At 41.0% G+C, this 103,586-nt stretch overlaps 7 protein-coding genes, 1 long non-coding RNA gene and 1 pseudogene across 12 annotated transcripts; 3 read left to right on the top strand and 6 right to left on the bottom strand.

The window, feature by feature from the left end:
- Nucleotides 1-88: 88 nt before the first annotated feature.
- LOC120106518 (rhomboid-like protein 19) lies at nucleotides 89-1,422 on the top strand (the record flags this gene model as incomplete). The annotated part of the gene is made up of 5 exons (XM_039119458.1): nucleotides 89-146; nucleotides 287-429; nucleotides 534-736; nucleotides 823-960; nucleotides 1,369-1,422. Coding segments are annotated over 5 exons (576 nt in total), but the record flags the coding sequence as incomplete, so codon positions are not given.
- A 1,158-nt stretch (nucleotides 1,423-2,580) lies between these two features.
- On the bottom strand, nucleotides 2,581-14,326 carry LOC103708394 (beta-galactosidase 6). The gene is given in 25 exon segments (XM_008793295.4): nucleotides 2,581-2,860; nucleotides 2,862-2,876; nucleotides 2,958-2,990; nucleotides 2,992-3,210; nucleotides 3,213-3,272; nucleotides 3,274-3,298; nucleotides 3,387-3,475; nucleotides 3,477-3,560; nucleotides 3,562-3,600; nucleotides 6,463-6,570; nucleotides 6,995-7,102; nucleotides 7,374-7,483; nucleotides 7,663-7,772; nucleotides 7,874-8,091; nucleotides 10,418-10,582; nucleotides 10,995-11,113; nucleotides 11,740-11,827; nucleotides 11,944-12,049; nucleotides 12,274-12,362; nucleotides 12,468-12,611; nucleotides 12,703-12,795; nucleotides 12,904-12,970; nucleotides 13,072-13,184; nucleotides 13,620-13,715; nucleotides 13,827-14,326. Coding segments are annotated over 25 exon segments (2,556 nt in total). The 5' UTR covers nucleotides 13,992-14,326; the 3' UTR covers nucleotides 2,581-2,767.
- Nucleotides 14,327-20,524: 6,198 nt separating this feature from the next.
- LOC103708393 lies at nucleotides 20,525-27,714 on the bottom strand. 2 transcript variants are annotated; one of them, XM_039119441.1, is made up of 4 exons: nucleotides 27,078-27,705; nucleotides 26,513-26,597; nucleotides 21,049-21,090; nucleotides 20,525-20,954 (listed from the first exon to the last, which is right to left on the bottom strand). In XM_039119441.1, the coding sequence occupies exons 1-4, from the start codon at nucleotides 27,528-27,530 to the stop codon at nucleotides 20,890-20,892; spliced, it is 645 nt and encodes a 214-aa protein (XP_038975369.1). In that variant the 5' UTR covers nucleotides 27,531-27,705; the 3' UTR covers nucleotides 20,525-20,889. The 2 variants fall into 2 exon arrangements, with proteins under 2 accessions (XP_038975369.1, XP_038975370.1); XM_039119442.1 differs by lacking the exons at nucleotides 20,525-20,954; nucleotides 21,049-21,090 and adding an exon at nucleotides 21,092-21,163 and having other exon boundaries at nucleotides 27,078-27,714.
- A 2,703-nt stretch (nucleotides 27,715-30,417) lies between these two features.
- Nucleotides 30,418-51,070, bottom strand: LOC120106513 (tRNA-dihydrouridine(20) synthase [NAD(P)+]-like). 3 transcript variants are annotated; one of them, XM_039119444.1, is made up of 10 exons: nucleotides 50,910-51,070; nucleotides 46,574-46,679; nucleotides 45,073-45,211; nucleotides 43,288-43,396; nucleotides 43,059-43,195; nucleotides 41,701-41,837; nucleotides 37,022-37,128; nucleotides 36,712-36,839; nucleotides 33,775-33,897; nucleotides 30,418-30,873 (listed from the first exon to the last, which is right to left on the bottom strand). In XM_039119444.1, exons 1-9 carry the CDS (start codon nucleotides 50,952-50,954, stop codon nucleotides 33,843-33,845), a joined length of 963 nt encoding a protein of 320 aa, XP_038975372.1. In that variant the 5' UTR covers nucleotides 50,955-51,070; the 3' UTR covers nucleotides 30,418-30,873; nucleotides 33,775-33,842. The 3 variants fall into 3 exon arrangements, with proteins under 3 accessions (XP_038975372.1, XP_038975374.1, XP_038975371.1); XM_039119446.1 differs by lacking the exon at nucleotides 30,418-30,873 and adding an exon at nucleotides 32,448-32,673; XM_039119443.1 differs by lacking the exon at nucleotides 30,418-30,873 and adding an exon at nucleotides 32,911-33,097 and having other exon boundaries at nucleotides 50,910-51,069.
- Nucleotides 51,071-53,362: 2,292 nt separating this feature from the next.
- On the top strand, nucleotides 53,363-58,036 carry LOC120106515 (glutamyl-tRNA reductase 2-like). 2 transcript variants are annotated; one of them, XM_039119448.1, is made up of 4 exons: nucleotides 53,363-53,909; nucleotides 56,000-56,241; nucleotides 56,394-57,537; nucleotides 57,624-58,036. In XM_039119448.1, the coding sequence occupies exons 1-3, from the start codon at nucleotides 53,648-53,650 to the stop codon at nucleotides 57,525-57,527; spliced, it is 1,638 nt and encodes a 545-aa protein (XP_038975376.1). In that variant the 5' UTR covers nucleotides 53,363-53,647; the 3' UTR covers nucleotides 57,528-57,537; nucleotides 57,624-58,036. The 2 variants fall into 2 exon arrangements, with proteins under 2 accessions (XP_038975376.1, XP_038975375.1); XM_039119447.1 differs by having other exon boundaries at nucleotides 56,394-58,036.
- A 401-nt stretch (nucleotides 58,037-58,437) lies between these two features.
- LOC120106514 lies at nucleotides 58,438-64,420 on the bottom strand (annotated as a pseudogene).
- Nucleotides 64,421-77,670: 13,250 nt separating this feature from the next.
- On the top strand, nucleotides 77,671-79,258 carry LOC120106519. The gene is made up of 3 exons (XR_005508649.1): nucleotides 77,671-78,302; nucleotides 78,414-78,517; nucleotides 78,647-79,258. It is a non-coding gene; the product is annotated as an uncharacterized LOC120106519 (long non-coding RNA).
- A 197-nt stretch (nucleotides 79,259-79,455) lies between these two features.
- Nucleotides 79,456-83,596, bottom strand: LOC120106516 (heterogeneous nuclear ribonucleoprotein 1-like). The gene is made up of 2 exons (XM_039119449.1): nucleotides 83,039-83,596; nucleotides 79,456-80,282 (listed from the first exon to the last, which is right to left on the bottom strand). The coding sequence occupies exons 1-2, from the start codon at nucleotides 83,315-83,317 to the stop codon at nucleotides 79,680-79,682; spliced, it is 882 nt and encodes a 293-aa protein (XP_038975377.1). The 5' UTR covers nucleotides 83,318-83,596; the 3' UTR covers nucleotides 79,456-79,679.
- A 9,052-nt stretch (nucleotides 83,597-92,648) lies between these two features.
- On the bottom strand, nucleotides 92,649-94,058 carry LOC103708386 (ubiquitin-fold modifier-conjugating enzyme 1). The gene is made up of 3 exons (XM_008793283.4): nucleotides 93,547-94,058; nucleotides 93,362-93,423; nucleotides 92,649-92,936 (listed from the first exon to the last, which is right to left on the bottom strand). The coding sequence occupies exons 1-3, from the start codon at nucleotides 93,877-93,879 to the stop codon at nucleotides 92,807-92,809; spliced, it is 525 nt and encodes a 174-aa protein (XP_008791505.1). The 5' UTR covers nucleotides 93,880-94,058; the 3' UTR covers nucleotides 92,649-92,806.
- Nucleotides 94,059-103,586: the final 9,528 nt, after the last annotated feature.

Here is a 103,586-nt window from a genome sequence, read left to right on the forward strand (position 1 = left end):
CTGCAAGAAGACCTACAACATGCAGACATTAACTATCAATGTGCTACATGAATGTTTTAGCTTTTTAATCATCTAAGTTTGATTGTAGTGGTTGCTTTGCATCATATGCTGGCATGGTATTTTTCTGCAAGAACGCTTGCAGCAGGGTAATATTAGCAATCAGTGTCCTCATCCTGCTTTGACAATTATATGATTGAGATTGGTTACAATTAGAGTCTGTTTTATCTATGTAAAATCTGTATTTTGTGCATTTACATGATATTTATTAACCTCCATGACCACTGAGTTTTCTTTTTCGCATTCTTTTGTTACAGTTATACACCTCTTTCTGGCTTCCATGGAGTTCTCTCAGGATTTCTAGTAGGCATTAAGCAAATTATACCAGATCAGGAGTTGAGTCTATTTTTTCTGTTGAAGATCAAAGCAAAGGTATGTTTACCTTTGAAGAAAATAAAGATTTTTGGTACCTTGATAATGTTTCCTGGGGATTTGGCTGATTCAGTATTTGTCATTGCTTTTCTTACATTCCCCAGTGGGTGCCAACTATTGTCGCGTTGGTCTCAGTAGCTATAAGTTTTTTCACAACAGAATCTGTATCTTATCTTCCAACTATACTGTTTGGCATTTATATGAGTTGGATTTACCTGCGTTACTTCCAAAAGAAACCTGAAACAGGCCTTAAAGGGGATCCAAGTGATGAGTTTTCTTTCTCCAGTTTTTTTCCTGAATTTTTGCGGTAAGATTCACTTCTCATCATTAGGTCTCATTGAATATCTTCTAGCTGATATTTTCTTATTGTGCTTTTTGTAATTACACTTGCAGGCCAATTTTGGACCCCATTGCTTCAGTATTTGATTGGGCCCTTTGTGGAAAATCGGAAACTTACTCAGAAATGAGAGGTCATACATTGGGTGGGACCCCATTGCCTGGTTCAGGTCCTATTGAGGCATCTAGGAGAAGGTGTGTGTCTGTCGGCTTTTTTTTTTTTTTTAACTTCAGTTTCATTTCCTTCTTTATGTATCGATTTTTGATACTTTGGAATCACATGATAATCAAAAGGGCATTGCTTCTCTTCATCTAATCTTCATATCTTTTAGCATTTTGCATTGGACTTGCAGCTCGAAAACTGTAACATGCTGATCCTTTGCAACACTAACAAATGTAAACTGGTGAAAACTGAAGGAGAGCAAAATGGTTCTTATAGTTGCTCATCTTTTTTTTTATTTTCCGTGATGTGTTCAAAGTTTTTCAAAGCATTCTGTTGGGCAGTTAATCAAGTTTTATGTTTTAGTTCGTAGATTTGTTCACCTTATGAGAATTGAGACTAATTTTTTTTCGCCCCCACGCTTTTTTGGCTCAATGCTGCAGAGAACGGGGAGCAAGGGCACTGGAAGAAGATTAGCAGCTGAGAAAGTAGCCGTTTACAGGGAGCACAGATGTTATATCGCATGGAAAATGCTGCCGAAAATGTTTGAGAGGCTCATAAAGGAATCTGAATAAATTCACTCACCACTGCTGTATGTCTTTGCAAACAGGTTCTGTTGGAGAAGTGCATTATTCCTTTGCTGGCGCAGTTGGCTACAGTCTTCATGTGCAAAGAACCCCCATTAGTTTGCAATGGGTCTTTTGTATTGTTCTTAATATTTTTATGGGCAAGATCTGAAGGACGATCTTTAAAAAACATGATGCAGGCGGTGGACGGAAAAGCATTTTGATAGCACAGGTAGCTTTTCTTATCCCCACGAATGATCAACCTTTTTTTGAGTGTTGAAGGTACGTGTGTGGGATGTCAACCTTGAAATCAAAACCAGCACCGCCCGGCCGCCTTCGCTGCGACCTCCTCCAGCCTCGCGATCACAGCTCATGCTCGACGCCAGCCTCAACCCCTCTTTCCTATCCTCCTCCTCCTCCTCCTCCTCCTCCTCTGCCTCCCACCAACCAGTAGATCTCGGCCGTTCTCGCTGCCGTGATCCGAGTTATCGAGGAGCCAGGTTAAGGTAGCGGCCCAACTTGTTTCCCGCGTCGGCAGCGGAAGCCCCCCTTGATGGATCATCTCGTACATGGCGACAAGGTTGTTGGAATCCGAGGGGAGGCATGAAAACGATGACCATGCGAGACCAGGGGCCGTCTCCATTTCAGATACGCTTCGAGATGCGAAAATGTGCTTGCGTGGCATGTTCTAAAAGGCTCTGCTATATGATCTCCTTTACAATGGTAGGTTTTTTATTCGGTGGGTTGTTGGGTGTTTTCGGTTGGACGGGACGAGACTTCCTGGAGGTTCCTTCACAACATCTCCATTTCTGCTGTGTTTTGCTGCAAGTACATGATGATATACGACTAGCTTCGATATGCAGTCCAAGGAGATATGCTAACCGCCTCCAAAGGACTTCGAGTGCTTTGCCACACCATGGAGGGGACTGCAACTTTGCAAAGTGTTATATATTATTAACATGATCTATACCACTAATATACTGGATCAACTTATTTCATTGGACCATCCGTGTCCACTCGAAAGATAAGCCTACATGCACGAGCGAGCCAATACATGAATGCCGTATAATTTTCAGCAGAAAGTGGGGAAAAAAAAATGCATCCATGAACTTTTAGAAACTGCGAGAGCATTGTGAAATCTGATATTTCCATTTCATCATTAATGCTTCGATCTTTTTCAATTGTTATTCAACACATTTCCTCTTTTTCTCGTGTGTGCACCTTCAAGGGAAGCTTTGCCCCCCATTTGGTTTGGCGCCCATCAGCAGCATTCCTATCAAGAGCATGCAGCTTCAACTGCAAGGCTTTTAGTAATTCCTCTACACGGATCCCCAAACATCTTTGTCGAGACTCCAATGCCGCAACTCTTTGGCCCCGATGCAAGCCTGCCCACAAATGTCAAGACTAAGCAAAGGTTCCTAAATGGTTAACATCCACTAGAATGAAGAGAATGGAGTCCTGGATACCTGCTGCACAACAGCAAGGGCGCTATCACTTTCTGCAATTGCCATGGTTGTACCTTCCACATGAGCCATGTGGAGTCCCAAAACTTGCAAACTTGATCGAAGATATGACCTGATTGGGATATGGGCATTCCAAGTGGAGTACTGGCCCCAATCTCTCTACCTCTGTTTGTGAAGAGATCCAGGCATCTATGGGTGATGGATGTGATTCTGATACATGCGCACATAAGCTTCCAGTCTGCCTTGTAGCAAATGATTATTTTTGGTTGGATCTCCACCCATCTCCTCAAAAAGAACCAGTGTATTACTGCCTGGTTGGAATAAACGAACGAGGAACATGATACCTGTTTGCATGAGAACAATATTTCAACAATGGACCTTGAAGTTGCTGGGAAGCAGCAATTTCTGAAACAAGAGACTGCAAGTTCTTACATAAGCTGTGATGGCTTTCCAACATTCTTTAGACATTTGTCAGAATTGTAAGTCCCTTTATAGTTGCATGATGTGGCACAGCCATTTCTGCGAAGAGATATATGTTGGCCAATAGCGCCCAATGCTCTGCCCATTCACCCATGCCTCACCCTTCCCATTCCAGTTGAAGTCTATTTGCGATCGGATCATTGCCCTCAGGAGCATCAAAGTTTGTCTTTATTAGAAATGAGACAAGCAGTTAGAGGTTAGAGCTTGAAACACCATAAGTCAGATATTATGTGAATCAAGAACATCATGGACGGCAAGTCAACCGGAACTTAGAAAGGGGAAAAGTAAGCACATTTATTTCTGTAAATGAGATGCAGTTTATGGCCCCATGCAAAATTAAGAACCATGGCACAATTATGTAGATAACCCGATCACTTTATTTTGATTTTCTTCCATTTTATTTGTCATAAATGATGAATATTTTATTAGAAGTGAACAGAACAGTAAAAGAGAGACAAGATCAGATTATCAAGAGACTGAAAAGATGGTGGGAAGAATTACTGGGGGCAGATGCAAATAGCAAGTGTCAGCTGCATATGTGAATCTCCAGATCTGATCAAGAAAACTTGGTTTCCTTGGTTTCGTTACATCTCAAATCTGCATAGGAGATCTCAATCTCAGGAAGTGGGTATGTATACTATTTTTTGTTTCCTAGTGTTGTGGTGGAGAGAGCGTGGACCCCCGATAGACCCGCCACGAATCCTTTCCGCTCGGCGGGGCTAGTGTTTGGGGTGGAGGAGCCAGGGACTAGTCTTACATCGGTTGAGTAGTGGGAAAGCATTGTGCCTTATTAAAAGGGGTATACCCCTTCCTCCGCGAGGCGCCTTTTTAAAAGGGTAAAGCATGGGGTGACAACACCCAAAGAGGCTGAAGAGGCCCGAGCGTGACCGAACCCAAAAGCGGAACAATACCTCCGTGCTCGGCACAATTCTTCTTTCCTGCTCTAACACCTAGTAAGAATTAGGTGGAATTCCCATACATGGTGAGCATCAACGTTTTCCTTTATCAAGGTGTAAAGATAGAGTATTTCTGATATTTACAAAAACAAAGCTGACTATTTTTACCTTTAGCCCCCTCCCCCCTCCTAGAGTCTCTTTCACATTTCTTTAGATCCCTTTTCTATGTTATTATACTAATTATTGATGGCCTACCCAAAGAACATTGGATGAATTAAAGCAAGTAATCTACTTTTCTTCACCAAATCTAAAATCTAGATCTTTTCATGAAAATACAACACAAGTATGACAGAACTTCTTTATTTTCAGCAAGGATTTCTAAAAATAAAACTTCTTAATTGACAATATTTGTCAAATTTGTGATCCATTGGTCACAACTTGGAATTTTTAAGGGTTTCGTCAATGGCTCGTAAAACTACCAGCCTTTCAAAAAGATATTACAGATGCCTGACATAATTTTATAGATGCTGCTGGTGATGACATTAAAATTTCCAAAAAAAACCTCCAAGTTACTCATTGAAGATGCTACAGAAATGCTCTGCTTGTATGAATCAACAAGTTATGGCTCATAAGCAACTACTCATAGATTCAATGCATGAAGAGTAAAAAGACTTCTAAACACCAAAAAGGTTACACATAGCCAACGGGTAGCTAATTTACAAGGTTTGATATACCAAAAGCAGTTTGTTGTGCGACTTGATGCATGTTTATTTACATATGCGCATGTATCTACCATAACTTATCAACTTATAAAACGTATACCAAGATAAAAGGACATGATTAAGTGGATGGAGTTTTTTTTCTTGGTATAAGATTAAGTATATGGAGATAATTGTGTTGTATAATTCAAGAAAATTCAAATATCAGATAGTCTGGCCATCTTTAGATAGAAACAAAGTAGTTGTTAGCTAAACAATTATAAGTCAAAATAGATGTTCACAAATTTGTAATATAGAACCAATAAAAGCAAGGTGCACCGTCTCGGTATTGGGCCCTGTGCCCGGTGCCACGCTATAATTTTGTCGGTACAGGGTCGGTTCAAACATACCGAGTATTGGTACATCCTCTGTACTGCTCGGTATGGTACGCCCCGTACTACTCAGTACGGTATGCCCCGTACCGCTCGGTTCGGTAAGGTATGGCGAACGTTGAATATAAGTTTATTTAATGCTAAGCACGAATCTCAAGAGGTATCTCTCTCTCTCTATATATATATATTATATAATATGTCCTCCAATCAACCATTCAAACCCGTCACATGGCCAGCCCAAAAACACAGAGAGTTCTTCGAATTTCAATTTTTTTTCCCTGTTAGCGACACCTCGGCTATGATGGCAAACAGTTTCCTTAACTGCATGGGCGAGAGGCGTGGAGTGTGACACATGAGTGAAACGCCTGCACATGACTTTCGGGACATGCGTTAGGCTACCAAAGACGATCGTTTCGCATGTCTAATTTCTCAGCGATGAGCACCGACCCTCACCTATACAAACCAATCCAAAAGGACCCTCTAGGTAAGTACTCTCAAGCCCTTTTATGCCCTTGTGTTGTTGCTCTACCACTCTCACAACACATCCACTATTCTCTAAGAGTTTGACTGACTTAGACATCGGAGGATCCCCCATTAGACATTATCCAGCAAGAGAATTTCTTCATCTTTGTTGTTTCAAGTCGGGTCTGACTTCAGAGCAAAGGTCCAAGCATAGTCTTTTCTTTCCAGTTCCATCTCAGGAGCGATCAGTGTTGGAGCCATTGCCATCTGAGCAAACTGACCACCACTGCACCATCTATGAGGCATATCATGACCTTCGACCAACCTCTACAGTCTGAACAGCCAATCGTCCGAGCCTTGCAGCCATTTAGGCAACTCGCGTCTTGGTCGAATCAATTCCCAGCGGCAACAGGGTGTGTGTGTGTGTGTGTGTGTATATAATTATAGTAGTTGGAGAAGACAAAGTGATGGAAAATGAGATGTATAACAAAGATGAGGGAGCTTCAATAATTTCTTTGATCTGTAAAACCTTCTGCAACAAAGAAGTTGAGATAAAGCACCAACAAATGAAAAAACTGACCTTGTACCATATTAATGGTTGACCCTTCGGCAAGGTAGGCTGTGAGACCCATTGTGATGAATCCTTAGAGCCATCATACAAAGCCAACTCTTCCCCTTTAAGTCCAATCTGAACCAGCAAAATCCAAGATTCAGCTCTGTAAAGATCTCATTTAGTTCAAATTGGAAGCATGTATTGGCTTTCCTTAATTAACCTTGGGAATGGCAATATCCATGATATGGCAACAAAATAATGTGGCAAAACAACAGAAAAATCTCAATTCATTGTCTATATAGATTCAAGATTAGGGACAAAAATACTGAGGTTGCAGATTCAGCCACAAATGACTTGGTTAATATTAAGTTTATAGGTTACTTGAATAAAAAAACCTGCTGCGACATGGATAAGTTGTATCCAAGTAAGCAACAGCAGTGAATGTCTGACTTATAAGATGTCTAAGGTACACCTTGCAGATTACTATCATCTGCTCATGAAAAAAAAACTTAACAGGATTTTCATACGTATCATGCAATAACAACAAGACTAGAAAGACCTGATATGTCCATTCATCTGAAGATAGATCTTTTGTGCCATCTTGGCCCTTCAGCTTCACAGGACCAGTAATTCCAGCACCCCATAAATCAAAAAATGCACCATAGTTCTGCAAAAAATAAATGAAGAAGAAAAGGAATAAAATAAGCACACAAACACTAGGAATATAAATCAATTGAAAATATGTTGTAGATATAGACTGAAAGTTTAACACTAGAGATGACAGATTATGAATACAAAATTAGATGAAGCACTTTAACAGAGACAGCATCCAATGTCACTAGTATAAGCCACAGTTCTTTAGAATGATCTTATCAACCCATTTCAGCAATTGCAAAAGTGAAAATTAATGAAACATCTTGGCTTTGGATTGGTACAACCTGTAGGCCAACAGTTGCACTCAAAAGATCGATCTTGTTCTTTCCTTGTACAAGTGTGATAGGCTTCTCCAATGTGACCTTTGCATTACCACTATTGCCCATCCCACTGCCTGTAAAAAGATCAATATAAATAAATAAATAATAAGCACACACAGAATTTGAGCATTAGTTCCACTTATCATGATTATATTCCTCATAAAACCAAATGGAGAAAAGCGAGTTCACTATATGATAAGCTGTTATTTTGCCTAATCTAGCTTAGATTTCAGGATGCATTGACATATGTCACCTGATAGTTTCCCATTCACAAATGCATGAACAACATGGCCAAGTGATTCCACATGAAGATTAGATTGAGTACCATTCGAAAGGAACTGTTCATCACCTTTGATATCAATTCTGCAAAAACAATAAAGAAACCATAAACAAAAAACTGAGGGCGTCACCTGCATAGCCACATAATGAGACACCAGACTGAATTAGATAAATATTCTCCACACCTTATTGAATACCATAGATAATCACTAACATCAGCAGTAGTATTTATCTGCTCCAGTAATCCGCTTCTTGTGAAGGCGTTGCTCTTTGAGATACCAACAGGTTCAACGGCAAAACTCCAGTCTGATTGAGATGCTTTAGAGGAATCAATGGGTTGATCTGAATCTTGACTATTGGATGTTAGATATCTCATCTCCAAATGAGTAGCTTGAGAGTTAATCTGTCAGAGAAACAATATTGTATCAGATCAAGGGATCCAAAGAGCTTCTTCTGACAGAAGAAATGCAGTCTATATATATCATTTGACATCCTGGTCATGAGCAACAAAATATAGCCAAAATATAAAGAAAGGGAGACACACGAAGAGAGAAGCCAATAGAAGACATGTTTCAATCGAGAAAGTGTACTAGTCATTGCTGATGCTGGTGCTTATATAACAATAGGGATAAGTACAGACAATCCAAAAATGGCAACATATGGGAAACTAAGGCAGCAAACAGGCAGATTGACTGCCACCAACATGAATGAAATCTCGATCTTTCTATGACTTTTCCAGATTACAGTGCAGGTCCAGCTAATACAAAATTGGAGCCAACCTGACTTGTATCATCAATTCAAAGACTGATGCCTGGTACCTTCTTTCCCTCTATTTCATAACATATTAAATAGAAAATTTTGTGAAATATTTATGGTGTTAATAAACAAAAACCAATGCAACAAGATGCAGAAGAAAAGTATGCAAAGTAAATACCAATTCCCAGCCACATCTAACAAGAATCCACACATCCCAGACTACTCTAGCACATTAACCCTAATATTATCCTCTCCTTAAAACTGTCCACAAGCTTATCAAGAATAAACAACTATTCAGAAATTAGATCAGGCTTTCAAGAGATGTATTGCATTTTTTTCAAAATCTTCATCAAAGTGGTTAGAGAGTTGAACGGCCAAATTGTTCGAGGAAATTATGACCGAAAAGGAGCTCTATCAAATGATGATCCATTAAAAGGTTGTTCGTGGATGGGGAGGGAGGATGGCTTGTTAGACTAATTTCAAGTCCGTGGAGTGGTCCCAAATGGGCACCAGGAAATGGGAAAAAGGTAAGGTTAACTAACAATCAGCAGTAGTGCAAGCCAATGGAAATCCTAAGGGCGGAGAAAGAGCTGAGACTTAATACTTTCGTACTATAGAAATGAATTGCAATGTGTTGAAAATTTCAAGAATCTTAGATATTGAAAAAGTAACATGGATTGTCTATTTCAGCAACTAAGGATGAAGGTGAGGCATGCTATATGTGATGCATAATTGGAGAGTACAGCTGTACATAGATCAGTCAGCTATTTAGATTAGACAAATATGGGGCTATGGGAAGGTATTAAGGAATATGAGTAGCCAAAATTAGGATATTGCTATGGAAGCTTTTGCAAAATAAAATGCCAATTGCAGCATTATGGAAGATATCTCCATTTTTAGATAGAAGTTAGATGGAGTTTAGAATATTTGATGAAGATGCTTCACATATTCCATGGAGATGCATCAATATGAAAAGGTTTGAATAGCACTATATGAGAATTTGATGAGGCTGCTGAACATATTACATGGAGAGTAGCCAATATAAAAGGTCAAAATACCACTATATGATAAGTGTTGGCTTCCAGAAAAAAGGTAGACATGGATCTTTGCAAGAATTGGTTAAGTAAATAAGATAAGTAAAATGCAAGAAGGCTGTGACTTTAGCATTGTTTATTGAATCTAAAGGCTAGCAAGGAATCAGGCTGTATTTCAGGGGAGCATGCAAGAGAGTAGAAATTTGTTTGAATAATTACTACAAATACGAGATCACTTTCTGCAAAATGAAACATCTGTGCGGGATGAGAAGAACAGAGGAAATGCATTGGTCAGACAGGAGAAGATAAATTTTGGTTCTTGTTTAGGGAAGGACAGAGACTAAGTGGCTGTGGTCTTCGTTTACAAAGATAAATGGGTAGACCCTGTTAGGCAGTTGTGGAGCCAATTTTTGATGCAAGACATGCTGACCTTGGAGACGTATGGAATCAGGATTGATCTGGACTGGGCTAATAAAATAGACTTAAAATTGTTAGGAATCTAATGCTACTGCTGGAGTTGGTTTTCAAATGGCAAGTTTTAAAGGCCCCTCTTACTGATCCCCTCTCAAAAAGATATAGGTACATCGCTGGAAAAATTTGGCAACAAATGAGTTACTCACATCTGTAGGGAAGCAAATGGGACAGCATTTTCATTAGTATCTCTGGCTAAAAATAAGAAAAGGAGTTAAGAGAGGAGCAATGAGTTTCCTTTGAAATATAGATTTACTTTGAGAACTTACTGAAGTCTGTAGGTTTTAATTAGTCTGTTTGTCGACTTAAAGAGAAAAAGCAAGCAAGAAACAAGAATTATCATTTCACCAAAGTCTGTGAAAATATAAGTTTTTAATGGCATGCGCCACAAATGAATTGTACGTCAAGAAAATCTTCATATGTTGGCTAAGAGAATGACAGATTCTTCATGCGTTGTTGAAGACATACCTGAGCAGTATTGAAGACAACGTTCCGGCAATCAGGCAGGATGCTCACAGACCATGCAGGTAAATGATATGATTTGCCATTAAAAGTAACAGTTGCATCAGACTGGGTGCCAATATTGGCAAGAAATGCTGCACAGACCCCTGACCCTGCCCTGTACACGTGTGCCTGGTGCAGAAAAAGGTCAGACATCATCATCTTAAAAAAAAAATCTTGCAAATTTTTTATTGTTTAAGAAACGGGGGAAAGAAGAAAGAAGAACTAATAACTGAAACATGACATTATCACTGCACAAACCCAAGAAGCACTTTAGTAGCACACCAGCACCAGTTAGTGCTGCTATTGTTAATTCAGTATATTCATGGACAATTTGAATACTAGTTTCCTAACTGCCAACACACAAATAGCATTTATGTTTAGCATTATCTTCATTTTCCATAAAGCCTGAATATGATTTCCTGCTGTCTATAGGCAAGAGATATATTTTTATTAACAGACGCCACGTATAAAAAACATGCAGTATTGATCTTCAACATAAAGACCTAATTACATGCCACAAATATTAGAAGAGTGTACTGACCTCCAAATTTGGACCAAGAGAAGTGTTTGTTGGATCTGTTGCTACCAATGCTGCTTCGCAAAGCTTTATTGCTTTGTGTAGATCTCTTAGGTGACCCCACTTAGGTTGCCTAATAATTCCTGTTATGTACATACTATGAGAAATTCTCCCGAAAAAACTGAAGATGTTTTAATTTAGTTTCCATATATCGGAAAGCATGTGATATTTACAAACTAAAGTTTATTCAAGTATATTTTTAAATAATTTAACAAAATCGACAATATTTTCTGAACTATTTTATTTAATCTGCTAACAAAGAGGACATTACTTATACATCTCTGGAGTTATCCATAATCAGCAGTGCAGTCCCAATTATCTGGAGTCAGCCTTATGAATCCCACCTTAACCATTTGAACATAGAGCACTGTATCCTCGATCACTTCCAGGTAATTTATATCCCCTCTAGGTATCATATACGTTTCCTTTCCTTTCACCAACCAGTCTTTCTCAACACGCAAACAACCAAATAAGCAAGTTGTTGCCCTCAACATGACATCCCTAAAATCTCCATCGAACAAGCTTATACTATCACCGCAGCCCTAATTAAAACCTCTCCATCAGGTCAGACTCAATTGGTGTAAACTTGTTTGCAGCCATGCCAGTTCATTCTTTGCGAGATACTAACAATAGAAGTCTCTAGGATGAAAGAAAGTCCCTGAAAACTGAATTTCTTATAGGACAAGGAGGTTATAGATCGCAAGCTTACCGTACTCATCAATTGGAGCATCATAGTCATAGCTCGTGGCAATAAATGGCCCCCCAGATGTGCGTCCAAAGTTGGTTCCACCATGATACTGGTAAAAACATAATGAAAAAAAAAAAAAATCCGTGATTCTCTGATCTAGTTGAGGAGATTGCAGAATGGCAAGGAGAAAAGATACCAACATAATAATCTAGCGGGCATCAATACCATGTAGTAGTTTTGGAAGGTACCACCACGTTGGAAAAAACGGGCGACAGCAAATGCAAGGTCCTCAACCGGTCGATATGGCGCTCTACCACCAAAAGACAGGAACCTAACGGCAAAATAGTAAATACGAGAAGCTTAGCAGACATATTAATGATACGCCAGAAAAGAAGTATAGCAGGAATTGGAAGAAGTAGTTAGTAGTTAGAAAGGCCTTGCTTCTTCCAAAGGACAGGGATCAAGCAAGGTTCATGCATCACACGATTCGGCACCACAATATGCTGGAGAAAGCTGGGTAGAGACTGGAAAGCGAAACGGATTGAAAAGCCTTACCATCCGCTCCAGTTCTCCGTCCACATCTTGGGCTTCTTGTCGGAGTTCGGAGTGAATGAATCACAGTAAAACCCATTGCAAGTGTTGATCTGCGAAAAAGATTTTGATGCGTCGATGATGATCAGCAAACAGCTACGGAAATATTTATACATCACAGAAAGAGTGGCGTAGGGAGAGTGCAAGGTTCCACTTACTATGGGGTCAGGGGCATCGGATTGCTGGCACATCACCCAGGGCACGCCCGTGTCTAGAGAGGTGGCCATGGATGCGGCCCAATTGATGTAAGGCTTGGCGGCCGAACCATACGCTGCATCGATGTTCCCATACTCGTTCTCGATCTGCCGCCCCAAAAAATAAAAAATATCATCCTATAAACATCAAAGTGCTCGCGCAAGGCCTCACAGGAGTCGCTTACGGAGGTCCGCTAACCTGAGATAAGATGATGGGTCCACCTTGGGATGCATACAGCTTCTCCTGCTGCATCATATCGACGATCTTCGCCGTGAAGCGCTGCATCTCCCTCTAGCAAACACAAGGGAGAGGAAAAAAAAGAAAATACAAACAAACCAAACAATCAGAAGCGAAGGCATCAAGGATCGGATGGTTTCGGAAGGGGTGGTGCGTGCGAACCTTGAAAGGCTCGTTGTCGGTCCTGAATTTGATCCCGGGGATGAAATGCAACCAGAGCGGGAATCCCCTGCCATCAGAATTGCAGAGCCATTGCTGTCAAATCACCACAACTTACTCGAAGGGGGCAGACGGAAACGAAGAGAAATCAGTGGAGGGATCCGTGCTCACCCGTAATTCCACTCGGCGCAGACGTAAGGGCCAATCCGGAGATGAACGTAAAGCCCGGCCTCCGCGACTGTCTTCACGAACGTCACCACGTCCTTCCTCCCTTCGAAGTCGTACTATTTTTACAAGCAAAAGAAGAATCTCGTTTTATAAAGAAGATGAAAATCCAAAAAAAAAAACAAAAAACAAAAAAGAGAAGGAACAGAAACAAGAAATGGACTTCGGAGCCATAACAGAGTATCAGCATGAGTCTGAATGGAAGTAAAAGATGAAACTGCGAAACCAATCCTTTTTTACAAGAAAAAGGAAAAAAAAAAAGACAGACCCGGAAGGATAGAGCAGATTCAAGAACTCCAAGTGTCGGAAGGATGATTTTTTCTTTTTTTTGAAAAAAAAAGGAGAATCAAGACCTCTTTTTTTTTTCACAACGTAATAGAAGTGAACCATATATAGAAAAAAGAACTCCAAGGAAAAGATTGATTATAGAATTGGAATCAAGAAGGCCATCGACGGGGAGGGAATGGAAAAAGAGAACGGGTAAAAATGGTTGCCTGGTTCCGGACGGGTTCGTGGAGGTTCCAGAAGATATAGGTCTCGACGACGTCCAGCCCGCCGTTCTTGGCATTGTCGATCAGACCCGCCCATATCTGCATAAATTCCAACAATTCCAGCATCACCTCCGCACCTCTTCAGTAGATAGCGGAAGACATTGGCTAACGATGAATCGAAGAAAGCAGCAGCAAGAAAGCAAACCGCACCTCCGGGGTGCTGCGGGGGTAATGGATGGAGCCGGAGATGAGCACCCGGCGAGCCCCATCGATCACCAGCGCCCGGTGGTCGTACGTCACATCAACCGCCGAGCACAATGGAAGGAGAAGAACAAGGAAAATGAAAGGCCTCCGCCAAGCTGCTGCCCTTCCCATTGATGTATGAGTGCGAGCGCGCGCGTCTTGGAAAAGAGAAGAGAATAGCAAAAGAAACAAGGAAGGAATGTCACGAGAGAGAGAGAGAGAGCAGGATGGGGGGATTAGTCGATTCTTTAATTGTGCGCTCGAGCAGCAGTCGCTTGTGGGGGGAAAGCGAGCGAGAGAGAGAGAGAGTAAAAGACACCCGTGACTTGGTGTGGTGGCATCAATTACTTATCCTCTGCTTTCACAACTCAGCAATCCATCTCCACAGCTTATTCCGTCTTTCTTGTCTTTCATGCGGGTTTTTTCAGCATTGCCTTCTCTGGTTTCTTGGCTTGGAATGCTGGGCCGGGGAGGAGACAGGAACATGTACTATTTACCTGAGAGATTAAGAAAAAAGGAGAAGATAGGGAGGGAGGGAATATATATATATCCCGATTTATTACTGTGATTTTGGCAGCATCAACAAGCCACAGTCGGTGTCTGCGTGCCAGCAGAACGCCGCAGACGGAACGCATCTGGCAGCAGCGAAAAGGAGAAACGGGTCGAGCGGCGTGTCGTATCTGGGAGCGGTACGCGAGAAAACAGGGGAAAGGAGTTTCTACGCATAAAGTTTTTGTGCGGGCGGAGCAAGTGGGATGAGTCGATCGAGGATCATCGGATCTTTGGATACCGCATGTAGACTTATGCTACCTGTCGGTGGCTCGAGAGGGACCGGCCGTGTGGGCTCGTTGCTGCTCCTCGGCGTCTTTGTTTCCGCTGCAGGTTCGGCTGTCTTTGCTCGATCAGCAAACAGCATTTCACCAGCGACGTGACACGCATGACAAAATCAAAGCTCCTGCTGCTTCCGATGATCGCTTCCGAAATGGAATTATGAAACCCTCTCCCGTGTCCCCAGCCGCTGTTTACCGTCATAATAGATTTCACCTCATGCTTGATTTTTTATTTTCTTTAATTTCCTTTTGGGAATAACGCGGTGTACTTGCTATGAAGCTCTTATTTGCTTCATGATGCTGAATATGACGAAAAGTAACGAAGACGTAGTATTTGTATCATGTTATTGTTCATGAAGGATTAGATCGTACCATCATCTGACATGGAGATTTAGATTAAAAAATATATTAATACCGGTGCATGATTTGAACAAAAAAAATATAAATAAAAAATTTATAGTAGATGAACAATTAAAATATTGAAAATGTTCAACACAACCCCTAGAGAGTGGTTGTATTATTGTGTTCTGTCATGTATATAATAAAATAGTACACATTATACTAATACGCTCCAAATGGCCAATTCTAATTTAGGATAATTTTTTTTTCTCACAAATATAATAATTGTATTTCTTTGTTTAGTAGCAACAACTATTTTGAATAACATTAAAATAACAGTTGTTATGCTACACCATAGCTATCTTGAAATTATATTAATGGGCAATTCCAACGATACAGATGGATAGACAGGACCACCAATGGGAAATGTAAATGGGTATGTAGAGTAATAAGAGGCCATTAGTTTCAATCATGCCACGACTGCAGTGGAAGGAAGGCTGTTTGCTGTTCGGGAAGGGACAGCCACCGGCGGCTTGCCTTCAGACGTTCGTACGCGTGCCGACGCTGCTCGACTTATTTGTCTCGTTGGAGCTAATCTTTTTTTACTTTTCTTTTAGTGGGCGTCAGGGGAAAAGCGAGGCTCAGAAAAGGGTGGGTGTGTTCTGTTTTTCTAATAAAATGGCTGCGTGCGTGCGTGCTTTTTTTTCCTAAGAAAATGGGTGTGTGTTTGTTGCGCCCACTCCAAAGAGTGACGGACGGTGATGAGCGTAGCAGGTGCGGTGCTTGTCCATGCGAAACGTTCGGCACACCTGTACCCCTTTAAATGGAAAAATTATTGGGTGCCCTGCATGAACTGCCACGATGGTGCATCCATCAATCGTCGCGGTGCATTGCCGTGGGTCAATCACGGAGACGAAACCTACGCACGAGCACAGTGAATGTCAGTGATTGGTGACGTGCACCAACATGGACCCAGCGCGCAATAATTTCTCCTTTAAATGGTTTCCAACTCTGCTCTCTTTTTTATCAATATCTTCCATCATGACGCACGGCTCGGCTGCATCCACCCCCTCGCGGTGCGCCTACGGTTGATGGTAAAATACATCCGCACCATTCTTGATAGATGCGAGACGTAAAATGGAGGGCTAGGAAAGTGCCAGCGGCCACTTTATATACATGTACCCCCAGCACATGAACTTCAGTTCAATCGAAGGAAGCAACCAGCTTAGTGGACGCTACGAACCTGGATGTTGCTATCTGAACACCAGCAAGTGCATTCCCATCCGTCTAGAATTAGTGATCATCTCTCTTTTTTCAGATCAGCCTATTAATGTATTAAGTCACATCCTATTTAGTCCAGCTACCGCAAGAACAATCAAATCTCGCATTCGAAGAAATCCTTCCGAAGTTGGAGAGCGCAGGTGCTTGGAAATACTTGAAGGTTCCACTATCAGGTACACCACTGGTGGCTTCGGAATTTAGTCTTTTATTAGATAAAATGGCAGCTAAGATTGTGAGTTGGAAATGAAAGGCTCTACCGCCGGCCTTGCTCCAATCTATGCTATCATCTATCTCTCTATTGTATATCTTGTGTTTTTGTGCTGCTTTTAGTAATCAAAAGCTAGAGAAGGATTTCGAAGCCTTCTTGTGCGGGCATTCTGCTGACTGCGAGGGACTTCCAACTTATTTCTTGCAAATCTGTTTGCTTTTCCAAAGGAGCAAACTTGGGATGCAGTCTTAACAAGCGCTACTATATAAACTTGCCGCCCAAGTGGTACTTCAACCAAACTCGTTATGGCCGAAGTAGCGACTGTCAAATATCGGTTTCAAGGTTCCTAGCGTAACTACAAAAAACTACGACATTGTGAAAAGAAATGAGCTAAAATTGCTCCGCAACTTGCATTATCATTCCAATCCCAAATATATATAGGGTGTACAGAGTTGCATAATTACAACGATAGAATCATTTTGTTTGATAGTTACACTCGTAGAATCATTATGTTTCTAAGATAGGGAAAACATTATAATCATATTGGTTACAATCATGTAACAAATGATGAGTATTTTGTTCTGATCCAATAATTACAAGCAAGAGATGTCCTTATCCTGCTATGGACCTTAGAAAAGTTTGATAATAAGCCCAATCCGAATCGGAACAAGCAGAAAGAAGTAATGGTCTTGTGATGGTAAGATAAAGTAAGTGTCCCACAAGTCTTCGATAATGAGAAGGTTCAAAAAGAGCGAGGTAGGTGTCTAAAGATTGTGTGAGATTGGGCTCCATAGGTGAATCACATGGAGGGTAACTAAGAGCACCCACATAGGCTAAAATGTCCAATGCATATTTGCGTTGTGAGAGATAAATACCTTGAGTATAGTCATCAACAATGGTGAAGAAAAAACAAGCACCTTTAGTAGAAACAATGGAATTACTTCTCCAGATATCACAATATAGCAATTCAAAAGGAACCGTAGTCATGATAGAACTATTGGGGAATGACAAACAAGTTTGTTTAGCTTTTGGACAAACATCATAAACAATGCCGTGATTATTAAAAGAAAAGAAAAGAATGGTATGAAGTTTATGTTGCTGCTGATGAGAGGGTTGTCCAAGACACCTATGCCATAAATTAAACGATATAGACATGAAGAAGGATGCATGCAAATGGTGGCTGCAAAGGACATATAAACCATCATGTTCAAAGCCTCAACCAATCACCTTCCTTTTCTTGGAGCCGCATAGTTACGACCATAGGATCATTCTGCTTGATAGTTACACCCGTAGAATCATTTTGTTTCTAATATTAGTTACAACCACGTAACAAACGATGAGCACTATGTTCCAATCCAGCAATTACAACCAAGAGATACACTATTCTTATCCAATACGTGATGAATGGCCGGTCAAGTGGCCGTTCTTCTATCTAGAATAGAATTCGCATGTATGCGCCTGCAGTGCGGTACGTATCACTTCTTTTGGTCAACCGGGACCTTCTCTTTTATCAGTATGCTTGGAGACTCCTAGTTTTCCACCAATCCCATGATTGCCTGGCCTACGTATATTAATATGAATGTATGTTTATCGTCAGATATGCAGGTTGAGACCCTTGCAACTCCTAACAGGATGTGGAGCATGGAGCAGTTGGCCTTACTACTACTATACGAGATGATGATCAAGATATGGAGCATGCCGGGCCCCCTCCACAGGGACTTTGGACTAATCAGCTATGCTAAGGTAAAAGTAGGCTGGATCGAGTCTCCATGAAGTAGATGCATCACTTCGTGGAGCAGCCGCATCCCACAAGTACCATTTGTAATTTCGAATGGATTTGGAAAATGAATGTGCCGATGACGGTAAAAACGTTCTGCTGGTGGTCAGGCTGCCATGTAGGAGTGTTCTCACTCTCAAGTGGGAGAATCAGTCATGTCATTCATGTTTGCATGGTGTACAAAATTGCATCTTGCTCATGTGCAACTAGCCGTTCTCCCAAACACGAACGGCTGTAGTTAATAAATTGACCTCTCTGGTTCCAAGTGCGGGACTGGAGAAGATTCGACCAGTTCGCTCAGAACATCCTTGCAGGTTGTATCGATGGGGGGAAGACTCGGAGATAAATATTGCTGCAATAATAATAGTCCGGTCGGTGTCTTTTCTTGGAGATTGGGTTTGGATTCGCTGCCGTCGCTCCATGTCTCGATGATCATGTCCCCCGAATCGGGATGTGATGTCGGTGTCTCTGGCGCCGATGTTTCACATTCTTTTCAGAGAAAGGTCAGATTCCATACCTAAAATTTTCACCTCAACCAAAAAATAGTAAAAATTAATAAAATAAAATAATATATATATATATATATATATATATATATATATATATATATATATTGGAGGTACGACGCTGGCAGATTTTGATATGATCAAGACGGAACAAAAGCACCTACCTAGTTGTCCCTACGTACCCCATCGAGACTCGGCGATCCACGCCCTGCGCGGCTCCAGATTAAACTTTTACCTCGGGATTGAGTTGAACGAAGATTCTGCCCCATCAGACCCATTCAACAATTGGTTCAACAAACCTGATCCGAATCCGACTCAAACAGAAAAACCCCTTTGACCAAAGCCAGGTTAGACTTTGTGCGTATGTAACTGGGTTGCCAATTCACGGTGACTAAGAAACGGTGCTAATCTTGGGGCAGAAATAATCCCATTTCAATGCATATGATTCCAGGTAATTCGGTCGGCCGGAGCACCAGCATGCAGGTATTCAATTTATTAAATCGTGAGCACTCCTAACTCTCTTGACAGGCTAATATATAGGTGCGGACCGTGGCCCCATGGGAATTTCTGTTTCCCAGGATGACCATGCTCTCTCCTCAATTCAAGCCCTGGTTGCATATTTCGCTGGATCCACGTACGCTTGGTTTAGCTACCTCCATAAAAGGCATCGGTCCCCACTCCCCACCAAGGATGTTGATCGAGTTGGGTGGAGATAGGAGCGACCACTCTCGCCAAAACCTATTGCACAACCCAGACGGCGCCAAATGATGCATGGAAATCGGCATCACCAAACCCCGTGACATTAAAATGGATTGCTATGCTGTCAACTAATGAACACACAATTTTCTAGCTGGAAAGACATCATCGCAACGTCCTACTGGCCTCTCACCTACCTACATTGATATATTGACTTGGAGGAGCCACTGATAGCTCAACTTATCCATTCTAGAAATGTATGGCGCACCCGGTCGCAATGTAAGTTTTGTCTGTCTCGAGGATACCATTGATGCCGACCACACTGCAGGCACGAGAGAGCAAACACCAAACAACCAGCCGCAGCAGTTACTAGCGAGCATTTGAAGAACCAGCTATAAACTATTTTTTATTAGTTCGTGAAATTTATGAAGCCGTCGAATATTTCTTTGAGATTCAGCAACCAGTGAAAAGGTCTTTGCTTTCCATGAAAAAAGTTTTTAAAAACAATAAGTTCTCAACGTTGTGTAAAGTGACTGCTTGCCACGAAACCTGCAGGAATTTTATCAGGGACCAGCGGGATGTTAGGAACCCACCGCACCTCACCGACGGCACGATGCCATCCTCTTGGACTGCGAAGCTTTCACCAGCTGGGGAGGTAAGATAGGAGGAGTGCATCACCTTGTCGTATCCGCATAGAACGTTGAATGGGTTCAATTTTCAATATTCTCGGAAGAGGAAAAAATGGAATACAAATATGACAATTTAGAGGAAAAACTAAGCTTCAATTTTTTTATTCAATTATCTTTGGCAACGCAGATTCCAACATTTTTTCGGGAAAAAAAATATATTTATATATATCTAACAGGGTATATATCTCCACCAGTATATTCTTAATACACTGGTGTATGGTTCTTCATCTGCAAGTCAAGGTCTCTGACAGCAAAAGCATATCTCAAGTTCCTCGAAAGCAACCAAAGGATGATAGCAGAACCACCAGGTGGTGGCAATTGTTTTCTGATCTTTGAAGGTGTAAAATATCTAGTGGTTGAGACCAACAATTATCAAGAAAACAAAACCAATTGAATACCAGCAACCATGGAGGTTAGAACAGATAAAACATGGATACAGGAAGACCGGTCCACTGCGTTCAGATTGCAAGCTCCCATACCAGGAAGCAAATATTAGGTTATTTCTATAACCCACAAAAAAGAAAAAGGAAAAGAAAAAGAGTTATCAGAATAAGAAACCAATCGTGCACCTTACCGGGGCAAGGTAAGATGCATGTTCTAACTCCCACGTTGAAAGATTACATGGTGAGAGGATGCCTCATGCTAGCCAATTTGATCAGCATATCTTGTTTCTCGTTGCTAACGCACTTGCAGCTTCAATATAATTATGTTTCAACTAGTGCCTTCGCCTTCAAGGCATCTTCAGCTCTTACCTTCTCGGGGACAAAATCTGAGTAACACAAGGGGCAGGCGAGTATCAATTGCTAGACATCTAGCTGGCACTAAAATATGCATGCGATCATCATGTCTGATTACAAAATTACCTGATAGGAACTCGTATCTCTTCCCACTGGAAACAGTTGATGCTGAAAAAAAAAAAAGGGTTAACCATCAAAACTAAGATACCGATGCATCCCAGTTTGGCTTCTCAATATGCCCCTGGAAACAATGATACAATCACAGCACAGAAAAAGAACTAATGGAGCAACCTTTCTGATTGTACTGATGCAATAGTTTGGATAATGTTCTTTTCATGTCATGAAACTAAAAATGTGCTAAGATCTAAAAAGAGTACCAGAAAATACATCCAAATCCTTTTTATGGGTTTCCCTGAGCATCATGCAACTGCCACAAATTCAGGAACCAAAAACTTCTTATAGAGGATGATCCATGAGACCAACAAGATTGGCTTCTTGACTTATTCTAAGTCCCAATATGAGGTAAGGGAAATCAAAATTTACCAAAAGAATAGAAATCTTCAATATTTACTACATGCCCAATTTAGAAAGCAATGGCAACTCCTTGACAAGGGTACATGTCGCTTTTTTAAATGCATCGAATCTTACTTATTCCATAAGCAAAGATGGCAAAGGACCACATGCTTCCAGTCTACTTCAACACAGGTTTGGAGAAATGCTTCCTTGGTATCACAGAGAATGGTCACATAAGTGGCACTTGCATTTTGGGGTTCTCAATTAATGGATTACAGTTACTATCCAGAGAAGGCATGATGAAACCACTGCCAACTATAAAAACAAACAAAGCACAGACTAGTAAAGTGTGCAGACACTTCCTTTTAGATAAACAGATCAGCAGCTGTTCTACACAAATATTGGTATATTGTTAATCCCAATCCAACTAGGAGGTACTGATTGTTTACTCATGTTTGTTGAAGACTATGAATGTAAGTTATGTGTTTACTTCCTTGCAGACAGCTCTATTGTTTTTTATGCTTTTAGAAGTTTGAATGCTCTCATATGAACAAAGAATATATATATATATATATATATATATATATATATATATATATATATATATATATATAAGATTCTTTGATCTAATCGAGATGGCAAGTACACCTCAAATATATTCAGAGGAAATTGCAGGCAACAAGGATTTTGATCAAAATTCATAACTGCTAGCACATCACAGCAACAAGAAATTTGATCAAAATTCGTAAGTGTTAGCACATTATAGAAAACTGAGATGCAGAAAGAAGCACACCATCCTCCAGATGTCAAGGACAATGATCAAAGAGAAAGTGCTACCAAAGCACTTCTAGACAAAAGCTGTAGCCATCAAAGTCTATCTACTCCTATGTTACCCTACAAAGAGTGCAACATGACATCCCAGGAAGCATACAGCAGCAACAAAACCTCATACGTCATGTCTAAAGGGTGGGCTGCATATGCACTAGTTTTGGAAGCCAAAAGAAAGAAACTGGACAATCGTAAATAGTAGCACGAAACTTCTATGTAGGGAGTAGAAGCTGCTTCAGGATCTCACAGGAAACTTGTTCCACGCTGCTTCATAATTGCATATTCTCAGAAGATCCACTTCCCTGTGGCCATATCTAGATCTGCTCCCACTTTGGGTAACTAAGGACCGTACAAAAAACTTCATCTCAATCAGTTATTGTAAGGACTCGAGATGATGAGCTATACAATTCACTGCCAAATTAAGTTGATGGGAGCAGTTATGTGCTTGTAAATGAACATGAAGCATGGAAATGGAATAAGGGAAAGTCAAGCGTCATAGATTTTCAAGAAAGAAGCAGAAGCAAAGGGGCATGACCATGGACAGGACAACAAATTGAATCAACATTGGCGTGACAGTCCATCTCAACTTCAATGCCAAGAACTCCATCAGGACCAAGAAGAACCAGTAGCAGACCTCAATCATCAGCCAACACTTCCATGTCCACAGCCCCAATGAAAGTGAGAATTTTGAGGGAGATATTTCAGATATAAGAGCAAACTGAAAAGAAACTATCCTAGTACATATCAATGCTGGATTTGAATCTAGCAAACAGAAAAGAGACCAATCTCCTATGCCTGAATGCTGGATGTGAGTCTATTGCCATAACATAAGACAGTGCAAACTGCCAAGTTTATGTTAAGTACTGTAATATTGAAAAAAAAAGGGGCTAACATGTTTACAAAGGCTCTTGGCTCTCCAACTAACATTTTTGCCAAGGCTCACCCCTTGAAACATTCAAGAGTCTGACATCAATGCTTGCAATGAAGCCAGGTGAGGTCTGAGGGGATGTGTTGGGGTTACAAGTTTCAACTTCAAACCTGAATCTTAACTAAAGCTTTGTAGCAGTTTTTATAACTTCATCAAATTTGAAAGTCTCATCCTTTCAACTGAAGTTAGAGCCTTGACAGAATATAGTTTCAGGTTTATAAGCCTCAAACAACTACAGATTTTACTTTGTAAGTAGACAGGGGTTTTATAATAAGTTCATAGCTTAAGTCATTCCTAATTTGGAAGTTGAATGCATGTTGTAGCAGCCCTTTGCTGGCCTATAAAGGGGAGAGTACCAAAGAATTTGTAAGTGAAGTGAAGAATAAGAGAGTTTTGTGTTTCCTTTTTGAGAGACAGATATCTTTTGCTCATACCATGTTGAGCTTGACTGTAGTATCCCACCATTTGGGCGACAGTTAGCACCCACTGGCTACCATCCTAAGTACATTGTATCCAAAATAACAAATCACCGCCATCCACATCCAACTTCCAGCATAGCCGATAAAATTGGTATCACATGATGCCTAGGATAACCCTACTTCCTCCCACTTGGTATTTTAAACATACCACCAAGGAGCAAGTATATTCAGGAAAAATTGTCCTGGTTGATGTATTCAGAAGCCTAACTCTGAAACCTCTGAAATATTAAACATAATTCATCTAACCACATATATGATCTTCATCATTTAGAATTATTGGGTTCTGATCTTGGTTGAATGGAGTGAGTTTTGATAAAAGATATGCTTCAAAACATCTCCTTGTGCTTTTCTCAATTGAGAAGCCCCAAGGCTCTTGCTCTACTTCGCATGGAAGACATGCATGTAGGATTGAAACTTTAAATGATTCTAGCCAAATTGTTGCTGATAGAAAACCAATCTAGCAAATTCACAAGTAAACTGCAGAATCTATAGAAGGAAATGCCTTAAGTGGAAGATAAGTTTTCGAAATTTTATGACCAAGGTCAAGAGAAAAAACTAGCAATCATATGTCTGAGAGAACTATCAGCAGTCAGATGATAAAAGAGTTCAAGAGATCCAGTTCAAATTTCAACGTCAGCTCAGGGACTGCAATCAAAGGTTTTTTTCCACAATATTTCCTAGCAATAGGAACTTCAAGTACATTGTGAAAATCTAGGTTGGAGATTAAAATTTGGAGGATCAACAGTCACTTAAAGGCTGTGGACATACAAGTGTTAAAGGAGTACATGAAACATTCTTGTAATAAATAATCTGTCGCATGATATTGTGGATGTTAAAAGGATGAGATCTTAGAATTTGTTGACGCGATGAAAGTGGAAAGTAACCAAGACATATGGTCTCTCCCCCGCCCCCTTTCTCTCCCTCCATCCTTCCCTCTCTGTCAAGTGATATTTGTTAGCTGTAAAGATGCCTGTCAAATTTTAAAGAACTTTGTAGTATAATTGAGGACTACAAATGGTTCAAATATTTTCTGAACAAAACAGATAACACCTGTCTAATTGCAATTGCCACCACAACTTCTTCACCGTTTCCATCTTATTTTCTTGATAGACAGCTTGTGGAACTTTCATGAGCTTCATTTTTCTATGTTAGATTCCTGCTTATATTCACTGGGCTGCTTATACTCCTGATCTGATTGAATAAAGAAAAAGGTTATACTGTTATATCAGAGGATTCCAAGGATGGTGAATCTCTGATGAGATGGCATTGAGATCTTGGTAAGAATAGAACAATGACACCTATAATATTTTGCATCAAAGTAGCAACAAATATCTAGTCAAATAATGTTTGAGACACTTTCCCCCTCTATATCTTTGAGGACCTCAATCATGTGTTATTGACAAACCTGCACTAGGTGTAGGCATGATGAGCAAACACAACCAACCGACGCGAATAGCAAGTTCAGGCAGTAAAAATTTGATCTGGAATGTCTTGAAAAGCAAAGTGGTGATTTGCATTTTCAAGGACTAGAAGGTGCAAATTAAATTTTTGAGCAATCTGCTCGTTTCAGTAGAATACCTCTAATGGATTACCACTTTAGTTCTAAATATCTTAGATTAGGGATTCAGATGTATGACCTGTTTTGACACCAATCAGCTTTCAGTCTTAGAAAGGTTAGGAAAGAAAAGGGTATATCATGAAACAAAATAGCTTGCAGGTGGGCAGGAAGATCGTCTAAACTGGGCATTATGCAGTTTAAGCTCTTTTTTATTTTTTTAGAATATCTTTATAGTTGGTAATTAGGATGTTAGTGTTCAAGATTTAGTGTGTTTTAGTGAAAGCACAGCCAAAAAAATGAATTCAAAAGTCAAATAATTTTGCCTACGGTTGAGCCAAAATGAGATTCAAGACTTATATGGCCAGATCTTGGTAGGGAAATGGGGCCTTCCGACCCCTTAGGGCCGGGTACTTGGGATCGGAAAGAAAGGCTTGTTCTACGCTTAAAAAACGGAGCTTCACGGCGGTCCTCGAATTGGAAGGAAGAGAACCGCCACCTATCAGAGATTTCGCCCTGCTACAGCGTGGTGGGAAGATGGAGTCAGTCTCAAAAGAAGGCCGCACGTTTATAGGAACATCACAATTATACAAAATCTCGGAGTCCTTCCTTTGATTCTAACATTTTTCTTTTCTTAACTGCCGAAATGTTCTATAACTTTTTTTTACTATGCCTTTGAAGTATGCAATGACGTCATTCTAATTTTTACTAAAACAATATAGAGCTGGATATGTTAGGTTCCCTTCCTAAAGGTCGAGTTGGTTACATGTGTAAAAGTAAGTTATTGTTTCGTTCAGCCTTGAGGGCCTCACTTCACTTGTTTTTTTAGGGTAATGTCCCAATATAAAATCGAGTGATAAAGCTCGTTTTATTCAAATGATAGATTTTGGTTTCTATATTACCTCCCATCCCCATCTTCTTTAGCAGGAAGAAAAACAATAAGAAGAAGAACAAAAGAACAATGACGCTTGGAAAGATCAAATTGTAACAACCTAGAATTTGGACCATGCAAACATGCAAATAAGGTCACATAGCATCCACCTTGTTCCATTGGCATTCCATGGACCAAAAGTAGCAGCTTTGAAAGGTTTACTATTGGCTAATTCCATGCTCCTAAAACTGCATCGAGAGATTCATAATGATTCCAAATGCACGGGAAAAAAAACAAGACCTTGAGAAACCAAAGGGATGAAGTGCCATTAAGAATGTGCAATTCATATCCCGAGAAAAGAGCGGATAGAATTGTAAATTCTGTTCATCATACATCCTAGGAGAAGAGCAACTCACAGAGGTGCTTGTAGGCAATGGACTTTTTACGTTCCTGCACGGCAGTGGCATAAGCATCCTCAGCAAATTTTCCTAGAAACATCTCCTGCAATCAATATACAACACCACAACGTTAGCAGTCAACCAAGAAGAGGCCATCGTGCTGCAAAAACCCTAATCTTGGAAACACTCTTTAATTTCCCTCCTGGTGGGAGAAGACGTTGCAGAAGATAGTGCATAGTTTTTTTTTTTTTTTTTTTGACCCAAGAGAATCATCCTTATGCACCCAAAAGAGAAGCAGAAGAGCTCAACAGCTGACTCTCGCACGGCAACATGGAAGATTCTAGTTCTTAGAGTCCCAGACCATTGAAAATAGAAAGAAAGAAAGAAAAAGAGATAAAAGAAGAAGATGATGAAAGCCCCCCAATCCAATTTCTTGTGACGAACCAGTAATACCCGGATGGGGAAAAAAGCCCTAGCAAAGGACAATCGTAGAGATAGAGCGATAGAGAAATAGAGAGAGAGAGAGAGAGAGAGAGAGAGAGAGAGAGAGAGAGAGAGAGAGAGAGAGAGAGAGAGAGCATACGGAGGCCTTGTTGATGAGGAAGACGGCATCAGGGGTGGTGCGGGTATTCGTGGCGGCGGCGCCCTCGCTCCGGACGAGGCGCCAGACTCGGCTCATCGGGAAGCTGCACGAGGCGTCTATCTTCTTGTGCTTGCCGTCCTCCTTGTTCTTGTTCTTCTTCTTCCTTTTCTTCTTCTTGGGCGCCTCCTCCTCATCCCCTTCTGCACTCCTCCTATCCTTCTTCTTCTTCTTCTTCTCCTCCTCTACCCCGGCCTTGCTGTTCCTTTTCTTGGTAGGCATAGGAGGAGAGGGAGCAGCCGCCTCTTTCTCTCCTCTCCTCTGTATCACTCTTCCTTCTCCTCCTTCGTCCTCGGACGAAGAAGAGGAGGAAAGGAGAATAGGGGCATTCTTGTCGTTGTCCTTGGCCGCCGCCGCTCCCGCCAGCCGCCGCTCCATCATCATCATCATCATCATCCCCCCGTGCTTCCTTTCTTCTGACTCTACAAGGCGCTGCTGCTGCGGATTAACGTTCTTCTCTGCTCGCCGTCCCCGACGCACAAGAAGAGGCGGCGGGGATGGGAGGCATCTGAACCGGAACCAACTCGGTCCGAGTCGTAGCTTGGGTCGCGTCGGGTCGCTGCTTGAGATGTGGGCTTAACTGAAGCTGAATTTCTTGGATTGTTACACGCCAATTTGGCCCTAGCTCGAGAAACGTTTTGCTTTAGCCAATTTCGATTCGGGTTGTTACACATCAATTTGAGGATACGCCGGACTCCCCGGGACCGGTAGCGGGCGAGGTCAAAGCCCCATGCAGCCTCGTAAGGGGTAAAAAAAGCGAGCATCCCCACTCGAAGACTTGGCGATGGTGGCAGTCTATATTTATTTACATAGAACATCCACAAACGATATTCGATGATTTCTTAAATCTCATAAAGCAAGATGAGTCTTGGTGTCGAATCTTCGATGACCAACAAGATAATGCGATAGCTAACCATCTCACCATTTTCGTCCGCTCGACGACGCATTTCTTGGCATCTAGCCAAGTCTCACTTGCTGCTCAAAGGCATTGCTTGCTGGTAATGAGGCAGAGGGTCTTCCGTTCGTCCCAAGGGTGGCCATCCACTTCAGTCGTGAGGCGTCCATAGGACGGGATAGTAATGCTGCCTTCGCACTGGAACATAGAACCTTGAGAACCACACGTAGATTAAGGATGCAACTTCCTTGCAGCTCTCTAGTGGCTGTACCCGGCCCTTTCTTCTCATGCTCAAATTTGCTCTGCGGCATCATGACCCCCGCACAGCAAACCGCAAATTGTTTGACTTCTTAGCAAGGTGTCAGGACTAAAAAAAACAGCCTTCAAGAACAACCCAAGGTAACTTAAAAAAAAAAAAAAAAAAGCTCGCCTCTAGAGGCCACCAGCCACCGCCGAGGCACGTCGGCCTGCATCTCCATGACCAAGATGAAATATGTGCTCATCATGATTTTACCCTAAGAATTTTATATTATCGACATTTTTCGTTAGGAGAGATGCCATGGGTTGCTCGTTAGCCATGCAGAAAATTTCTCATTCTATTGTGGTGGTGCAAGTCACTCAGAATTATGTAATTGAAAAAAATTGAGAGATAGGGCGAGAATGTGTGTAAAAGTTACAAACAATCAAAGTGGTCATGCTGCTCCAGTGCTAGCTGCCAAGGTGACGAGGTGTGCGCCGCAAAAGATGGTCCTGATCTCGATCACCGTGGCACAGACTGCTAGACCTCTTCCTGTTGCTACAGGATTGAACGAGGTCTTAGGTGGCGAGAGGATCAGCCACGGAAGGCCATCGTATGCTTATCTTCTTACCCATCTGTTGCCAGACTATCATGAAATTTCCGGAGGAATGCAGCAATCAACTCAAAAGTTTTCCATCATTCCGTAGACAGGTCACGGATGGATTTACCGTCTTGCTTTCCCATCTGTTCGTTGCCTTTTTTTTTTTTTTTTTTTTTAATGAGAAATGGGAGGGTGACCTAAGAAATTATATCTTGCACCAGGTGCACTGGTGCACCAGGTGCACTGGTGCACCATGCCAACTACTTTAATATTTTTTTTATTGGCTGAAAATCATCTAGATGGTTGCTTTGAGATCTATGAAGGAATCATCCCCAACCATAGAAACTAGGGCTTGAATAAACCTCTTATCCTCTTTTTTTTCTTTCTCCATGTTGCTAGTGGCTGGCAAATGATACATGCGGTGGATGGTACGCACGGCAGTTTCTTTCTTCACATTTCAATTTCTCAAGCTCGAACAATCAAAAGCCACCCGCCCTCTCACCTTTGCAACCTCCACCAATTGTCCAAAATCTACAGCAATCGAAGCTCTCAGCCAAGCTGACCATCTCATTATTTTTGTCCGCTCGACGACGCATTTTTTGGAATCTAACCAAGTCCCCATATACTAATGGTGCTTTGAGATCTATGCATATAGATGATTGAAGATGTTCAGAATACTTAAAACCTATGTGGTGGGTAATTTTTAACTATGGATCGTATACTAATAGTTTTTTAAAATCTGTGACAGAATTTTACTCCACAAACAACTGGACATTTTGGTTATAATATATTTTTATGTTATCATGTGATGTTTATATAACATCATTCCGTAAACGCAGATGAATATAAATTTGGAACAGTTTGAAAATTTGAAACTTTTTAATGTCCTGTCTCTAAGTTGGGAGGGTATTCCTATAATTTTTCTTAATTTTAATTCGAAAACCTGGCAGAAAATAATTATAAAAAAATTCCCCGGCAATCAAATAGGCCCTAAATCTTAGAGATAATTGTGGCAAGATGTTAGAACAGGTTCATGGGTAACATATGGGATAGAGCTTAAACAGCTTAAACGATGCCTGAATGGCATCGAATCTCCAGAGATGATCACGCGACGAAGCGTCCTTTCAGGTAAACGAAAATGTCCTGAGGCATTTTGCAACTTATTCCATCATAGAACTTCACGGTACATATGATGTCCTCTATTTTAGCTCCTGGGACATGCTAGGCGAGGGATATGCTTGTTTAGGTCCCTCTCCCCCTCTCTCTCGCACGCACAAACATGTACCCATATAAACGGTAAGTTAATATCAGAAAACCTTGCAATAAAAAGACAGTACGGTTTTGTTCAATTCCCAACTTCAAAGGGTTTTGCAGAGTTGCAGACATCACTTACGTGCCTGGATGCCTTTTCAGAGATAATTACTGTTCAATATTCAATCAAGCCATATCCTACTACACTTTGGGAATCAAGTGCACCCACGTAATTTTCCTTGCAAAAATGCTTCGCATATCCAGTTCACATAAGAAATACCTTAACTGGGAACCAAAATGACAGCAAAACCCATCGTCATTTGTTAACGTTTATTGGATTAGCCTTTTTACAAATTAAAATTTTATCTTTCAGTAATGTTATACGCTACATACATCCTTCATACAAGTTTCCAAGTCGGGTTGTATATGCTGTTTGAGTTTGGATCCTTGCAGGTCCCTTCAAGAAATGGAAAGATCCAGTCATAGATCACAGCCAACTTCAATTTTACTCTTTCCATCCTCTTAACAGTTCTTATCCAAAATTTACTTACTACGGACTGGCTGGTTGTTCTATTTAATGCCAACCTGAAAGTCCTCCCTCTGCAAAAGCTGGTATATTGACCAATCAATTGAACAAATAGTCAAAAAAAAAAACAGGTTGCCACAGTTTAGGGATTGCAGCCAAGGTTGGATCTGGTATCAGTATACAGTTTGCTCCCCACAGATGATTATTGTATAATTTTATGATGCTGTCCTGTAATAAATTCTGACCAGTAAACTTCGGGAGAAACTTTGCTCACAAACTTCATGAAAAGAAACAGAAAAGGAACATTATATGCACATGCTAATATAGTAATAGATTTGGAAATGGCACAATATCTAATTACACTAACCCTCTTGATTAGCCCAACTAACTTATGTGCAAGTCATATAATAGCAATCTCTCTCTCTCTCTCTCTCTCTCACACACACACACACACACACACACCCACCCACACCCCAAATGTCTCACCCTACTATCCACTTAACAAAGTAATTGACAAAGCCAACATAGAAATTCTAATGCAGCCAGTTAAAGGTTTTACAGCAAGTAAATGGTCTCCTGAATGGTTTGCTTAGATTTCCTTAACTATTTAGCTGACAGATCTTACATTCAACAAACTAAAGTTAGCTAAAGTATGTTTTTCATGATTATTTATTGCTTGTCTATGTCATTGAATGTATGAGAGTTGCTTTCAGCTTAAGATAATCATTCCAACGTACTGAATAAGTATGATTAAGGAATTTATGTACTGACCACAGAAATAGGTACTAGACTACCAGTCATTTCCAAAACAAAAGATACCTGATGTGTAGAATCCCATGCACAATTCCAATGTTGTAAAACAATTCTACATGCTTCAGCAACATCTATGCATATGATTTGGCATATCTGTTCAGCTTTATCTTAGTCACGACATAATTACCTATTCTTTATGGTGACATTATGGTATGCTGAACCGGCCAGTTCAGCACATACCGTTCCGTACCGGTCCGGTTCAGCCGTGAAAAATGGTACAGAGCTTGTATCGGTCAAACCCAGCTGGAGCCGGAGAAGAAGAAGAGGAGAGAGCGAGCGGGAGAGGGAGGGAGGGCTGTCGGGGGGGGGGGAGGCGGCGGTGGAGGCCCGCGGGGGCGCGGCAGAGCCCCCATTGCCAGTACTTTACTGGTACGGCACAATAAAGCACGATAAGCCCCCATATTGACACATGGTAAAGGTTTTGTACTGCATAGCAAGGTTTTTGTCTTGGTACCAGGTCCTATTGCCAGTACTTCGCCAAAACGGTACGACAAAGCATGATAAGCCCCCATATTGACACGTGGTAAAGGTGCTAAGTCCGAAGAGCACCTATGTTGGGATAGCATCTATAGCATGTGCCAGTATAGTATTGTATAGAGCCCCTCTACCAGTTCCCTACCAGTATGGTGCCCTATGCTCATTATGGACTGGGACCATCTGGTAGTACAACCTTGCTGCATAGCAACAAAATTGGTTGCTTAACATACTAATAATGGTACCATCCATCCCCTAAACACAGTACTAATCAATATAATTCTATATAAAGTTGACTTTTTGACATTATTTGTTATTCAAACATATTTTTACATGCCAATGTGTAGCAATATCAAATAGCAACACAATCCAAAGATACACCTATGCCATGCTGATAACCAACTGGCACCGTATGTATCTTGACTACAAAACCATAGAGATTGGCCCTTCAATCCTTGGCCATATTTTGGTGAGCACCCTCCCCCCCCCCAAAAAAAAACCCAACCCAACCCCCAACAAAAAAAAAAAAGGTCCCACTTCATTTGATGGCGCTTCCTTTTCAATCAGCCACTCCATGTTTCCTACATTATCACCTTAAATATGCCCCTGTTTCATAAAGATCTTTTTCATTGAAGGGGTGATATTCCGTTATGACCATTTCATGAGAAGCTATTGATGTAGCATGAACCCATTTCCTTTAACTCTACTCCAGTTGATATCGTGTGGGATTCCTTTTGTTTCCTATTCCAAATCAGATTAGATTAGGAGCAATTTAATCTCTTTCTCCAATATCTCAACTGCACACTGAATTAAGTAACACCAGTGAATCCTCTCTGTTTTTTAGTTGCCCAGGCTTTCCCAAGAAAGGTTAAGTGTTTAAAGAAAATAAATAATATTTGTCAAAGAATACATGTTATCTTTTGCTATAGATATTGATATTAGAGTCTTAAGATTACAAGGGAGTGATCAATGCTTGGATTGGATGCTACTTTAGGAAATGTAATTCCTCTTGTTTTATGCATCTTTTGTTAGAGTAGAAGATCCAAGATACCACATTTATCATTGGTGTACATAAAAACATATTTTTTTACCATATTATGAACTATGATTTTTTTATAATTTAACTTGAATTGGCTCCTCTGAGGGATGAATCCTGTCTCCGAACCTGGAGATTAAGAAACAAATAGGGTGTTAAAAAGCAAAGCCTCACATCTGATACCTTCAAACAGGGTAGTGAAACACAATGAAGTCTATTTTTTCTGTCAGATTTAATCTGGTAATTAAGGATTTGAAGAATTTGTGAGTCTTTGTTGATCCACTAGTTGAGAATTGTAGACTAATTTATACAACCACAGTAGTTTATACCCCTTATATGTATGTAGCATGTATGACACATGGATAGATAATATATGAAAAGATACAACGATTTGCAGGCCGTCACCTATGATATCCACTATATGCCCGCTACTAGCCACCTATTAGATTCTAGATAGTTCCCAAATCTTAATACCAACTTCAATGGATAATACAGCCTGGAATAACTAATTAGATTCAGAAACTATATATCATATTCAGGACAGCACTTGGACATGCAATTGATATCCAAAGTAACACATGGAGATAATTTACTTACAGAATTAAGATACAAGGATTGGGATCTAGAACAGAAGCAACGAGAAAACAAGCAAACCATTTATCCCTAGCACATTATCATGCAGTCATTTTCCAAGTTAGCATGATTCTCTGAACTTGTGTAAAGTATTACATCAAATTTTTTCCCTAAGTCATCCATGTTAAATAATAGCTCATTAAATCTCTCGAGAGAATCAAGTTTGTATTTACCTGAAATGTCATTTTGGTTGGGTAAGCATCGGTGGATGTTGATTGATGCAAAGAATGTATATTGCCAGTCATGGCCTATTGGAAGTAACAAAATGATAGTACTCCTCTTCCCCATATATTGTCCTAAAATATCATTGAAAATGTTTAGTGCTTCGAAAGGGCCAATCAACTGGTAAAGAGAATCCATTACTGTAAAGGTAAGAATACAGAAAGAATAAAATTGCATAAATAAAATCAGCTGTATGCAAGAGCAATTTATATCCCGAATATCTAAATAAAGATGAACCATTTTAAAAAGAAAGAATTGAGCAAATGAATCCATGAATACAGGCATAAAACCATCAGCAGAATATTTTAAAAAGAACAAGAAATTGACGGTTTATGTTAGAGGTAACGTCAATCAAAGAGAGAGAGAGAGAGAGAGATTCATGTCATTTTATTTCAGGAACATGTCAAAATCCAAAAAGGGTATAAGTCACTTAGAGTTTTCCAAATAATTGTTTAAATCAGATTATTTTGTATTCAATACTAATAGATTTGATTATTTGAAGTAAATGTTACATATCAAGGTGCCATAAGGAAAAAAGGTAAGATTGCAAGACACCCTACAAATACCATTCTTTTCCTACTAATTAATAGTCAATGCAATTTGGTAACCCATTTTCAGATATTCACTTAAAAAAAAATTGATTATTTAGTTGCCCTGACATGAGGTTGATATAATGTATGGTAAGCTCTATACTTTTTGGCGCCTTTTATATGCCAAATATCTTCCTAATGTTGTTTCAGCCAGTGAACTTAGTTATAATTCCCATTAACTAAACCTTTTCCTACAATTCCAAAAATGCTTATCATTCTTTAAGTTATACTTCATGTGGATAGCCCACTCCACAGGTGGCAGCATGATCATCATCATCATCATCATCAATATTGTAATACTTGTACCATTTGCCAAGCAAAATGAGCTTGCTTTTCCATTGGCCTTATACTTATTGGCAAAATGACTCTACCACACCATAATTCATAACCGATGTTGCGTATCTTCCTAAGAAAATCCATTTGTAATTAATAGATTCTCAAAAGCCAACTTAAATCTTTCTCAAGAAAGATATAAGTTGCTTACTAAGTTGTCTCTCCTCACTTCAGACAATGAGATTCCCGGTATACATATTTACATCCCAACTTTAAAGAAACAAACATCTCTATTTTGAAAATAAGGTAGTAGCAAAGATCTCTAATTATCTCTGCTAGACAACTAACATTTGGATTACCACTAGATATCCATGCACATGCACAAATATTTTAATTTTTCAAAAAAAATGTATTTTATTGGAAATTCTAAAATTTTCTAATAGTCGCTGCTTTTCATGAAATAATAGACATACTGTTTCCTGTACAGTTTATATGGAGTCTCATATTGTAGCAAAGCTTATGGTTTTGGAATTGCTCATCATGAATTTGATCCCCAGTCACTCATCCAGTCAATCTGCTTAGACTCACATGCACACATGGACTCACATGCACAAACTCACATATATACACAATTTTTATTCAAAAATAAAATTTTATTCATATAAGAATATGTAGGACAGTCAAGGGAAGTAATCTTATCAGGGTTCATGATGAAATAGCCATTACGAGGACTAGCTGGAATTTCAGTTCAGACTTGAGTTCTAATCAAAACTGCCTTATAAAGATGATCATTGGATGCACAAAGGACAATGGAACTGAGCATGTTTGTAGGGAATATGGAACAAGGATTTGTTTATGAAATTAAAGGGTTTAGACATGCCAGAATTAAAGTAAATACCTTGCTGTCCATACAGTTAAGATTTTTTCCCCCTCTAAATCAAATGAATTGACAACGTGGGAATTTTAAAGAAAGAATTCACCAAAATTAATCCATCATAAAGTTCTGGTATTTAAGGTTTAGATATGAACTATCATAGACTACAAACGAAGAATTATGGCGATTGTTTTATAGCAAATTCGTGCAATGAAGATTAAGGTTTAACAGGAAACTAGCCCCCCCCCCCCCCCCCGGCGACCAAAAGGACTATTCATCACATTTGTGGATTACTAGCCACTAAGCCAAAATCGCCGGAGCATACCGAGCCGTACCAGTAACAGATCGGGACAGTTCCAACTTTCAAATCGAGAAACCGACAAAAGGAGGGGGAGAGAGAGAAGGAAATAGAGGAAGAGGGAGAGATCAGCGGCGACCGAGGGCCGCCGGAAAGGACCGAGGGAGGGGTTTCGAAGCCTTCTCTCCTCCGTGCATTGGAACAGGAATGCCACCCCTTTTTTATATTTTTTTGAATTTTTTTAAATGAAGTCGGCAGCCACTACCGACTTCACTTATTATTTTCTTTTTTTGAATTTTTTGAAGTAAAGTCGGCAGCCATGCTTATTTTGGCCCCAAATATTTCCTCATTGTGCATGCCTGTCATGATTCTAGGAGGGAGATGAAATGCGGGTAATCCAGCATTGCTGCAGATGTATGCTGACATGTCTGTTTACAGTTTCAACACCTTCATGTTAAATTGTCTAAGCTAAATCTACCATTCCATCTGCCAGCCTAGACACATCCACTATAATAGACATCCTTGATCAAGTATAACAAGGTGCAGGGCATTCTGCATTTTGATTCCTATGCTACTATGTTTCTCAAAATGTATGAAATGAACTCAAAATATTTATCCAATGAAATGCTGCATATACATAACTAGTAACACATTGTCTGATACAGAAGTTAATGCTTAAGAAGGGAGCTTGTCAAGCTTAAAAATTGAAAGAATATTAATCATCAGAGTTCTTTAAACTTCAACATGCATGAGCACACAGATACTGCTGCATATGACAAAACTCTTGCCAAAATTACAGGTAACAACTGGAAAACTTATTTACCAAGGAGAAAAATTATGGAGTGAAACTTACGCCAAGTCTGCTGTAGTCTCAGATTTAATTACAGCTTTTCCTTCGGCAAGTTCAAGGGAAGAGTAATGTGTTATCATCTCCTTCAAAGTGTGTTTTGTGCTTTTAATATCATTGTCCCACAAGATGCACTGCTTGTCAGAATACCTTAAGTTAGTATGGTCTCTTAACTAATTTGATTAAAAACAGAACTAGTATAATATTTAAGGCAAAAAAGGTCTATCGTGTCATAGAAAGAGGAATCTGGGAATTCAAGGGGAAAAAATAACTGGCAGTGAAAAAAGATACCAATTTAAGGTAATGAGGTGAACACCTTTCTTACATACTCTCTCTTAACATCTTCCCAGGATGATTTGCCTTTGGCACAAAAAATAGACGCATTCCACAGTGCACCTCTAGCCACCATCACCGATGAGGCACCTGAGATATATTTTGGATATACATTAAATAAGCAAAACACCGCAGTTTCTCTTTTTAAACATACGAGGGAGAAAAAATATTGACACCAGACAAAACATTTATGTGGTCATGTGTACTTTAGGTCATTGGAAAATCATCATTTTAGAGCTCACAAGTATAAATTTTGTTAATCAGAAAGTTATGGGTTGTACAACTTGCATTGCATATATGTTAAATTGTCAAAGGGAATAGACTTCTGAGTGCATGAGTGAGGGAAACAGAAAATTTCTATTGCACATATTGGAATGCCTTCCCCATCTAATGGAATGTATGGTATTCCTATACACTCCCAACAGCAGCTCCTCAAAGTTTCTTGGAAGCAAAGCATGGATCACCTATATGGGACCTTCTCAAGAATTCTCATAATATATAATGAGAGATCTGATAATCTGATGCTGACTACCTGCTTTCAGATTCCTTGCGACCATCATGCCTACCTGTTACAGCAGTAGGACGATTGACTCGATCATAAAACTTTTGCTATCCATCATTGAAAAGCTAAGTTAAATTTTAACTGCATATATATTTTCCATCACCTCAAGAAGTTACAAATTAAAAACTGTATTGTTCCCTTCAGTGTGGAGAAAAAACATCCTGCATTTTTTTAAATTCAATGCCTCTATTAAGTGGTTATTAACCCAAAGTAACTTAAATTCAGTTCAGGTCCTAAACTCCCTTTAATAAAATACTTGTCATATAATGTCATCTCTTACTAAACAAAGCCCCTTCATGGCTCACTTGCCTTTGTGTTCATTGGTGAACTCCTCCATATCCTCCTAGTTGCTTATTAAACCTTCCTAAATCCTTTGGAATAACATGGATTTCAAGCGCTGACCAGCATGGCAAAATATGTACCGTGTCGGTGTCTTACTAGCATGCAGCAATAGCATAATGCCTGCTGTGTGTGAGAACTAGACATGCTATCATTCCAATGTGTCAAACATACCAAGCACTAGCATGGAACAACATCGATTGATGCACTATAGTACAAGCCACCCGGGCGCACAACATTTAATCCCAGAATCAGCGGAACCATCCCAAATCAGGCGGTTCCGGTCATATCGAGCCGTCTCGGTGGCGGACCTAGACGGTTCCGGCAACGGAAATGAAACCGTTGCCAGAGGAGGAGAAGGAGAAAAGAAAGAGCGAGCGGGGGAGGAAGGGAGAGGGAAAGAGAGGGAGGCTGGCGGAGGGCCAGCGGAGGCCGATGCCTGGGCAACAGGCGAAGGGCCGGTGGAGGCCGGTGCCTGGGCAACAGGCGGAGGGATGGCGGAGGCCGACGCCCGAGCAGCACGCGGAGGCCGACGCCCGAGCAGCAAGCGGAGGCCGCAGCCGTTCCCTTATCTCGTTCAAAATAGAGGTCCGACCGCTAAAAAATTTCGCAATTTTTAAGTGAAGTCGGCGATCCGTCGGAGGCCAGCGCTCGGGCAGCAGGCGGAGACCATGGCCGAACTTCTATTTCGAATGAAACAAGAGAATGACTGTTTAAAACAAGGGAACGACCATGATCTCTGCCTGCTGCCCGGGCGACAACAAAATAGAAGAACGGCCGCAATCTCCGCCTGCTTCCCGGGCATTGGCCTCTGCCACCCTCTGCCGGCCTTCCTCCCTCTCTCCCCCTTCTTTCTCTCTTTTTCTCTCTCTTGTTCGCCCTCTCCCCCGCCTTCTTTACTGTGTCGGTACAGGCCCGGCACAGCACAGCGCCGGCCCATACCGACCCGTGCCGCCGGTCAACCGGTCCGGTGCTCGATAGCAGCACAGCAGACCATGCTTAATCCTTATCTTAAACCCAAATGAAAATGTTCAATTGTCCATGATTCATTGCTGGCAACTACTCTGTACACTATCATAACTATTTATTTGATGATCCAGTGCCAATGCATTCTACTCAGTCACCACCGAACCGACTATTAGCATGTGGGTACAAGCAATTACGCAGTTTGGTAGGCACACCCATATGCATGTCAAAGATCGGCAGTTGTTGACATTATAATGATTTTAATCCAATGATACAGAATGGCAACTTAATGATAACATAATCAAGTCATAATCATCATTAAATATTCATTTTCATAATTTTTTTCAATGGCATTGTTAGTTTATTTGATGGACTAAATTGTTTGCATAGTCAGTGACTAGGTTTTACTCCACCATAAACAAGATAATAGCTGGTTGCTGTCTGCAAAGGTTGAACCAATCTAGGGCAACATTAAAAAATATTAATTTAGACTGGAACCCTGTTGCTGCAAAAAGCTGCATTCTGTTTTTCAAAATGTGGTACATGAGGCAGCATATACGGCTGCATACGCATATGCAGTCACCTGACTGCACCACATATCCTACATGCAGCTACTGTATGCAATCATATCATTTAAGTTGCAAAAAGACAGTTTACTTAGCATATCACAGCACATATAGGATAGCATTGTGCAGGTGTATGTGCAGTCTATTTATCATTTTAGCAATTGTACAATGACATATATAGCTACTGTTATATACACCCATGTGAACAAGGCAGGTTCAAGAAAATGTTTAGGTTGGATGTGGATTTTGAGCAGGCTAGATATATGAATATAATGATATTACCATACTGATTATGCTATAATTATTGCTACTAAGAAATGAGTACCAAGGTTCATTGTACTAGCACTGAATAGCATATTGGCAACTTACCTGTATGGTATAGACAGTATGTTATGGTACGCACAATGTATTAACAAAGTGTTTTGTCACACCTGGCCATGATACCACTCAAACCCAAGTAGTACATGTTAGTACAACATGGAACCAGGCAGTACAGGGTGGTTCCACTCAAACCTATTTTGCTTATATTCTGAATCAAATCTCGGTACCTTATTGGTACTAAAGGACTGTACAAGTCAGTACGAAAAACCTTGATAAGTACTATGTACTAAGAACTAATTGATAGATACTGTTATTACTAATATTGCTATTATTTATATAAAATGTTATCATTATTAGATTAATATATTTTATTTATTTTTAAATATTTAAAATACTAACCACATATAGGCCTGCATAATGCATATGCTATGCACCTTGACTGCCCGCATATTATGGCTACCTTTTAAAACATTAAGCTGCATTACGATGGGCATACAAGCAAACACAAACAAGTACATGTACACATACATGTGTGCAAGCACAAATAGATTTTTTTATATAATACTTTTTCAACTATCTATACATGAAAAATGCATACTAATAGTTAGATATATCAAATCACCAAATTGTACTAAGGAAAAATCAAATTGTATTTAAAAAGAATAAAATAACTTAAATATTAAATCAGTGATCCTGGAAGAGAAGGTTATTTATTCAAATCCTAGACTGAAGCACCAGCCTCCAATAAGTTGGATGGGAGCTCAGCAATCTTACCATTTAAGCTAATAATAGGAATCCAAGATGTTCTTCAAGAGGACATATTATATAGACTAGCAAATAAAATGATATCGAAATTTACAATTGATATTAGAGGAAGCATTGACATGGAGAAAAGCTTAGGCTAGTATAAAGGATTGCAAAAGAGATGGGATAAACAAAAGAATTTGGATAACTGAATAAGATATGGAAGGGTTTTGTGAAATGAAAATGCAGCCCTAGGAAAAAATGGCCCTCCTCTATAAAAACATACTCAAATGACAAGGAAAAAACGATGCTCAAATTCATCTTTAGGATGCCACCAAATATAAAAAACACAAATTGAAGGTTTCTTTGCCGTGATATCCAAGTTCCAATTTTCAGATTGAGCATTACTGCCAAACAGAAAGAAAGAAACCACACGTCAACTACCAATACTTGACTGGCATCAATCTACATGACTGAAACTGTTGCTCCTGCTGCTGAAGATTTTGTCTCATCCTCTGCTTGGATCAGAGCTCTCTCATGAAAATTACATGACAGATGATAAGATGACAGCGGAAGATGTATAATGGACCTATATAACCCAGTCTCTGATCAATGCATAATATTTAGCCTTCCCAACAAAAATAGAGGAAGGAAAAATCCCAGTTGTGACAAGATACCGCTTCAAACTTTTGATATCCGAGCAATGCAAGATTTCATGCATAGAATTCTGCAATAATAGGACTTTGAAGGGGCAACCACATAAGCTTAAAAAATGTATATCATTATTGTATACAATTCCTGGTGGCAGAAGTAAAGAATGATGAGGAAGACTTTGATTTTTTTTTTTTTAAGTGCAGAAATTTTAATACGGCCATTAAGTTTGCTACTTCAGAAAGGAATTCAATAACTGCTTTCACACGAAATAAAGAAAAGGCGACTCATTAACAATATTGCCATTGTATCATCCACACTGTTCCCAAGCATTATAAAGGAACAGTATGATTAATTGTTGAGGCAGGATTCTTCCCAGAAACCTGGTCAGAATTATTTGGTTTGGCTCCCTGGGCTTCTCTCTATGATTTTCTTTCTCAATGGCACTATGCACTTACTTCTATAAAGAAAACTTTATACATGAATTAACTGATCAATCATTTGCTCTTCTACCTGTAGCATCTTTAATCCGTCCAAAATCTTCATACTCAAAGACGTCACCATTAGCTATAACAGGTATAGATAATGATGCTACAACATCAGCAATCTCATTCCACTTCGCAGGATCCCTTGGTCTATCTTTAACTCTTCTGCATTTCATTATAAAAGAAAATTGATGTTAACTATTAAAGAAACAACTTAAGAAGTTAGTGAAACTGAAGTGAGAAGTATAAGAAAATAATTAAGATCATGGTCTGCCGAACCGGCCGGTACGGACCGGTTTGGCCCGGTACGACCGGTCCAGCCTGGAACCGGTACCTGGACAGCGTGGATACCGGTTCCAGCTATTTTCGGGCTGGTACCGACCGGTACGCATGCGTACCGACTGCGTACCGGTGCGAACCGGCCTACCAGCTGCGTACCGGCACGAACCGGCCGGTTCGCGCCGGTACCATTTTTTTTTAACCACAGCGTCCGGACAGCGTGGATACCGATTCCAGCTGTTTTCAGGCTGGTAGCCGGTTCGCGCTAGTACCATTTTTTTTTTAACCACAGCGCGCACGCTGTGGTGTGAGAGCGTGTGGCCCGAAAGGGCCATGCGCTCCCTCGGGGCATAGCGCCCCACGCAGTCCCCCCTGCGCAGGCGCAATTCCCCGCGCTGGGAATTGTCCCGCGCGGGCCATAAATGCCACAGAAAAAATGCCATAAATGTCCGCGCGCGTCTGTGAACCAAACAAAAAAAAACAAAGACCGATTCGTACCGGACCAGTTCCGGTACAAACCGGTCTCGAACCGGTCCAGTAGGCGACCGGTACGCCTACCAGTACCGGTTCAGCGTACCTTGATTAATATAATCTTGCAACATTTAATCCAACACTTTGACGAATTTAATTTACTGGTTCTCCATGCTTTTTGCACATTCTGACATTTTAACTTGGGTTAAAGCTAGTAGATTTTCATAATCTGGTTTTCAACAACTATTGAGATTTTAAAATAGTATGGCATATTAATTAAATAAAAATGGAGCTTTTCAGTGGAAGTTTTCATACATAACTCAAAAAGACTGATGCTGTAAATCATGCATTTCTAAAAGGAAGCAATGTCGACAACTTAAATCTGTGCAGCAAGTACCATTTCCAACTTAAATGGATAATATAGTTTTGGTAGCAAAGTTAGGCACCAAAGGAGGTGCGAACTCAACATGACACCAAATGTAGCTTAAGTCCCAGCTGAACTGAAATCAGATGATTGGTCCCTGGATATGGCTCTGGTTTTCTAATCTACAACCAAAATCATGAATGCTGAGAACCAATTATCTAGTAAGTAACCTGACTTCTAAATCAGGTAATTAGATATTAAAGAGGCCATACCTTCCATGAATGGCCAGAGCTGAAACACCAGTCTTTTCAATTCGCCGTGCTAATTCTATTGTATCTTGAGATGAATTGAGAAGACGAATCTTACATGTTACTACTGTGTCCAAATTCCTCCTTAATGTAGTCAAAATCTGCATGAAGAAAATACATTAAAAAAAGTCATTGCATAAACTTGAAAACTTTGATGTAAATTTCAATAACCATCAGGTAACACATAGAGTACATCATGAATAAGTTCTGGATTAGAGAGTAATGCAGCACCCATTCCTCCACTGATAGAGAAGGACTTGGGGCAACCCATGTTGATGTCTATAGCTGCTACATCTTTGCACCTGAAATAGGAATAACAACTTGAGTATAGACAGCAAGAAAGATGCAAATAAGCAACTCTAGTGGAATATGAATTGCAACTCTAGTGGAATATGAATTGCATCACATTCATATGGAAGGAAGAAATATGAGCTATACTACACATAAAGTGGGAAATAAAGTTCACAATAAGCCAGAAGGAGTCTAACTAAAGTAGGAAAACTGTGCTACATACGCCAGATAAAGTGGCAAATTGGATTTGAGTTTAACTAATCAAGCATGAAGATAAAGGGTCTGATTGACCTCTGGTGGGAAGATATATACTACAGATAAAGTGGCAAATGGGATTGGATTTTAAATGATTAAGCATGCAGAGAACTGGTTTGATCCACCTGTGGTGGGAGTAGTCAGCACACAAAATGATGATAAAGAGAAGCCAGCATCCTTGGTAATGAAAGTAAGCAGATGCACAATACTATTAAGCTTCAGTTTTTCCCCCTTCTACTGTTTTCCCTTCTTTTTTTTGTTTTTGGTGAGGTGGGGGGGGGGGGGGGGCGGTGGGGGCGGCTTAAGGCTTCAATATTAACTAATCAAAAGAAAGAACAAAATTGATAGCTTAATTTGTGTCAGAATATCATTGGGCTGGGTTACGTTTGAGGAGCATGTTAAAGTAAATGCTTTTAGAAGAACAGCATGTCCAAGTTATAAAATTAGAAAGTTGATTCCCCTGTGTTCCCTATTTCCACTCAACATGTCTACTCTGAAAAACAGTACTGGGAAAAAGTGGGGTAGTAAATTAAATATCCAGCCTCCTTACATGCTTATATGATGATAAGCATGCCATATTTGTCTCTCGCACACAGATTGTTCCCACAGTCATGCGGCAAGTCAATTCTCAAGTTTAGTGAAGCTTCAAATATGGCTGAATCACCATGAAATTGGATCAAACTTTGATTTGTTGGTTCAGGCCTAGGTCTCTGTCATGATTTCCACAGTCTATATTGACCCTGGCAAACAGCAACCTGATTCATTTACATATCTACACAAAAGGTAAATAACCAAAGATAGTGCTGACAATGCAGCTCCTGTATTATGGAACTCAGAGGACCACTAACATAAAAATGCGTACTTGAAGAACAATCTGCTTTCAATAATTTTAAGTGATGCCAAATGAATTTAGCTAACCATTGTGGAACCTATAATAACAAAGACGAAGTTGGAAATAATATTTGAAACCTACACTAGAAGGCATTGCTGCCATTAACTCCTTTCTACAAAGAAGTATTGATGTACAAAGCTTAGGACCCTCTATATATTGTTACCAGTACATCAAGATCAAGCCATTTACAGACCAAGATTAAGCCATCTCTGGTGAATAAATTGGGATTCACAAGTTCATAAGCTGGTGAATCTAGGTTAAATAACATCTGCTTGGTAATCAAGTACTTCAAATTGATATGTGAATGCTAAAGTATGTGGCTTAAATAATTTAGCAATCATTCCAGTCAAAAATGTGATTCATTTGATGACTGAAGGGGAAAAAGACAAAAGAAAGAAAATGACATATTTTAATAGTCTTCAATACTCAGTGCAATGAATTTAGATAAATCTAACTAAGATCATAGAAAACTTCATATCTTAACATTAAATCTCTAACTAATAATCATTAAAGTGGTAATGTGGATTCCTGTGTCCTTACACTATTTGAGCAGCAGTTAGAGCCCTCACGGCATTTGCCGTGCCCATCTGAAATACAACCCTGTCCCTTTCCTCGCAACAAGTTCTGAAAACAACACTGTTCGTTCCTCTCTCTACAAAATCAATGGCTCCAAGAGACTCTGATATAATAAAAGTTACTATCAAATATTTGAAGTTGCTCGATGATACTTACTTTTAGTTATTACAAATAAAATCATACTTGCAAGAAATGAGACACTGATATCGCGGAAAACTATGAAATCTGTCTCACCACATAGCAAATCCAGCAAGCTGAATTACAAACCAAGAATTTTATACAACACATCATCAAACATTTTGTTCTTCAGTTGTTTTTAAAATCGAAGCAGGTCAAATTAAGCAAGAGAACTAGATGATAAACATGAAGAATACATGTTCAAATCAAGCAAAATAGCACATGATTTTCAACTAATTACCCACCATCTTATTTGTTACTATGAAGTCCTAGGCTTCATCTAGTGTACATGTATCCACCTCTGTTATGAAACATAAAAAATATCGGTGTCCATCCCCACGACATTTACCATACTAATGCTGGCATGAATCTCTATCGAGTTTCTTTGGCATTAAGTAACAGAGCAGCACTTGAGAAACAATTCTACCTTAATCTAAACTTTGAGTGTCTTTGTCAACTGTTCAGCATCCTAAAAAACAATCCTCTACAACAGAGGCATCCACTTCATTTGCTTTTCTGCTAAGGTTGTGTTTAATATCTCATTTTTTTGCACAGACTTCATCTTTAGACCCTCACCTTCCCCCCCTCCGATGATAACATGTTTAGCATTTATGCATGTTTTGGCCTGACATTTAAATTATAGCATTCACAAGAAAAACCAAAACCAAGGGCCTTCTCCAGATTTACAGTATTCAACAAATGCTTGACCAGCAAAAAGAGACGAGAAGTTCGGGCGAAAGCCTTGAAGGATGCAGGTTATAGATAAAACCCAGCATTCAAACACCGTGCCATTCAATAATCCCAGTAACATTCTTCCATACATGTTTCTGCCTTAGCACTCGGCCAGTAATAATTAGTTTCTATGGCACTTTATCAATTGCTTTCCAGAAGTTAAATAAATAAAAAATACCATGTGTAGATCCAATCTCTTGCCATAAAAGTCAATGCCTAAGAAAGAAATGGCATCAACTAATGATCATAAAGGAAATAGCCAATTATATAAGTTCTAACAAAATTCAAGTTTAAATAAAGTTTTTTTTGCTAGGTCAAAATACCCAGGATGCTAAAATTTACTGAGAATTAACAAAAACTTATTAATGTAAATATATAACTCAAAGATAAAAAGAAGATTATTCAATCATGCTTGCTTCCCCCACCACAAAATAATTATCTACATACTATACCAGAGCAACAAATAAATGCAAAAGTATTGTGGGTTTTACATCATAAATTTCTAAGCATCATAACCAGCAGCATTACAGCAACAAATATCTATATAGTTGAGTACCATTTACATGGCGTTCACACTTCACCATTTTATGATCTATTATTTCCTCCCCGTAAGTTATATCTGCACCATATTGAACAGCCAGTAACCTAAATGGCAGAGTTCCCTACATTAAAAACAATCAAAAAAGTTCAGGGAAGAGATAGCAAACGCAAACAAGCAGATAATGCCATACTACCCAAAGAATAAAATAGTTATGCAGTCAATCCAGGGGCACTACAGAAGTAAAAGCATTTATTAAAAGCAGAAGCAAGATACTAATTTTATCAAATATCATACCACAATCTTTCAATATATGCTGTAATTCCTGAAACCAATGCATTAAAAACAGTCCAAGTAATTATCTTAGCAAATTGTTGTGTGCTATGACATTCTTAAGAGGGAAAAATCGATCTAAGGAACGTAAGTCAGGCATATGTTTTAAACTTTAAAAATAACTAATAGTGTGTGCCTCCTAATAATTTAGACCATCAAGCCTTATTTCGATCTTCCCTTTCTGCCAATCTTTCCTAACAGTGGTTATATAGGCTGCTAATGTAACATTTTGTTTCCACATTTGTTATCTTAGGTCTTCTCCTCCTCATTGTTGACCCCTCGTAACAAAAATGGTCTATCCTAATGCCTTAAAAGAGGGAAAAATTTTGAACCCTGATGACCAAGAAGATTATTGTATATATTATGTTGACTAAAGAGAAAATCATAAAATTATACTGGAGTCGGAAAAAGTGCCAATTGGAGCATAAAGCTACACTGGTTGAGACGGGTTAAAAAAAAAGGTTTGATGCATGAAAAGAGTTACAACATGAGAGAAAAGCAAAATGGATCCAACCACTTTGTTACACATATTGGAAAGGACAACGGTAAAAATTTGAATTAGAAAAAAAAAAGCAGTCACGAAACATCTCAGCATTTATCAAGAGGCTGCTTGGATTCCCAAGCTCAGCCTCTAAACGTTTTCTCTTATAAATGCCGAAAAAATCAATCTAAAGGAAGATTTTCCCCTATTTCTTTTTCACTTCTTTCAGCTTCTTTAAGTAGCTACAGGAATGGGAGGAAAGAATAAGGGAAATAGAAGAGAAATTAAATACTCAACTTCTAACCCAGACCCAGGGATGGATCTGAAATTTTGACACTACATCACAGTAGCACATAATGTCAATGATGCAAAATTAGTTGCACACAACCAATGTGATTCTTGTCATACATTTGAAGATTACTTGTTGATGGGTCCCAACCAGAGATGGAGTTGAAAAAAAAGAAAAGAAAGAATTGGTAGACTACAACGGTGAAAGCGAACCTCTATACATTCAAATGAAATAACTCTCTTTGGGTGAAAAAAAACCCATGCAAGGCAAATGCTCTACTTCACGTCCCCCAATCCCAAGACAGTCCACTCCATTAAATACTTCCTCCCCCTCCCCACGAGAGACCCGAGCCATCACTTATCAACTCCTCGCCATCATTCATCTACCCCCTCGTCCACACACACCCGTGCTTTGGAATCCATCTCCTCTCCTCGTCCCACGTCCACGACTTCGTGCCAAGTCTACGTGCATGGCTTCTGCTCCCAGTTCCAAGCGTCTCCCGCTTCCTCCGTCATCGCGGCAACCGAACTATTCTTCCTCCCGCTCCCATCGCAACCCTCTTTCTTTCCACGTGCTTGCCTCGTCACCGAACTGCCCTCCGCTCCCTACGGTTCCGACGCGGTGGCTGCCGTGCGTGGGATATGGTTCAGAGACATCAGATAGCGTGGGTTCGGCTTTCGGGCTCGTCGGGGTCTAGAGCACCCATCATCACTCCCCCCTTCAGCCAAAACCTTATCCACAAGGTTTGTTTTCCAACGATGATCTTTGATGGCTACTGGCCCCATCGCCGTGATGGTCGACTTCGCCCCTGCTGGATCCTTTTACATCTTCCACGCGATCTGTTTCTATCAAATAGGCTTGTGGAGTCATGCACCGATACCCCAGAGTGAACTTCTCATTGCATTTGAAGCAAAGTCCCCGTTCCCGTCATTGCTGCATGATATGTGTCGAATCGGTGCTGGAGCAGGAAGCCGTGATGTAGGAGTAGACGGATTCGGAAGTCCACCGCCATGGGCTGCTTTTCGCTTTTGCTCCAGCCTCTTTTCCCGCATTCGAGCAATCGTAATTGCTTCTCATAGGAAATGGGGTCGTCTCATGTGTACCTCCTTCACGATCTCTTCCTTGAGTCCTCCGACGAAAGTGCCAAAGAGCGCATCCTGTGGCTAGCCCTGAACTCGGTTAGCCAACTTCTCAAACTCTTGTTGATATTCCCTCACCGAGCCTTGTTGTTGAACATGGGAGAGCTTTTCGTTGAAGTTCACAAACTTGTTGGGGCCGAACCGGGCTAACAATTCTTGCTCAAACACCCTCCAAGTAATGAGTGCTCCTTCATCGTGGTATGTATGTCGTAACCACTGCCACCAGTGGTTGGCTTTCTCATCCAGATAGAATGAGGCGGTGGTTACCCGTCGATTGGCCGAGACTCCTTGGCCTTCGAAATACTGCTCAGCACGATCCAGCCAAACAATGGAATCATCTCCGGTGAACTGTGGAAAGTTCATTCTTGGATGACGTTGGCCCCCCCACGAACTCCTCCAGTCGCCCGAGTCCTACCCCCTGGTGAAGTTGGTAGTAGTGACGGCTGCTCGAACGGCAGTTGTGGCTGCACGGTGATCTGGAGATGTCGGATAGCCTCCAAGACCTCCGTGAGCCGCCCATCCACCCGTTCCTCCAAGCCACACAACTCCTCCTGTAGGGTGCTTAGCTTGGCTTCCATCTGCTCGATCCTTTCCTTGTTTGTCATGGCTCTGATACCAATTGATAGGTTCCAACTAGAGATGGAGTTGAACGAAAGAAGAGAAAGAATTGGTAGACTACAATGGTGAAAGCGAACCTCTGTACATTCAAATGAAATAACTCTCTTTGGGTGAGAGAAAACCCATGCAAGGCAAATGCTCTACTTCACGTCCCCCAATCCTAAGACAGTTCACTCCATTAAATACTTCCTCCCCCTCCCGACGAGAGACCCGGGCCATCACTTATCAACTCCTCGCCATCACTCATCCACTCCCGCGTCCACGCCCCCCCGTGCTTCGAAATCCATCTCCTCCCCTCGTCCTACGTCCACGGCGTCGTGCCGAGCGAGCATGCATGGCGAGGAACTGCTTCCCACGTCCACGACTTCATGCCAAGTCTACGTGCATGGCTTCCGCTCCCAGTTCCTAGTATCTCCCGCTTCCTCCATCGTCGCAGCAACCGAACTATTCTTCCTCCCGCTCCCATCACGACCCTCTTCTTTACCACGTGCTTGCCTCATCGCCGAACTGCCCTCCGCTCCCCACAGTCCCAACGCAGTGGCTGCCGTGCGTGGGATATGGTTCAGAGACATCAGATAGTGTGGGTTCGGCTTCCGGGCTCGTCGGGGTCTGGAGCACCCATCACTCGTATTGTTATAGTGCGAAGTAGTAGTTGTGCAATGCTAGTTTGTGTGACAACCTCCCAGGAACTATTGAATGTTCAATGTCAATCAAACAGCTATCAACACGGACATCTAAGGTGTCTTACTGATCTAAACTATTGCCTGGCTGCGAAGAAATGAGATGATTTATCACCACCTGCTTCTATATAGAAGTTTCACTAGGAAAATACATTAACAACTTGTGGATAGGCGAGGGTTTAGATCCTGCCGGTTTTGATGTGAAGTTTTGGGTTTTATTTGAGAGGTGCTTCACTCTAAACAGTACAGCAGATCTTATCTGGTGGAAGTAAATCTGGAAAGAATGAGGTGACAAAGGATTCATCCCACATAGGAGTTCAGGGCGGTGCTTCGAGAAGAGCCGGCTAACCGTCCGGTCTTCATACGATGAGGCGATCACCAATTCTTGAAAATTAGATGTGATGCTAAAATCAAATCAAATTGATCGTTTTTTTCATTCTTTTCTTTTCCAGATAACCATCGTGCAAAGAAATAAGAAAAGAACAACAAGATCAGTGGGGAAAAATACAAAAAAAAAAAAAAAAAAAAGAAGAAAGAAAGAAAAAGAAATGAGTATTGGCATACGGCATTCTTGTCAATCTTGGATCTAGAAGAACCTCTCGGGAAAGGCATGGTTATTTAAGAGGGATGCATCCAACGCAACGCCAAAGAAGTCTAGAAGTGTGACTCTATCAACATAAATTTTAACCCCCTATTATGATAAGAAATTCTGTCAAGAAAGCCATCGTTATCCACCATCCCAATGGAAAGAAACTGGTAAGAGAGGAAAAAGAATTGCAGGTATAAGAGTTGGAGAGACAGAAATCCAACTGACCACCCGAACCATAGGGGCGAGAACAAGCTTGTTTCGGTAGTCCATGACCTTGCCCTTGCTCTACCTGCGGCGGATCTCTCTTCCCTTTTTTTTTTCCTTTCGCCGTAGCGCCGTCGCGGCGGCTCCCGAAAGGCGGTGTTCTTCTGCCGTTCTTGAAGGAACGGGTTCCCACTCGTTCGCTAAGAAGGGTCGTGGTCGGAAGAGGAAGGATATGCGATCATCTGGCATTCAACGGTGTGGATGAGACAAAGCATCATAGATCCAACGGTCCTTCTGAGCCGCATCGTGTCAAGTCGACGAGTCCTTAGATCCCGGCGGCTTGGATTCAAAGCTGTCTCCGGGATTTGAAAATTTAAACAGACTGCAAAAAAAAAAAAAAAAAAAACGGTTTTTCATTTTCGATGGTCAAAAAAAATCTTCAAATGTTTAAAATATATTATTATAAAATCATATTTCTGGTAAAATTTTTAGTCAACATTCAAAAATAGTTATTCTGTTTTTATCTTTCTCTTTATCAATAATATAAATTATTATTTATCGACCCGTGACTATTTTAAATTTAAACTACTTGGGACTACCCTCTCTCAATACCCTAACTATTCTTCTGTTGTGGGCCTTTTTGGTTTAATTGTATCTCACCTCGTTTGCAAATCCAAAATGCAGCTATTAGGCCCCAAGTATTTGCTGCAGCTTCACTGAGCTGCAGCAATTCGAATTACAAAGTTGGCTTATATGCAACATTTCTAACTCTTTGTCAAAATGACTACGAGGCAAGATGCAGCATCTCATAGATCAAAAACTCTCCTAATTAATCTCCTTCGAGCCCATGACTGCTATTTCTTCGTTCTCCTAAACCAAACTATCTTTCCATGCTTTCCATGCTACAACTAGTCATTCTAACACTCCGATAGGCCGCTCCAAGACCACTATGAGACCACCCTGGCACTTTGATGGACCACTTTGGTGCTCAAATCAACTACCTCGGCACCTTAATTGACCATTTAGGTGTTCTAATTGGCTACCCTAGTGCCTGGATTGGCAGTCCCGACACTTCATTTCTCCACCTCGGTTGCCTCCTGATGACTCCTACGGACTACTTTGGCACTCCTTTGCCTTCACCAAGTTGGCCATTAATGATCGAGGAAGGAAGGAGAATAATTCCAACCTCTACTATTGCATTTGTCCAAACAAAAGTATTTTCATTTATATGTATCTCTTCGTGCTACAAATTCAGTTGTTGCAATCTCATTTTTAGGTCACATTCAATTGGGATGAACCAAAGATCCCCTGCATTCTCATTTAAATCTCTTGGTAATATTTTCTTTCCAATTAACGATTACCAACTTTCTTCACGATATTAATTTCATGTATTAAACTTGTTGCTTTCTTATCCTTTTAGCAACTAGATACTGGCACAATGCACATTAAAAAAATTAAAATGACCGAGATATTGGGAGAGTAAGAGATAACACACAAGAATTAGAAACAAGGTACCATATTTATCTGACTTTGAAATTTAAGAAGAATTTATTAGGTTTAGAATGTAGATGACTGATGAGCGAAGCCTCCATTAAGCAAAGTCCAACTTTTTTGGAAAACAGTGCGTAGATAAAAGATAAAATAGGTACAAATAAAAACAGAAGCACGCGCCTTTGTATCCGACTTATTAATTATATATTTTTTGTACAGAGGTTTGTGAAGAAAGGAGGGTACTTTACTCATAAAATTTGATAAATAGAATCCAAAATATAATATTTCTCTCATTTAATAATATAGCATTAGCATATATGTGCGCACATATATTATATTTAGTATAGTTTAAGTACTGTAATATTCCAAGTCATGACACTCGCCATGGCATCTTCCAGTAACTGATTCAAAGTAAATGAAGATAAATCCTGCGAAAAATTGGTTCACCACCTAATACGGGGCCCACCAACGTTGGTCCGGTGGGTGGGGGGTAGGAGAGAGCAGGTACATCCTACCACCAATTACGTAATAAAACAGCTACGTATGTAAATGAGCACAAGCAACTAGGATTTTATGCAAAAAGCTTCTGAGTTGCACGGCCATTCACCAGGCACTCGAACGCCCCTCACATCTTCGAGCCAGTTTGCATCAAGAAAAACCCAACTTTCTACATCACGGCTGCAGTCATGCCAGTTATCCAGAATCACCGGAATTTGATTAGGGAAAGAAGAGTCCAACCATGGACCAATGCGAAATGGAAGGGATAAGGAGATCGGGGGAAGAAGTGGAGCCGAGGGGGGTGGATGGAGCGTGTGTAGCACCGACCAATCAGAAGCCGAACAAGAGCCGAGACCCCATCCTTGCTCGCCACCCGGCGGACCCCACCAACCAACCCCAACCCCAACCCCGGCCCCGACCACGAGAAGAGCGGGCCCACGCGCCCAACAGCCTCCTCTTCCTCTCCCTCCTCTCCTGACCGTCCATTTATTCATTCCACCGGAGCCGGCTTTTGCCCCCGCAACTGGCCCCTTTCAAGTCCGGACACAGCGCAACCCCGAGAGAGGTAGATAGGTACAGATAGATACGTAGATCGATACAGAAAGAGAGGGGAGAGGCGGCGATCGGGCGGACGCGGCGCTCCTTCCTCTCGCTCGCTCGCTCGCTCGAATTCTCTCTCTGTTCCCACAGAAGAAGAAACGGACACCCAAACCCAAGAAAAAAGGAAAGTTTTTTTTTCTCCCTTTCGTAAGGGCTAGGGTTTTGATCCGATGGCGGTCGTGAGCGGTTCTGTGGCCTCCCTTCTGGGGCCGAAGGCAGCGCCTTCCCTTCGTCGGAAGAGCTCGAATGCCCCGTTCTCTGCCTTGCCCGGGTTCCGGGTCGTCCCGAGACCTCCGGTCTGTGTCGGCAACCCTAGGGGGAGGGTTCGGGGGAGCCCCCGGTGCGAGGCCACGGTGGATCTGGTGGAAGCGAGGACAGCATCCCGGGCGTCCAGCGCCTCGGCTCTCGAGCAATTCAAGATCTCCGCTGACCGTAAGTCATTCCCTCCAGCACCATGCCCATTGCTTCTGTTGCTGCTGCTTTGTTAGACGCATGTTCGAAAGTTGAAGAGATATTTCTCCATGAAAAGTGGATGTTCTGCCTGTTGATTTCCTTTTTTTTTTTTTGTTGATCCCCTCTCCGAAGAGGTATAAAGGGCTTGCAATCGATTAATCTTTTTTTTTTTTTGATCGTGTTATTGTTGCGACCTCAATTATCTTCCTTGAAAATCTTGCATTAATTTCTTGAGATGCGATGTCATGTAAGCATGTGGGATGTTCATGTTTTAATATTACAAGATGAGGGAATGCATTGATGCAAAGTTTTCCTCCCTAGATCGTCTCTTTTCATTGAAAAAATATTGATCATTTTAAGATGAGTGGTAATTGTGGCCCTATCAAGGGGCAGTTTGGAGCCAATGTAGTTGAAATTGCACTGCAACTCAAGTTGCAGTACTTGACTTATAAGGTAGCTTACTTCCTGTGTTAGTAAGAGAGTTTGGGGAAAAGAGAGGTGTTTCTAACAGACATTCCGTCGAACACCTTGCAACAAATACTAGATTGGAGCACTTGATGTATATGAAGATAAAGGTGTTTTGGATGAAGAGGTTGGCATCAGAGCCACTGGCAGTGAGGGCCTTTGCATGGACCTCGGTGCCCATGGGCGAGGAGCCGGATGATGGTGCAAGCCTTGAGGATGTAGAGAACGTAAAGGAGAGTTTCGGAGAGGGTGGGTGGAAGTGGAAGGGGAGGTGGAGTGGAGGAGGAGTGTGGTGCGGTAAAAATTCATGGTAAGGTGAAGGAGGGCTGGTGATGAGGGCTGGTGGCGAGAAATGACTCAAAAGCAGGGTGGGGAAGGAGAGGGGAAGGGAAGCAGGAGAAGGAGGGGCTTGCTATAATGAAGTTCAAGGACGAGGAGGTCGCCATGGCCCCCTAGATGTGACAAGGGCCTGTGGCAACATTGAGGGACTCGAGATTTGGGCAAGGGAGGAAAGGGGAAGGGAAGGAGGAGGAGAGAAAATTCATTCTTTAAATTAAGGCCCCAACTCGAGCCACTGCAACTTGCCCTACGATCATTTTAACGACAAGTCAACCTACCGCAAGATAGCCCTGCTTTGCAGCCTAACTAGCAACTCAACTTACCGTGCATTTTAAATTACAGAATAAACAAGTGAGCTGGCCTGCACCTGCAACTTGAGTTGCATGGGCTCTACTACTAGACTCCAAAAAGCCCTTAGTGAAGCCTTTGCAGAGGGTAGAGAAACCAGTCCAATCATCTCATTTGATCTTTCACTGAAAGCATATGGCACCCCTTGAACGTCGATGGTGTGAGATGGCTTCTTCATCGTTTGGCAAGGATTTGGAGACATTCATCCATTTTAATACTTGTGTGGATCGTGGGGTTTTCACACTTCCTATTTGTGAGCTTATTGGCCTTCATGTGGCTCCACTTCTAGACTCCAAAAAGGCTCTAGTGGAGCCTTTGCAGAGGGTAGAGGAAACAGTCTGATCATTTCTCATTTGATCTTACACTCAAAGCATATGGCACCCCTTGGATCTCCGTGGTGTCATTTGATCTTGCACTCAAAGCATATGGTACCCCTTGGATCTCCATGGTGTGAGATGGGTTCTTCATTGTTTGGCAAGGATCTTAAAGACTTTCATCAGTTTTAATACTTGTATGCATCAGGATTTTTCACCCTTTGTATTCTGTGAACTTGTTAGCCTTATTGAGTATTCAACTTTACATTGCCTTTATATGCATTAATTAATTATTTTGTCTCCAATCCCATGGGAAGAGGAGTTTGTCTTGATGTCCATGTCTGGATGTTCTAGACAATTGGCATTTTAGAAAAGTTTGCTGTGTTACCATGATCTTGTTGTGCACTTTCTTTTCCTTGAAGTCAGTCATCGGAATCTGCATTTACTAGGATATTAGTTCACAGTCATCAGATTATGCATTTATTAGGATATTATTTCACTTGTTTGACACGTGTTTGATGTCTGTATTCTAGCAAGTTGATATTCGTGGTGGTTATGCAACATTTTTTTTTTTTTGACCATATTGTGCTTTACTCTTATTAGGATATATGAAGGAGAGAAGCAGCATAGCTGTTATAGGTCTTAGTGTTCACACAGCTCCAGTCGAAATGCGTGAAAAACTTGCTGTTCCAGAGGCTCAATGGCCTCGTGCTATCGAAGAGCTTTGCAGTTTGAATCATGTAGAAGAAGCTGCTGTTCTCAGTACCTGCAACAGAATGGAAATATATGTGGTGGTTTTGTCTTGGCATCGAGGAATCAGAGAAGTGACAGAGTGGATGGCTAAGGTAATCAATATTTAAGTTATTTAATGTGGTGTTCATCTTATGCATTTGCATTTGTATTCTAGTTGTTCTTTTTGACTATAGAAAATGGGGATGTGGACGAGTGTTTTGTATTTCAACCAGTCACATGCTTCTTTATTCTGTTTAAAATGCAGACTAGTGGAATTCCTGTTTCAGAGCTCCGACAGCATCTATTTATGCTTCGTGACAGTGATGCTACTGGGCATTTGTTTGAAGTATCAGCTGGGCTTGACTCCCTTGTCCTGGGAGAAGGACAGATCCTTGCACAAGTTAAACAAGTTGTTAGAGTTGGGCAAGGTAGCAGAGGATTGGGGAAGAACATTGACAGGATGTTCAAGGATGCAATCACTGCTGGAAAGCGTGTTCGTAGTGAGACTAACATATCCTCTGGCGCAGTTTCTGTCAGCTCAGCTGCAGTGGAGTTAGCGCTGATGAAGCTTCCGAAGTCCTACTTGCCATCTGCCAGGATGCTGGTTATTGGAGCTGGCAAGATGGGGAAACTTGTGATCAAACATCTTGTTGCAAAGGGATTCCAAAGGATCATGGTTGTAAATCGGTCTGTGGAAAAGGTTGATGCTATACGTGAGGAAATGAAGGATGTTGAAATAATCTTCAGACCTTTCACTGACATGCTACCCTCTGCTGCTGAAGCTGATGTGGTGTTCACGAGCACAGCATCCGAGACACCATTATTTTTAAAAGAACATGTTGAAGGCCTGCCTCCTGTGAGCGACGCTATTGGGGCTGTGAGGCTTTTCATTGATATCTCTGTTCCTAGGAATGTCGCATCCTGTGTTTCAGATCTTGAATATGCACGAGTGTATAATGTCGACGACCTTAAGTCAGTCGTGGAAGCCAACAAGGAAGATCGGCTAAGGAAAGCAATGGAAGCTCGAGCAATCATCACTCAAGAATTAAAGCGGTTTGAGGCATGGAGGGACTCTCTGGAGACTGTCCCTACTATCAAAAAATTAAGGTCCTATGCTGATAGAATCAAGGCTTCGGAGCTTGAGAAGTGTTTACAAAAGATTGGGGATGATGCTTTGACAAAGAAAATGAGAAGGGCTATAGAAGAGCTTAGCAGTGGTATAGTTAACAAGCTGCTTCATGGTCCATTGCAGCACTTGAGATGCGATGGCAGTGACAGTAGAACACTTGATGAGACCCTTGAAAATATGCATGCGCTAAATCGGATGTTCAGTCTAGACACTGAGAAAGCAATCATGGAGCAAAAGATTAAAGCCAAGGTGGAAAAAACTCGGAGTTAAACTTATAGAGGTATTGAATGATCTGCTGCTAGCCTGCTACACTGTTAAGAGGTCTTTCATCCGTATGCGTTCATCTTCACACTTTTTTGGGTCCAGGTGTCTGCACATTCTACTTCACTGATCCTCTACTTTTCAATAAGAGAACCTTCTCGGCTTCTCATTGAGTTCAACAACTATATTGGGAAATGATAAACCCCCTCGGCATTTCTTGGTAGAGAGATATGGTAAAGACTTCCTGAACTCTCTATAGGTTTCATTTGCAGCTGGTGATGTATGATGGATGGTCTTCTGGTTTTAATAGGAACCGATTCGGTAACAGAGGTGAATTTGATTTGCTAATGGGTCGTGGTCCCAAGTTCTAAAATAATATGTTAGTACATTGATTTTTATTTTCTATAATGTTTAGCATTTCCTTCTGAAAAGATTTTCGGCTGGTTTATGCTTTGTGTTGTTGGAATTATGCACCCACCATACGGTATTATCTGGCAGGAACTTACCTGCTTTTATTATCTAGCTGCTGATTGCGGCAGACGTGCGGAAGACTTGATCAACCAGGGCTTGGTCATGCTTCTGCAGAATCAGATCGATGGAGGTATTTAATGGAATGCTTTGCTTCCACGGCAGACATCATGTTTTTCTTAATTTTGCTAGAGAGAGAGAGAGAGAGGAGCGGCACGGCCGCGGGGTGGGAGGGACTTTTCCTTTCCTTTCTTTTCTTTTCTTTTCTTTTGAAGTAGCAATGTTTAATTAGGAGGTTTGTGTTTTGGTATGATCGGAGATGGCCATTTTTCATGAGTCTATGATCATCTACGCTACAAGAAATTGGCATCCATCTTTTGGGTACAATCTTGACAGGTACTGAAAAGTAGCTCATGAAGCAAACCAGCCTTAGCTAGCTGGCACCCTTCGCTGAAAAGCAAAATCCTTTTCTTAAAGATCCTAGACCCTATTCACTCCTTTTTGTAAAGATAGGAGCCTGATCATCCTACTGGATCAGAAAATTCATAAAGCAAAAGCTATATAATTCCAATACAGGCTAACGATCATAGTCGTGATACAAGGGAGCATTATTGCAGCCATCAAAGGATTTGTGCATCCAGAGACTGAATTTAAAATTCAAGGATCATTCGACTAGGGAACAGAAAAATGAGTTTTACATACATAGATCACACACACACACACACACACACACACACACATATATATATATATATATAATTTTATTCAAGGATCACTAGGTTTCTAAGGTGGTTGTCACCATCCGTCGTTCAGAAGTTCGGGCCAGCATGAAGGATCTCCTCGGTCAGCTTGCTGTCCTTTCCAATCCTGTAGTTCGCAAACACCTCAAAGTTCTTCTTGAACAGACCAGCCAGCTTCAGCAGAGTCTCCTTGTAGGCTGCCTTGTCCACCCACTATACACCAAACGAAAACCATTAGAGGCCTCAGGTGTATGATCATGTTATGAAGGGTGTTTCGCATGGAAAGGATCCATTGCAATGGTATTGGGCGGTGATAATATGGGTAACTACGGTTCGGTATATAAAGGATGAACGCAAAGGAGTGGAGAGATTAATAGGCGGCAACTTACAGTGTTCATCGGGTCCAGGATCTCGAACGGCACGCCTTCGATTTCGGTCGGTATCTCCAGCCCAAACACCTCCGTCTTCTTGTAACTGGCGGTCAGGAGGCTACCAGAGTGTATGGCATCAATGATCTTCCGAGTGTAAGCCAGCTTGATGCGACTCCCAACACCATACCTGAAAACAAAAAGCTCGAAGGATGTCGAATAGAAGAAAAAAACACGAGGGATGATTCGCAAGCGGGCATTTTAATTAAATCATCGGACAGCTTTGCTCTATATATACCTTCCACCCGACCAGCCGGTGTTGACAAGCCAACCAGTGGCGCCATACTTCTGCATCTTCTCGGCCAGCATTGCTGCATACCTAGTGGGATGGAGCATCACGAATGCTGCTCCAAAGCAAGCAGAGAATGTTGCCTGCGGCTCTTTGATGCCATCTTCCGTGCCAGCCACCTATTTTTTTTCATTTTTTCAGCAGCAACATATGAAACCATAACTTAAAAAAAAAACAAAAGATTATATATGTTTTTAGGATAAAATTGTGTACCAGTGCAGTGTAGCCACTGATGAAATGATACATGGTCTGAGCAAGGCTCAACTTGCTCACAGGTGGGAGCACGCCAAACGCATCGCATGCCAAGAGGATAACATTTTTAGGGTGCGGCCCAACGCACGGGATCTTTGCATTGGGGATGTATTCGATCGGATAGGAAGCACGAGTGTTTTCTGCCAAAATAAATTATCACGGCAACATGATTAAATTCGAGACATCTTCATGGTACGACCCAACTTACTCATGATCAATAAGGCGAAGAATTACCAGTAACAGATTTATCCGAATAGTCCACCTCCCGCGTGTGCTCATCGAATACCACATTCTCCAGCACTGCAGGAGACCCAAGTTTCGTTACAAAAGGGGAGAGAGAGAGAGAGAGAGAGAGAGAGAGAGAGAGAGATCTGTTCTGTAGAAGAAATAAGCTGAAAAAAAGTGATATCATGATATAGATCCTCACCAGTTCCAAACTTGATGGCGTTCCAGATGTCGGGCTCCTTCTCCTTCGATAGATCGATGCACTTCGCATAACAGCCACCCTCGATGTTCGAAACACCGGTATCGCCCCAGCAGTGCTCGTCATCTCCGACGAGCAGCCTGTTATGATCGGTGGACAGAGTTGTCTTCCCAGTGCCTGCGCAAAGACGAAGAAGTCATCAACGACGATGGCAGGGGATTCAGCATCAATGAATCACAATTCACATATGGGGAGGTGCGAATTAGGTCCCGGACAGAGAGCAGAGAGGAGCGCGGGTGCGGGGTGGGGCAGGTGACGGCACCAGATTCCGATGAGTCGGAACTTACCTGATAGTCCAAAGAAGAGGGCAACGTCACCATCTCTGCCCACATTGCAGCCAGAATGCAGGGAGAGGATTTGTCTCTTAGGCATGAGATAGTGCATCACACTGAACAGACCCTTCTTCATCTCCCCAGCATACTGCGTGCCGAGGATGACCATTTCCCTCCTAGCGAGGTTTAGATCTACGCTAGTGGAGGATGTCATGTAATGCGTGTAACGATTACATGGAAATTGTCCAGCATTGTATATCGTGAAGTCCGGAGTACCGAAATCCTCCAGTTCTTCAGGCGTGGGCCGGATGCACCTGTCACCCATCCAGTCATCGTATGCACAACAACTATTTACCACTACTTACGTACTGAACTCTCATGCTTGCCCATCGTCTTCGAAAGCAAACACAGCCACGCCTACGCGGCATCTATTACTATATAAGACTTTATTAACGTAACAGCAGGCAATTAAACGACAAGAGGATTACTTATCTGGATAACCGTAGCAGGCGGTACTGCAAAAACGAACCGTATCCTACTATTCTGTTTGGTGTTCATACTTACATGTTATGCATGAATAGGGAATGGTAGGCCCTCGCCGAGACGATCCGGACTTTGATCCGATTCTCCGGGTCCCAGTTCAGGAATTGATCGTTGACGAAGATCTGTCAAATGATACATATCGGTTTGATCCTCAAAATTCCCAGGAAATTCCCAGAAGTACTCAATAATAGCCAACTTTCTCTATACAACTCTCACCACGACATACCTAACCCCCTTATGCATTAGTAACAATTCCCAGCCAAAAATTCTATATTTCGGACTATTTTTTTAATTAAAAAAGAGTATTGCAGGTACCTTTTCCAGAGAATTCAGGTAATCGACAGCCCTCTCCCTGTTCACCAGGAACGTGTGTTCATCCATCTCAATGTTCGGTGAGCCCCTGAATGCACAACGGAAGGAAAAGAAATTAACAAATCAAGCACGAGATATGCTCAAGCAAATACAGAACGAATGCAGGACTGATACTTACTTTCCCCACCAGAGCTCCTCTGCAGTGGTCTCATCCTTGACGACCCGTTTGTCCCTTGGAGATCGACCTGTCTTCGCACCGGACAAGGTGGCCAAGGCCCCTGCCGACGTTATAAATGATCCCTTCTCGTACTTAATGGCTTGTTCATATAGCTCTGTTTTGAATACAATTTTTTTGTCAGACATGCGCACACAGAAAGCAGAGGATGTCTACTTTCATTTCATACCACTGTCGTTGTCTGAGATAAGTCATCGGTTAATATGATAAACTCGAGAAAACAAGTCAACATCTAAACCGGTGGAGCAGCACGTCAGATGCTAATCGCCCACACTTATGTCTATTATTGTGCAGAAAAAATATGAAGACGGCAGTAAGAAAAACTGTCTTAGCAATAAATCATAGCATAGTCAGAAGTCTGGTGCTTGGGAACAAACAAGGTAAAGACGCCATGATCCAGAATATGGAACGCAATAGGGAGAACTCGTCAAAAAGTTTCGAAAGAAAAAGGGCTATTGCAACATAAAAGAACAAATAACTTCGAAGAATGTAAGATAATTGATATCTAATTTATCCATATTAAAATAAGAACAGAAGAGACGGATGACAAACAATAGCAAAAAAAAAAAAAGGGGCTCCTACAAGTAGCAACGTATGGAATCGTTAAAATGTTAAGTGTTCGTGAACAATCAGCAACTGAATCATAAAATCGATTCCTTATTAATATCTTCGGACAATTGAAAAAAATAAGAATCAAAAACTAGTTGAGGAGTTCTACAGTAGTTTAATGCAATGTATGTGTTCCTATGAACCACGGGCATGCCATTCGCAAGCCAGACAGTCAGACCGCAGCTGACTGGGACATGTCACGAGGCAAAAGAAAAATGCGTGGGGGTGACCTCGGTGCTCCGGAAAGATCTCGACAAATTGGGGGAAGATATATCGGGCCCTTAATGTGAATAAAGGTGGAAAAAAACTCAAAACTGCCTTCCTTTTTGAAAAGTAGTGAGAGGTCAACATCACACAGCACCCCCAGAAATATAAAGGCTACCCCTGGAGGCTTCGGTCCAAGGAATTGACCACCAAGAAAATGGTGGACAGAGTCCGGTGCTCGTGACAAGCTATGGGCTCAGGTGACATGAAAAGTAAGGTGCCCCAGGAAAGAGATAATAAAAAGGATGGGAGTGGAGCGGGAATAAGGAAGAATCAATTACCGGCGGGGGAAAGGTTGTAGAGGACGTGGGTGAACTTGAGGGCGCTGTCACTGATGCTGATGGTGGGGGTGAAGTAGTGGTGGTGCTCCGCCCCCACCTTGGGTGTCTCTGCCTTCCTCGCCGGGTCGCCTTTCACCACCTTCGGTCCTGTCTCCCGTGTCAGCGACGCCAGCGACGCACTGCCATGAATCATCCATACCAGCTCGTGAGCAAACATGCAAATGAGGTCGTATATACATTAGAAGAAAAAAAGAAGATCACGATTGCTTGCATATCCCATCAACTGGTGAATGAAATAACCTAAAGTGAGCTTTTCACGATGGATACTTTTCCTCCTTTGTTTTGGTGGACGCCGGCAATTCAGTTAATATTTATCATATGGAACCTTCATTATCTAGGTTACCAACCTCAATCCAACAACGGATGCAAATTCGACAGTTTAATCAAAGATATAAAGAACGTTTTGGCTGTTAAACTGAGATCAGCTCAAAGGACTACTGCAAAATTCTAAAAGTATTGATATAATTATTTTTATTAAAAAAAAATCCCTATAAGTACATGAACCCAAACGATAAAGAAAAAGAAATCGATCGTATATTCATGAACTTACGGGAGCCTGAGACTTTTTGGACGACGGTTGTAACTCATACGCTGACGCCTGGGTGGGAGCGGAGCTGGCAGCAGGAGAGAGAGAGAGAGAGAAGCCGGGTAAAGCCGGGGGACCGGGTCTGACTGCACGGTCCTGTGGTTTTTTTCTTTATTATTTTTTGTGATATCTTAGTCGAACCGTAGAAGCGACCAATCCAGGTGGGCCCTCCCTTGGGCATCATAATCATCATACGAGGACGCGCGTACAAAACACGTACCCCAGTGTGGTCTTTGGCCACAGATTTCCCGTATTTGAAGGCGCGCTTTCCGGCCGTGGAGGCAAGAAAGCAAATTATTCTATATACCCTCCGAAAGGAAAATAAGAAGCATTATTAAAATGATATACGTAATAGCGTCGGCAAGAGATGAGGGTAAGACGGCATCCATGGCCGTCCATCCCCGTGGCATGCAAGTATCCCGAACCCGGGTCCCACGAGTAAAAGCCTAAAGTAGCTTTTTTTTTTTCTTTCCTTCCTTCCCTTCTTTTTGTTGTGTGCGCGTGGGTGGGTGGGGGAGTTGAAGGCCTCAATCGGGAGCTGCTATAAGGTGATTTTCTTTTGTTTTCGACTGCATCGTCTTTGAAGCGGGTCCTGCTATCGAGGCCCTACCAGAATCTTACGAATCCCAGGCAGAGCCGACGCGCACAATCCAATCACTGCCATGAGGAGGACCCGTCGGACGGCTCTCCTTGCCAATGTAATCTTCTTTTCGGGAATCACAAGCAGATCTACGTATAGTGGTCGTAGATATAGATGCATATATGACGTATATAGAGATAGAGGGAACTGACCTGATGGATTGGAGCTGGAGCTTGTGGCGTTCCTCCTCGGAGAGGATGGCAAAGGCGGTGCCACCTTGGCCATCCTTGATGGGGGTGGTGGGGTGGACCTCTTCTTCTGGAGCGAGTGGAGCTCGTCGATGGTCTGGGCCTTCACCGGCGGCCCGCTGTCGTCGTGGCAGATCCCGTTATCCGGCTTCTTCTTGCCGCTGCCGTGGGTCTGGATCCGAGGCAACCCGTTGCGGGCCACCGCGTTGGCGTCCATGGCGAAGCTGAAATCCCCGTTCTCCGTCATTGCCCTGCCGCAAACAGATGAATTATACGATAAAAATAGGAAGCTCTGTTTCGTTATCTGAAAAAAAAAGGGACAGACGGCTAGAAAAGCACTTACAGAGCCAGCAGAAAAAATTGTTTAAATTGAGACGAGATTTCGAAAAGTAAGTTTTTGTTTAAAAAAACAACAAAACAAAAATCATTGAGACGAGATTTCGAAAAGTAAGTTTTTTCTTAAAACAACAACAACAACAAATCACCAAAAATCTCGTAACTTGCGGACAAATAACAATTAGAAGTCTCCTATTTAGGAATCAAAGCAGAGAAGCCCTCTTCTTATCTATTCGCGGCCACCCAATACATGTACTTGTCGTATTGCCATCCAGAAAGACCTTATGAAATTACGGTCCGATAGAAATGCCAACCTTCGTCGCAATCAGGGTTTATATAATCATGATAATATTAGAAAAGAACTTTTTCCAGCTTGAATCTGGTGTTCGCAGATAGCAGCAGAAAATGGTCCCATCTCGTCCATGATTAGTTAAAGGATTATTTACGAAATCCTAGCGAGGAGGAGCAGAACCCCCACCCCCAGTTAAAATGGGGGGAAGAAAGATCGAATTAATTCGCATCTGATCTAGTCTCCGGAGCTCCGCCCTTCCTACTCCTCTCTCCTCTTTTGCGTATTCCTCCATCCAAAATATGGCAATAAGAGGAGAAGCGGGGGAGGAGCGAGACAAAAGCACGCGAAGAAGAAGAGCCCACCTTGAGAAGGGAAACGCGGGGTTGAAGCGGCAAAGTGGAGGACAGAAATTAGGGGGAGAAAAAAGGAATACTCCTTAAGAGGAGGAAACGAAGGGAACGACCATACAGGGTGGTGGAATAGCGAAGTTCCGAATCCAAGATGAAGAAAGACGGGGGGGAAGATGGATGCAAGGAAAGCGTGGCCCGGGGTCCCCTTTTAAAGCTGGGGACGAGGGGTAGTGACGGAATCCGAAGATCACATGTCGAGAAAACAGCCAAAAGTCTTCCCATCCCCATCCGGATGCCATGCTCTCTCCCTGCTTTACGTCTTTCTACGGTTGCTGAGCTGGTGCTGGCTGCCTACTACGTACTCCTCCATTCCTTGCCGGAACATCCATCCGCAATCTGCATACGTCTGACTCGAAACCGACGGCGATCGATAACCAGTGGTTGTGATGACCCTTTCGACCTCGATCATCTCCGTAGAAATCTGGACCTCCCGATGCAATAAGCGCCACCAACCGAATCGCACGAATCTCCAATAGAGAGGGCCTTGCATCTCCAAGCAGAATCGAGCGGAATGCTTTTAAGACGCGGTAGCAACAAAAATTAAAATAGGGTATTCCAGACGGTAACGTAGCACCGTTCCGTTCAGCTGGTGCATCCCGTGAAAATTAAGTGGACTGCATTGAATGGCCTCTCCCGGGCCCCAGGGTGACAAGGTTGCCCTGACAGCCCGAAACGCATCCGCATTTGCCAGTCGTTAGTTATTAATGGAAATGATAATGTGAAAAAATAAAATAAAATAAACAAAAACAAAAACAACTAATGACTAATGGAATAATAAGGATGACCGGTTCCATCTGCTTTATTTCTTTCTTTATTTGTTTTTCTTTTCTTCTTATCGATGGCGTCGGTTTGGATGAAGAAGGTCTCCCGCAACGTCTCGACCTTTTATCAATTAATGATGCACGTGGAGACAGATAGAGAGCGTAAAAATGTCCGATCATGTAAGTCATTAAAATTTTCTGAATCAATTAATAAAATCAAGTAATATACTCGTTCTTGTACTATATACGTGAAAAAATCTTACGTGATTAGTTAACATATCAGTTATCAAGAAGAAATTAGTCATTAGTCTACCTCATATTAAATCTCCAGAAGATAAAAAAGAAAGAACCAGCTCCTCTTTCTTGTTAACGTTATCCGGAAGAAATTAACTATCTCATTAATTTCTCGTGCATTAAATATCAGAAATAGGAAATAAAAAAGAGAACATTAGAAATCCAATTCCTTGCAATATTAGATAGAAATTTTGCGAGTGACATTTGGAAGGTGTTGAACCATGCTTTCTCTCGCCCCAGCACTTTTGGCCTGACGACCACTGCAGAGACCACCTAGATTGTTCTGCTCAACACATCCAGCAATCCTACACCCAAACAACGCAACCAAGCGATCCGTCTAATTAGCTTAATCTAATTCGACTGCATAATATCAGCAGCACTTAGGCGTAATCCATAGCAGGGAAGAAACAAAACAAAGACATTTTTTTTAGAAATAATAATTAAATAAGTATTATATTACTTACTCAAATTAATTAATAAAATTATATGGGATGAATTATCTAGTCCAGGTGCATGCATGGTACGTGCACGACTCCAATTGAAGGTAAATAAGATTAGATTAAACAAGAAGGAGAAGCAATCGCGTGTCCACCTCATCAACTTGTTAATTCCGCCCGGAAGCCCCGCGAGAGAAAGCGCCTGCGGAGGCTAGGCGATTCGTTGATTTGTTACCTGTTATGAATAAATAAATCAATTTAATTCCGACTAGCTGAACCAATGGACCTCGCTCATCAGCTCTCCTCCTCTCCGTGTACTTCCAGCCGTCCAGTCCCTCAAGGAAGGGGGACCGCTTATCTAGCCGGAAAAGTCTCCCACGCGTCGGCGGGAAGGCGCGTTGACGTCTCTTTCGACGTTGCCGCGTCACGTGAAGGAGCGGCGTATGTCAGCAAGAAAAAGAAAAAAAAAGAAGCGGCGTTAAAAGGATGAGAAAAGAAAAAAAAAAAATCAGAGAGAAAAGAGGACCAAGTGGTTTTGTTTTTTTTGTTTTTTTTTGTTTCTTTTTTTCTTTTTGGCTCGACCTACGGGCTACGGCTGGCTGGTTAGGAACGGGAGGACTTTTTGGCTCGACCTACGGCTGGCTGGTCAGGAACCGGAGGAGGATAGAATCAGAACCTTGTGGCGTTGGTTCCAGACCCTTTGATCGTCTCTGTTCCCGTCCGGGTTTGGTGTTGGGTCCGGCCGGACCGGTCGAGTAATCAATCATCGCCACCATCTCAATTAAATGCAAATGGAATCCGTCGAAACATAATCAAATTGGGCAGGGCCGGTGGTACGTGAGTGCTTTCTAGCCAGGAAATTCCTGCGACCGCTTCGGCCGGCGTCTGTAACTCGGTTACCCGGTTTGCCCTCCGCAAGACAACCTAACCTCGTCGCGCGTGCGTTGCACGTGCGGTATGGAAAAATGTGAGATCGAGAATGATCCTTCCCAAAAAAAAAAAGCAAAAAAGTTACAGCCATTCTCTTTAAACGATGGCATATGGTTGTATGGAGTGAAATCAGAATCTCCTGCATTCCGTGCCGCACCTGATACCATCTAAGCTAGGTATTTGTTTGCTATACTTCAGGTTCAAGTAGGTGGAAAATTAACCCTATTTGCATGATTCACTGCCTAAATATATGCAACATCACTGCCAGATCGTATAGCATGAAGTCAAAAAGAAAAACAAAACACTGCTTTGGTTAAATCTAGTAACCATAGGGGGTTCATAACATAACCATAGGGTTTTTTTTTCAACCATCATTTCATAGGATCGTCTTTCGGAAGAAGAATGATCTCTGAAGTGATCATCATTAGCTATTAGTCTGCGACACAACGACCATTATCGCAAACAAGCAATAATTAACTAATCGAAAAGCCCATTCAGTATACCGCATCTTACTATGTAGAGATGTCATGAGCCAAATTAATTAATTCCTCCACTGTCATGTGAATCGGTGGGGGACCCACATCATGAAACGATTGGTGGTCTGCAGCATTCGCCGTATGTGCACATAAACGGTGAGTATTTTCAAATTAATATTGCTCATGTAGAGAAAATAGAAATACAGCAATTTTTTGTAGGGTTGAAACTGAGAAAAGATAGAAAAACAGAAAAAAAAAAATACTGTTCGGCCATCATATATTTCATAGAAAAAGGATGAGGGAACGAAAAACTTAAGATTTGCATATTTAGCATCTCATGTCTTCCTTCCGGAAAATTTGTAAACCCATCAAGAAATTCTTTTTTCAGTAGAAGAATTTTCTATTTTCTTCCAAGTTAGCCTCATTGCACCACCAGAGATAGGTTAGAGAAAAAAAAAAAGTATATCAAGACAGATGAGAAATTATTAGGTGGGCCGGATCTATTATGGAGAGTCCTACCGAAGGGCTTTAATGTATAATTATATCATTAGAGGTCGGTTTTAAAAAAAAAAGTGTGCCGGAGTAGGTGAAAATTTATTCGGATGATGCAGGTTAAGATTATTAGATAAATTCAAAATTATTAGATAAATTTATTTTATTCTGAGATGAAACTATTAAATGGATTTATTTTACTTTTGGTGGGATTCTTGCGAAAGAAAGCACCATCATTATAGGCTCCCCCAGTCACCGTAAGTATCGATGAACGATATTGTCACCATGGGGTCCATGAATGACAAAAACGGCCGGATTTGTTGAGGTAGAAGATGGTCTTCCCATCAAGATCTCGCTCGAGGATGCCGGGCTAAATGTTCTCGAGCACCTTGTATTGACGGGAGTGTATTCGTCAAAGGATCTATACGGCTGCTGATCGTTGCCATAATCAGCCGGAGAGACCTCGAGAGGCTCATTTAGTTCTGAGTTCCCATCAACTCCATTGCCTGAGACATGTTAGACTACAGTGCCTACCTCCGGCCGCCCAATTTACTCCTAGTCCAAATTGCTAGCCTCCAAGTCATATGTAAGACTTCTTGGACGCATCCTCCTTTTCAAGGCACAACTTTATTAGCACCAGAAAATTCAATGGCTTCATCATCACTTACATCTAAAGCCTCTCTATGCATGATCTTCCACCATGGGAGATTGCTGCTGGCCTGTCAAGGGCGCACCACCTTGACAAGATGACTACCAACCACACCAGCTTCTCAAATTTTCTATATGGCATAGTTTTTCAAACTCAGAAGCATCAGCCAAGGAACTGCAAACAACACGAGAAGCGTCCACGTTGCCGTATCCAAATCTTCTCACCAGCAAAATCAATGGCTTTACTTTCATCCAATAATGGACTCCTTAGACTCCTCGTGTTCCAAATTTTTTTCTTTCTGCACTTGATTTATCCTTTAACCCATCAAACTTTAGATTTTTAGAAAAGCCTGAAGCTAAAATCTACTCTTCAAACAACATTTGTTTCATATGTCTCGTCTTTACAGATCTTAAGTGGATAGCTGCAAAAAAAACTTATGCTTTTTTCGATTTCTATATATTCTGAATATAGTGATAATTTTCTCTATCAACTAAAGTCTGAATAATCTACATTATTTTTTAAAATTTTAAATTTCACTTTTTTTTGTAGCTTCATTATTGAGAATATCTATTGGCATTATCTCTGACACTTTTAAAATATCACATAAACCTTGTCACATTAAGTTTGCTTTGACCATATGCTTCCATTTTGAAAAATTAGTATTGTTCCACTTAAGAAGATAAGTGATAGTAGCGAAACCAGCTATATTGATATTGGTGAAGCCATCCATTATGGATCAAATATCGAATCAAAATAGAGTCTGCATATTTGCCCACATGCAGGGCCGGTCCAATCCTTAGGCGGATGAGGCAGTCGCCTAAGACTCCGGCCCAAAGAAGGCCCATCGCAGAGAAGACCTCAAAGACAAAACAGAAAAGAAAAATGCCCTCTTAGTGAGTTCGCCATAGGCCGGCCCACTGCAAGAAAAGTCTCGAAGACAAAATAGAAAAAAAAAAAGGCCTCTCTTAGTGAGTTCGCTTTAGGCCTCCAAATGCATTGGGCCGCTCTTGCGGCCACATATACAACGAATCATTAGAAGTTCTAGAACCACACCAACCAATTATTTTTAAAACCACCAACAATCAAGTTGTGGTTCCAAAAATTGCTCTCCAAAAAATCTAATGGAGGCCCTATACTATTTGTCTGTACTTCAATTTTACTTTAATATTATATAGAATGATATGCTATTTGGTATACATCGACTATGCTGACTCACGAACAGTTAAAATAATAATAATAATAATAATAATAATTAGGAGGAATGTTGGAAGAAAAATTAAAAGAGAGAAAAAAAATTCTGCGAGGGTTCAAAATTTTTAATAAAAAATAGGAGCCTCAAGCTTCCATAAAGATGTCACATGCTACGATAGTGCCCCACCGCTCTCTCCCTCCCTCTCTTCCCAGGCAAAAATATCAAGACAAAAACATCAAACAGACTTCCAGCAACGTCCATTGCAACAAGTCAATCAGTATTCTCTCTCCCTCCTCTCTCCTCTCTCCTCTCTCCTCTCCTTCCGGGCAGAGGACCACCAAACGTACAATTGGTCGCCAAAGCCATCGCACAACGAAGTTCTGTTTGATAATGGAGGGATGTACGACACATGAACAGTTGGAATAAGATTTTCTTTTAATATATTTTTATTTTTAAGAACTTGTTTGGCATTTTTTATTTTTAGAAAATAAAATCACAAAAATCGAGAGAAAAAATTGTTTAATGTTATACTTTTTATTTTTATTTTTAAAATATTTTTATTTTTTGAAAAAAGAAAAAGTAAAAGAATTTTACTATTTCTTTCCTTTTAATTTTTTTTAAAAAACTTATATTATTTTATCACTACCATCTTTGTTGTCGCTGCCATCACTCGCATCGCCATCACCATAGTCCTTGATACGTCTCTAATCTCGCTACAGTTTAATAGAAGGACCAGATAATCAACGCACACTACAACCCCAGTACATAGCGGATTAGGAGCGGTCCACCAGAAGGGCTCGGCGCCATACCGTCGAGTTTACCTATCACGAGCCTTCTATAATTGGCCGTATCCATACCGGAGGACCCAGTAATCATCACGGCACCATAGATGTGACAAGCAAAATATCATTTGCATGCAAAGCATTTATACTCGATATCTAAACCATACTCATGCCAATCATTTTAGACCAAGCCACGTGCCTGCATCTTCTAGTAGTAGGAAAACTTCTCGGCCTAACATACACAAAAGAGGAGAGGTAAGCATTAGAAAACACTCTAACATCCTAAGAGGCAACCTCCTCTCCTCTAAGAACTACACTAATTTAGACATCGGAGAGTTCCCTATCGAATACCTTCTGGCTAGAGGACTTTTTTATTTTGTGTTGTTTCAAGTCGGGGCACTGCTATACGACAAGGATCTCAGCTGCGACCACCGTGCTCTTCAGCATCATCATATCTATCACTATAGTGCCAAGGACTAGTCAATTTTCAGCGGCAACAATTTCCATATCTAACAGAATCTCTACCATATTACTACCATCATTATTGTTACCACCATATTGTAGATGCTTTCGTCATCATTATTATTGTTGCTACATTGCTAGTACCCTTATTGCTACCATCGTTATCTCTTCTACAACCTCTACTGGCTTTACCATCACTGTCATCATCTTTCTTATACTTCTAAAAATAATTAACTATACTAAATATATAATATTTTTAAAATTTAAAATTTTAAAAAATAAAAAGTTATTTTTAGAAGAATAAAAAATAAAGTACTGTCAAATGACATCTAATGAGAAAAGTATTACTACTTGGAACAATGCAGAGGCAAAAAAAAAAAAAACAGTCTCATCTATTTAAGATTTTTTATTTTAGCTAAATGAGAAATGCCTTCTCTTTCTCTCTTTTTTGTCGTTGGATGTCGCTCACTTGCTCTCTGTTTAGAACTGCCAGCATACGAGGAAGTTCTGATTGCAATTAAAGAAACCCTCGAAGAAGAAAGTAAAAGTAAATGGACCGATGAAAGGAAGGAGAAAACATACGGGTATCGCCTTTAGAGAGGTCGAAGTCTCTAGACTTCTAAAAACTATTTCTCGAATGAGCCAGGTTAAGAATGAACCTAACCCTCATCTAACCAATCAAATACACGTCCTGAGCCATACTTCACCTAATAAGGAGCACCAGTTAGAAAGCCAACCTGTCTCTAAAATTTCAGCAGAAATACAATTAAAGCCAGGCTAGGCCAACATGTGTCAAGCCAAGATATATATCTTTATGGTGTTATTATTGTAGTCCATTTGCAAGTCAAGCTTGACGTAGTTAGGATTGAGTCAGTTGCTCTTTTGCAAAGCTTCATAGTATATCTAGAATGGGTTGGATAAAGTACGTAAAAAAATTTGTTGTGTTTAGTCCTACATTGATTAGATAGCGGATAAATTTTGAATACTTATAAAAAACAATGAGCCTAAATAATATTTTCTGACTAATTTTTTTTGGATAAAGTTTAGATTATTACAAACAGTAATATAACAAACGTGGTATATTGTCTATGCAAATTAGAAAATACTATAAAATAAATTTATTTGCTTGATGAGCTTAAATCAGAGAAGTGCATACAAATCTTTATATATTTAGTCTTATATTAATTATATAGTGGGTATATTTGAATGCTTATATAGAATTTATAAATTTTTTTTGGAAGAAGGCTCGGATCCGGATAGGTAGCGTCAGCAAAACGAGTACAAGACGCGCACAGGGCCAAAAGAAATATAATAATAATAAAATGAATAGCAAAGCTAGGTCCATGAACCAGAAGACTCATACATAACATCAAGGAACACGCACTCCGATCTCCACCATGGCTACAGCTAACGCCTCCCCCGGTCACGTCTCCATGTCCTTCTTTCCGACAAGAATATCAAGGAAAAAGGAAAGAAAAGAGGGGAAAAGAAAGAGAAAAAGGTCACCTCACCCGCTCGAAGCAGTGCACCTGCCGAGGCAGGGCTCTGAAGGGGAGTCGGCTAGCGGGGGAGGTAAGGTTGGTAGATGGATTGATAGGTACCCGTGTCCAATGAGAGAAGAGATCCTGACAGGGCGAATCCGGGGGAGGAGGGAAGTATCGATCCGCACGATGCGTGTCCATCCCTGTCTTCTCTCTCTCTCTCTCTCTCGCACACACTGCTGTAAGTGGGTCAGGTCACCAAGCTGGATCTCACTTCACTCGCCCCTTATCTCTTTTATCCTCTCAAAAGATGGACGTTAAATAGGCCTAAATTGTCGGAAGTCCAATTTGAAGTTGGAGGCGGCTTTTAATGTCAGAGAGAGAAAGAGCGAGCAAGTTAGGCCTGGATTCCATCAACCATCTCTCCATATTGGCTAGAATTTTTTTTTTTCCTTTTTTTTTTGAGTTTTGGGTTATGCGCTTAGAGCTAAATCTAGAATTTTAAAGTTCAATCTGTTTGGGTTCCGTGATGACAGCTCGCGGATCAGGGCTTGCACCGGAGCGGTTAGTGCAGCCCACGATCGATGGAGGCCACCTCATAACTTTTTATTTAGATGTAACGTCTCCTTAGGACCTTGCTGGGCGAGATCGGCTAAGCTGTCCATCATCTGGAGCCTCCCTTAGCGCGCTCTGCCCCGCTTCCATCTCGCGCCGATTGTTCCGCGAGGGAGAGGGAAGTACAATTTTTGTTCTCCATCCTGTCATCTTCCATCTTGTCATCTTCCATTGCCAGAGATCTGAACTTAAAGCATCCGGAGTCTCTCTATCTCTCTCTACTTTGCAGAACAACCAAGAAAAATCCTAACCTCTACTTCGTCTCTCTCCAACTAAATGATCTGATATAAAAACAGTGGAAATTAAAATAGAACGAGGCATCGAGCCTCTCCACAAATTTTGTTTTTCTTTTTTTTAAAAAAAAATATTTTTATATTCTGCCACCCACCTCTTGTAGTTATATTCAGCCATCTCGTTTTATTTCTAAACATCCTTTCCTCGCACCCAAAAATGCATTACATATGAGAGTCGTTGCCCACTCCTTTATATATTCTATATTAACAACAAATGTCCGAAACCGATAGTACCACAATGAATGGATTGATGTATGCTGACTAACCAAATGAAGTCCAACTCATGACATATAATATTCATTTCTTAAAATAGTCACACTGTAGACCAATAAATCCGCTGTAGCCTTAAACAAGCACATCTACATGATCTCGACAGATTGGACCACGTCACGACCAACATGGCAGCCTCCGCATCTACTTAGATCAAGCCAACCGGACGATCAGGGCGACCAGAGCAAAAGCAACAAACCTAAAAAGCCAAAATTTCTCACCTTGGCAGCCGATCAGAGCCAAGTAGAACCTTTTCACATCGGAAGCAGCTCAAACCCTTCGTTCAAATGCGCACGGGATTCTGACCATTCCATCACGTAGCTAGGTTGCTACGCAATGTCAACAAATTGTTACAACACGACATCAAGTTTCTAAGGATATGATTCCAAAAGATCTAGAATTTAGCTATAAATAAACCCAAGGTCCTCCACGAAAGGTGGCTCACCCACACTCAACTAGTCGATGCTCTTTTTCTTTGCCTTTCCTCCTTCGTTCTCACCAAAATATCTTTTTCGATCTCTTACTTAAGTTTCGAATGGCCCGGCTAGAGGAAAGCTTCGGCGAGTTCTCTAAACTTGTTTGTTGTCTTACAAAAAATTTCAAAATAAATTTCTTACATTGGTAAACAACATAGTAGGTGATATATCTCGAAATTGACCACAGCTGACATGACAAGTCTACTAATAGGAGCTTGCCATGTAGCCATAGGCCGACCATTGAGATCCTGCCACATGGCCAACCTAAACGACGCACAGAGAGTCCTTCAAATTTCAAACTCTTCTCCAGTTGGTGATAGTCCAATGAACAATTGCTAACAATTTTCTTACGTGCATGACGTGTGAACTATCCATATGAGCAAAACATACGAACGTGATCCTCAAGTGAGATGTGCAGGTCGTTAGCATAATAGCTAATGCATATGCCCTCTTTGCTCGACAATAAGTGCTAGCCCTCTTTTATATAAAGCACACTTGGGGGTCCTCTAAGTAAGTTTTTTTTGATTCGACCACCATATTACCATTTTGTTGTTTTAAACCTCCTATGTTTCTTGAGATCAGTAGCACTTAGGCATTGGATGTCCCTATTGGATATTCTCTAGTAAGTGGACTTACGTGTTTTCTATTTCAGGTTAGATTGGGTACAAGAACATCGGACCAAGGGAGGTCGTCATCACCCAGCTCTTTGACAGCAGTTTGGAGACTAACATTGATCCCTAACTGGCCTTGCCGACATGAACGGGCGACCCGCCGAGCTTTTCAGCTTTATAGCTTGCCCCGTACCGAGGAAACTCTGGATTTCAGTGGCGAACCAACCACGGTTAGGTATCTTAGTCATGACTTAATCCACTACAACTTGATAAGATCTAAATAAATTTTATTTTCTTGACGTGGTCTGGGCAAATTTTTAAGTAGAAAAGACCTAGTTTGAGATCCAAATAACCAAAAAAAAAAATAGCTTGACTCAAACTCAACTCTAACTAGGGATGGCAAAATATGACCCAACCCACCAACGCGACTCAGTATTAAACCCGCCATAAATAGATTTGGATTTGGCCTAAACAGATTCGGATGGTAAATAGGTTGATCCGTTTAACCTGTTTATTAATTAGATCAGATACATATTTTAGATGTCTGACCCGTTTAATATATCGATCAGATTCGATCGTATAACCATTTACCCGGTGATTAGGTTTAGGATTTCTCCCGGTGAGTGACCTCTTTCCTCCTCAAAGATCTAGAGTTTGAGGGCTGGGGAGGAAAGGCCGCGGGAGAGGCGAAAGAGGGCAAGGGTGAGGGCGTGGTCGACGGGGAGGAGGAGGGGGAGGGGAAGGGGCCGGAGCTCATCGAGGAGGTTCGCGAAGAGAGAGGGTAGGAGAGGCCATAGAGGGAGTGCCACCGAGCATCACGGGCAGCGGGGTCCATGGACTAGATGCGGTTCGAGTTCAAAAGAGAGAAGAAGGCGGCAGCGGAGGCGGACGAGGGAGATCGGCGGGGGCAAGGAGGGGGAGGAGGAGAAGAAGAGGACCCCAGGATCAGGCTCACAGCTCGAGGGTGGCAGGAGGCGGAGGCGTGTGGTGTCCGGATACGGGACCTCATCTCCGGCGACGGCGCCGCCGACTGGAAGGTCTACTTCTATGTCTCCCCCTATCGCCAGACCCTCGAGACACTCCGCAGCATCGGCCTGGCGTTCAAGCCCTCCGAATCGCTGGGGTCAGGGAGGAACCTCGCCTCTCAGAGCAGAATTTTGGTTAGTATTCGACGATTCCTCTTTCTTTTTTTTATAATGTTTTTTTTTTGTAATTTACTGAAGTGTTTGTTGTTGCGATTGAGCTCATTACAATGCGAAACTATTATATTAGAGAAATTTAGGATTTGAATTTCTATCAGGGAATTGAAGAAAGTTTGTAGCTTTGTTAAAGCCCAATTTGTTTTTAGGTGTTTGAAATCCATAGGTTTCATGAGGGTTGGGCTAAATAGGTTAAACAGATCGGATCGGGTTGGACAAACAGGTTAAACAGGTCGGGTAAGGATGGGTTGGGCTAAACAGGTTAAACAGATCGGGTCGGGTTAGATTTTCTGTTTATTAAACATGACAGATCAGGTTGTAATTTCTGATCTATTTAATAAACAGGTCGGATTCAGGTTTATGATTTTCTGATCCGATCTGCATCTGACCTGACCCATTTATATCCGACCTGACCTGATTGCCACCTCTAAATTATCTAACCAAGTAATATGTGATCCAAGTACGGCCCAAACTGAGTTGTGTCTGAGTATTGACCACTATCATATTGTCGGTGTAACTAGTTCTTGTTAGTAGGGTGAAATAAGTCGGGTCGGATCGAGTCATGAGTGACCTCGACCTAATCTGATTTCTTGTTCGGCTACTAATTTTCGACCCAGACCCAATTCAATAGAACATCGGGTCAAGCTACCAAGCCCGAAGCCAATCTCCCAATGGCAAAGCTCTTAAAGATGGAGCTTCCAAATGCCGAGCTCCCAAAGCCAACAAGAACCAGAAGGCCTATCTCAGACGGTTGAGATGAGATCATGAGAAAGCCGAGCTCAAAAAATTGAGGTGAGAAGGCCGATATGAGAAGACTAACTTGAGAAGGTCGATGTAAGAAAGCCGGCTTGAAAAGACTGAGATCAGAAAGCTAACCTAAGAAAGCTAATGCGATAAGGATAATGTAAAAAGGCTGATTAGAACTAAAGCGACTAAAAGAAGACAATATTCTGCACTATTCTAATCTTCTCTCTTTTATTTTTTTCTTTCCTGCTGTTATTCATAATTGGGCAGAATTTTGTCATCGACAATTTCCATGGCAAATTGTGCTCTTGCACTAGTTCGCATTGTCCTTTAAGCGCAATTCACCTTGCTCGCGTGTAAGATGGGTCCTAACGTGCAATGCGAGGGCTGTCGCTGAATTCTTCGTTGCTGTCAGATTTCTTTTTAATTTTTTTTGGAGAGAGTACACGAGCTTCTTTGCCGATTTAATGCCATTCCTCGTGGTATGGCCTCGTTCTTCAGTCCGCACCGCTAAAAAGTGAAAAATATCACCTCGTCGTGCTTCCGCCAATGTGCGAGCTGAATCTGTCTCCGACCATGTTATCATTTCATCAGTGGCTGCACTGCTGCTGCTCTGGTACCCACAGCACCTTCATCGTCAAACATATTGTTTGATTGCTCCAAACTTAGTTAATTACCCGATGCATGCTGCCATCACAAAACAAATAAATAAACATATTGTTTGGTTGGTTGGAGACTCGGTTGTCGTCGTAACATGGCTTACTTCTCTTTCGGTAGGTCGGATGCAGCATTCCCCCTGGTTTCAAGATAATTGCCACGTGGAGACGCTTCTTTACTTCTTCTAATGTCTCACATATCTGTGGGAAGGGAAATCAAGCAGCAGAATAGGTTGCCGGCCAGGCACCGGCGGGCGATCTCTGTGTCAGACCAGGTGATTGGATTCATACTGATTTAGCTCATATTTGACTGCTGATGCCATTCATATTGCCTACCCCCGACAAGCATTATAAGTTCGTGCTTTTTGTTGGTTCGTGGCCGCCAGTTCAGCCGCAATGCATTGGGCTGAAGATGGAATCATGTTCTAGTATGCGCTTGGGATATGGGTTTGGTTTACTCTGCTGCGCTCTTGCTTTATTATACCCCTTTGTGAGTTCACTTCTTTCATCTTAGGACATCTAAATCTGCATTACTTATGGTGTCATTTCTTGTTGAATCAGTGGTATAAGTGTTCGAGTAATCTCTCATGATTATCTCTTTGGGTTTTTTTCATGCTAGAAGTTATGAACTTGGCTGCTTAAATCATTCTAGGGCAACCGTATATGACCAAACAGTAATGTCTTCATCAGCATTCAGATTTCAAGCCGATCCAAGTCATACTGGGCAGGGCTTGGCACGGCATATGTTTCTTCAATGTGTGGCGCTGTCCAGCCTACCGTCAGAATCACATAGTGCCGAGGTCCTTGAGGAGCCGAGGTCGCCAGCGCCGTAGGCGGTGGAGAGGGATAGGTGGAGGGGCCGTTGTTGTCCAGGTTCCGGGAGGGCTATCGGACTTGGAGAAGGGGACGAGAGGAGAGGAAGCGGAGGAGGGGCATCTCTTGGAAAACAAAGGGGCACTTGTATCTCATGCCATTCTTTGGATGTTTTTACACCCCACCGGCCATTCGTTTCCTTTGCTTATGAAATCTGTGAGATTTTGTATATGATGACTTCTTTTTTTTTTTTTTGGTTAAAACGGGAGAATCCTACATAACATTATGAGTTCATAACGTGCATATGATGACTTTAAAGTGAACTTTTGGATGCAAATGAAGTATCTGATGGGTAATTCTTTCAAAATATGATCTAGAAACTTTGATGTCTCGGCAATCTCGATCGAGAATGGATACCGAGATGAATCACAATGCAGGCGAAAGGTCCAATTCAATTCTAGAGCCAACAAGTCAATATCCATCTACACTATACAGTAGAGAAAACAAATCAACATATATCCATTCATCCATCCTTGTTATCCCAGCCGAACAAAAAAGCCACATAGTTACATAAAAAATGCATATCAACCCATAAATACATCGACTGTTAATGGATTCAATAAGTTCCAATGTAAATATTATTGTAGCCACTTTTCTAATTGTATGTAAATAACACAGAACAATATTTCACAATCCACAGGAAATTAAAAAACTGTGAAATTAGTTTGCCAGGAGAAGTTTCTTGACAAAATAAGAAAATACAATAGCACGAAAAAATTCATTTGTTGCATTGTATTTGCCGCAATCATGGAGTCGAAGTATAAAAATTAGTTGCTGCTCTAAACCTCATACCAATTCCATGCTGGCACCAACTCCGGACTGGCATACAGGAAGCCATAACCAATTCCATCATAACATCCAACAACGTATCCTCCGGTAAAGCCACTATATTGAGAAGCGCAGCCAGGAAAAATTGGAGACACATAATGCTGCAAACCTGCATATCTAGGATCATACACTTGATAGAAACCAGCTTGGTCATTGCCAAAAATATATCCCTCTCCACCACCAATTATCATATGCTCGCTGAGACAAGAGTTGATTTCCTTGTTATAGTACTTCGCAATCTTAGGCACCGCTTTCTTGACCTCTACTTTCTTATCCTTCAATTCATGGAACCTGTTCTGCAATACCTTCTCCGTAGCCTCCACTGAGTGGAATTCAATGAAGCCAAAGCCTCTTAGTCGGCCAAAATTATCATACATCAGAACAGCATATTTAATTTCACCAAACTGCTCAAAAAATCTGCTAAACTCATCCTCAGTCAGCTTAGGAGGCAAACCGCCTACAAAAATCTTCCTTGGGTTAAAAGGAATCCGATTTACTTCCTTGTGATGATTTTGGTACCCAAGGAATTTGGGTATGGCCTTTTTTACTTCTACCTGAAAAAGCATTATCCAAAATTAAATAAATAGTATACAAAGAAAATTAGACGAAGACTATGAGAAAGAAAACTACCTACATGCAGAGCAAGGCTATTTGGGTATGGCCTTTTTCACATCTCAGGTCAAGGCTCTCTGAGAATGCCTCAATGCCTTATGTGCAGGGCTATTGAGGGTGGTGTAGATGCATCACGGTGGCTAATTTAATGAATGCCCATGTGCCTTGTTTTGTGGTTCTGTAGGGAACTATGCACCGCACTTCTAGTGGGGGACAAAGGGATGGCCTTGTATCTAAAGTTGCATGATGTATATGTGTTCTTGAATATCAAAATTAATTATACTAAAATATAAAATTATGCATGTCTAACTATGTTACAAACAATATAGGATTTTGAATTTTCTATTCTTTTTTTTCTAACTAAATATGCCATTTTACATCCCAAATCATTTATCTTGCTTTTTTTTTTATGTGAGGTTTGTTAGCCGTTTAAACATTTTATATGAAGGAAAATCCGTAAAGCATGTGTCTGATGTTGCAAGCCCTATATAATCTGTTCTTCATTAATTACAGAATATCTTATTTAATTTTAACTGCAATTTTAACTAAAAGATAACAGATGGCAATTCTTATCTTGAGAAATCACATGTCAAATAAATAGAAGTCCACAAGGAGGAATTTCTATAGAATAATTTTACAAAAATAAAAATGACCAACATAAATAGTTTCTTCTTTCTTCTCCAACAACTTTTGACTATCGAGAAAAATTTAGACTTTCCAAAGTGATCATGCAACTAAGGCTGCAAATGGGTCAGGTCGATCCGTGATCCGACCTGATCTGTCTAGATCCGAATTATCGGACCTGCAGGTCTGGATCGGATCTTAAAATTGAATCCGAACCATTTTTTGGGTTGGGTCTGGATTTACCGAACCGACCCGACCTGAGCGGACGGAAGGGAGTGAGCAAAACAGAAGAAACCCAAACGCCGAGCTCTCAAGCTTTTGGTTTAACTCGGGACACGTATAGCAGCCGGAAAGCCAGAGAAGCAGACCCAAGATGGTTTCTTTAATGAATGGGAGCTATCTCAGATATGCTCTTGTGCCAGAAAAAGAAGAAGAAGAAGACAGGAGCTCCACACAGCTGTGCTCTGCTTCAGAATCTCTTGGGCCCAGAAGAGAGAGAGAGAGAGAGAGAGAGAGAGAGAGAGAGAGAGGACTGCTGGTTTGAGTTGGAAAGAAGGTGGCTTGTCTAAGGACCAGAAATGATGCTAAGTAGGTGGCTTTAACAGCACTGAGTTGGTGGTAATGGAAACAGAAAAGAGAAACAAAATCAGGATAAAGGCTGCACAAAGGCACCTAAAATCCAGCAAAAGCTCAGAGAAATGAGTTTGCTTTGTGATAACAAGCAAGGGAGTCTCTTCTTTGTTTTGTGTGTGGGTGGTGGTACTATTGGTCGTTTTTAAGTGAATTTATGGTGGGTTTTCAAGGCAGACAGGAAGGAGATATGGGTTTCTTAGGAGCTTGTTAGCTTGCTCCCATGGCCTTATTAAGGGATGGGAAATGCCAGCCAATAAGGAGGAAAAGCTTCAAGTGTGGAAGGATAGCAACAAGCATAGGTTCACAGAATCCAAAGGAACCTCGGCCTGTCAGGATTCTCTCTCGATCTATTACACTGTTAATATCTCTGGTGTCTCGGTAGCTGGCTTTTTTTTTTTTTCCTTCTGTTTTTTGGTTTTTGTTTCTTTTAACTTTTGAAGGGAGAAACTGAGGGAACACTGAACTAAATATGGGTCATGTGCCAGTTTTCTGCAATGGAATTGGATTTTGGAAGAAGGTGTGGAAGTTTTTTTGTCATCCTGAGAGGGGAGCAGGGAGACGCCAAGTTCCGTCCAATCAGTCATATGGATAAAAAATAGTGCGATGTGAAATTGGGCTTCTAGGCCGACTTAGTTAGTAAGTCAGGGGTCATCAGTTCTGAGTCAATTGCAAGTCTTATCTAGTCATGGGAAGCCCGGCACCTGCACCTCATAATTATAATATAACCAAATTAGATTTTTTCAAATTCTTTTTCAAAAGCACAAAAAAATTAGTAGATCCGACTCGGACCCGACTCGAACTACAATCCGGTCGGTCGGAGTCCAAAATTAAGACCCGAACAAAAAATCGGGTCGGATCGGATCCTGAATAATCCCGATCTGATCTAACCTATTTGCATCCCTACATACAATCCAGATAAAAAAGATACAACATTATTGTAATGAGTTTGAAATTAAATAGGAAAGGATGAATAATATCATTCTGTTTTACAGTCCGGAAAAAAAAGGGGAAAGTTAACACCAAATATAAGTATAACAAAAAATTTCAGAAAAGAAAAAGAGAAAGTAATCAACCACACGCTTATGAATTAACATCAACCTACGAATTTTCTTTCTAAAAAAAATTAATCTACAAGGTCAAATAATAACCAAGAAGAAATATATTTCCCTTTACTTAATGTAAGAAAATAAACAAGAACCAGTCGTCTTGCAGTGAAATATATAATAACCAGGAACTAATCTTTTTCCTATTTTTCAGAGAAATAGTAACGAAGAAGATGGCAAGTAAAAATAACCTACAGGGTCAAATTAATAATAACCACGAACCAACATTCATTCTTCTACGGAGACAAATAACAACCCAACTATAACCAATTTCTTTCCCTCATTGCAATAAAATAATGACGAAGAACCAAGCGTAATAAAGAAAAAGTATAACTGACCTTTCTCCCCAAGATGACGTGTTCTCTGATCTCGGCGAGAGCCCTCTCGGCGGCTGCCGAGTCGACGAACCTGATGAAGGCGAAGCCCCTGCTGCGACCGGTGATCTTGTTCTCGACGACATTGGCCCACGCCACTTCGCCGTACTTGGAGAAGTACTCGACCAGCCGGTGCTCCGTCGTTTCCCCCGAAATTCCCCCTACAAAGAGCTTCGCTTCGTCCCAAGAGGATGAGGAAGAAGCAGCAGAAAAAGAAGGAGAATAAGACGTCGACGACTCCATCACACCCCGTCCAAGATAGAAGAAGCCAACATCCAACAAAGAGACAGAGAGAAAGATGAAGGAATCGATACGAGCTTCGGCTTCTATATATCGGGGGAGCGGGCCGGGGGAGTTGATTAATTGATTTAATTTCGGATTTGGACTACGAGTGGAGTTCGAATTATTTCTAGATGTGGAATGACGTAATCAAACAATGAGTTGTAATTACCAAAAAAGAAAATAAGGATGAGTTGGAGAGCGATAGGAAACAAAAGATGAGCTTTCCACGTAAATCGCAGAGAGAGAGAGAGAGAGTTTGACCCAACTTTGACCCCACCCAATCTGCCACGCGCCTGAACCCGGAAGCAACGTCCAATTCAACTGGGGCCATCGCTGCTGGTTTAGGTCTAGTCTCCTTTTCGGTTTTGGGCCTTAATTCTTAAGAAGGGACCAAGATGAGCCTTTTGCCAGCTCTCATGCGCGAATGCAATCTTAGTTCGGCGGTTTGGACTCGAATCCGAAAACAATTTTGGTTGGGTTGCACCAAGTCGTGTCTCGTCAGCTTGATTTAGACCCATATCGAACCCGATTGGAAATCGACTTTTTTTAGATAGAGCCCCGGCTGTTGCTCCTCAAGCTTTGGCCATGGATCATTGGGCCTCTGATGGATCTGATTTAGGTCGTATTCAATTGATATAGCATGATAAAAAAAAATGTCCGATATCATTTGCTAAACAAAAAAAAAAAAAAGGCAGGTACAGAGTATCTAAATTTAATATTTAATTTTTTTTGACCACATAACCCAAACTTTATAGTTTGGACTACATACTATAGCTAGCAACACTGCTTCAAGTTTTATTTTTTCATGCTTCATTCATTTATTCTACCTTGCTCCTAGCAATTAATTATCTAGAAAAAAACCATAAATAGACAAATGAGCTTTGCAGCTCAGTAAGTAACCATGCACCACCTTACCGGACGAAGCATAAATTTTTACAGGATTCACTGCATCATTTGGAAAGTAGAATTATACTATAAAATAAAAAATTTCATAACATAATAACAAATTATCGTAGCAAACCAATCATGTATGCACAAATCATGCAAGTTTGTAAAGCTGAAAGTGCAATTTAAAATATTCATAATCGTCAAATATTTGCCATTTATCCATACTTTTAATCAAAACAGTACTCATAAATTTTTGTGCTATAATCACTATAATCCATGATAGGCCGTCTTTCTAATCGACAAAATTTTATAGTTCATATTCGTTACTAATTTTAACTCGTTGGCAGATAGCCATTTTCTTTAAATGCTAGCTCTAGCAAGAGTGTCGATTGGCCTCCATTTCTAAGGGTGGTCATAGCTATCTAAGAGCTGATAAAATATTTCATATTTTTCATAAATCATGTCTTTATAAATAGGTTGGAAATAATAAATAGCATCGTAAAAATTTTAAATGCATAATCATGCCATGTATATCATTTTTATAAAATTTTTTATAATTATAATTTATACATAAATTATTTATAATAAAGTATTTAGTAAGAATGCTATTTGGCCAAAAACATGGAACATTTTTATTCGCATGTTTGATCCTAAATTTTTTTAACAAATGCAGGATCAACCATGTCAAATATAATTCCTTCCTGTTTTAAAATTTTCCATTTTCACCCCACAAAAAGAAAGAAAGAAAGAAAGAAAGAAAGAAAGAAAGAAAGACAGAAACAGTAGCTTGTGTGGAAGCTGCAAGAATCTAAAGAAGGAAAATTAAGCAGCAGTCGGGACATACCTCGCTGCTGTGATCTTGTGAGGGCTTCCATAATGCAAAGAGACCCATCAGACTTCAGCGGCATTACAGACAACTGAGAATAGAGCCCCCCGTTCTCCCCTTCAACTCCATGGCAGAGACCGGAGCTGTTAAGCTGAGGTGGAGCCAGCAAGAAGCCGCATGGGACTGCAGAGGAGACAGCAGCATGGGTGGGTTGCGCTTGGTGATGATGACTCTGATTATTTGGTTGGTGATGCGGTTCTGAGGACATCTCCTTGTTCATTTGAGGGGAGAGAGAGAAGCCCAACCAGCTGCTGCTGCTGCTCATTGGCTTCATCTTCCTCTTTCAGACTGCTCTCCACTAGGACCTGATGCAAAGAAGCTCAAAGATTTGGAGAACCAAGCTCGGGGTGCCATCCTTAATCGCCGACTTGCCCGACCAAGCTCGGGGCGCCATTCTTATTCGCCGACTCGCCCCGACCAAGCTCGGAGCGTCTTGTTCGCCGACGTGCCCCGACCGAGCTCGGAGCGCCCTCTCCAGCAATACGTCCTGACCCTTGAGCTCGGGGCGCTCTGCCGAGCACACTTCGGAACCCGGGATGCTAAGCTAGCCTCAACACCCGTCAAGCCGACCTCACCAAATGCATGATGCCACTTCTCAACGAGCTCGACCTTGCCAACGGCCACACCTGTGTACGTGCCCACGTCCTCCTACGTGGTCGTACATTGCGACGCCACCACACTATGCTTAGCCTACTGGCCCACGACAGTTAAGGACAGTGCCATGCTATTCCGGCCACATCCTGCTACGACTCTCAATGCCTCCAGCAATACGTCCTGACCCTTGAGCTCGGGGCGCTCTGCCGAGCACACCTCGGAACCGGGATGCTAAGCTAGCCTCAGCACCCGTCAAGCCGACCACACCAAATGCATGATGCCACTTCTCAACGAGCTCGACCTTGCTAACGGCCACACCTGTGTACGTGCCCACGTCCTCCTACGTGGTCGTACATTGCGACGCCACCACACTATGCTTAGCCTACTGGCCCACGACAGTTAAGGACAGTGCCATGCTATTCCAGCCACACCCTGCTACGACTCTCAATGCCTTACCGTTGCCAAGAACGGACCGCACCGCACGCCACAAGCAAGCTCTAGCTGCACGCTACCTCTACTCATAATGGGAACGGGCCATACCTCCACCACCTAAGCACCCCTACCGGGACTATAAATAGCCCCCCGTCAGGTAACACCTAAGGGACTTTTGGCTGGACCAACTGAATACCACTCTAACTTGATCGTCGGATGGCCCTCATCGGAAACACCGGTGAGGCTTTGTGCAGGTACGTTGTCGTGCGGAAAGTGACTCCCTTCCTTTTCTCCTACAATCTGGCAGCTCCCTCGACTCTATCGGCGTGGTCGCCCTCGGGCCAGATTTGAACCACAACAGGAAAGATGGTGGTAAATACAAACAATGGAACAATCTTGGTAAAACATACGATAAACAGTCATTTTTTTGTATTTCATATGATGTATAAATTAAGGACTTGCAAAATATATAATTTTTGAATTATAGATATTTTTAGTTATACATATTATAATAAAAATGTAGATTTTTAATTGAGAGAAGTAGGCATCCTCCTCCAGATAAAATCAAGATGCTGGCCACAACAGAATAACACCCTGGATTATTATATTACACTTAATGTGACTTGCATTACTTTCTGGTTACATCTTACCATGGAATTAAAAAGGTTCAACGGCGGTGGATCTGCGTGGGAGGGGTCCCTCGGTGGGGAGGTGGTTGACGGCCGTTGGTGAAAAGGATGGACAAATCCTGGATGATAGGATGGTGGCAGCCGGCGACTATCAGCTATTCGACATTTTAGTGTCCGATGCAAAGCTGAGGGCTGCTTGGACAGGCCTTCGACATGCCTGGGTTGAGTTACGAGCCAGCTCGATCATCTTGGAGGATGACTCGGCTATGGTTATCAGTTGGATCCAGGAAGGTTTGAGAAATGCCGGTGGCAATCATCCATTGCTTCGAAACATCCGAGCTATGACAAGGGATAAAGAGATTTTTTAGGCCAAGCATGTATTCCATGAAGCCAATGGGGCGGCGGATTAGGTGGCCGCCTATGTGGCCAGCCATGCTGATAGTATCTTGTGGGTTAGGAATAGAAAGTTGCCCCGAGCACTTCGAGATATTCTATTTTCTGATTTTATCGGATGCATTCGTACTCGTCATGTATGAGTTATCCGTTTTAATAGAAAAAAAAGAAAGATCATAAGTGTCTTTCTGGCTCCTCTTTCAAGCACTGTAAAACAGTCCTCCAAAACTAACTCCTCGTAGTGTACTTCGAACCAGAAAGGACTTTTTTTTTTTTTTTTTTTTTGCAATGTGTATTTGGAGGGGTGCTTGATATGATATAATCCGCTAAAGGATAAGACTAAGAAAGGCATGATCAGATTTTCTTGAGGGAAAATAATCCTGCTAAAGGATTGTAACTACGAAAGGCACGATGTGGTTTTCCCGAGGAAAAATAATCCACCATCCGAGGTGATAAGGCAGGCTATTTAACCCTTCCGGGATCGGCCCTTGCTTTTCTCCTCTTTGGAACCAACTTTAAGGTGGTCATTCATCGAACTTTCTCGCGTGCCGTCCGTTTTTAGTTTCTTGTTGAGTAATAGCTGTAACTTTTATTTTTCACTTTAATAAATTGGGTGGGTTCGGGTGCTAGCTAGAAATTACGTGGGTTATCCCATTCGCTTATCTAGCCATATTTGAGAGAAAAAAGAGGACAAAAAAAAGGGCATAAGGGCCCTATTGTTGCTGCTTTTTTTCCCCCAAAAAAATCCAAGAAGAAAACTCAGCTCGACAAAATGTACATGTATGATGACACCCTTCTTTTTTTACAATTGTTTGCAAAATTTTTAGAATTTTTGCCAGCAATTATTTATTATTGTTATTTTTTTAAACAAAAAGCAAAATAAAAGCAAGGAATGATAGAAAGTTGTGTGCAAAATACAAATAGTATTTCCAACTAAATCTCCAGGCGCTATTTCACTCAATTGCAGGGAAATAAAAATACAAAACTAACAACAATACCAAACAAGCCCAGATATTTTCTTCTTCCTATAGTTGTAAAACCGACCAGGTGGTGACATTGCTTTGGCCGCTGAAGAATGGCAAGTAGTGAGTCCAGTACCTATCACACATGCATCAACTAGCACTGCCTTTTAGAGTGAAAAAGAAGTTTGAAAATTATAGTTTTTAGTTCGTATGTGCTGTTTTGTATCTCCCTCTTCTCTTGTCCATTCACGCTTGAACTAGCTGTTTTGTATCTAGCAATCGTCCAGGCTTAAGAAGAGAGGAGAACACAAGTCCAACCCCCATAGCAATCCTGCTCCCAATTACAGCTTATACATAACTTCTTTTTTTTTAGACAGTCAACAACATGTAAGTCCCTTTTTTTTCCCTTGCTTTGATGTTCCGTCACTTCCATTATGACAAGTTTTGGGTTTTTGACGGAAAACCGCTAGCTAGCGTATACGATCGTCATGTCAAAAGTGGATGAGTAATAAATATATTTTTTCTTTCAAGTATTCTTCACAACTGTTATTAAGTCATGAATAAATGGACATGACTAAGTCATAAGCCCTCGCCCCCTCTATAGAAAAACCCTCTCTCCACCACCGCGTTCACCATCCCCACCTTAATGGGTCAGGTTGGTTGGCACAGAACTGTGTCAAAGTGAAAAAGGACAAGTAACTTATTTTCCATAAAACAATAAAATATGGGGGCTTAGAAACTAGAAGCATGAAGATATGCAGGGGCTGAAGAACTATGACAGGAAGGTTCAAGCCATTCTCCTGCTGATTTACTCCAAATTGTCAAACGGTGCACACGCTCTCGAGCTGATTTCTCCCGAGGTCGCTTATAGCCAACATGGCATAGTACCAAAATGAAGCGTAAGATACAAATGCAGTCCTCATGGTGAAGGCACCTACCTATCTATGAAAGACTTATAAGAGACTTATCCATCTCAACTTGTAGCTCCCTGTTCTTCATATATCTTGCGGCCACGTAGTTTCAATCCTAGCACTCTACTGCCACTGCTATGCTCCTTTGAGCACTTGAATGGCTCGGTGCATCTCCAGTTATTCTTCGGGTGTTGCAGAGGATGCAAGAAACAGGTGTTCTGGTCTCCTCAAATTGGGCACTAGTTTGTCTCCTAAACTTGCTACTTATCTTTCCAAGAGCTTACATTTCTTGGGAGTAACATCTACATGAATCTGAGCTTTGATAACCTGCCACATACTAGAAGACATAGGATAATCTAATAGGCACCATACCACAACATTCTTAAATGTACCAGACCCATAATAGAGAGCTTGACCCATAATTCTTCTAGTCCTGAGATCTCAGAAGCAATGCTAACCATAGCAAAATAAGGGACAACCATTTTTTTTCTTTTTAAACCAGCACACCTGGATGCTTTGGCATGGGCCCCACTGTCTCTATATTGAAATCTCAAGCTAACCAATGAAAACCACATCATGTTGATTTAATTATTATTCAGAAAGTATACAACTTACATAAAGTCTACATGATCAATAACTTAAATAAGTATGGTAAGATGGATTCAAAAAGTCAGATAACACAGCAGGTTTGTCAATAAGCAATTTTCTATCGGAGGTAAAACTAAACCCTCGTGGAAACTACTGGCACTGGGCAGAAATGCAGAAGTGAGGTCCTACAAACCGTCAAAAATGAGTTCATATGCATTGTCTCCGGACTCCAGTTTAATATTACGTAAATGAAACTTTGAGGCATAGAAACTTCAGGGCAAACAAACAGGAATGAAATGAAAATCTAAATGAGATATTTCTCCATTCAATGTCTGCACAAGCTATAGGTTCTTAAGTGCTTGGACCTAAATATGTGAAGTTGTAAAAAAAGAAGTTAGGTGGCTTGTTTGAAAACTGTAAGACACTTAATACGGCGATCATCTAAAAATTAAGCAAAAATACTAAAGGGGGCTGAAAAACGAAGCATGCTATTACTACCACTTCTGCTAGCAACTGTTAGATAGATAACACAAAATCACTTGCACAACTGACTGCACAACCCACAATAAGGTTGTACGGGGTTTCCTCTGTTCAAGATTGCCAAATCCTTTCTGGAAATTGGTATTGTCAATTCCAGGATATCAAATTGTTGTTCCAAGCATAACCTCAAACTAATAGAACAAGATATCGACATGGAGGCCATCATACTCAACGAAACAAACAACAGCAGAAATTGTACTTCCAGTCTACCTACCATGATATCTTCCCTAAACTTGCACATCTACCAATGAAAATATAACATAAAATAAACTTTTGAAATTTCTCCACTTACCAATATTCATCTCTATCTCTTCTTCATTTCCTCACATCGTACAGACAAGATCCAACTTGATACTTCATGTGAGAAAGTGCTGAAGAATCAATTGATCAAAGTCCCTGTGGCATTGCCTTTGTGAGGACCTTAGTATTGGCGAAACAAGATCAAGAAAAGCTAGAAAAAAGGAGAATCCAAGTTTATGGCTTTCATGGCCACATCATTTTATTTACAAATCTAGTCTTGGCTAATCTTTTGGGAAAGATTCATATCCAACCCAAATTAAGGCAAGACAAGATTGCCATCCTCATCAAATTATACTCCCCAAAAATTATAGGTTTCTTTCTATCCAAAATGATAATTTTTCAACATCCCCCCCTCCCTATTAAAACAAGAAATGCCAAAAGCTCCATCTAAGTGATATTAAGCTTGTCCTTTCTGGCCTCTTTTAAGCTTTTCAGTCACCCTCCTTGACATTTTCCTTTGTTCAATGCTATATATTGTTAGAGCATCTCCAGTTCAAAACCTTCACCTCTACTAGTGGAACCTTTTGGCTCCTTTAGATTCCATATATTCTCTTTGCTAACCTTATGCTGCATGTTCTCTTTAGATTCCACATATTCTCTTTTCTAACCTTTTCAATTTACTCTATCCAGACTATATACAATCAAAAATCAGCATATTTTTGCTAAGAGATATCAATTAGAATGGAATTTAATATACACATTCAATCAAGGGAGGCACTGGGATTTAATTAGACAAACACTCCTGCAACCACATGAGATTTTGCATAAACAATCTATTCCTAAATTCCTAATTTAGGAGTTTTCTAATTATCCAATTGGTCATCCAATTCTTTAGTATTCTTTATCCCCTAATATTTAATCAGTACCATGGTTGTTCTCAATATAGAAGATCCCCAGTTATTTCTATTATGGGACTTAGATATCTAGTTTGACAGGGGGCAAGGTTTGGGCTGCTCATGGCCATACCGAAGCTTCACTTGAAACCACAATGTCTTAATTAAGTATATGATAAGCTATGAGGTATCATTACATCACACAATATATATGACTAAAGGCATATTACAGTCATGGCGCCTCATTTCATTCTTCCCACTTATCTCGTCCTACCTCCTCCCCCCTCCTCTATCTCCTCCCACAGTACTTGCCTATCCTCTCTATGCACCTCTGCCACATCACAATGAACATGACCACAACCACCTGGTGCATTGGTACAGCTTTTCCTGCATTACGCTTCAAGTTCCTGTGGCTATTCCAGCCTCCACCCTTTCCTCTATTAAATGCTTGGACCCAGATTTGGCTGGATTTGACCTTAAGCTGTCATCCATTTGCTATGACCAAGCTCATTGATCCTTCCTTTATGCAAACACTAGGAAGCAAGAAAGCGCATAATTGTGGAAGCCAGATTGTGACATAAAATGACCGTAAAGGTAGAAAACTCCAATGCAAGATGCATATTCAAAAAGGAAAATGAAAAATAATCGGTGGCAACACTTTCCAATTGGACATTAAGGATTCACGAACTTTGTAGTCTAGAAATTAATTAACTTCCAAGATCTAACAACACCAAAATCCAACAACCAACAATCTTATTAAATCCTTGTGAGTTGTGACAAGAGCACAAGAAACAGTAATCTCCTCAAGGTAATATAACAAACTTTTGAAATCTGGCTTTATTTCCCCCCTCTCCATGGCCAGATTAATTACAGTCAAGATCCTCGCCTAGATTGTTATTTAGACAAAATTTCTAAATCATTGCTTTCATGTAGATTCCTCCATGTCAAGCAACTTCTTCTAGCCTCTCCATATCCCTTTTTCCCTTGTTCTAGAAGAGAATAGTCTACAATTCTTTTTGGTACAGAGTTTGTGAATCCTTTCAAACTACATAAGAAAAAGAAAAGGATAAAAAAAATAAAGTTACTTTGTGATTTAGATTTACTAAAAACCATAAATAGTCTACAAGGAAATGAATCCTCCTCACCCCGTCACAAACAAAAAGAAACCCTCTGTAGACACGATCTTGTCCGCAATGATGCATATGTTTCTGATTGAAGTTCAAACATTTTGCATATTGGCATTGGCTGAACACATGTTTGATTATTCAAATGGAATTTCAGCAGGACATAAGAGAGAAGGAATGGCTATATCGGTCAGGCATTTATAGAACAATTCTATTTGAAAAGGGAGAGCACAATATAATTGATATAATCTCAACTCATAATATATAGTATGCAGTACTTGTCAATTAACTCATAGTATGTATCAGTTAAATCATTGAGTTACCACTTTCTCCGGTAGAAGTTTATTATCACCAAAACTAATAAGCATACTTAAGATTCGGTAGATGATGCCTCGTCATCTTTGTGCTTCACCATGCCGGAGTCCACCAGAATGGGCACCTCTGCTGCAAGCCACGGCGCAAGGCCCAAGCACAGGGCATGTGCAATTCCAAACCTAGGACTGCCGCACAGATGAATCCAATCATTAGATAAAGAAATTGGAAATGGTGGCCAAGCATCTGGAAATAGGGGCTTTCTTGGAGGAAAAGAAGTAAATTTCAAGCACTCCACCTCCAAGTCCTAAACATTTATAATCATGTCCACCTTCTCCCGAAGGTAGCTCTCTTTTCTTTTTCTTTTTCTTTTTTTGAAAAAGGGAGAGAGAAAACTAAAATCCAAACATCCCTAATTCACTGTTGCCTTTTAAAAGGGAAAAAAAAATCCAATCATATATTTCTGGTGCCGCTTGAACAAAATCACCAACGGTGAACAAATACAAAATGATTTTTTTTTTTTTTTTGGTGTTTGTGTGTGGTGGGGTGGGGTGGGGGGGGTCAAAGAATCAGGGTTTTTCTTTGTGCAGATACAACTAGAAATAATTATTACCAGTTCTTGGCCCAGAGGGGCTTGAAGTGGACGGTCAGGCAGATCTTCCCTCCCCTGTACATCTGAGACTCAGCGAGATGAGATAAGGTTAGAAAGAGACGAGATATCGATTGATGAATCAATGAATCATACACGATTTGCATGCTGTGGCTACAGAATGGAATCAAATAGATGTGCTACCATACCTTGTGGGTCTTGCCGTCGAGCTGGGGGAGCTCGATCTCGGGGGCGGTGGCCGGGTAGGTGACGGGAATGTCGAACTGGAGGGCGAACTCGTAGCGGCGGAGGTTGTGGACGTACCAGCAGGTGCCCTCCCAGCGGGTGCCCTCCGGGTTGGCGGCGGCGATGCGGAACCAGTCGTTGTCTCCGGCCTTGTTCATGCTCGTGTATGCGATCAGCGCCCGATACTCCTCCTTCAGCCGCTGCGTCCACGCCGCCCCATCCCGCGGCCCCGCCCGCGTCGACAGAAGCGGGATCTGCGTCAGAGCAGATTTCGTGTTCCGGTCCCAACCCTCCATTCTCTGATCTTGATCTTGATCGATCACGTGATTGCTTCCTTTGATGATTCCCCTCTCTTCCTCCCTCTGTCTCCGCCGACGGACGGCCGCCTCTCTCCCTGCCTCCGTTCGCGTAATCACTCAGCGAAGCCCTTTCCCTTCTACCCTAAAACTCCCAGCCAGCGCCACATAATGATAATTTACAGAAACGTCCCTCGCATTCTGCTATTTATGGTACAAGATACTTTGGTTCTCCGAGCGACAGCACACCCACATGGAAAAGTCCCTCTAGACCGGTGTGTTAACTCCCGGTCCATCGCGATTTTGGATTTGTATCTAGAGACAAAAGTACCTTTTATTCCTCCCATGGGCGATCTAGTTTTCTTTGTTCCACTTCCTCTCGTTGTCTTCTTCCTCTTGACCCAGGAAAAAAACTCTTCTTCCTCTTTCTCTTCCTCTCGACCCAGGGAGAAACCCTTCTTCCTCTTAATCGAGTCCTTTTCCTGTCGACCGAGTCCGCCCTGATAAGCATACCGAATCATAGACAAGGTTCTGCTTGCCTAATGCTATTGGATACCATAATGCTGGCTATAATCGATGCTAAACCCTAAGCTTCTGATTAACCCTAATCTCTCTTGCTTTCCATTTTTTTGTTTCGAAAAATTTTTGATTTTGGTTTTGAATGTTATGTAATGAATTATTGATTTCGCCCAGAAAAGATTTGTTTTTATTTTTTGACAACCAAAATAATTGAATGAATTATATATATTTATATAGATATATATTGGAGGAGATTTTTATATCCTCCCTTGTAAGAGGGGAGAGCCCGGAGAGGAAAGCAGGAAACGTGTTTTATATGGATAACAAAATCCTAAAACTGTGGGGGAGGGTTTAAGTTATCTGATCTTTAAAATCAGGATACAATTATACATTATTTAATTAGATAAACCAATAATTATGGTAGGTAATATATTGGCATAGTTTCCTGCGAATACATCATATAAGGTTGCTGTTTTCTTTAATTTCATCTTGCAGTGATTCTTAATTTGATGTTAATTAATTGTATCAGAATGCATTCTTAAAAGAGTTGTTTTATGGATAATGTGTTTCATTAATATTTTTGATGTAGACATTTTATATGACTCCAGTTCAAAGTAGAGGCAAAGCACCATCTATTGACCTAAATAATATGGTCAATGAAAGGTGCTACTTCAGCCGCTATGTCCAATTTATCGTCCCCCTTGTGCAGTCTCTATCTTGGGAGCAGAAGGATAGAGTGACCGCAATTTCTTTTGGACAAATGCTAGGTTTGCCATATATCAAGCAGAGTAGGCATGTTCTAGACACTTTGCTCTCTTTAGGGATGATGTGGAGGAGGATTTTTGGTTTGGTAAAGTTTTAGTACCTTTTATAAGGAGTGAGTTTGCACTCATCCTTGGTTTGAGTGCCACGAGAGATGAGGTCGAACTGTATGGGGAGGGGAGGGTTACTTCTGAACTTATCACCCGTTTTTTGATGGTGACCATAAAAAGGCCGGTAAGGATGCAATAGAAAATAGATTACAATTACTAGTTGGAATGAGAGGATGACAAGATGTAGAGGATTCTAACATCAATACAAGAAAAATAATATGCAAACCACATGACTAAGAGAAAAATAAAAGTTTCAGATCTCCATACATTACAAACATTCTCTATATTGTTTATACTATGACCTCATTACAAGTCCTTCTGTTGTGCCCAAGCTTTCCACATCGTTCACATTTCATATCATGTACTGACTCCACTTGAGAAGATCTTTTCTTCTTTTTAGCCTTGCCAAGACGTGTCTTTGTCATAGAGGGTAGAATGTGAATCTCTTCAGAAGCATGTGGGGCTCCTCAATATCGAGAATTGAACTAATCGCTTCGGCATATGTTGCTCTATACAATTCAACTTGGAACCAATTGTCAGTGAATTTGTACAATGATTTGTCGGCCTTCTCGATGCATGTACAAGCATGCTTATATGGCATGCGGAAGATTTGCCACTCGCCACAAGAGCAGTTGCACATCTGAAGGTCAACTTTGCATGAGTAGTTTGTATCCTTTACGTCATATATCATTATATTAGACATAAACATGGATAATCTCTGACCGTCTTCTGCATTTTAATGTAACACTTTCTCAGCATCCGGACATAGGTGGGTTTGAATGCTATATCCTCGATTATGTCGTTCATGCATCATCTGTATTATTTGAAGCCTGATATAGTCAATCATCTGAGGGACGGGCAAATAATGAGTCTCTATGATCCAACTATTAAAACACTCTGCTATGTTAGATGTTATAGTGCCCCAGCGTGGATCTGGAAAAACTGCATTTGCCCAATGCTCGGAGTTTGCATGTAGGAGAAAGGTGGTAACACCTGGGGCTTCTGATATAAGCTTCGCAATTAGCTTTTAGAAAATATTAAGCCTTGGAGTATATGCAGCAAAATATAGTAAATCAAGCAGCCTCTTTCTCTCAGCTGCACGATAATGGACAAGCACCTGCATTGACAATTAAATATCAAATATACCGCATGTTATATTACTTAGATACTTTCTATTTTAAATTATTTAGAATATGATGATGCAAACCTGATTCTTAAAGTTTTCTTTCAATGATAGATACAATATGAGTGGTAACAACTAGAAAAGTACTTCAGCACTGATTTAATAATTTTTTGATATCTATCCAACATAAATGTGAATTGTAGACTACAATACTTATTGCAACTATGAATAGCTTTTTTGAAAATCCGGCAAAACCAATCCCAGTTTTCATTAGTTCTGTATCTACCACACCATAAGCTATAAGAAACATATCATCATTGCCATCTTTGGAAGTGGCGCCAAGCAATATACCTCCATCCTTTTGCTTTATAAATCTCCCATCCATAAAAATTAGAGGTCGACAACCTTTTATGAAACCCAATAATGAAGTATGAAAATAAATATATAGACATCTGAATCGACCTTCAATTATTTCATACTCTACAATGCTGCCATGGTTGGTCTGAAGAATGGCATCGTAATACCACCGAATTCGGTCATAAGATAGTGATCTATGACCATAAATCTCTTTCATAGCCACCTCCTTACCAAGCCAAGCTTGATGATACGGCAATTCAACACCATATTCTCAATGAATATCTTTTACAATGTCACTTGGCTTATATAATGGCATATCTTGAAGTTTATCTTTAACAAAGTTCGAAACCCAACATTTCGAAGCCTTCGGATGCGACCGAACTTGCAACCCTCCTCCACATGTATGGTTCCTTTCATTTTTTTAACTGCGAACTTTTTATCATTCCCAAGTCAAGAAGCATAGAAATGCTATTCACATTCTTTATATGCACGTTCCATAGTAACTCGCTCACGATCGTTCTTCACGAAGATGAAATCTCTGCAATTTGCGATACAAAAGTTGCGAATGGTGTCACGAAGAGTTTCGACATTCTTGAACTCCTGACTAACACCCTCTATACAGCTTTTCCAAGCATCCAAGTAATTTCTTTAACTTCCTTGCTCTTCAATTGCAGCTCTTGTTTCTTCAACGACTTGGCCAAAATTACTTGAGCTACCATTTGAAAAATTTTCAAATCTCCAACTAATTTTAGCACACTTATTAATGTCCTTTCAACTTAAAATAAATGAACTAAAATTTCAAATATGGAATACCTCGTATCGATTACCACATCAACAACTTCGATTAAGCTTGGAGAATGAGTATCAACCATCTCGATCACCACTCCATTTAAGTTGATATGTATTTAATGCATGTTACGAACATCCTTATCGTTCATGAGTGTAACAAGCATTCTAAATTTGTTTGGAATATAAAACTTAACTTCTATCATTGTACAAGATAAATGTCTCCACCTTTCCACTATTTTCTTGAAAATTTGATTTAGAATTGTATCCTCAGAGATGAAAATAATAACAGCTTTGTTACCATAAGAACAAATGGCTATGAAAACCGGGCACTAGTGTTCTTTGAAGCCATAAAAATGGAAAAAAGAGGGATCAACAAGTGCTTCTGAATTGCAATGAGCACAAATTATTTGGACACCAAATGGCAGCTCAGCAGAAAGTTTCTATTATAACAGAGTCAGACGAAGAGTGGAGAAGAACAGAATATCAATAAATAGAAAAAAGTTGATCTCAATGGCAGCTCAGCAAAATGTCTCTGTTATAACAGAGTTAGAGGGAGAGTGGAGCAGAACAAAGCATTCATAAACACAAAAAACTTGATCTTAATTCCCCATGGCATAAGGCAATATGGAAGAAGATGAGATATAATCAACTTGCAATCTCAACCGCACGGCACAAGTTTAAACAGAAAAATAGGGATCAAACAAGAAACAGATGCGTAATCAGCTTGGAATATCAAGGAAGAGAGGACTCAATTTTTCGCTTGGAATCTCAACTGCACGGCACAAGGTTAAACAGAAAAATAGGGATTGAACGGAAAACAGATGCTTGGAATCTCAAAGAAGAGAGGACTCAATTTTCTGCCTTCAAAAGTCTTTTGTTAGCCACGCGATCAGGAAATATCGGGATGGAATTCCAACAGACACCTTCTCCCTCCTTCAAAAGCTTTCCTTTGGCCACGTGATCAGGAAATATTAGGATGGAACTCCAATGGACTCAATTTTCCGCCTTCAAAAGACTACCGTTGGTAAGAGTCGGGGCATATTTGGTACATTAACTTGAATGATTAATTCTTCCAGGGACCGCGAATTATACTTTGGAGAGATGTTGGACTGGATAATTCATTTTGGGTCATCAGGAATGGTTTGTTATAGCCGAGTCATTTGGAGGGTGGGGATTTAATTTTGCCAAAAAAAAAAAAAAAAAAAGTGTGACGATATGCAGCATGATGCTCTAGTTTATTGGAACAAGCGAGTAATACCTGGTCAGACTGCATTTGCACTTGCCGGATTATGTACGGCTGGTGAGAAACGAAATGCATTATAAAGTTGTATTTTTCTCTTCTGATTTCAGTCGGCGTCTAGAAAGAAGTATTTTTTTATATAAAAAAAGGACTTTTGCGTGCAAGTCTTTTCTAGGACAGCTGCCTGGCTGGCTCAACATCGCCAGCGGAACTCTGATCAAATGCTCAGGTTGGCCTCATTTCTCTCCCAAATTCCAGACCATGGGTACTGGGTAAACTATGCATGCACCTGTGGGCATTATTAGAGAAGGTTTGATTGGATGGGAGAGATGGCATCTGCTGCTATCCATCAAGGATGCCAATTATGCTTGTCGGAGATTTTAATGTTATAGCTGCTAGGCCGGGAGAAATTGTGTGGTCGGGGATTCAAAGAAGACTGGTGAAAATGTCAGGACTTAATAAGATGTAACGGCCCATCGCTTATTTGGGTTTCCAGCCATCTACGGCCCTGCATTTACGTGGTGCAATTAAAATTGACAAGGGAGGGCAAGGGTGTGGGAGTCTGGATCCAAGCATTGGCTAATTCAGCTTTACCCTGATACACGTCTGACGTCTCTCACTTATGAAGGGCTGCCTCTGGCCGCTATCTAATCTTGATCTGTGCGACTAATGAATCAAAGAAGCAGTCCACTTCTGCCGATTTGAGAATTCTTGGTTATCATGTCATGGGGCGCAAGCATTTTTCAGACAAGCTTGGAGGTGTAGCGGCTGTCGTTTTGCTACGGTTATGGTTACTAAAATGCACAAATCTACAGTAGATGTTCCGAGAGAGCGGAACAGGGATGCAACTGAAAATATTTTTAAAAGGTTGGAAAGAGCGGACGAGGAAGTGTTAAGAGTTCCAATATACAAGAAGGATTAATCAACTAGACGGACCACTTGAAATGACTAAAGAAACCATAAACCTAGAGTAAACTGTTGAAATAGTAGGAAATTCTATCGTGCCAAAAATCTAGCATCAATTGGTGATACCGACGCTGCTTTCTTTGCCCTGTAGGCGCAACCAAATTCATAGAATCAGCAAAGCTAACAGTACGGCAGCGAAGGTCTGAGAGGACATAATTGGTTTCTACTTATAGACATCATTTCTATTATAATCTACATCTTCCTCACAGCACCTTTAAACTCAAGATCGTCTCCCATACCAAGAACTCTACGCTCTGTCACGGGGCCGATGAGGTAGAAATCGAAACAGCTAGTTGTTTCTCTTTGGTTCCTACCGAGCGTTCAGCCTCGATGGGTTCCAACCCCTTTTTTATGAAGCCTTCGGGCCCATTATTAGGAAGGATATCATCGTTGCTGTTTTTTTTTTTTTTTTTTTTTTGGAAGCTTTCAATGTTGGCAGCTGTGCCATCATCTTGGAGCCAAAAAGAAAATCCGAGTGACAAAAATTCTAACCAGCAACTCTCATGTCTGCAGACCCACGAGTCTCTGTTGAAAACCAAAATATTACCGGTAAACACCATGGCAGTGCACGAGATTATATGCTCGGTGGACAAGATAGCTCGCAGCAAAGCTCTTACGAATGATTTAAAGTTGATATGGAATGAGTCCCTGGTGAAGTGGCTTTTCCTCTGTTGTTGTTGTCCTCGTTCTTACACTTTATGGTTTCTATGATTTTTTGATTTATCAAATAGATTGAAGGTTGCATTCTAAATTGAACATTTTTGTTCTTGTGAATGGTCTCCTTGGATCTGAAAATAGATTTTTAGATATTCAGTACATATGATATACATATTCATTTTTATTTGGTAAATATAAATAAGAATGTAGATATTAATTGGATGTTAAAATTCACATTCGTATTTATTTTAAATATAGATGCAAATTGAATATTGATATATGAACTAAATATGAATATAAATCGGATAGTTAAATTTTATAAACTACCAAATTAAAGATATCATTATGTAAAAAATAAATTATATTATAATTATTAATATTATTAGTTTTTTTAAAAAAAAATTTATGAGGCTTAAATTCTACTAAATACTATTTTTCATAGAACCAGATATTCAAATATAGATCAGATAATTGTCTTTTTATATGTGCATCCATTTTTTCTTAATGAATATGGATACATATGCATGTATTAGTCGGATACTCAAATTTATGTCTATATCTGAATAAATTTAAATATAAAAATAAATACAAACAAATATTATCGGAACCAATTTCACCCTGGTAGCCCTACTACCTGATTTACCTCTATTGAGTTATAGGAGAGGTGCACTTTTCCTCTTCCTTTTGTATTTTGTATGGATATTTTATCCAGATATTTGTATGAAGTTGTTTATGGTAGCGAGAAATTATTAGAAAGACCTGATCTACCAGCACAACGGTGGACCGAGCCAATCATATCCCGCCACACTCCATCAAATAAAATAATAAAAAAATAAAAAAGCAACAAAATCCTTTGCCTTTCTGCTCTTGCCCAATTGGTGGTCCTTTTATCTTCCCTTTCTTTGAGATCAAGTTTTCGACCCGTGATGCCCACTCTTGGAGGTGGCACTGCCAACTCCGGCGACGATCGCAGCGAGAGATACCAGCAGAAATCCCTTGTAAAGCGAATGTAGGGCCTCCTGGACGAGCAAACATTATAGATATCAATGTAAATAAATTACATAATCTCAAGCTCCAAGGAAGAAGTAAAATTTATCAAGTGATTTGCAATCTACCAATAAATGATGCACAATAAAGGATGACCATCTCATCCTAGAGGGTGTTTTCATGGAATTTCGTCCCCATATCTATGATGATTCTAATCACAGGGCATCTGAATTTCAACGATAATTTGAAATTGGACACCGTACAAAAGAGGAATAATAAAATATAGAATGTTGAAAAGGAATAATGAAGGAAGAGAATTGTATTTTTATCTGTCTGTTACAATGCATAAGAGCAGCCTTTATATAGATTAGGAGACTGATGAAGTTTGGTAAGGCCGACTAAGTTTAGCACAATCAGTCACAAATCAATTATGATCCTAATCAATCATATGATTTTAACATTCCCCCTCAAACTCAAGTTAGTAAAGTAGACACCAATTTGAGTTTGGAAACAAGAGATCGCACGATGCCAAGAGGATGAGCTTTGGTGAAGACATCTGCAACGAAGATAGATGTCAGAAAGAAAGCAACCGAAGTTTAACGATGCTCGTAGAGGAAAACACCATAGAAGAAGAGTAAGAGACCTCGAACTGAAAGATGAAAAAGGTCGGCTTTGTTGTACCAATGTGCCAGTAGATCCCACGCATCTTTGGCATTCTCAATCTTGTTAAGAGTATTGCCAATGGAGACAATACTTGTATTGAAAAGCTAGAAAATAATTCTGAAGTGTGCACTTTTCCAGTTGGCGAGATGGTTGTCAAAGACATCTTGTGGCTCTTTATCTCCTTACTTCTACAACTAAATTCTCTTCTCTTATTCTTCTTTTTCAACATAGAAAAATGACAGTCATTTAACTAAACACTATTATAATAAGGTGCTCCTGGGGTGGGGTTATAGACATTAGAAGGGTCGAACGGGTGGAGCAACACTGGGAAGGCAGAGGACACAAGGCGTAGGCAGAGGACGTGGGCTAGGATTCTGAGAGTGGGCTCAAGAGGTAAATAGGACATGGGACGCGGGTGAGCGACAAGGGCTCGAGGAGAGGGGTCTCGAAGTGGGCGGAGTGCTCGGAAGTGGGCTCGATTTAGTTTTTTTGTTTTTTTTTAAGCTGAGGTGGAAAGCTTTGTCCATGTGGCAGGCCCAATAGGCCTGGTCTACAGGGGAGCTGTAGATCGAGTCTACCGAATAATTTCTCCTATAATGGCACTTTAAGATTGTATCAGCCTCGCAGTCAAAGCCTTTCATTTGCTATTGACCTGTAGTTGGTGTCGGGGTCTTGGGGACGACAGAGGAAGATGCTCCGCAGTTGATAGAAATCATGATGAAATATCGTGCTCAATCTAGACAGAGTTTGAATCTCTCCAAAATCATACATGCATGAAAGTCCTGAGGCTCCAAGCTATATTCAAAAATCAACTTTGGAGCGTTCTGGGCATTCAGAGGAAGTCACTCATGTCTAGCTCAAGATTACAACTGGGAAACGTCAACGTGTTTGACAAGTTAAATACAAGGCCGTAAAACTGGAAGTGTAGGTTGCTTTCACAAGCTGGAAGAAGTACAATGATGCAATCTGTGCCTATTTCACAGAGTGTGAATCTGACGTCCGCTTTTGCCACTCCTGTTAAAAACATTGGATCACGTTTGCAGATCTTTGCTCTGGGGCTGCTCGATCAAAGTTGGACCTATTGCCCGGGATTCGATTTGCCAACCAAGGAATCAGCGCGGGCTTCTTTTTTTTTTTTTTTTTTTTTTTTTTTTTTTGTTTGCGCTAGATCGGGTGTTCTATACAACACGTGTACAGATGCACCCAATAAAATCGGAAAACAAAATATCACGGAGCTCCCGAGGCAGCTCCCCATCCCCAAAATGACTGAACTAGCTGAGAGCACACGCTGAGCATGTCGAAGATCCACCCAGGCAGCTCTCAGCTTCGTTCCAGAAACCATGCAGTCAAATAACTGACAGCCTTCTGCCGCCACAACCCTTGAGTTCGGGTCCCTAATGACGAAACTCACTCCACCTTTAGTGCCACCATGCAGCACCGACCCATCAAAATTAACCTTGAGGAAGGTTGGGGTGGGGGCTTCTAGGTGAAAAACACCGTGCACCAACAAAGTTTATGCCTCCCGAACAATGTC

The sequence above is a fragment of the Phoenix dactylifera genome, unplaced genomic scaffold, assembly GCF_009389715.1.
Source record: "Phoenix dactylifera cultivar Barhee BC4 unplaced genomic scaffold, palm_55x_up_171113_PBpolish2nd_filt_p 000554F, whole genome shotgun sequence".
Taxonomy (NCBI): Eukaryota; Viridiplantae; Streptophyta; class Magnoliopsida; order Arecales; family Arecaceae; genus Phoenix; species Phoenix dactylifera.

What these genes read in the sequence shown, in the direction of transcription:
- LOC120106513 (XM_039119444.1), bottom strand. Translation starts at nt 50,954, where the DNA reads ATGGACTACCGAAACAAGCTTGTTCTCGCCCCTATGGTTCGGGTG. An exon ending in TCGCCCCTATGGTTCGGGTG is followed by an intron (nt 46,680 to 50,909) that starts GTCAGTTGGATT and finishes TTTTTAATGTAG; the next exon opens with GGAACTCTGCCATTTAGGTT. An exon ending in GAGACTACAGCAGACTTGGC is followed by an intron (nt 33,898 to 36,711) that starts GTAAGTTTCACT and finishes ATGATATTTTAG; the next exon opens with GACAATATATGGGGAAGAGG.
- LOC103708386 (XM_008793283.4), bottom strand. Translation starts at nt 93,879, where the DNA reads ATGGAGGGTTGGGACCGGAACACGAAATCTGCTCTGACGCAGATCCCG. An exon ending in TCGACGGCAAGACCCACAAG is followed by an intron (nt 93,424 to 93,546) that starts GTATGGTAGCAC and finishes GCTGAGTCTCAG; the next exon opens with ATGTACAGGGGAGGGAAGAT. An exon ending in CCCCTCTGGGCCAAGAACTG is followed by an intron (nt 92,937 to 93,361) that starts GTAATAATTATT and finishes TCTGTGCGGCAG; the next exon opens with TCCTAGGTTTGGAATTGCAC.
- LOC120106516 (XM_039119449.1), bottom strand. Translation starts at nt 83,317, where the DNA reads ATGGAGTCGTCGACGTCTTATTCTCCTTCTTTTTCTGCTGCTTCTTCC. An exon ending in ACGTCATCTTGGGGAGAAAG is followed by an intron (nt 80,283 to 83,038) that starts GTCAGTTATACT and finishes ATGCTTTTTCAG; the next exon opens with GTAGAAGTAAAAAAGGCCAT.
- LOC120106515 (XM_039119447.1), top strand. Translation starts at nt 53,648, where the DNA reads ATGGCGGTCGTGAGCGGTTCTGTGGCCTCCCTTCTGGGGCCGAAGGCA. An exon ending in ATTCAAGATCTCCGCTGACC is followed by an intron (nt 53,910 to 55,999) that starts GTAAGTCATTCC and finishes TACTCTTATTAG; the next exon opens with GATATATGAAGGAGAGAAGC. An exon ending in TGACAGAGTGGATGGCTAAG is followed by an intron (nt 56,242 to 56,393) that starts GTAATCAATATT and finishes TTTAAAATGCAG; the next exon opens with ACTAGTGGAATTCCTGTTTC.
- LOC103708393 (XM_039119441.1), bottom strand. Translation starts at nt 27,530, where the DNA reads ATGATGATGATGATGATGATGGAGCGGCGGCTGGCGGGAGCGGCGGCG. An exon ending in TCCTCATCAACAAGGCCTCC is followed by an intron (nt 26,598 to 27,077) that starts GTATGCTCTCTC and finishes TATTGATTGCAG; the next exon opens with GAGATGTTTCTAGGAAAATT. An exon ending in GAGATACGAGTTCCTATCAG is followed by an intron (nt 20,955 to 21,048) that starts GTAATTTTGTAA and finishes TGTGTTACTCAG; the next exon opens with ATTTTGTCCCCGAGAAGGTA.